This window comes from Schistocerca serialis, chromosome 1 (assembly GCF_023864345.2).
Source record: "Schistocerca serialis cubense isolate TAMUIC-IGC-003099 chromosome 1, iqSchSeri2.2, whole genome shotgun sequence".
NCBI classification, from domain to species: domain Eukaryota; kingdom Metazoa; phylum Arthropoda; class Insecta; order Orthoptera; family Acrididae; genus Schistocerca; species Schistocerca serialis.
Genome location: NC_064638.1, coordinates 1,143,029,458 through 1,143,148,258, shown reverse-complemented (window position 1 = coordinate 1,143,148,258; position 118,801 = coordinate 1,143,029,458). Strand labels below are relative to the sequence as shown.

At 43.9% G+C, this 118,801-nt stretch overlaps 1 protein-coding gene across 1 annotated transcript; it reads left to right on the top strand.

The window, feature by feature from the left end:
• The first annotated feature begins 18,273 nt into the window (after positions 1–18,273).
• Positions 18,274–110,681, top strand: LOC126459514 (mucin-7-like). Its single transcript, XM_050095866.1, has 3 exons — positions 18,274–18,404; positions 92,102–92,384; positions 110,298–110,681. Exons 2-3 carry the CDS (start codon positions 92,110–92,112, stop codon positions 110,677–110,679), a joined length of 657 nt encoding a protein of 218 aa, XP_049951823.1. The 5' UTR covers positions 18,274–18,404; positions 92,102–92,109; the 3' UTR covers positions 110,680–110,681.
• The last annotated feature ends 8,120 nt before the right edge of the window (positions 110,682–118,801 follow it).

Genomic DNA, 118,801 nt, shown 5'->3' with positions numbered 1-118,801 from the left:
CATTTCTGCTGTTCGTGCAGTAGGACTGTCACATGGAGCATGACTTTTTACATTAATATTTTTTTACAACTGACTACATTCGTGAAATATTTTGGGGACAGTATTCGCATATAACACTGAATACACGGGAAAAATTACATCATGGTATGACACTTAATTCGGGAGATATGACGTCCTAAACACTGAGATGCCTGAGAAACTACTGCATCATGGAAGACGTTTAAATTTATTTCGTCGTTGCTACTAATTCTATTCACGACGTTTTCCACAGACACTAACCACATCTGCCTCTCAATGTACCTACAAAATTGTATCACTGTACGACACATATGACGTCAAATACTGAAACGCGAGAAAAAATTGCCACATTATGCACGACATTTTAGTTTTTTACTTCTTTTGAACTAACTCTATTTAAAACAAATTTCGGAGATAGTAGGCATGTATACCACTAGATGTGCCTGCAAAATTATATAATTGTATAGCTCACTGTTCAGGAGATACGACGTCATAAATAGTGAGCTGCGTGAAAATGAAACTGCAGGGCGAAATTCGCTAGACATACAGGGAAATATGTCTACATATATGTGCCAAAAAAGATTTAAATCACTACGGTTCCGAGAGTTTCCGATCCTGTACTAAAAATTGTAATATAGATCAACATGATCATTTACGCCCTTTTTATTGTTCATAAAAACCACACATTACACGTTGTACCACTAGACAGCGAGACCTTCAGAGTTGGTGGTCCAGATTCCTGTATACACCGGTACAACTAATACCCAGTACCACATCCTTTTGTATGGATGCATGCCTGTATTCGTATTGGTATACTATCCACAAGTTCATAAAGACACTGTTGGTGCAGATTGTCACACTCCTCAACGGCGATTCGGCGTCGATCCCTCAGAGCGGTTGGTGGGTCGTCACGTCGTCCATAAACAGCCCCTTCCAACCTATCCCAGGCATGTTCGATATGGTTCATGTCTGGAGAACATGCTGGCCACTCTAGTCGAGCGGTGTCGTTATCCTGAAGGAAGTCATTCACAAGATGTACACGATGGAGGCCTGAATTGTCGTCCATGAAGACGAATGCCTCGCCAATATGCTGCCGATATGGTTGCACTATCGGTCGGAGGATGGTATTCACGTATCGTACAGCCGTTAAGGCGCCTTCCATGACCACCAGTGGTGTACGTCAGCCCCACATAATGCCATACCCAAAACAGCGGGGAACCTACACCTTGCTGCACTCGCTGGACCGTGTGTCTAAAGCGTTCAGCCTGACCGAGTTGCCTGCAAACACGTCTCCGACGATTGTTTGGTTGAAGGCATATGCGACACTTATCGGTGAAGAAAACGTGATGCCAACCCTGTGCAGTCCATTGGGCATGTGTTGGGCCCATCTGTACCGCGCTGAATGGTGTAGTTGCAAAGATGGACCTCGTCATGGACGTCTGGAGTGAAGTCACGCAGCCTATTACGCACAGATTTCGTCGTAACACGACGTCCTGTGGCTGCACGAAAAGCATTATTCAACGCGGTGGCGTTGCTGTGAGGATTCCTCTTAGTCATAATCCACAGATAGCGGTCATCCACTGCAGTAGTAGCTCTGGGAGGGCCTGGGCGACTCATGTCATCGACAGTTCCTGTCTCTCTGTATCTCCTCCATGTCCGAACGAAATTGCTTTGGTTCACTCTGAGACGCCTGGACACTTCCCTTGTTCAGAGCCCTTCCTGGCACAAAGTAACAATGTGGACGCGATCTAACCGCATGGTTGAACTACAGACAACGCGAGCCGTGTACCTCCTTCCTGGTGGAATGACAGGAACTAATCGGCTGTAGGACCGCCTCCGGCTAGTAAGCGCTGCTGATGCATAGTTGATTTCATCTTTGGTCGGATTTAGTGACATCTCTGCACAGTCAAAGGGATTGTGTCTGTGATGCAATATCCACTGTCAAGGTCTGTCTTCAGGAGTTCTGGATGATGGACTCTTTCTGTGGGGTCAAACAGTTCTCCCAACCAGTTGCAATAACAAGCGACAATCAGTTATCGTTAACGGTAATGAAAGGGTAAGGATTAATTCGCCCCAACGCTTCACTTTAGATTTTGCATTTATTGTCACACCCTTCAGTGTAAACCACACAACAAGTAAGTGTAACAATGAGACAATATTTGTACTCATAATATTTGGTATATAACTTAAGAATTAATAAACAGGAATCTAAAATTGTCCTTTTTAAGACCATAAACAGTAAATATCAACGATTAATAAAGTCCCATAAACTTGAACAAGGATCACCTTTTCAGTCTGTAAATGAGAAATTGCCGACAATCATACGTACAATAAATGTTACACCATTAAGGACGCTCACTCATTAAGAATTATAACCACAAATTAAAGAAGATTCATTTAAAGCCATTAACATCAATAGCATATAGTTAAGTCACGTCTCAGCAAATTTGTCAAAACCAAGTCTTTCAGTTCTATAACAATGTTGGATCGTGGAATACGCCGGATTACCGACACAGAAAGTAAATTTTACCAAACAGCAATTTCTCCAAACCTATAACTATCTTAGTTGTGTACAATACTTAGGTTACCAGCACTACTCTAATTCGCTTTTCTTGGGCATAACGGTGGAGTAGATAATTAACCCCTTATTTCATGCTCCTGGAACATTGAGCGGCAATAGACACTCTGGCAACTCTTACCCCAGCGTGGCTCGGGAAAGAGGATGGCTCCACTAGGAGGAGGAAACATTTACCCGAACTGGAAAGGGAACTCGTCTAACACGAGCCACTAGGTTGGACGAATTCCAGTTGGCGATTTTTAATCATTAACCAAAGCTTGCTGGCCAGCGGACGAAAATTACAGAGGCAAAGGTAGCTCTATTTGTTCTCACAAGAATTGATTACTTCTGCAAATGAGTTTTCGGCAGAACTACCGCCGTAGTATCAGTACGGGAATTCTGAACTGAGTACAGCAAAACGGTCTCTACCCGATAGGCCCAACATTTCAGACAGACCGAGCAACCGAGATCAGTCGTGGCTAGGCTGATTACGAAATAGAAGCGGTAGCACAACCTTAAATATAATTAAATAGAGCATTTAAATACCACAGGGACTAAACTCCTTAACACAAGAATATATACACAATAACGACTAAAGTTAACCCTCTAACGGTAAGGTTGGGGTTGGATCCGACCCCACCGAGTGTGTTTTGTTTATAACTCTCCACTCCCTTTTCTGAGAGCGCTGTGGTTCCAGCTGCCCTACCAGCCAGTCGACCCGAGAACGCCGAGGAGGCCACGCCAGTCTGGTGAGTGACCTGCAGCTACCCTCTCTATCCGAAACCTACATTACCCGCGCTCGGGTTGGATCCGACGTTACACTTATTAGTTTCTTTTGTGGGGAGGATTCAACCCCATATTGATGTTTATATTACATCTAAGTTTGATTTCTCTTATAGTATCTTACTAAAATGGCGAATCAAGTCCTTAGAACTCCTGAGGAGATATACAACGAGTTTGTCCGACGGAGGCTGAGTCGGAGGATGTCGACAATATCGATGCAGAAAACTGTTCAGAAACCACCTATTACATTATGTGTACTGCTGACACTATAATTATTTTCTACAAGTAGTAAGAGATGTTTCTCATTTAGTTCCTATCTGTAGAATTTCTAAAGCACTCAAGTTTCTAGTTGATGACTGAATCTATTGATTTTTACTATGTTTTCAACGATTTTATAGAGACTATTTCTATTAAGGTATTTTTTTGTAATCAAATTCCTGTTTTTTCCCAAAGTATTTTATATTCTTGCTTATTGGCTATAAAATTAAAAAAAATTGTTATAACAAATATTATATATGTTTAATTGACAATAAAACTTTTTTACATTATTCATTTTTTATTTTACCAAGAAAAATCGATATTTGGAGGGTGGGGTCTGATCCAACCCCACCTTACCGTTTATGTCAGGAAACTTCACGTTACCATTGGAGGGTTAAATATGCCTATGTACTAAAACACAACAGATATCGGTGAACATTAACATAATATCGCATTTCAAATATCTATAAAATTAATTGGCTCTCTCTCTCTCCGCCAGACAGTACAATGTTATTTAACATTTTACTATGTGCTTATTCAAACAGTGACCTACGCCGTCCATGGGAAAACAACCGTTTGCAGAAGGTCCACAGCCAATAATTTTTCTTTTTTTTTTTTGTTTCTTTATTATGGGCGTCAGTATGGCCTAGAAATGCACGATCATGAAAGGGGGCAGTAACACACACGCAAGGCAATTTCCGACCACAAACTCAAAGCAGAGAAACGTTGCCACACAGTTATTAATAGCTGCCAAACACCGGGAGATTGTCCCCGCCAGACGACGGCCGTTGCACTAACTACATGAAAAATCTTACTTTCAGTGACGACACCACATTCCGGAAGTTATTGGCAGCCGCAGACGGACTTCACAGTTTCCACAGCCCATAAAAGGAAACCAAACGTTGTCCACAGATTTACGGCCTCTTGTGTCCTCACGCCCCGGGTTCTTGGGCCCATCAAGACTTAGGATAGAGGGACCGAGCGTCCCGCTGCAGAACGGTCGTCCAGGGCCAAACACTCGCCTCAACACAGAACAACAAGAAAAGAGAAGCGCAACTCCCGCGCTAAAAGAGGGCAACACTGACCGATAGCAGCGTCTCTGGTGGTATGGAGATGAACTAAAAAAGGATAAACATTGCGGGTTGCATCCCTCCTAGCTTATGTACGCTGTTTTTTTTTTCCTTTTAATTTTCTTATCTCAGTTTTCTGGGCGTGCTATGTAATTATTTTGGGTAGCATCGTAATAATATAATTTAAGCACAGCTATAGCACACTGCAATACAGCAGTGACAACCTATTATTCAGGAATATTTGTAGCCCAATTTAGCTGCAGAAATTTTATTTAGCTTCAGCTATTTAAGCTACAAGCTTGTTTCGACTTACTGTCAGTTTCAAGTGTTGCGTCTAGTTTTTATGACGCACAAAACATCCTGGAGCTCTTATATGTTGATAGAAATCAATATAAGTATGTCAGTTTACAAGTCTATTCTTGACGTTTGCGTCTGACAGTGGCTGCTTCTATGATTTTTCTTGAGCAGCAACTGTCAGGCGCAAACATCAAGAATAGACTTGCAAATTGACACACTTATATTGATTTCTATCAACATATAAGAGCTCCAGGACGTTTTGTGCGCTACAAAAACTAGACGCAACACTTGAAACTGACAGTAAGTCGAAACAAGCTTGTAGTCTAAATAACCGTTACAAACTAAATAAAAATTGTTGCATATAAATTGGACCACAAATACTCCTGAATATTGTCATACTTTGACATCTTATAATCTGTGGGGTCAATGGAAGAAAAAGAACTATTATTAAGAGAATAATCGCCAGTTAAAGAGGTTCAATTAAGAAATCTTTGTCACAGTGTTAATGAATGAAAAACTCTAAAATTTGTTACAACTATGTTTCAGGAGTGTAATTTCTGAGTAATTGGCCAGGAAACGTGCACTACTGACCATTAATTTCTTAAAATAGTTCCTACATCTTACAACTGTAAACGCATCAACACAAAAAAGAAGACATCAATATTAAGTACCAAAAATAGGAAAGGTGGATAAAAACAATGAAATGAAAACAAAACTTCCTTTTTATTTGTTAAGCACACAATAAAAATTTCACTATGAGCAACAGTTTCACCTGATTCACTACTGACATTGACAATTTCACACGGAACACCTGCCACATGTTTTGGAAACTCACCCCTGTTTAGCCTGGGCCTAGTTTTATTCATAAAATCTTCCTCGAAAAAATGATCTTCACAAACAAAATAAGTAGCACAATTCACATCAGGTCACAGTTTACAAATACTTTTCCGCTTCTGAAGCAATCCTTGAAGTAGTTTTGGAAACCTGTTGAAATGCTTGTTACTAACTTTCTCCGTTGAACCGACGTAATATCCAGATGAAGAGTCTGGGAATTTACAGGAGTATTTCTACGTCAGTTTGTTGTGTTGAATATTCTGGAAAACAAATATCTTCATCAAATAGAACTACTACTGACATATCAAAGTTATTTAAGTAAGCAAACAGAAATCACATAGCTTCATTCACGACAGAAGAGAATACATTTCATTTCTAGGCTACGAGTGATTTACCGAAAATTAAATGTCTTACCTTAGGATTAATTGCGGACATTTTTTCTGCAGGAAATCTCTTCAGTTCCACAGCGAACTTTAAATTTCATAAAGTAATACACCTCTTTATAATGAAGATGAGTAGTATGTAAATACGAAACATATACAAAGGCGACTGTAACCGTGGACTTCAGTACAGAGCAAGACGATATGATATCAATAACCGCAACTGAACAGTTCTCATTGGTCAATTGCAGTTTCGTTTGACACATAGCGCCTCTAGTGGTCTGGAAGGAACTACCTGGCTTGTTACCTCTTCTCCCATATAGCTTTCACCCCCGTGCGCCTTAACTGCCTCCTCCGCCCTGGGCACGGCACCATCCAGCGGGCGTGCTAGCAGCGCGTCGCGGAGGCTCCGCAACGCCCTCTAGGAAAGCGCGGAGACTCCAAACAGGAGTAAACCAAAGGAAACAGGAAGCGTGGCAAAAGACACGGTTTACTGGGGAACGTGGTGATGCAAAACTTTTTATGATGCGTGATTGTTAATTGTAATACTCTCTTTCAAATTGTAAAGGTGGCAGGGATAAAATACAGGGAGCGAAAGGCTATTTAGAATTTGTACAGAAACCATATGGCATTTATAAGAGTCTAGGGAAATGAAAGGGAAGCAGTGGTTGGGGAGGGAGTGAGACAGGGTTGTAGCCTATCCCCGATGTTATTCAATCTGTATATTTGGCAAGCAGTAACGGAAACAAAAGAAAAATTCCGAGTAGGTATTAAAATCCATGGAGAAGAAATAAAAACTTTGAGATTCGCCGATGACAGTGTAGTTCTGTCAGAGACAGCAAAGGACTTGGAAGAGCAGTTGAACGGAATGGATAGTGTCTTGAAAGGAGGATATAAGCTGAACATCAACAAAAGCAAAAGAAGGATAATGGAATGTAGTCGAATTAAGTCGGGTGATGCTGAGGAAATTGGATTAGGAAATGAGACACTTAAAGTAGTAAAGGAGTTTTGCTATTTGGGGAGTAAAATAACTGATGATGGTCGAAGTAGAGAAGATATAAAATGTAGACTGGCAATGGCAAGGAAAGCGTTTCTGAAGAAAAGAAATTTGTTAACATCGAGTATAGATTTAAATGTCAGTAAGTTGTTTCTCAAAGTATTTGTATGGAGTGTAGCCACGTATGGAAGTGAAACATGGACGATAAATAGTTTAGACAAGAAGAGAATAGAAGCTTTTGGACTGTGGTGCTACAGAAGAATGCTGAAGATTGGATGGGTAGATCACATAACTAATGTGGAGGTATTGAATAGAATTGTGGAGGAGTTTGTGGCACAACTTGACAAGAAGAAGGGACCGGTTGGTAGGACATGTTCTGAGGCATCAAGGGATCACAAATTTAGCGTTTGAGGGCAGCGTGGAGGGTAAAAATCGTAGAGGGAGACCAAGAGATGAATACACTAAACAGATACAGAAGGATGTAGGTTGCAGTAGGTACTGGGAGATGAAGAAGCTTGCACAGGATAGAGTAGCATGGAGAGCTGCATCAAACCAGTCTCAGGACTGAAGACCACAACAACAACAACAATAACATATTTGACATATGCGTATGTGAGCAAATCGACGGGTAAAAATCGCATCGGAATGAGTTCAAAAATAGTTCAAATGGCTCTGAGCATTGTGGGACTTAACAGCTGAGGTCACCAGACGCCTAGAACGTAGAACTACGTAAACCTAACTAACCTAAGGACATCACACACATCCATGCCCGAGGCAGGATTCGAACCTGCGAGTGTAGTGGTCGTGCGGCTCCAGACTGAAGCGCCTAGAACCGCTCGGCCACACCAGCCGGCTGTGCTATTGCATTTCGGTTGCAGTGTTACATACATCAATGCATTCAACAAGGCGGACATGCATTTGAACATTTGTATTATAAATAATGCATTTATAATGATCTCAGTCAGTAACATACGTTTAAATGAATATGATTTATGATATTCATTATATTCATTGTTCTTTGTTGCAGTGAAAGATATGATAGCATTCACATAAAAATGACAACTGAAGTACGAATTGGTGTTTTGTGTTGTTAATAAATTAGCTGTCATATGTTGATATGCCTTGGAGCAGATAATTACTATGCTTCGGCCCTTGTGCGTATTGTTTTAGTCATGAATAATCATTCTCCTACACAGATACCTTTCTCGAGCCCAGGAATCGAACCCGATACCGCTCCTACAACAAGCAAGCTTTCTAGCGACGAGCTATACGACCAGTTATACCTGTAAAGTGTTTGTTTCCAAGCTCTGGTTTTTCGTTTAGCAGGGTCTCCTCTCTGTTGGTGTGGAGTCCCCTTTAATGTTCTGCTTAGAGCCGGGTAAAGTCACTAGATGGACGAAATGGAGAGAGGGAAGAAGAGGGATGGACAGACAGGGGGGAAAAGAGACTGGCAGACAGATGGCGAATGAGAAGATGAACAAAGGGGGGGACGTAATGGACAGGGGAAAGGGATGAGGAAAGGTGATGAGATGGAGAGGGTGTAGGAGGAGATGGACAGTGAGAGGGGGTAGACGAGGTGGACAGAGAGAGAGGGGAGACGAGGTGGACGGAGAGAGGGGGAATAGGAACTTGGCAGATAGAGGGAGGGGGCAGGATTGAGTTAGAGGGAGGAAGAGGAGATGGACAGCTCGGGAAGAAGCGGCTGGGCAGAGGGGAGGAGGAGACAGTCAAGTAGAAGCAGGAGGAGATGGACGGAGAGTGGGCGGGGAGCTGGAGAAGGTGGAGAGATAAACGGGGTGGTGGAGAGAGAGACGGGTGAGGAGAAGATAGGCTAATAGAGGACTGGAATAAATACGTACCCAGGCAATGCCAGGTAGTCAGCTAGTTCTACCTAAACATAATATAAAGCCTCTTTGCTTTGTTATTATTTTAATAAAATGTTAACAGTGTTGCAGCTTTAAAACCCTGTAACCTTGAAACTAATTAGGGAACGGAAATGCCTAAAACTAACGATTTACTTATTAAGAAGATAGAAAATGTGATGCCTACATGTCGGGTGCTGGGGTCTGGAGCGAAGCCTACGCTCAAAATCACACCAAAAGCTGTCTCTTTAGTTCACTTTGGGATTATGGACAGGTCACTCCATTTCAGGAACGTTATTGTGCACAAACTACTGTCTGACAGATGCTGCTTTATGGCAGAGTACATTAACATGACGATAGAATAAATCGTCGTCTTCGAACTGTGCCTCTAGTGTGCGTAGTATACGATGCTGTAGTAAGTGTTCCATGTCCAGCATCTAGCGTCTTCTTAAGTGCAATAAGGGGACTACGCACTAACCACGAAAAGCACCTCTGCAACGTAACACCACTTCGCTGTTGGCGCTACACGTGATGGCTGTTCGTCCTCCAGATATTCGCCAAACCCAAATCCTTCCGTTGAACTGCCACACGCTACAGCGAGACTCATCACTCCAGATAACTCGTTTCCAGTAACCCATTGTCCAGTGGCGGCGCTCTTAACACCGACTCCAGCCTCGGTAGCACCGGTTACAGTTCAAATGGTTCAAATGGCTCTGAGCACTATGGGACTTACCATCTGTGGTCATCAGTCCCCTAGAACTTAGAACTACTTAAACCTAACTAACCTAAGGACATCACACACATCCATGCCCGAGGCAGGATTCGAACCTGCGACCGTAGCAGTCGCGCGGTTCCGGACTGAGCGCCTAGACCCGCTAGACCACCGCGGCCGGCTACCGATTACAGTGAGGTACGTCGTATGAAGAGTTGCTCGACCATTGTACCGAATTCTTTTGAACTCCCTACGCACAGTCATTGTGTTAACTGCACTGCCGGTAGCACCTCACAACTCACGACTGATACTTTATGCTGATTACAGGCAGCTGGTTACAACCACACTCCGCGATCTTTGACGGCCTCTGTCTATCAGTATGCGAGGGTTCCTGGTCCTGGTTTAGCTAAGACTCTTCCTTCGAGTTTCCATTCCACAATCACACCATCAACAGTGGGCTTTGACATCTTTGGAAGGACTGGAGCGCTACAGATAATTTTGTTACTCAGGTAACATTTTTTTCATTAACACTATGCCGTCCGGCGACACCGCAGTGCTGTCGTGCGCGAAATAGCGCTCAACGGCCGGCGACACCACAGTGGTGCCGTCTGCATAGTATCGCTCAGTGGCCGGAGACACCACAGTGGTGTGAGTATAGTATCGCGCAGTGGCCGACGACAGAACTTTCGTATCTTTTTCATTCTGTTGGTGTTTTGTTTAGGTAACAGTAAGTTATACACGACAATAAGTTTTTTGTTTTTATAAGTACTTGTGCCCTTTCATCATGGCAGACGAAAGAGACAATAGGATTATTTACGATGAATGCGCGGACGTCTTGTCTGATGTTCTGAACGACTTGGCCGATTGGGAAGAAGACATTGGAGATCAAAAAAATGAAAGTGAAGCAGAATCGTAGGAAGATAGTGAAATACGTCCAAGAAGAATTAGCCGAACGCTGCGGTTGCCCACTGATTCGGCTGAAGCAGACGAAGACAGTGCACAGTGGTCAGATTTTGATTTACCGAGGACAAATAATGAATTTGAAGGATCCCCGAGTGCAAACATATTTCCCAAAGATACTCAGAGGGTCGAGGATATCGTAAACACTGGGAACGCTCAAATTGAATATATTAGCAGCGAGACCAACAAGTACTCAGTCAAAATTGCAGTCGAAGGAAATGGATTTCAAAATGCCAAATTTGTCGACGTTACGAGACCCGAACTTAGAATATGCTTTGAGCTTATTATCCTTATGGGAACTGAAAAAAAAAAAAAAAAATAAAATAAAATAAATAAATAAATAAATTGATCAATGATTTTGGTCAACGAACCTATTAATAGACACACCGATATTTCGCAAAACGATGTCCCCCAACAAATTAACACAAATATTATCGTTTTTATATTTTTCAGACAGCAACAATAAACCGGGTAATGCCGACCGGCTTGTCGAAGTGCAATTCGTAATTGATTATTTTTCCAAAAAGTTTAAAGGAACGTTTAATCCAAGTCATAACATCTCAAAATGGTTCAAATGGCTCTGAGCACTATGGGACTTAACTTCTGAGGTCATCAGTCCCCTAGAACTTAAAACTACTTAAACCTAACTAACATGAAGGGCATCACACACATCAATGCTCGAGGCAGGATTCGAACCTGCGACCGTAGCGGTCGCGCGGTTCCAGACTGTAGCGCTTAGAAGAGCTCGGCCACCCCGGCCGGCAAAACATCTCAGTTGATGAAGGAATGGTACAGTGGCGTGGGCTGTTAATTTTAAAGTTTATAATCCGTCGAAAATTACGAAATACGGCATACTCTTTCGGAAGCTGTGTGATTCGAGTACAGGATACATTTCCTCATTCAAGGTATATTCCGGCGCTGGACAGCCTTTAACAAAAACAGTGATGGAACTATTGACACCTTGTGATGCAAAATGGCATCGCCTCTGCATGGATTATTCGTATAAAAGTGTAGCAGAGAAGTTACTTGAAAAGAAAATTCGAGTTTGTTTAACGGTACGGAAAAATAGAGGATTTCAGGAAAACTAAAGCACGCAAGCTCGTTCTGAGACACCATACTTGTGTTTGAAGCCTGTCATGAACGGAAAGGTGAGAAGCGGTCGGCGACAAGTCAAGTAACCCGAACTAGCGCTGCCGGCGCCATGCGAATAAATTTGTACGAGACGTGCGGACGGCAAAGTGTTATTTTTATTATTAGTATTTTTTTCCTTTATTGTAATTTTGATATCCGTACAACAACAGGTAGGCTGGCAGGAGCACCTGACACCGCTCTTCAGCCTTAGAGTTAACAATGATAAAACATATAGAAGACACATAAGAGATTGAACAATTGGCGGGTAAAAAACAGTAGAGACTGAACATAAAAAAGACGAAGCCGTTCACACTAGACGAAAAACCACTAAAACTGTCGACACGACGCACAAACAGTGATGATTTCGACGGCACATGTGAACGTTGAAGCGTGACGGCGGACACTAATCACAAAACACGACGGCACAACACACGAGAAACGGATGGCGATGATCTCCGGCGTGCGAATGTCCACGTAGCGTGTGCGAGTCTGGGGAACTGCCAATAGGGGAAGAAGGGGGAGGGGGAGGGAGAGGGAAGAGCAAAGATGCCAATGGCATAGAAGATGGGAGGAGGAAAGGAGGTATGGGGGAGGGGAAGCCCGGGGGAGGAGTGGGGAGTAAGAGAGGAGGGAGGGAGGGGGGAGAGAAAGGAGATAGGGTGCCCAAAGAAACAAAGTTGGTAGGTGGGGTAAATGGAGGGGAGGAGGGCATCATCAGGGAGGGGGAGCTGGCAGAAGCCATCTTGGGAGAGGGTATGGAGAGTGGAGAGATGGAGAGCAGATGGGACGTGGAAGAACAGGTGCGGCAGCAGACGGTGGTGGGAGAGGATGGGAGAGACCAGCGGGTGAGGAGGATCGAGTTTGTTGGAGGTGTAGGGGATCCGTATCCATTCGAGGAAAAGGAGGAGGTGGGGAAGGGAATTTGGTCGTACAGGAACCGCATGGGGGAGGGGAGACGGATGCGATAGGCGAGGCGAAGAACATGGCATTCGAGGATCTGAAGGGATTTGTAAAAGGTTGGGGGAGCGGAGATCCAGGCAGGGTGGTCGTAGCAAAGGATGGGGCAAATGAGGGATTTATAGGTATGGAGGATAGTGGAGGGGTCCAGACCCCAAGTACGGCCGGAAAGGAGTTTAAGGAGACATAGTTGGGAGCGTGCCTTGGCTTGGATCGCCCGGAGGTGGGGGGTCCAGGAGAGGCGACGGTCGAGGGTGACACCAAGGTATTTAAGGGGGGTGAGGGCGATAGGACGGCCATAGATGGTGATGTAGAAATCGAGGAGGCGGAAGGAAGGGGTGGTTTTGCCTACTATGATCGCCTGGGTTTTGGCAGGATTGACCTTAAGCAACCACTGGTTGCACCAAGCGGTGAACCAGTCAAGATGAGATTGGAGAAGGTGTTGGGAGCGCTGCAGGGTGGGGGCAAGGGCAAGGAAGGCGGTGTCATCGGCGTACTGGAGAAGGTGGATAGGGAGTGAAGACGGCGGCATGTCCGCCGTATACAAGAGGTACAGAAGAGGGGAGAGGACGGAACCCTGGGGCACACCAGCAGAGGGGAAAAAGGTGTAGGAATCCGTGTTGTGGATGGTGACGTAGGAAGGACGTTGGGAAAGAAAGGAGCCGATCAGACGGACTTCGTTAATAGGAAGGGCGAAGGTTTGGAGCTTGAAGAGGAGACCAAATTGCCACACGCGGTCATAGGGTCGTTCAAGGTCAAGGGAGAGGAAGATGGCGGAATGACGGCAATTAAGCTGTTCGGAGAGGAGATATTATTATTAGTAGTACTAGTAGCTTTATTCATCCGTAGAACTCATTCTACAAAGATATAGGTCAAAGTATTTACAAATTTAGATCAATTTAAAATAAGCTAATTCGTATACACATATTTCAAGACTTCTACAATACTGGCCATTAAAATTGCTACACCACGAAGATGACGTGCTACAGACGCGAAATTTAACCGACAGGAAGAAGACGCTGTGATATGCAAAAGATTATCTTTTCAGAGCATTCATACAAGGTTGGCGCCGGTGGCGACACCTACAACGTGCTGACATGAGCAACGTTTCCAACCGATTTCTCATACACAAACAGCAGTTGATTGGCGTTGCCTGGTGAAACGTTGTTGTGATTCCTCGTAAGGAGGAGAAATGCGTACCATCACGTTTCCGACTTTGATAAAGGTCGGATTGTAGCCTATTGCGATTGCGGTTTATCGTATCGTGACATTGCTGCTCGTTTTGGTCGCGATCCAACGACTGTTATCAGAATATTGAATCGGTGGGTTCAGGAGAGTAATACGGAACGCCGTGCTGGATCCCAACGACCTCGTATCACTATCATTCGAGACTACAGGTATCTTATCCGCATGACTGTAACGGATCGTGCAGCCACGTCTCGATCCTTGAGTCAATAGAAGGGGACGTTTGCAAGACAACCATCTGCACGAACAGTTCGACAACGTTTGCAGCAGCACGGGCTATCAGCTCGGAGACCATGGCTGTGGTTACCCTTGACGCTGCATCACAGACACGAGCGCCTGCGATGGTATACTCAACAACGAACCTGGGTGCACCAATGACAAAACATCATTTTTTCGGATGAATCCATGTTCTGTTTACAGAATCATGATGGTCGCATCCGTGTTTGGCGACATCGCGGTGAACGCACATTGGAAGCCAGTATTCGTCATCGCCATACTGGCGTATCACTCGGCATGATGGTATGGGGTGCCATTGGTTACACGTCTTGGTCACCTGTTGTTCGCATTGACGGCACTTTGAACAGTGGACGTTACATTACAGATGTGTTACGACCCGTGGCTCTACCCTTCATTCGATCCCTGTGAAACCCTACATTTCAGAAGGATAATGCACGGCTGCATGCTTAACTCGTAAAACAATTATCTTCATATTAACCTTAAACCACACTCACGCATCATTCATACTGCTAAAACACATTTATAACATTTTACATACACAAAAAGACAACACTTTATAAAATACTAGAACAGTTTATGAAAAACATTCTATTACTTTAGTGCACTCTAGTGGGCACAATCGAAACTAAATGACAGTCCCCTGTCCAATACTGTCCTCTATCGGTTGATACATAAACTACGTGCGCGTCCAGTCTCACGTCACCATCTGTCACTGTCCAGCTCTGAGACACATCCCCCACATAACCGCCTCCAAGGCAGGATCGGTATACGGCGCTACGCCTCAGCAGGTTAATGTAAGTTCGAGATAAGCTACTGCAAAATGCTGTTGACTGATAACTGGTGTATCCGCCTGCGCTGTGTAAATGCCAGATGTCAGTTTGTGGGATGGAGTTACATGTCTGTTACACATAGTCAATACCGGGATGGTTAATGCTGTTTGTCGATGACACTGAAGATGCTGTCCAATGATATCCCATAAGTGCTCGATTGGAGACATGTCTGGTATCGAGCACGCCAAGGCAACATTTGAACACATTGTAGAGCATCGTCGGTTACAACAGCAGTAAATGGGAGAGCGTTATCCTGTTGAAAAATGCCCCTGGGAATGCTGTTCATGAATGGCACACAAGAGGTCGAATCATCAGACTGACGTACATATATGCAGTCATCTACATCTACATCCACACTCCGCAAGCCACCTGAAGGTGTGTGGCGGAGAGTACCTTGACTACCTCTATCGGTTCTCCCTTCTATTCCAGTATCGTATTGTTCGTGGAAAGAAAGATTGTCGGTATGCCTCTCTGATATTATCATCATGGTCTCTTCGCGAGATGTACGTAGGAGGGAGCAATATACTGCTTGACTCCCTGGTGAAAGTATGTTCTCGAAACTTCATCAAAAGCCCGTACCGAGCTACTGAGCGTCTCTCTTGCAGAGTCTTCCACTGAAGTTTACATGTCATCTCCGTAACGCTTTCGCGATTACTAAATGATCCTGTAACGAAGCGCGCTGCTCTCCGTTGGATCTTCTCTATCTCTTCTATCAACCCAATCTGGTATGGATACCACACCGGTGAGCAGTATTCAAGCAGTGGGTGAACAAGTGTACTGTAACCTACTTCGCCGGCCGTGGTGGCCGACAGGTTCTCGGCGCTGCAGTCTGGAACCGCGCGACCGCTACGATCGCAGGTTCGAATCCTGCCTCGGGCATGGATGTTTGTGATGTCCTTAGGTTAGTTAGGTTTAAGTAGTTCTAAGTTCTAGGGGACTGATGACCTCAGAAGTTAAGTCCCATAGTGCTCAGAACCATTTGAACCATTTTGTAATCTACTTCCTTTGTTTTCGGACTGCATTTCCTTAGGATTCTTCCAATGAACCGCATGCACGACCGCATGTTGCAGGTCCTGTATGGGCCTTTCTGGATACAGAAAATGTTCGACTGCTGGCCTGGCCAGCACATTTTCCAGATCTCTCACCAATTGAAAACGTCTGGTGGATGGTGGCCGCGCAACTGGATGGTCACAATACGCCAGTCACTACTCTTGATGAACTGTGGTATCCTGTTGGAGCTGCATGGGCAGCAGTACATGTACACGCCATCCAAGCTCTGTTTGACTCAATGCCCAGGCGTATCAACGCCGTTAGTACAGAAACGGTACAGTAGTTTCCGCTCTATAAGCAGTAGGTTTCGCTGCTCGCTCGCACCGGGAAATAGAAACAGAGGCGGCTCCGCAGGCAATTTCATTACACGACGCGGCCGGCCGCGGGTGCAACCGAACCCATGTGGACGGGTGGAAAGAAATGTGTCAGGCTTCATAATACGTATTTATATGTGTTGTGTATTATGCATTTCTTGTACGTGAATGTGAATCTGCACATGAAGTTTCCTAATCCTCGTCCCACCTTTCCGTAAAGCGTGGCCAAATCTTTGTTGGGAAGTAGTTCTGTAGTATAGTAGTGCCAACCTTACGCCTGGGTATGGGATCAGAGAGACAGCACAGGCAGGTAAAAGTCAAAGACTTTCCAGTGTCACAAGATTTGGGGTGGAGAGGTTGGTCACGGCCAAGTGGTTCGACCACCCCCTCCACCGGGGCCCAGGAAGACATCCGGGTTCCCGCCATATTCGATGAGGGGAGTGTTACAAAAGACGGGTAAGTGAGCAGACGTGCCCTCAGTGCGTCTGTCTCAATGTTCACGCATGGAAGAAAGGTATTTGAATATTTTTACTAATTCTCTTATTTCCAGCTTCGGCTTGTGTGACGAAACGAATGTGCTCGTTTAATCCCGGAAATTTGACCCCTGTGTTAAAGTATCTGGTCCCCAGTTTGCCCGTTCTCCTCCTCACATAGTGAATGTTCTATGTAAAATATTGGGAGACTTTGGTGGTATACATTTGGCCAACGCAATTCCGTCTTACCCGTAGAAATGTGCGTGCAGATTAGTATATAATATACCCGAGCTATAAGTTGTTAAATTGTAATGTCTGTAAACTGAAACAATTGCTGCAATCTCTGTAAAGTCAAGTGATAATGTTTAAAATAAATAGGTAATCAACTGTCATCAATCTTTAACATACCTTAAAAATCACAAAGAAGTCAAGTTAAAGGAATTTATTTAAAATAAAAGCTATAGAATGCAGGGACCCACACATCAGCGTGTGAGCCCTCCAGCCCCTTGCCTAGTATCGTACAGAAAGGGCACGCTCTCTAGGTAGCGCTATCAAGCTCCCCTCCCCAGTTATCCGTTGCGCAATTTTCATTCAGGGCTTGACGACATCAACTTTCATCTGGCGTCCCTAGGCAAGGAGGTTAGACGGTAAACTTTCAGTACGGCCAGAGGTAGTTGTTCTGGGTACTGATTTCTCAGGATCTATGCACCCAAATTGCGCGAAAACGTTATCACATGTCAGTTCTAGTATAATATATTTGTCCAAAGAATACCCGTTATCATCTGTATTTCTTCTTGGTGTAGCAATTTTAATGGCCAGTAGTGTAGTTAGAGACAACCATTAGATTTACTCCAGGCATATAATACGTTTTTTACAAATAATGTATTAAATAATGTAATGCCACATTGTTCAATCATATTTCACTACCAGTCACTGCACACACTATACACACATTGTTTCGTAACACTTCACAAACTACACACACACACACACACACATATGCACACACACACTAGTGGATTAATTACATGTGAGACGTGTTTGAAGTGGTGATGAAGCCATGCAGTATTTTCGGTCGCAGGTACGTAACGGAATCCTGAAAACGCATCGGTGCTCGTCGTATTGCGGGAGAACCGCCGGTACGGTGAGGCGGGTTAACGCGGCTGCAGTGATCGATGTTTTCGCCAGATTTGGCACGGCGGCTCGTTGGCGATGAGTGGGGCGGCGGGAGGGGCGAGCGTCGGAGTTAGCCCGTACCAGCTGCCGCTGGCGGCTTAGGTCAGGGCGCGGCCGTTCAGTCCTGGGCCGCAGGGAGTCTGTTGCAGCCATGAGCCGTTGGACGCGCAGAACTCCAGCAGCTGGAGGGTCGCAGCTGTTCGTGCCGCGAACGGTCGCGCCGGCGACTGCTGCTTGCGTAATAGATGATTTGCTGTAGTCAAGTAAGTCTAACCTTTAGATTAAGAAGCAAACGATTCCTTAAGCTCTGCAAACGTTATATGTTTCTACCTACATCTACATACGTACTCCGCAATCCACGGTGCGTGGCGGAGGGTACCTCATACTACAACTAGCATCTTCTCTCCCTGTTCCACTCCCAAACAGAACGAGGAAAAAATGACTGCCTATATGCCTCTGTACGAGCCCTGATCTCTCTTATCTTACCTTTGTGGTCTTTCCGCGAAATGTAAGTTGGCGGCAGCAAAATTGTACTGCAGTCAGCCACAAATGCTGCTTCTCTAATGAAACTTCCTGGCAGATTAAAACTGTGTGCCAGACCGAGACTCGAACTCGGGATTTTTGCCTTTCGCGGGCAAGTGCTCTACCAACTGAGCTACCCAAGCACGACCCATGCCCCGTCCTCACAGCTTTACTTCTGCCAGTACCTCGTCTCCTACCTTCCAAACTTTACAGAAGCTCTCCTGCGAAACTTGCAGAACTAGCACTCCTGAAGAAAGGATATTTTCAGGAGTTTTAATCTGCCAGGATGTTTCATATCAGCGCACACTCCGCTGCAAATTGAAAATCTCATGCTGGTTCTCTAAATTTCCTCAGTAGCTATTCACGAAAAGAACACCTCCTTTCCTCTAGAGACTCCCACCCGAGTTCCTGAAGCATTTCCGTAACACTCGCGTGATGATCAAACCTGCCCGTAACAAATCTAGCAGCCCGCCTCTGAATTGTTTCTATGTCCTCCCTCAATCCGACCTGATAGGGATCCCAAACGCTCGAGTAGTACTCAAGAATAGGTCGTATTAGTGTTTTATAAGCGGTCTCCTTTAAAGATGAACCACATCTTCCCAAAATTCTACCAATGAACCGAAGACGACTATCCGCCTTCCCCACAACTGCCATTACATGCTTGTCCCACTTCATATCGCTCTGCAATGTTACGCCCAAATATTTAATCGACGTAACTGTGTCAAGCGCTACTCTACTAATGGAGTATTCGAACATTACAGGATTCTTTTTCCTATTCATCTGCATTAATTTACATTTATCTATATTTAGAGTTAGCTGCCATTCTTTACACCAATCACAAATCCTGTCCGAGGCATCTTGTATCCTCCTACAGTTACTGAACGACGACACCTTCCGTACACCACAGCATCATCAGCAAACAGCCGCACATTGCTATCCACCCTATCCAAAAGATCATTTATGTAGATAGAAAACAACAGCGGACCTTCCACACTTCCCTGGGGCACTCCAGATGATACCCTCACCTCCGATGAGCACTCACCATCGAGGACAACGTACAGGGTTCTATTACTTAAGAAGTCTTTGAGCCACTCACATACTTGGGAACCAATCCCATATGCTCGTACCTTAGTTAGGGGTGTGCAGTGGGGCACCGAGTCAAACTCTTTCCGGAAGTCAGGGAATATGGCATCCGTCTGATACCCTTCCTCCGTGGTTCGCAAGATATCATGTGGAAAAAGGGCGAGTTGCGTTTCGCAGGAGCGATGCTTTCTAAAGCCGTGCTGATGCATGGACAGCAAATTCTCTGTGTCAAGGAAATTCATTATATTCGAACAGAGCATATGTTCGAGAATCCTGTAACAAACGGATGTTAAGGATATTGGTCTGTAATTTTGAGGATCCGTCCTTCTACCCTTCTTATATACAGGCGTCACCTGCGCTTTTTTCCAGTCGCTCGGGACTTTACGTTGGGAAAGAGATTCGAGATAAATGCAAGCTAAGTAAGGAGCCAGTGCAGTACAGTACTCTCTGTAAAACCGAATTGGAACCCCATCAGGACCTGGCGATTTATTTATTTTCAACCCATTCAGCTGCTTCACAACCCCAGGGATGTCTATCACTATGTCCTCCATACGGGAGTCTGTAGGAGACTCAAACGGCGGTATGTTTCTACGATCCTCCTGCGTGAAAGATTTCTCAAATGCTAAATTTAAAATTTCAGATTTCGTTTTGCTGTCTTCCGTTGCCAGGCCAGACTGATCAGTGAGTGACTGGATGGAAGCCTTCGACCCGCTTACCGATTTTACGTAAGACCAGAATTTCCTTGGATTTTCAGCAAGATCTTTTGCTAAGGTATGACGGTGGTAGTGGTTGAATGCTTCGCGCATCGCTCTTTTTATAGCAGCACGAATCTCTACTAACTTTTGCCCGTCCTCATTCTTCCGATATTTCTTGTACCGCGAGTGCAACTGCCTTTGCTTCCTGAGCATTCTCCGAATTGCGCTGTTAATCCACGGTGTGTCTTTTCTATCCGTAACCCTCTTTTGCGGCACATACTTGTCCAATGCGTGATGTCTCATAACAAAGCGGCTCTCGGCTTCTTAGAACTTCATCAGGCGGCAACAGAATGTCGAGGCCATAGATATAATCTACATCTACATCTGCATCTACATGGATACTCTGCAAAACACATTTAAGTGCCTGGCAGAGGGTTCATGGAACCACTTTCACAATTCTTTATTATTCCAATCTCGTATAGCGCGCGGAAAGAATGAACACCTATATCTTTCAGGACGAGCTCTGATATCCCTTATTTCATCGTGGTGATCGTTCCTCCGTATGTAGGTCGGTGTCAACAAAATATTTTCGCATTCGGAGGAGAAAGTTGGTGTTTGCAATTTCGTGAGAAGATTCCGTCGCAGCGAAAAACGCCTTTCTTTTAACTGTTTCCAGCCCTAATCCTGTGTCATTTTTGTGACACTCTCTCCCACATTTCGTGTGTCCGTCAGAAATCAGACACACATACTGCAGATACATAAAATGATGAGGTAATGAGGTTTACAGACGAAAGTATTATACGGATAGTATTACATGTAACAAGAAATGAAAAACTGAATTTACTATTGTAATCTAAATTTTCGTAATAGAAACCTGGCTTAATAGAGAGGAAGAAGGAAATTGTGTTTCTCCGTTCATAACTAAACTGACATTCTTTGTCATATGTTTATTGATATCAAATAATTCCGGTGGAGTTGTCTTTCTGCTTTACATGGCAGTTAAGCATCTTCTTTCATGTTCTGATAACGTAATTATCATAGCCGTGATTAAATGATCAGCATCAAAAGTTGCCTTCTGTCTTGACTGCTGAACAATACTTAAGCTATGCTGTTGTTTTTGTAAACGCAGGTGTACAGTTAAAAATCTAGCTGTTTTGCACGGGTACCTGAAGTTTTACTAGAATACGGGACAATGCACCAGTTTTTAAAACTAATGACTGGTTCCTGCTGGCCAGCAGATAGAAGTGGTGTAATTTTACGCACCTTTCTTTTCTATAGAACACTGTGTTACCATTCTGGAATCGGTAAGTCCGAACGTCTGTAATACGGTTAGACAGTCTGATTAGGATAATGAAACTAATATGAGGGCAACCACCATGCCCGACGAAAATGTGACAGTAGCTACAAAAAACTGGAGCACTATCCTATATGTTAAAAAAGTTTCAGACAACCTTGCGAAGAAGTTAGCCTTGCAACCAAGGACCAGCCTTTTTTAATATCAACAGCATAGTTAAATTATTATTCAAAAGCGAAAACACAATTAAAATTTCGGTGGAAAGTGGTGTGTATAAACTACCTCCGAGCGCTGTGTAAGAGTATACAGTATATGCGTTCTTTCACTGACAAAGAGCGGAATGAATTAGGCTACCGGAAAACGAGGAAATCTGGAGACTAGGGAGACTCAGCCTTGTATAGAATATCTTTTAACAGAAATCCGTCCATTCGATGCAGGTTGTGACGTTTTCTATACTATCGAAAAAAATAAGGAACTGACATTACTGTAAATACACTCCTGGAAATTGAAATAAGAACACCGTGAATTCATTGTCCCAGGAAGGGGAAACTTTATTGACACATTCCTGGGGTCAGATACATCACATGATCACACTGACAGAACCACAGGCACATAGACACAGGCAACAGAGCATGCACAATGTCGGCACTAGTACAGTGTATATCCACCTTTCGCAGCAATGCAGGCTGCTATTCTCCCATGGAGACGATCGTAGATATGCTGGATGTAGTCCTGTGGAACGGCTTGCCATGCCATTTCCACCTGGCGCCTCAGTTGGACCAGCGTTCGTGCTGGACGTGCAGACTGCATGAGACGACGCTTCATCCAGTCCCAAACATGCTCAATGGGGGACAGATCCGGAGATCTTGCTGGCCAGGGTAGTTGACTTACACCTTCTAGAGCACGTTGGGTGGCACGGGATACATGCGGACGTGCATTGTCCTGTTGGAACAGCAAGTTCCCTTGCCGGTCTAGTAATGGTAGAACAATGGGTTCGATGACGGTTTGGATGTACCGTGCACTATTCAGTGTCCCCTCGACGATCACCAGTGGTGTACGGCCAGTGTAGGAGATCGCTCCCCACACCATGATGCCGGGTGTTGGGCCTGTGTGCCTCGGTCGTATGCAGTCCTGATTGTGGCGCTCACCTGCACGGCGCCAAACACGCATACGACCATCATTGGCACCAAGGCAGAAGCGACTCTCATCGCTGAAGACGACACGTCTCCATTCGTCCCTCCATTCACGCCTGTCGCGACACCACTGGAGGCGGGCTGCACGATGTTGGGGCGTGAGCGGAAGACGGCCTAACGGTGTGCGGGACCGTAGCCCAGCTTCATGGAGACGGTTGCGAATGGTCCGATACCCCAGGAGCAACAGTGTCCCTAATTTGCTGGGAAGTGGCGGTGCGGTCCCCTACGGCACTGCGTAGGATCCTACGGTCTTGGCGTGAATCCGTGCGTCGCTGCGGTCCGGTCCCAGGTCGACGGGCACGTGCACCTTGCGCCGACCACTGGCGACAACATCGATGTACTGTGGAGACCTCACGCCCCACGTGTTGAGCAATTCGGCGGTACGTCCACCCGGCCTCCCGCATGCCCACTATACGCCCTCGCTCAAAGTCCGTCAACTGCACATACGGTTCACGTCCACGCTGTCGCGGCATGCTACCAGTGTTAAAGACTGCGATGGAGCTCCGTATGCCACGGCAAACTGGCTGACACTGACGGCGGCGGTGCACAAATGCTGCGCAGCTAGCGCCATTCGACGGCCAACACCGCGGTTCCTGGTGTGTCCGCTGTGCCGTGCGTGTGATCATTGCTTGTACAGCCCTCTCGCAGTGTCCGGAGCAAGTATGGTGGGTCTGACACACCGGTGTCAATGTGTTCTTTTTTCCATTTCCAGGAGTGTATTTGAAAGTAGTAAACACTTGAAAAAGGATGACACCTTAGTTTTAAGTGATCGAAAACACTTCCTTTTTCCCCTCTATTAAATGAAGTTAAAATTATGCAAATTAAGATTACGGTTTATTTTTTATATTTTGTTAAAAGTATCAAGATCCATGTAAGAAAGCAAATTTTTCTTTGCAAACTTCTGTATCACTCCGTCTTATGAATGTCTATTTGCGCAAATTGCACGCCATTTTATCTGTTGTACCGATATTAAGTTGGCATTTAACGATGGACTACGAAGCTGAAAGCCGGTTTGTGAGGAAACTGACAATAGAGTATTTACGGAACAACAGGAAAGTGTTTCCTTCCTAATATTGCCAGAATTAGGACGTCGTGTCACGAACCGATGGAGAATTCACTTAATCTGAGCTTGAGACTTTAGTGTCTTATTTATTGCTTTCATTTTCAAACGGTTTAAAACTGTGTGATGAACCGCACTTAGAATCAGAACCCTGGCCAGACAGAAATTTTCCCGAGAAAAACAAGCACCCCAGATCTAATTCCGGTAGGTGCACACTTCATATACATGCACAGGGTGTTCCAAGAGGCCGGCCAGAGTGGCCGAGCGGTTCTAGGCGCTACCGTCTGGAACCGCGTGACCGCTACGTTCGCAGTTTCGAATCCTGCCGCGGGCATGGATGTTTGTGATGTCCTTAGGTTAGTTAGGTTTAAGTAGTTCTAAGTTCTAGGGGACTGATGACCTCAGAAGTTAAGTCCCATAGTGCTCAGAGCCATTTGAACCATTTGAACTACAAGCTATGTCTTGAGATAAGGAATGTCCAATAAACATGCGCCCTAAAGTGCATAGCTTAGAAGCTACCGAGCGAGGTGGCGCAGTGGTTAGCACACTGGACTCGCATTCGGGAAGGCGACGGTTCAAACCCGCGTCATGTCCATCCTGATTTAGGTTTTCTGGGATTTCCCGAAATCGCTTCAGGCAAATGCCGGAGGGTTCCCTTGATAGGGCACGGCCTACATCCTTCCCCATCCTTCCTTAATCCGCTCGGACCGCTGACCTCACAGTTTGGTCCCCTCCCACGAACCAACCAAGCAACCTTGAGCTATGGGCACTCGTTCATCTAATGTGAAACTTATCTCTTGCAGAGAACATGTGCTCATAACTTTTAAGGTATGCATTTTAGTGCCCATGTTAACAGAAAATTTTTTCTTATTTTGGTCCGTACTACGTTCTCCCAAGAAATGAAAAGGAAACAGCTTGCAGTAAAAGAAATTTGCTTCACAGTATCGAAGATGAAGATGTACTCAGAGCTCTTCAGTTAAGTATTTTAAAGCCCACGTTTACTAGACTTTCCTAGGATCTATCGTTCCAGGCATATAGCAGAACATTGATCATTCCTCCTGGAACACCCAGTATACTGCGCCTTCCGACGGGGGAACTACTTATACTGCTACAATGTGACAAAAGGCATGGGACAGGATATGGCCATATACAGGGTGGTCCATTGATAGTGACCGGGCCAAATATCTCACGAAATAAGCATCAAACGAAAAAGCTACAAAGAATGAAACTCGTCTAGCTTGAAGGGGGAAACCAGTTGACGCTATGGTTGGCCCGCTAGACTGCGCTGCCATAGGTCAAACGGATATCAACTGTTTTTTTAAATAGCAACCCCCATTTTTTATTACATAGTAGTGTAGTACGTAACGAAATATGAATGTTTTAATTGGACCACTTTTTTCGCTTTGTGATAGATGGCGCTGTAATAGTCACAAACATATGTCTCACAATTTTAGACAAGCAGCTCGTAACAGGTAGGTTTTTTAAATTAAAATGCAGAACGCAGGTACGTTTGAACATTTTATTTCGGTTGTTACAATGTGATACATCTACCTTTCATTTATGAAAAAGCATGCTGTTACAGCGTGATTACCTGTGAATACCACATTAATGCAATAAATGCTCAAAATCACGTCCGTCAACCTCAGTGCATTTGGCAATACGTGTAACGACATTCCTCTCAACAGCGACTAGTTCGCCTTCCGTAATGTTCGCGCATGCATTAACAATGCGCTGACGCATGTTGTCAGGCGTTGTCGGTGGATCACGGGAGCAAATCTCCTTCAACTTTCCCCACAGAAAGAAATCCGGGGACATCAGATCCGGTGAACGTGCAGGCCATGGTATGGTGCTTCGACAACCAATCCACCTGTCATGAAATATGCTATTCAATAACGCTTCAACCGCACGCGAGATATATGCCCGACATTCATCATGTTGGAAGTACGTCGCCATTCTGCCATGCAGTGAAACATCTTGTAGTAACATCAGTAGAACATTACGTAGGAAATCAGCATACATTGCACCATTTAGATTGCCATCGATAAAATGGGGGCCAGTTATTCTTCCTCCCATAATGCTGCACCATACATTAACCCGCCAAGGTCGCTGATGTTCTACTTGTCAAACCCTCGTGGATTTTCCGTTGCCCAATAGTGCTTATTATGCCGGTTTAAGTTGGCGCTGTTGGTGAATGACGCTTCGTCGCTAAATAGAGCGCGTGCAAAAAATCTGTCATCGTCCTATAATTTCTCTTGTGCCCAGTGGCAGAACTGTGCACGACGTTCACAGTCGTCGCCATGCAATTTCTGGTGCATAGAAATATGGTACGGGTGCAATCGATGTTTATGTAGCATTCTCAACACCGACGATTTCGAGATTCCCGATTCTCGCGCAGTTTGTCTGCTACTGATGTGCGGATTAGCCGAGACAGCAACTAAAACATCTACTTGGGCGTCATCACGTGTTGCAGGTCGTGGTTGACATATCACATGTGGCTGAACACTTCCTGTTTTCTTGAATAACGTAACTATCCTGCGAACGGTCCGGACACTTAGACGACGTCGTCCAGGATACTGAGCAGCATAAACAGCACACGCCCGTTGGGCATTTTGATCACAATAGCGATACACAACACGATATCTACGTTTTCCGCAATTGGTAAATGGTCCATATTAAGACAGGTAATGTATCACAAAGCAAATACCGTCCGCACTGGCGGAATGTTATGTGATACCACGTACTTATACGTCAGACTATTACAGCGGCATCTGTCACAAAGCGAAAAAAGTGGTCCAACTTAAACATTCAAATTTCTTTACGTACTACACAAATATGTAATAAAAAATTGGGGTTCCTATTTAAAAAAACGCAGTTGATATCCGTTTGACCTATGGCAGCGCCGTCTATCGGGCCAACCCTAGAGAGCCAACTGGTTTCCCCGTTCAAGCTAGACGAGTTTCGTTCTTTGTAGTTTTTTCGTTTGATGCTTATTTCGTGAGATATTTGGCCCGGTCACTATCAATGGACCACCCTCTATATGAGGGTTGTATCGCGTAAAAAAGATAAATAAGGGCAGTATCAGGGGATCACCAATTTAGTATTGGAGGGCAGCGTGGAGGGTAAAAATCGTAAACTGAGACCAAGAGATGACTACATTAAGCAGATTCAGAAGGATGTAGGCTACAGTACGTACTGGGAGATGAAGAAGCTTGCACAGGATAGAGTAGCATGGAGAGCTGCATCAAACCAGTCTCAGGACTGAAGGCCACAACAACAACAAAAGGCAGTACGTAGACGGAGCTGTCATCTGTACTCAGATGATTTTTGTGAAAACGTTTCCGTAGTGATTATGGAGCATGGCGGGCATTAACAGACGCTGAACGCGGAACGGTAGTTGAAACTAGATGCATGGGACATTCCATTTCGGAAACTGTTATGGAATTCAATATACCGAGATCAACAGTGTCAAGAGTGGTCGGACAATACCGGATTTCAGGCATTAGCTCTGACCACAGGCAGCGCAGTGGCGGAGGGTCTTCACTTAACAACCGACAGCAGTGGCGTTTGCGTAGAGTTTTCAGTGCCAACTCGCAAGCAACACTGCATGAAATTACCGCAGAAATCGTTGTGGGACTAGCTACGAGCCGGCCGGAGTGGCCGAGCGGTTCTAGGCGGTTCGGTTTGGAACCGTGCGACATCTACAGTCGCAGGTTCGAATCCTGCCTCGGGCGTGGATGTGTGTGTCGTACTTTAGCCGTCGGCACACGGACCGTGCTGTCGAACGTTAACGTTGAGCGTGCCAAGTTCAACGTGCTGCTGAACGCTCAGGAACGATGCGACTTGTGCATACGGTACGTGGGCCCCAACGTGGTATACGCGATCGCAACGCACTCTAGCGGCAGTTGAGGGATGTTTCTAGTTCATAAATCACACTGTTTACTCAACGGGCGGGCGTAAATTTCCCGCGTTAGCTCTACTAAAACGCTCATTTCCTCCATCGTCAACGAAAGGGAAAGTACCATGTCCAATCAATAAGGACACAGGCTTATAAAAGTTCCGTTACAAACAGTGCGTTACAAATTTGGTATACTTATATGCATAAGATAAACATTATTTCAACATTCCCACATTTTAGTAAAATCCCAAGGTCAGTCTTGATCACTGTTCCTGCCCAGTAGCAGAATCTTTGCAACATGTGAATCACGAAGCGTAAAAGAAAAAGGAGCAAAATATCTTTATACAAATAGCGCAAGCTGTCCTTTAAATTAAGCCAATCGAACAAAGTCACCCCTCAAAAAAAGGTGAACTTATATTTACATAACATCAAATATTATAGTATATACTTATATTAAACTAATAATAAAGTATCAAAACCTAATAAAAACGCCAATGCTAGGAAAAAAAATGTGCAATGTCCAGTCACGAACCACTGCCCCAGCAAACGCTTATTAAGAGACTTTGGCGCTTCTCACTACGCTAAACCAACATCAGATTCTTAGCATCTAATCATTTTATCGTACCCTTGCTGGAAACCTTCATCGTGGCTATGTTACTGATTGAAATTTAATTATAGCAAATTGTGCCAAGGACAATGCGTTTTGGGTGGTTCTTCAGTGTGTGGCTGCCTTCAAATAGCCTACGCTCATAATACGCAAGTTACAATAATTCTTTTGCCACGAATATGATGTTTCTCTCTATTTAATTGGAACGAACCAATCAGTTAACAACGCGTTTTCCAGAGATTCTCAATTTTCTGGTGCTCAGAAACGGCATGTATACGTATAAGCTTGAAATGAATGCCAATATGGCGCCCCACAACTCTGTTCTGAAGGGAGACGGCGTGCGTGTGACGTAGGTGGCGTTGTGCCATCTCATTGGTCAACGCTCAGACGCACGCTCAGAATATCTGACATGCCAGATATTGCTCTGCACGTTCGGAAACACTCCAGAACATGTTATTCCACGCTATGACGTCAGAAACTCGACACGCTCAACGCTCAACGTTCGCATGCACGGACCGTGTGCCGGCGGCTTTAGGTTAGTTAGGCTTAAGTAGTTCAGAGTTCTAGGGGACTGATTACCTCAGATGTTAAGTCCCATAGTGCTCAGAGCCATTTGAACCATTTGAACTAGCGACGAACGTATCCGTTAGGACATTGCGGCGCAATTTCGTGTTAATGGGCTATGACAGTAGACGACCGACCTGGCTGCCTTTGCTAACAGCACAGCATCGCCTCTCCTGTGGTTGTGGCCATATCGGTTGGTCCCTAGATGACTGGAAAATCGCGGCCAGGTCAAACGAGTCCCGATTTCAGTTCGTAAGAGCTGATGGTGCGGCACAAGTGTGGTGCAGACCCAAGAAGCTCGGGACCCAAGTTATCAACGAGTCACCGTGCAAGCTGGTGGTGGTTCCGTAATGTCGTGGACTGTGTTTACATGGAATGTGCTGAGTTCCCTGGTCCAAGCTCATTCACTGGAAATGGCTACGTTCGGCTACGTGGAGACCACTTGCAGCCATTCGTGAACTTCATGTTCCCAAACAACGATGCAATTCTTATGGATGACACTGCGCTGTGTCACCGGGCCACAATTGTTCGCATTTGGTTTGGAGAACATTCTGGACAATTTGACGGAATGATTTAGTCACCTAGATCTCTTGACATGAATATATTCCAACATTTATGGGTCATAATTGAGAGGTGTCAGAGACAGCAAAGGCCTTGGAAGAGCAGTTGAACGGAAGGGATAGTGTCTTGAAAGGAGGATATAAGATGAACATCAACAAAAGCAAAACGAGGATAATGGAATGTAGTCCAATTAAGTCGGGTGATGCTGCGGGAATAAGATCAGGAAATGAGACACTTAAAGTAGGAAAGGAGTTTTGCTATTTGGGGAGCAAAATGACTGATGATGGTCGAAGTAGAGAGGATATAAAATGTATACTGTCAGCGGCAAGGAAAGCGTTTCTGAAGAAGAGAAATTTGTTAACATCGAGTATAGATTTAAGTGTCAGGAAGTTATTTCTGAAAGTATTTGTATGGAGTGTAGCCATGTATGGAAAGAAACATGGACGATAAATAGTTTGGACAAGAAGAGAATAGAAGATTTCCAAATGTGGTGCTACAGAAGAATGCTAAAAGTTAGACGGGTAGATCACATAACTAATGAGGAGGTGCTGAATAGGATTGGGGAGAAGAAGTTTTTGGTAGAACTTGACTAGAAGAAGGGATCGGTTGGTAGGACATGTTCTGAGGCATCAAGGGATCACCAATTTAGTACTGGAGGGCAGCGTGGAGGGTAAAAATCATAGAGGGAGACCAAGAGATGAATACACTAGATTCAGAAGGATGTAGGTTGCAGTAGGTACTGGGAGATGAAGCTTGCACAGGACAGAGTAGCATGGAGAGCTGCATCAAACCAGTCTCAGGACTGAAGACCACAACAACAATTGAGAGATCAGAGATCAGTTCATGCACTGTATCCTGCGCCGGCAACACTTTCGCAATCGGCCGCGCGGGATTTGCCGAGCGGTCTGAAGCGCTGCAGTCACGGACTTTGCGGCTGGTCCCGGCGTAGGTTCCAGTCCTCCCTCGGGCATAGCTGTGTGTGTTTGTCCTTAGGATAATTAGGTTAAGTAGTGTGTCAGCTTAGGGACTGATGACCTTAGCAGTCAAGTACCATAAGATTTCACACACATTTGAACATCTTTGAACTTTCGCAATCATTGAGCGGCTAAAGAGGCAGGAAGGCTCTATTTTTCTGCAGGGAACTTCCAACGACTTGTTGAGCCCATGCCACGTCGAGTTGCTGCAATATGCCAGGCAAAAAGTGTTCCGCCACGATATTAGAAGGTATCCCATTACTTTCTTCACCTCAGTGTATTATTTTTGCGTGCATGTTGATGAAGATCTGAACAGGAAGAAACGTAATTGATCTGTTCAAAAAATTAAGCCCTGCTGTTTTTGCTCTTTGCGTAGTTGCTTGTTTGGAAATTAACAAACCACGAACGCACATTTACGCCTGTTTCTGGGATTCTATCCTTTCACCGTTCCTTCCACTACAAAACTTCTATGTCTTAAAAAAAAAAAAAAAAAAGAATGGTTCAAATGGCTCTGAGCACTATGGGACTTAACTTCTGAGGTCATCAGGCCCCTAGAACTTAGAACTACTTAAACCTAACTAGCCTGAGGACGTCACACACACCCATGCCCGAGGCAGGATCCGAACCTGTGACCGTAGCGGTCGCGCGGTTCCAGACTGTAGAGCCTAGAACCTCTCGGCCACCCTGGATGGCTCTCTCTCTTCAATTCGTTATATTCTTCATTAGAAATCTTTTTATCACTGATTCGTCTTCATTTCTAGTTCGATCAGTTCATCCGACCTTGAATGTTATGCTGTAACATCACAGTTCGAATGCTTCTGAACGTTTTCAGCACCTCAATAAATTTTGAACATTTACAGTTAGTAATGTAAGAATACTATTCTTCTTTAACTTATCAATTTGAAACAAAGTATTTACTGCAGGAAAATTGGTACCGAGAACATTACTTGATGTTCACCCACAATCAGTCTGTAGACAACTATTCAAACATTTAGATATTTTACACTCTTTTCACAATCTGTATTTTCCCAGATGGAACCTGCGAGCTGCCAGGGCTAGCAGTGTATTTAACACTAAATTCTTCTACAATCTTCATATGGAAATGATGCTCTAAGTCTCCCCTTTTCCAACTCCGACTTTTGCCGTTGCACATGGATTAAGAAGATACGCGAACTGACTGTAATCGACACTGCAAGTGGAGTAGAAAAGAGTTTGGCACCTGCAATAATTTAATTGGATAGAAATTAATTACATAAAGGAAAGTTTCATTAACGTAGTGAGAAATAAAAGGATTGCTCTACCGATTAACAGAATGAAAGTTCTGTCCAAAATAACAATTTGATTTATTATGACTAAACTCAAAATAATGAACAAAACACATGAAACATTTACAATACATCAAATTGGATACTCAAATAAATGCTGTGAAGGTGAAGCTGTCCATAAACTAGATTGTGACATTTATGACCAAGTCGTATGTGGAACCAATTCCTTGCAACTCAGATCTTAAGAGAAACACCCAGCCAACCCTGCATTGATTGCAGCTACAGTAGTGATAACTCAGACAATGAACACCCAAGACAGAACAAAGTTAGAAAAGACGAACAGGCGCGCTCTACAGAGCTCCGATTTTCACCTAGCAAAATTCCCTGATTTGCCGGTGCTGCGGACGTACAGTCTTAGACATAAAAAGTGGCCGCCGGCCGCCCGCCACAAGAGACTAAGTCCGAGTCGTTCACTTAAGGTGGCCAATAAAACTGGCCGCCCCTGACAACTCTAAGTCCGGCCATCTGCACAATCTGGCAACACCGTAAGATGCGGAAGTGTTAGGAGGAAGTGTTGTCTACTTCCGATGTGTGCTTGCACTGTGTGAGCCTGTGGTCTAACGGTAATAGTCGCGCATTCTAAACTGATAGTCGCCTGTTCGCGTCCACCTATATGTATAATTCTTTTTTTTTTTTACTACATTTCGGCCCTCGTATAAAGTTATGAGTCTGATTGAAAATCGAAGATAATTCGCTTGACATTCTACCTACCAGCAATAACAAGTATTCGAGAAATAATTCCGCAGGACAGCTCATGGCTGCGTCGGGATCATAACAGCTTACGCTCGAGCGTTTCCTCGCGCTGCAGCGGCTACCGGCCACCGGCCAGACGCCACCCGCCGCCTGAAATCCGGCGCCGCCCATGTGAACGCGGCGCGACGCTGTCAGTACATGTTTTAACTGTCATTTTCGAATTTGAAGTTCTAGTTATCATCTTGCAGTTAAGCATTGCATTTTGCATACTTGAAAATCATGAACTACGGTTAAGCATTGTAAAATTGAGTCGCAAGTGGAAGAAGGTGTAACATCTGCAACACAACGTTTACTTTTGGTATAACAGAGGGGTGAATGCAGAGGAGGCAACTAGAAAGATTTGAACTGTGTGTGGAGCGAGTGCTTTCGGGAAAAATACGCCAGAGAAAGATATTCTTGTTTCAACAAAGATTGTTCTGGCATGAATGATTTTCCACATTAAGGAAGTCTCGACTACTGATATATGTGATAGATTACCATTTCACCATCATGCAACATTTGCAATCAACAGGCAAAGTTCAGAAGTCTGGCGTAGGAGTACTGCATGCTCTAATTCGAAACAACAAAAATCATGGAGTGACTATTATTGAACGTCATCAGGTCGCTCATTGAGCATTTGTATGCAGTACTGTTGTTAGTGACGTGTTATGATGCCTTTATCGTTAACTTCCTAAGAAGAAATGAAAGGCTGAGCCCCACCAAAAGACGTAAACTCGAGCAAAGAGTAGTGTGAACATAATATTTTACATCTGATAGCTCCAAAAGTGTATTTTGGGGTACGAATTCTGCCCCATGGGGTGTGTGCAACACAGCTGGAATTTGTTGCCAAGAACAAAGACACCTTTTGGTGGCAGTGTAAGGAAATTGAGCAACAAAACTACATCACCTGTGCTACTGCATGATGACGCACTCTGTTGATTTGAGAAACAAAACTGTCCAGGAGATTGATAGTAAAGTCGTCTCTCAGGCATTTGTATTGATAGGGAAGTCCTCTCTCAAGCACATGTCTCTCTCGTCATATATTCGTAAAAATTTACCTTTCCCGCTCTTGATCGATCAACCGTCAAGGCAATTCATTTCTAGACGAAAATACTCTTAAAACTACACTGGTTTAATGACATCGTTAGAACTAGTGGGTTTCTACGGGCGTAGAATTTGTAAACAACATTAGCATTGTGAGATTGTTTTAGATATCGTGAAAGAAAATTGTGCTCCTGATTAATTTCTCTTTGGCGGTTACTGATGCGTTTAGTAAATTAATGGAAAATTTAATTAAAATATTCACTGTACTAATACAAATTAAATTCAGCTTACTACAGTAACAACACGACGGCAGTCTATCTTAATAATACATTAAGTGTCTATACGACGATCGATCCTATTTTAACGCGAATTAGTAGGATATTACCGACTTTTGACATCGAAAAGATCTGTATTTACTTCATTTCGTGTATCATTCGCAAGTATTATGAAAATGTGTCATTTCATAGATAAAATTATGTATTCACAACAACAAAAAATATGTGGGTAGAAAACAAAAGTGGCAAAATGAATTTGGCAGTACCGTAAGGTTTTCGTTCTGACACTAACAAGGGGAGGCCGCCACTTGTGAAATTCAGATTCGATTCATACTGCGCATAATAAAAGCTCATGGCCAGAGGTGTAATGTGGCAAAGCACCAAGATGCACTTCTCAGCCGTTGTCGAGAAAATCGACAGTTAACAGAAACCGTTGCGGTGAAATACTCTCTACGATGTATAACTTACTATAGCGTCGTGGCGCAGCGGTAAGTGCTTGGGTTCGTGAGTCGAAAGTCGCCGGATCGAATCACGCGCCATGCAAATTTTTTTAATGTATTTGTTATTTGAAATTAATATATATATATATATATATATATGCAGCTTTTTTTAGTATTTGTTATTTCTAATTAAATATATATATATATATATATATATTTTAATTACAAATGACAAATACTAAAAAAAACGTTGCATGGCGCGAGATTCGATCTAGCGATCTTCGGATTACGAACCCGAGCGCCCACCGCTGCGCCACGACGCTGTAGGAAGTTACAAATCGTAGAGAGTATTTCACCTCAACGGTTTCTTTTAACTGTCTATTTTCTCGACAACGGCAGAGAAGTGCATCTTGGTGCTTTGCCACATTACACCTCTGGCTATGAGCTTTTATTATGCGCAATATGAATCGAATCTGAATTTCACAATTGGCGGCCTCCCCTTGTAAGGGTTCCTGAAAGTAGCAAGATCAATTTTGCTCGAGCGTTGTCTTACGATTCCCTTATTGAGTTTGTATCTGCCTGCTTGTAGCTCTGCTACAAAAGAATTAAAAATCTGGCTCTCAGCGAGTCTCGAAAGGCGAACGAAAGCAGCTTGCACCTGGTAGCCAAGCATGTTACCTCAGAACCGGTTTTTTCCTAAAGTGGAAAGACATCCTTTTGAGGTTCAATTGTTGGCAAATGTGTCAGACATGTGCCGTTGGTCTAAACGTTTCGGTGTGTTGAATTTGTACCAATGATTTTTCTACAGGTTTTTTCTGTCCCAAATAGAGAGTTGAAGTCTCCCATTAGTATTTTCACGTCATCTTGGTGAATTTTGCTCATAGTATTTTGAGTGTGTTCCAGAATTTTTCGACATTTTCGGTGTTTTTCTTATTTTCGATGTTGGTGGGGACATGTGCATTGATGAGTTTATATTTTTTACTGGGGCTCTTAATGGGCATAGTCATAAGTCGGTTGTTGATGGGCAGGCCGCGGTGGCCGAGCGGTTCTAGGCGCTTCAGTCCGGAACCGCGCGACTGCTACGGTCGCAGGTTCGAATCCTGCTTCGGGCATGGATGTGTGTGATGTCCTTAGGTTAGTTAGGTTTAAGTTCTAGGGGACTGATGACCTCCACTGTTAAGTCCCATAGTGCTCAGAGCAATTTGAACCATTTCATTGTTGTTGGGTGTGATTTCTTTGACAGAGTTGATGATAGATCTGTGTTCGAGAAATTCAATGCCAAAGATTGGTACGCCATTCCCTACCTTTTGTTGTATTTTGCTCTTGAAGATTCAATGGTTTCCGTAATGCAAGGATTCATTGTCAGTTAGTCGTGGTTCTTGAGGAGCAAGGGTGAGAATTTTTTGTCGGTCGATTTCATATGTGAGATCATTTAGTTTTCGTGTTTGGATCAATGTATCGATGTTTAGTTTTCAAGTGCATGTTTTCTGCTAGTAGGGAAATTTACCAGAGATCTTCGATATTCTCTGCCGTGCTAACTTGGACTCCCCAGAATCCGAAAATCCGACTGCCGCCTGTCGACAGGCGGGTTGTGTACCACCTGGGGTAATTTTGACTTTGCTTGCATAGTTCGTTTGTTTGTGTCTCATTGGTTTCGCCTAGATGATTCCAGGAACGGACAGGACCATAGGGTGTTGAAGCCTTTGCAACCAAATATTTTCAGCTGAGCTCATTGAGCTGACAGACGGTGACCAGAGTAGCCGTGATTTTCACTCAGACGTGTCTGGATTTTGGGTTCAACGGATTGAATAGCCGTTCAGGATTGTGTTAGTATTTGGTTCACCCCAAGTATTTGATTTCCTCGGTACCACCCATATAGGGGAGGGTTTCCCCTATCCGCCACACTGGATTATTATTATTATTATTATTATTATTATTATTATTATGTAATCAGCAAATCCGATATGGTGTATCTTCGAACCACTGAAATAGATGTGTATTGTTCGATTCAGTATTTCCATCACATAAATATGGGTTATAATTACGTTACATTGCTGCTAGTAGACATATTTCTCACTTTATCTTAGACAGTTGCTACCTGTTACTCCATCATAGGAATTTATGTGCAATACAGTCGTTCAAATTATACGATTTCTGTAGTTTCATTTCGATACCAGATCGTTCCAATCGGATTCAGTCAGTCAGTCTTAATGTGGATATTCGACTACGACCCTCATCATATGATAGGCTGGGTAAACCACATTCTTAATCGGACTGTTGAATCTAGATCACTTATCTATGACAGGGCCTGAATTCTTAAACACTGTGGAAAATAATAATCCAATGTGCTTATTACAAACACGTTATTTAAATATAAATATATGAACTAACGAGATAACAGTTTATTTACAGGAGCAGAGCCCCATCCATCATAGCAGAGCAGTGCGAGATTGGTTTCAGGGCCAAGAGAGGATAAAGGTGTTGCCGTTTGTTGCACGATCGCCGAACAACAGCCAGATAGAGAATATGTGGGTAGAAGTAACAAGGTCATAGCCATGTGGACCTACAAATGCAAGCGACCTCTGGACGAATATAGAAATCGTATGGTGGGAAGTAAACCATCACGCTACACTGTCGACAACTTAATGAAATCAATGCCCCTACGCCTGCGAGAAATCTTACGTAATGGCCATTGGTCGGTTGGTTACTAAAAGTATAGTCCACAAAACCCATGTGGACAATTTTCTGATAATCAGTCAAGCTTTGCTTTGTCTCAGCTCTTTAGCATAAGAGTCCATTTACTTTCAGTCTCCTCCTTACAATTCTTGCAATGCAAGGTAATTGAAAAATCTCATCCACTCGACGCCAACTGAGGAATTGACTGGTGCATGTGTTGTTCAACACACAGTAGTTGTCACCCTCACTGGAATCAATGACTGTTTGTGCGTGTGTGTGTGTGTGTGTGTGTGTGTGTGTGTGTGTGTGTGTGTGTTTTCGTGTTCACGCACAATCTGAATCAATACTACTAACATTAGAGAGACAACAAACAATAAATAATACATCAAATATGACTGTAAAGTATTTTAATGCGATGAAACTGAATTTTTACCCAACCCACGTCCGGCGTATTACGTTAAGTAAGATGTATTAACTCCATAGTATCGTTAGCAGAGACAGTGCGCTCTTGTTGTCGAGGCTCGCGACAAGTACAGCGATTAGCAGTGCCCAAGGCCGCCGCGCTTTGTTTATGCTGGCTGAGCGAGGACACTGCAGCAGACGCTTCGTCGTAAACACAAGGAAATCACCTTGGCTCTGACAGCAGTGAGCGGATATCACTGCCTGCGTGTTCTTATAGTAACCAACGTGAGACTCTACTCACAGGTGCCATGGAGCAATTGCAACGGGTATCATGTCATTAGTCATCAGAATATCAACCAGTGATGAAATGTCCACTCTATTTGAATCCCACGAAAACAGGAACCTTATCAGAAAGGAATGTGAGGTGGTATTAAAATTTATCCAACATACAAAAATTAACTGCAGGGTTTTCATGTATGCAGTAGTAGCACACAAGGAAATATTATGTATTGGAAGCGTATATTTCATTTCCTCTTCTCATATTAACGCCCTTGTTTTAGTATGAAGTGAGAAAATAAACACGAAAAACTAAAGTTTCTGAGAAGTTCAAATGGCTCTGAGCACTATGGGACTCAACTGCTAAGGTCATTAGTCCCCTAGAACTTAGAACTAGTTAAACCTAACTAACCTAAGGACATCACAAACATCCATGCCCGAGGCACGATTCGAACCTGCGACCGTAGCGGTCTTGCTGTTCCAGACTGCAGCGCCTTTAACCGCACGGCCACTTCGGCCGGCTTCTGAGAAGTATTTAAGTCATTATCTCTTCTCATATCACAACGTTTGTTTTAGTCTGAAGTAAAAAAATAAATAGTTTAGAGTTCTGAAGCATAGTATGACACCAGATTCTTATCGTAGGCGCTATCGGAAACGCAAAAACAGGGAGCTGTCCATCCTTTTGTCCAACAGGCTGTTTCCTTTCATGCCTTACTCTCGCTAGGAGATTCTTATTTAAGGACTTGTGGGCATCAAGTTCTTCAGCAGAATAAGCCTTATCTTATTGTGCTAATTACGGTACGGAAAAAATGCAACAAAGACGAGTTCCCTTGAAGCAGTGAGGATATTTGCACATGTCTGTATTCAGCAATGACTGCCAGCTGCCACAACACTTCACAGAAACCATGCGGCAGGCAACACAACTGTGCGTGCGCTTCAGACTTCATTCAGTAAGCCGTCAGGAGATGGATGGAAACGTCAAATTAACGTCGCTTTCCGAGTCGTACTCAATCCAGAATGAGGTGTTATTAAGGTAGTTGAGCATTCTAGTAATTACACTTTCATAATTCCAATATGAGTATCCCGACAGCCAAAAGACCCCGTTAGTGTGAAACCATCGGGAACTGCATTAATAGGAAACTGCAAGAACTTGAGGCAATACGTCGACTCTTTTCTTCGCTGGGTGACCTATTACTGTTATTTAGGATTCTCTGTGTCCTAGTAGTAATGCAAATGGAACTTCAGAGGCGCTTTCCCTATTCTTGACAAACATCAGCAACTTGTAATCACTGCGAGTTACAACTGCGTGATGATAATGGTTCAGGTTGTCAGTAGTTGTGGTGGTGTTATGCTGTCAAACTGCTTACAGTAACGTTAATGTTGGCGCACATAATTTAGCGCTGACTGCCTACTTAAGTAAAGATAGTGTTGTAGCGTCGTCGCTTCTCTTTATTTATCCTCAGCTTGAGTAATACAATTTTACGAACATACTACACCATTCGCGAGCTGCTAATGATACAGTATGACTACAGAGGTCATCGTGCGGGTATTACATTAATTCTGCAATGAATTGCTTAGCAAATATTACCCTCAGCTATGCAGCTGGAATGACTCATTACTCAGGTACTCTATGTTGCATTTGGTTAAGTGACCAGTTCGCTGCAATCCTGCTTCTACTGTTCGTAAATACTACTATATACTTAAAAAATGGTTCAAATGGCTCTGAGCACTATGGGACTTAACTTCTGAGGTTATCAGTCCGCTAGAATTTAGAACTACTTAAACCTAACTAACCTAAGGACATCAGACACACCCATGCCCGAGACAGGATTCGAACCTGCGACCGTAGCGGTCACGCGGTTCCAGACTGTAGCGCCTAGAAACACTCGGCCACCCCGGCCGGCATACTTGTATGCTGACCATCCGTTATTTGGCTAAATATGAACTACAATCTGATTCGCATATATATGACATGGGTTATCGCCGGCACAAACAATGACTAAGGGTTGGATGCCGTTGAAGTCACGTTACACTGATGGCAAGACAAATGTTCGTAAATTTCCTGTGCTGCCTCAAAAGCAATTGCATCTTAAGTATCGAAGGACCGACGTCCACACTGCCAGAGCGCGTTGAAATACAGCAACGATGGCAGATGAAAATTTGTGACCGACTGGGCTTCGATCCTGGACCTCCTAGTAACTAGACAGACGTGCTGATCACTGCACTATTATTAATTTTTTTTTTATAGTTTGAGAAGACTTTCAGCACCAGGTAGGCAGAGGCAAAGAAGGCAGGTGTCGCAGATCCGAGGCCTCGCCGCAATGCTTGCCCCGTACCTGTCACTGAGCAGCTGCATTAATCCCATGTATTCCATATTTGCACCCATATATTCCTTTAAATTGTAGATCAAAATTGAAAGGTAAAATAAATTACAGTTGCCGCCTCCAATGGCGTGCGTTCCTTGTAGAACATAACTATCACAGTGAAAAGGGTGACGGAAAAACACGTAACAAACGTGTCATTCAGCAATATATTCACAATTTAGGTTATTATGCACTGGGTGCTTATGAGGTCTGTAAGAAAGCCATATAGTTTTCAACAAATAAAAGAAATTTCGGAGCCGGAGGGGTTTTGCCAAATTAGAACAGTTCTGATCTTAGAACCAACGTAAAAGAATATTCCAGAGATAAAAAAAGTGAAGAATAGTATTCTGCTTCTAATAAAAAAACTGTCCCCCTTTTTGTAGCCCACATAAAGCAATAGATTAAAAATTTGATACCATTCCTTATATTTGCTATTCTTCTTCAGCTCAAAATGTTCTTCTTCGACATAAAACATGTACTCTTCTAAGTTCTAAGTTTTGCTTGTTACGACGTAAATCCCAAACGATCCCAGATACCACGAATAACTGCTATTCGTAACATTTCTAGTCGGGTTGTAAAGCATCCGTTACCGGTTTATGACATTCTGCGGTTCTGTTGATAGTGCTAATTTCTTCCTAGTCCAGTTCCGTTAGCACACTGGACTCGCATTCGGGAGGACGACGGTTCAATCCCGTCTCCGGCCATCCTGATTTAGGTTTTCCGTGATTTCCCTAAATCGTTTCAGGTAAATGCCGGGATGGTTCCTTTGAAAGGACACGGCCGATTTCCTTCCCAATCCTTCCCTAACCCGAGCTTACGCTCCGTCTCTAATGACCTCGTTGTCGACGGGACGTTAAACACTAACAACCACCATTCTCCAGTTCCAAATTCTGGCTCTATTTTTGCATAAGAAGATGTGCCCTACAGTTTCTACCAGCCGACATTTGTGGCAGTATGGAGATAGTCTAATTTGATTTTCGATAATCGTTCCGCTGTGGGTATCGTTTCGTTTACAACGATTCGGGAGGACGACGGTTCAATCCCGTCTCCGGCCATCCTGATTTAGGTTTTCCGTGATTTCCCTAAATCGTTTCATGCAAATTCCGGGATGGTTCCTTTGAAAGGGCACGGCCGATTTCCTTCCCAATCCTTCCCTAACCCGAGCTTGCGCTCCGTCTCTAATGACCTCGTTGTCGACGGGACGTTAAACACTAACCACCACCACCATCGTTTACAACGTCGCACCATATCGCACTGACTCTAGTTGGCAGAATTTTATTGTTGATATTTTCCCTGACGTTCCTCCAGTTTGTTGTAGGTTATTACACCGGAATTGGTTTTGTGAAGACGATGTCTGGTAATATAATAATCATAGACGGTTCCAGTGCTGGTTTGTGCTGGTGGAAGTCTTATACAGCTCCAATCGCCATAGTACTTTCGGACGTAATCTAGGCTGGCATGCTACATTAACAGGAGCGTTCCTATCCCCAGGATCTAACGAGAGGAACATAAGTTTCGTGATGCCTGTCTTAGTGAGATGTATTAGTTTAAAAGCACGTCTTCAAGTCCTCCAGTTTGCCTCTGCAATGTCGCCGTGTGGAAAGATACTTTGAAGATATTTTGTTTCCACACATACCAAGAGGCTACAGCTAATAATTTATGTGCAGTGACCTGCGGTATCGGTAAGACTGCTGCGACATAATATATTTTGCTAAGTATGTATGTATTTATAAACTGAAATTTCTGCAGTTGGTCTAACGATCGCATGTCGTTGTCCTTCAACAAGGTTCCGATGACATTAAGTTTGCGCTTCCAATTGTTCGTAACCATGCGCTTGGGATTCGCCCTTAACCACAATCCGAGTTCGAGTCTCCACTCGCTCGCGGATACATTGTAATCCCGCGATGGTTCGGACGATGACGGGCGTCTAGCACTGAAAACTTTCGATTACCCGTCGAGACCCAAATAATCATACAGGATGTTTCAGGAGGAATAGTAAATATTGTAGGAGGTGGTAGCACAGACAAATTGCAGAAAAAAGCCATATAACATGTGTCCAATTTTTATTGCGTACATATAGGTGGGTTCAACGCATTTTCGTTTCGTATGTTGGTCCTTACGGCACCCTGTTGTCTACAGTTCCTTGAAAATGAGCTTCCAGCGTTATTGGAAGAGTTTCATTTGGCTACAAGGGTGCGTATGTTCCTTCAACATGACGTGGCTCCTGCACATTCTACTCGTCAGGTGACACAGTTTCCAAACCTAATATTTCCTGTAAGATGGATCAGTAGATATGGGCACTTTTCTTGGCCTTCAAGGTCGCTGGGCCTTATCGCTTTGGATGGTTAAATGCGAAGCCTACAAAGAAAAAGTAAACCCAAGAGCCGATTTCATCGTTCGGATTATGAATAGTGCAGTCCTCATAAAAGAACGCAAAGACGACCTCAGAAGAACTACACGTGGTGTTACTAAGAGAACTCAAATGTGCATTGAAGTTGGTGGGGGAAGTTTTGAAAATCAACTCTGAACGTCCTCGTTTGCCTTTGCTTTGAGTTTGTTAGGGTTACGTACTAACAGCTGTATCTCTGTACTCAATGAAAAGTGGACGCATTTATTTGAAATTCTTTTTTGCAATTAGTCTGTATTACCACCTGCTAAAATATCTATTGTTCCTCCTGAAACACCCTGTATATGGATATATGTGTGGTGCCTGTTCTTCGGACATGTCCGAAAGAAAAGACACTACGAATCCGGGTTCGAACCTGGTCAGAGACAAATTTTCGTCTGACGCCGTTGTTCTATCTTAATGCCCATGACAGCCTGGACATCTGTCTTTCAATCTTTAATTGTTTAATAAGGCTGTCTATTTCGATTCGTAGTGTCTGTTCTTTCGGAAATGTCCGAAAGAACAGACACACACACACATACACATACACATTTTTATCTTAAGTGCTATTCGGAAAATGTTCGGCAATTCAGTGATAGTGCCGGACTGGAGCTGCATCAGCCTACTCATTTCACTAGATATAGTTGTAATTTTCTGAACAATTCCTGTTTAAAAAATGACAGCGACAGTGCCTCTCATCGTTTAATTTGTCGGAAACCTGCTTCGTTCTGCCCTAGCCTATACTATAGCAATGAGTGATTGCTCACATTCTTGATACCTCACTGTACGTGCTACTGCAACTGTAGCCAAAGATTCAAATTCCGCTGGATAAGTATGTTTCAAGTCAGATGGTTTTGCTCCTCCCCTTTGTCATTGGAAACGATCACAACGAAATTAAGTGTAGGTATCCTATGAAACCCTTGAGTTCATATTGCGGTGCTGTGAAGATGGAAAAAGTAGTTTTTCACAATTATCAGATGACAGATGGAATTTGTCAGATTCCACTAATTATGATTGCATTATTAACTGTTAGTTCACAGGCGCTTTTCTGCCGCTAATTGTAACTGTTATTTGAATGTTAGAACTGGAAGAATAGAAACAATAAATTTTCGCCATATGGAATGGTCGAATTCACCTTAAGTCTTCACGTTTCGAGCAAAGGCAGAAAATCCGTCAGGAAAGCTGACAACAATAAAAAAGGCCATGCCTGTCTTCTGGGGGATATGCCAATGACAGTGATCTCAATAACAATATTGTACAGCAAAGAGACATTGCCAACTCAACCACTGGAGAAGCTCCAAAATTGTGAATCGCGTCTGGTGAATTCGCTTTCAAGGTTTCGGTCCGATGAAAACAGTAAAACACAAATAATTGTCGCAGTATTAATTTATGACATTTAGTTTGCATTCAGTACATCGATGTATTACAAGTAACTGCATTCTAGCTCCAAAACCTAGTTACAGAATGTGAATAAGACTCATTGACATATAATGAGGGTCTTGCGGCCCTAGGCACCCGCAACTTTGAGACGAAGCTACAGTCACTTCTGAGGTCACTCACAGAACACATCAGCTGGTATCCTTCCTGGCAGTATAACTGATACTTGGCAACAGCGCAGAATATGTTTGGCAACTCTGTGACCGACGAGTTACTTCCTTGATGGCATAGAACTATCCTGCTAAATTCACTTGATTTTATCGTGTCATTTCAATTTAATACTGTGAGTGATTTTCTCTTGAGATGTGACATAAGGAGATCAGTTAATGCTTTTGAGTCAACGAAAGTAGTTCCACACGGGAAATACAACTACTCTCGTATCTTATGTTGCGATTTATCTGCCATAGCGGCTACTGAGCCAGTAAGTACGTCAAAGACCCGCACCTGTTCGCTAGCTCCTTGGTAAAGTGCTTGCCTGTCAGGTGCACGCTGCCTTTGTTCGCCTTTCAAGACTCACTGAAAACCAGATTTTTTAGTTCTTTTGTAGCAGAACTACAAGCAGACAGATACAAATTCAGTGTGGGAATCGTAAGACAACACTCTAGCAAAATTCGCCTTGCTACTTTTAGTAAACCTTAGTGTCAAAGCAAAAACCTTACGGTACTGCCAAACTCATAATGCCACGCTTGTTTTCTACCGACATATTTTTTGTTGTTGTGAATACGTTATTTTATCTATGAACTGCCACATTTTCACAATACTTGCGAAGCAAATCATGTGAAGTAACACTTCACCAACTTGTTGGGAAGGTGGAAAAAGCACTACCCTTTCTGGATGCTCTCTGTCTCTTCGTGAATGTCGAGGGGGTTCTAGTAATACGATCTTCAAGTAAGTGGTTAGAGATGCAGAAGCTAGTGGTGAATGAACTCATAGATGAGCTGAATGCGAGAGACTACTCTTGAAAAGAATAAGCAGACGATTTATTCACAGTAAGACTCAGAAAATTTGCTAGTACTGTTAAACCTATGTGCACTGAAAATTATGGAAAAGTATTTAAAGACGAGCCCACGAAAATTGGTGTAGTATTATTTATGGAGAAGCATGTCCAGCACACATACTGAGAAATTATGTTTCTCGTTGAAACTGTAGAGAGACTTGTAGCCCTGGATGGAAAACTATTATGAAACCTCACATAAAGAATATGTTCCACTGCGAAAGATAATCGTATAAACACTAGAAGCTGTTGTAGGGTAAACTGGGGTCTAAACCCAGTACGTACTGGATATACACCTCTGCAAAAAGACCAATGATAATTTGTTGGCCTACAATAAGAACAAAGTTGAACAGAAGGTGGTGCTAGGGAGTCTGACAAACTACAGAGACTGCCGTGCTTTCACAAACAGATGGGATTAGCAGCCCTCTTAAAATGGATATTATGCTAGACATGCCTCCAATACACCTGTGGCTTAAAATGGAGGCAGCGGCAGGGACATAAAGGCTAAAAATTGGAAATAACTGGATATAGTTAGAATATACGGAATCCCAAATCAGTATTGCTATGGCTGGGGAAATGCCGACTAAGTATACAATAGTTTATAGCTGTTTCAATAAATCTTCCCATGTAATAGTTGGAAGCAGGGAGCAGTGGAAGAACGAACCACAACACCGTGCAGGAGACATAATATAGTGGTTTACTGACAGGTCGAAAACAGATGAAAGTACCAGGTCTGGTGTACTGCCTAGAACCTCTTTAGGGAAGATGGCCACAGTACTACACGGTATCTTCTATCAGCATGTGCACGGAGGAGAATTAGAGTAGACCCTACAAAAATCGTAACATCTACTTTTATTCAGGCAGCCAAGAAGCTCTGAAATATCTATCAGTCCCTGCAACTAGATCGAAGGTCGTTGCAGAATGCCATGAAGCATTTTCTTTCGGACATGTCCGAAAGAACAGACACCACACATATATCCATATACAGGGTGTTTCAGGAGGAACAGTAGATATTTTAGCAGGTGGTAGTGCAGACGAATTGCATAAAAAATTCCATATAAATGCGTCCACTTTTTATTGAGTGGTCTCGCGGTTCTAGGCGCGCAGTCCGGAACCGTGCGACTGCTACGGTCGCAGGTTCGAATCCTGCCTCGGGCATGGATGTGCGTGCTGTCGTTAGCTTAGTTAGGTTTAAGTAGTTCTAAGTTCTAGGGGACTAATGACCACAGCAGTTGAGTCCCATAGTGCTCAGAGCCATTTGAACCATTTTTTTATTGAGTACAGAGATACAGTTGTTAGTACGTAACCCTAACAAACTCAAAGCAAAGGCAAATGAGGACGTTCAAAGATGATTTTCAAAAATTCCCACACCAACTTCAATGCACATTTGAGTTCTCTTGATAACACCACGCGTAGCTCTTCTGAGGTCGTCTTTGCGTTCTTTTATGAGGGCTGCACTATTCATCATCCGAACGATGAAATCGGCTCTTGGGTTTACTTTTTCTTTGTAGACTTCGCATTTAACCATCCCCGCAAGCAAAAATCCAAAGAGATAAGGTCCGGCGACCTTGAAGGCCAAGAAAAGTGCCCATATCTACTGATCAATCTTCCGGTAAATGTTAGGTTTGGATACTGTGTCACCGGACGACTAGAATGTGCAGGAGCCCCGTCATGCTGGAGGAACATACGCATCCTTGTAGCCAAATGAAACCCTTCCAATAACACTGGAAGCTCATTTTGAAGGAACTGTAGACAACAGGGTGCCGTAAGGACCAACATACGAAACGAAAATGCAGTGAACCCAGCTACATGTACGCAATAAAAATTGGACACGTGCTATATGGTATTTTTTCTGCAATTTGTCTATACTACCATCTCCTACAAGATTATCTATTCCTCCTGAAACATCCTGTATAATTACTCAGGTCTCGACGGGTCATCAAAAGTTTTCAGTGCTAACCACCCGTCATCGTCCGAAACCTCGTGGGAATACAGTGTGGCCTCGAGAGAGTGGAGTAATGGACCGGGGGAATTTGCGTCTGACGAGGAGCGCGTGTAGATGGGTGCTGCAGTGAGGTTGGCCGCTGTGTCCCGACAGTGTCCACCGTCGGGGGTTCGAGTTCTCCCTCTGGCATGGGTGTGTGTGTTGTCCATAGAGTAAGATAGTTTAAGTTAGATTACGTAGTGAGTAAGCTTAGGGACCGATGAATTAAAGCAGCTTGGTCTCATAAGTTCTTACCACAAATTTGCAAAACTGTAAATCCAAAATACTGCATCTCGGTTCTTACAATATTGCATTAGGTGCGCCCTGGTTAGATGTAACTGAAGAGAGACTCCAACTCGGATTGTGGTTAAGGGCGAATCCCAAGCGCATGGCCACGAACAATTGGAAGCGCAAACTTAAGGTCATCGGAACCTTGTTGAAGGACAACGACATGCGATCGTTAGACCGAATGCAGAAAGTTCAGTTTATAAATACATACATACTTAGCAAAATATGTCATGTCGCAGCAGCCTAACCGATACCGCAGGTCACTGCACATAAAATATTAGCTGTAGCCTCTTGGTATGTGTGGAAACAAAATATCTTCAAAGTATCCTTCCGCACGGTGACTTTGCAGAGGCAATGACTTGCAGAGGCAGAGGACTTGGAAGTGAAGACGTGCTTTTAAACTAATACATGCTACTAAGACTGGCATCACGAAACTTATGTTCCTCTCGTTAGATCCTGGGGATAGGAACGCTCCCGTTAATGTAGCATGCCAGCCTAGAATACGTCCGAAAGTACTATGGCGATTGGCGCTGTATAAGACTTCCAACAGCACAAACCAGCACTGGAACCGTCTATGATTATTATATTACCAGACATCGTCTTCACAAACTAATGACGGTAAATTAACCTACAAAAGACTGGAGGAACGTCAGGAAAAATATCAACAATAAAATTCTACCAACTAGAGTCAATGCCGTATGGTGCGACGTTGTAAACGAAACTATACCCACAGCGGAACGATTATGGAAAATCAAATTGAGACCATCTCCATACTGCCACAAATGTCGGCTGGTAGAAACTGTAGCGCTCATGTTCTTATGTGAAAATAGAATCAGAATTTGCAACTGGACTGAGAAGAAATTAGCACAGAACAGCAAGAAGTCAGATACCGATAACTGAAGCTTTACAATCCGACTGGAAATGTTGCCCGTCCGCAAAGAATAACAGTTACTCGTGACATCTGGGATCGTTTGGGTTTTATGTCGTAACAAGCAAAACTTAGAACTAAGAAGAGTACATGCTTTATATTGCAGAAGAACATTTTAAGCTGAAGAAGAGTAATAAATATAAGGAATGCTATCAATTTTTTTATCTATTGCTTTATATGAGCTACAAAAAGGGGGACAGTTTTTTTATTAGAAGCAGAATACTATTCTTTCACTTTTTTATTCCCGGAATATTATTTTACGTTGGTCCTAAAATTACAACTGTTCTAATTTGGCAAAACCCCTCCGGCTCCGAAACGTTTTTCATTTGTTGATAAATATATGTCTTCATTACAGACCTCATATGCATCCAGTGCATAATAACCTGAACTGTGAATATATTTCAGAATGAATGTTTGTCATGTATTTTTCCGTCACCTTTTTCACTGTTATAAGTTATTTTCTACAAGGAATGCACGCCATTGGAGGCGGAAACTGTAATTTACTTTACCTTAATTACTACTTTAACTTTGATCTACAATTTAAAGGAATAGATGGGTGCAAATATGGAATACATGGGATTAATGCAGCTGCTCAGTGACAGGTATGGGGCAAGCATTGTGGCGAGGCCTCGGACCTGCGACACCTGCCTTCTTTGCCTCCGCCTACCTGGTGCTGAAAGTCTTCTCAAACTACAAAAAACAAATTAATAATAGTGCAGTGATCAGCACGTCTGTCTAGTTACTACGAGGTCCAGGATCGAAGCCCAGTCGGTCACAAATTTTCCATCTGCCATCGTTGCTGTATTTCAACGCGCTGTGGCAGTGTGGACGTCGGTCCTTCGATACTTAAGATGCAATTGCTTTTTGAGGCAGCACAGGAAATTTGCGAACATTTGTCTTGCCATCAGTGTAACGTGACTTCAACGGCATCCAACCCTTAGTCATTGCTTTGTGCCGGCGATAACCCATGTCATATATATGCGAATCAGATTGTAGTTCATATTTAGTCAAATAACGGATGGTCAGCATACAAGTATGCCAGCCGGGGTGGCCGAGCGTTTCTAGGCGCTACAGTCTGGAACCGCGTGACCGCTACGGTCGCAGGTTCGAATCCTGTCTCGGGTATGGGTGTGTCTGATGTCCTTAGGTTAGTTAGGTTTAAGTAGTTCTAAGTTCTAGCGGACTGATAACCTCAGAAGTTAAGTCCCATAGTGCTCAGAGCCATTTGAACCATTTTTTAAGTATATAGTAGTATTTACGAACAGTAGAAGCAGGATTGCAGCGAACTGGTCACTTGACCAAATGCAACATAGAGTACCTGAGTAATGAGTCATTCCAGCTGCATAGCTGAGGGTAATATTTGCTAAGCAATTCATTGCAGAATTAATGTAATACCCGCACGATGACCTCTGTAGTCATACTGTATCATTAGCAGCTCGCGAATGGTGTAGTATGCTCGTAAAATTGTATTACTCAAGCTGAGGATAAATAAAGAGAAGCGACGACGCAACAACACTATCTTTACTTAAGTAGGTAGTCAGCGCTAAATTATGTGCGCCAACATTAACGTTACTGTAAGCAGTTTGACAGCATAACACCACCACAACTACTGACAACCTGAACCATTATCATCACGCAGTTGTAACTCGCAGTGATTACAAGTTGCTGATGTTTGTCAAGAATAGCGGAAAGCGCCTCTGAAGTTCCATTTGCATTACTACTAGGACACAGAGAATCCTAAATAACAGTAATAGGTCACCCAGGGAAGAAAAGAGTCGACGTATTGCCTCAAGTTCTTGCAGTTTGCTATTAATGCAGTTCCCGATGGTTTCACACTAACGGGTTCTTTTGGCTGTCGGGATACTCATATTGGAATTCTGAAAGTGTAATTGCTAGAACGCTCAACTACCTTAATAACACCTCATTCTGGATTGAGTACGACTCGGAAAGCGACGTTAATTTGACGTTTCCATCCATCTCCTGACGGCTTACTGAATGAAGTCTGAAGCGCACGCACAGTTGTGTTGCCTGCCGCATGGTTTCTGTGAAGTGTTGTAGCAGCTGGCAGTCATTGCTGAATACAGACATGTGCAAATATCCTCACTGCTTCAGGGGAACTCGTCTTTGTTGCATTTTTTCCGTACCGTAATTAGCACAATAAGATAAGGCTTATTCTGCTGAAGAACTTGATGCCCACAAGTCCTTAAGTAAGAATCTCCTAGCGAGAGTAAGGCATGAAAGGAAACAGCCTGTTGGACAAAAGGATGGACAGCTCCCTGTTTTTGCGTTTCCGATAGCGCCTACGATAAGAATCTGGTGTCATACTATGCTTCAGAACTCTAAACTATTTATTTTTTTACTTCATACTAGATAGAGTGGACATTTCATCACTGGTTGATATTCTGATGACTAATGACATGATACCCGTTGCAATTGCTCCATGGCACCTGTGAGTAGAGTCTCACGTTGGTTACTGTAAGAACACGCAGGCAGTGATATCCGCTCACTGCTGTCAGAGCCAAGGTGATTTCCTTGTGTTTACGGCGAAGCGTCTGCTGCAGTGTCCTAGCTCAGCCAGCATAAACAAAGCGCGGCGGCCTTGGGCACTGCTAATCGCTGTACTTGTCGCGAGCCTCGACAACTATGGAGTTAATACATCTTACTTAACGTAATACGCAGGACGTGGGTTGGGTAAAAATTCGGTTTCATCGCATTAAAATACTTTACAGTCATATTTGATGCAATATTTATTGTTGGTTGTCTCTCTAATGTTAGTAGTATTGATTCAGATTGTGCGTGAACACGAAAACACACACACACACACACACACACACACACACACACACACAAACAGTCATTGATTCCAGTGAGGGTGACAACTTCTGTGTGTTGAACAACACATGCACCAGTCAATTCCTCAGTTGGCGTCGAGTGGATGAGATTTTTCAATTACCTTGCATTGCAAGAATGGAAACCAAAGGTCTTTATCAAGACCTCACCTTGTGATTGTATCAATCAACATAGAAGGATTGTCTGTTGCCAAAGAAGAACTCCTGCAACATATTGCCAAGGAACCTAGGTGTGATATTTTATGTATACAAGAAACCCATCGAGATGACACCATGAGAAGACCAAAAATCCTTGGGATGAAACTGGCAGTTGAGCGACCCCATAGACAATATGGCAGTGCTATCTTTGTGAGGAACGATATAGCTGTTCTCTCTACCTCACTTACAGAATTTAACAATATTGAAATACTGTCTGTAGAACTGAATGGTTGTATTGTGTCGTCAATTTACAAACCCCCAGGAGCAGATTTCCAATTTTCACCTACAGACAACTACACCAATCAACAAGCTCACTTTATTGTTGGAGATTTCAATAGTCATAGCAGTGTTTGGGGTTATGCTGAGGACGACAGTAATGGTGAAGCAGTTTTGACTTGGGCTGATACCAACCATCTTAATCTTGTCCATGATAATAAACTCCCACCATCTTTTAACAGTGGGCGTTGGAAACGTGGGTATAACCCCGACTTAATTTTTGTTAGCGAGAACATAGCTCACCAATGCAGAAAAACTGTTCTAAATCCGATACCAAATACTCAACACCGCCCCATAGGCTGCCAAGTGTTTGCAGCCATTACTCCTAGAATCACATCATTCCGAAGGCGATACAATTTCAAGAAAGCAGACTGGCAGAAGTTTGCTGATCTCCTTGACTCAGAAGTTTCACGCATAGAACCCTCAGTTTCCAACTATGATGAGTTTGTAGAAGCCGTGAAGAGATGCACAAGACTCTCAACTCCCAGAGGCTGCCGAGTTAACTACATACCTGGCTTGACAGAAGAATCCGTGAAGCATCTACATAACTATATCCAACTTTTCAATGATAATCCTTACAGCATTGAAACCTTAACTGCTGGCCAAAATTTATCCTCAGCCTTAGCCAAATCCAAAAAAGAACGATGGATAGAGCTACTCGAGAACCTTGATATGTCTAAAAGCAGTCAGAAAGCCTGGCAGTTGCTGCGACGCCTGAACAACGACCCTGTCCACAATCATGGCCATGCAAACATTGCACCAGATCAAATTGCTCATCATCTAGTTCAGAATGGAAGGGTCAATTGTTCTAAAGATAGAACAAAACTCAAAAGAGAACCTGAACGTGAAAACAACCATATATCAAATGACTTCATCTTACAAGAACTCAGAACCGCAATTCAGAAATGCAAAAATGGTAAAGCGCCTGGTCTAGACGACCTAATGATTGAGCAAATTAAACATTTTGGTCCCATCACGGAAAGATGGCTTCTGCAATTCTATAATGGTTGTCTGAAGCGGAAACAGATCCCTGCCATCTGGAGGAAAACTAAAGTTATTCCCTTACTAAAACCTGGAAAGGGTGCAGCTGATCCCAAGAACTACCGACCGATTTCGCTCCTTTGCCATTTGTATAAAATCTATGAAAGAATGTTGCTAAATAGACTCACTCCCATTGTTGAAAAACAACTCATACCTCAACAAGCAGGTTTCCGACCTGGAAAGAATTGTACAGCACAAGTCCTTAATCTGACTGAACATATTGAAGAGGGATATGAGAAAGGATACATTTCCGGGGCTGTCTTCGTGGATCTCACAGCAGCATATGACACCATTCAACATCGACAATTATTGCACAAAGTCTACTACATCACTAGAGACATTAATTTCACCAGAACTGTGCAGACACTTTTGGAAAACCGGCGATTCTATGTGGAGTTCCAAGGAAGAAAGAGTAGATGGAGAAGTCAAAGGAATGGCTTGCCTCAGGGTAGTGTCCTTTCCCCCATATTGTTCAACATATTTACAAATGACCAGCCTCAACCTTCTCTTACAAAGAGTTTCATCTATGCAGATGATCTTGCCTTAGTCACACAAGCCAGAGATTTTGACACAGTAGAAAACCAGCTTACTGTTGCTCTCAAGGACCTATCTGAGTACTACAGAGTCAATAACTTAAGACCGAACCCTGCTAAAACTCAAGTTTGTGCTTTCCACCTACGCAATCGAGAGGCCTATAGAAAACTTACAGTGTTTTGGGAAGATCAAGAGCTTGAACATTGTTTCTACCCCAAATATCTGGGTGTCACCTTAGATCGAACGTTGACCTACAGAAAACACTGCACTAACACCAAGCAGAAAGTTGCTGCTCGTAACAACATCCTGCGGAAGCTCACTGGCAGCGTTTGGGGTGCAGATCCCAAACTACTAAGAACATCAGCCTTGGCCTTGTGTTATTCCGCAGCTGAATACGCATGTCCTGTATGGTACAAGTCATCTCATGCAAAGCAGGTTGATGTGGCCCTGAATGAAACCTGCAGGACAGTAACGGGATGCCTCAAAGCTACACCTATTGATAAACTCCATAAACTAGCAGGTATTGCTCCTCCAGACATAAGGCGTGAAGTCGCAGCCAAACTTGAGAGACATAAAGCAGATCATAACACCGATCACCTGCTACATGGATACCAGCTACCAATTAGTAGACTCAAATCTAGGAGGAGCTTCATGAGAACTACTACACCCCTCACCGGTCGGACTGGAGCAGCCAGACTATCTCAGTGGACAGCAAAATCTGACAGTAACGATTGGATGACTCCTTCTGAGACCCTTCCTCCTGGTGGAAATCAAGTCTGGACAGTGTGGAAGTCTCTAAATCGGCTCAGGAGTGGCGTCGGACGAACTAAGGACAATCTGTTTAAATGGGGCTTCATGAAGGAATCTTCCACCTTGTGTGACTGCGGAGAAGAACAGACAACCAAACATTTAATTAACTGTCCTAGATGTCCTGTATCATGTTCCACACAAGAGCTTGTTGATGTTTCAGACAATGCTGCTGCCGTTGCACAATTTTGGGCTAATACCGTTTAGTTTGTTCTTTTATGATTTGACCTGATTTGTTATATTGTATATATTGTAAATTGTTGTAATGTTTTTGACTCGAAATAAATAAATAAATTGCAAGAATTGTAAGGAGGAGACTGAAAGTAAATGGACTTTTATGCTAAAGAGCTGCGACAAAGCTAAGCTTGACCGATTATCAGAAAATTGTCCACATGGGTTTTGTGGACTATACTTTTAGTAACCAACCGACCAACGGCCATTACGTAAGATTTCTCGCAGGCGTAGGGGCATTGATTTCATTAAGTTGTCGACAGTGTAGCGTGATGGTTTACTTCCCACCATACGATTTCTATATTCGTCCAGAGGTCGCTTGCATTTGTAGGTCCACATGGCTATGACCTTGTTACTTCTACCCACATATTCTCTATCCGGCTGTTGTTCGGCGATCGTGCAACAAACGGCAACACCTTTATCCTCTCTTGGCCCTGAAACCAATCTCGCACTGCTCTGCTATGATGGATGGGGCTCTGCTCCTGTAAATAAACTGTTATCTCGTTAGTTCATATATTTATATTTAAATAACGTGTTTGTAATAAGCACATTGGATTATTATTTTCCACAGTGTTTAAGAATTCAGGCCCTGTCATAGATAAGTGATCTAGATTCAACAGTCCAATTAAGAATGTGGTTTACCCAGCCTATCATATGATGAGGGTCGTAGTCGAATATCCACATTAAGACTGACTGACAGAATCCGATTAGAACGATCTGGTATCGAAATGAAACTACAGAAATCGTATAATTTGAACGACTGTATTGCAACAATGCTGCGCACGTAAATTCCTATGATGGAGTAACAGGTAGCAACTGTCTAAGATAAAGTGAGAAATATGTCTACTAGCAGCAATGTAACGTAATTATAACCCATATTTATGTGATGGAAATACTGAATCGAACAATACACATCTATTTCAGTGGTTCGAAGATACACCATATCGGATTTGCTGATTACATAATAATAATAATAATAATAATAATAATAATAATAATAATCCAGTGTGGCGGATAGGGGAAACCCTCCCCTATATGGGTGGTACCGAGGAAATCAAATACTTGGGGTGAACCAAATACTAACACAATCCTGAACGGCTATTCAATCCGTTGAACCCAAAATCCAGACACGTCTGAGTGAAAATCACGGCTACTCTGGTCACCGTCTGTCAGCTCAATGAGCTCAGCTGAAAATATTTGGTTGCAAAGGCTTCAACACCCTATGGTCCTGTCCGTTCCTGGAATCATCTAGGCGAAACCAATGAGACACAAACAAACGAACTATGCAAGCAAAGTCAAAATTACCCCAGGTGGTACACAACCCGCCTGTCGACAGGCGGCAGTCGGATTTTCGGATTCTGGGGAGTCCAAGTTAGCACGGCAGAGAATATCGAAGATCTCTGGTAAATTTCCCTACTAGCAGAAAACATGCACTTGAAAACTAAACATCGATACATTGATCCAAACACGAAAACTAAATGATCTCACATATGAAATCGACCGACAAAAAATTCTCACCCTTGCTCCTCAAGAACCACGACTAACTGACAATGAATCCTTGCATTACGGAAACCATTGAATCTTCAAGAGCAAAATACAACAAAAGGTAGGGAATGGCGTACCAATCTTTGGCATTGAATTTCTCGAACACAGATCTATCATCAACTCTGTCAAAGAAATCACACCCAACAACAATGAAATGGTTCAAATTGCTCTGAGCACTATGGGACTTAACAGTGGAGGTCATCAGTCCCCTAGAACTTAAACCTAACTAACCTAAGGACATCACACACATCCATGCCCGAAGCAGGATTCGAACCTGCGACCGTAGCAGTCGCGCGGTTCCGGACTGAAGCGCCTAGAACCGCTCGGCCACCGCGGCCTGCCCATCAACAACCGACTTATGACTATGCCCATTAAGAGCCCCAGTAAAAAATATAAACTCATCAATGCACATGTCCCCACCAACATCGAAAATAAGAAAAACACCGAAAATGTCGAAAAATTCTGGAACACACTCAAAATACTATGAGCAAAATTCACCAAGATGACGTGAAAATACTAATGGGAGACTTCAACTCTCTATTTCGGACAGAAAAAACCTGTAGAAAAATCATTGGTACAAATTCAACACACCGAAACGTTTAGACCAACGGCACATGTCTGACTGACATTTGCCAACAATTGAACCTCAAAAGGATGTCTTTCCACTTTAGGAAAAAACCAGTTCTGAGGTAACATGCTTGGCTACCAGGTGCAAGCTGCTTTCGTTCGCCTGTCGAGACTCGCTGAAAGCCAGATTTTTAATTCTTTTGTAGCAGAGCTACAAGCAGGCAGATACAAACTCAATAAGGGAATCGTAAGACAACGCTCGAGCAAAATTGATCTTGCTACTTTCAGGAACCCTTACATGGGGAGGCCGCCAATTGTGAAATTCGGATTCGATTCATATTGCGCATAATAAAAACTCATAGCCAGAGGTGTAATGTGGCAAAGCACCAAGATGCACTTCTCAGCCGTTGTCGAGAAAATCGACAGTTAAAAGAAACCGTTGAGGTGATTACTCTCTACGATTTGTAACTTCCTACAGCGTCGTGGCGCAGCGGTAGGCGCTCGGGTTCGTAATCCGAAGATCGCTGGATCGAATCTCGCGCCATGCAACTTTTTTTTTTTAGTATTTGTCATTTGTAATTAATATATATATATATATATATATATATATATATATATATATATATATATATATATATTATTTATTTATTTATATATATATATATATTTTAATTACAAATAACAAAAATAAAAAAAAATTGCATGGCGCGTGATTCGATCCGGCGACCTTTGACTCACGAACCCAAGCACTTACCGCTGCGCCACGACGCTATAGGAAGATATACATCGTAAAGAGTATTTCACCGCAACGGTTTCTATTAACTGTCGATTTTCTCGACAACGGCTGAGAAGTGCATCTTGGTGCTTTGCCACATTACACCTCTGGCCATGAGCTTTTATTATGCGCAGTATGAATCGAATCTGAATTTCACAATTGGCGGCCTCCCCTTGTTAGTGTCAGAACGAAAACCTTACGGTACTGCCAAATTCATAATGCCACTTTTGTTTTCTACCTACATATTTTTTGTGAATACATAATTTTATCTATGAAATGACACATTTTCATAATACTTGCGAATGATACTAATTCGCGTTAAAATAGGATCAATCGTCTTATAGACGCTTAATGTTTTATTAAGATAGACTGCCGTCGTGTTGTTACTGTAGTAAGCTGAATTTAATTTGTATTAGTACAGTGAATATTTTAATTAAATTTTCCATTAATTTACTAAACGCATCAGTAACCGCCAAAGAGAAATTAATCAGGAGCACAATTTTCTTTCACGATATCTAAAACAATCTGACAATGCTAATGTTGTTTACAAATTCTACGCCCGTAGAAACCCACTAGTTCAAACGATGTCATTAAACCAGTGTAGTTTTAAGAGTATTTTCGTCTAGAAATGAATGCCTTGACGGTTGATCAATCAAGAGCGGGGAAGGTAAATTTTTACGAATATATGACGAGAGAGACATGTGCTTGAGAGAGGACTTCCCTATCAATACAGATGCCTGAGAGACGACTTTACTATCAATCTCCTGGACAGTTTTGTTTCTCAAATCAACAGAGTGCGTCATGATGCAGTAGCACAGGTGATGTAGTTTTGTTGCTCAATTTCCTTACACTGCCACCAAAAGGTGTCTTTGTTGTTGGCAACAAATTCCAGCTGTGTTGCACACACCCCGTGGGGCAGAAATCGTATCCCAATACACACTTTTGGAGCTATCAGATGTAAAATATTATGTTCACACTACTCTTTGCTCGAGTTTACGTCTTTTGGTGGGGCTCAGCCTTTCATTTCTTCTTAGGAAGTTAACGATAAAGGCATCATAACACGTCACCAACAACAGTACTGCATACGAATGCTCAATGAGCGACCTGATGACGTTCAATAATAGTCACTCCATGATTTTTGCTGTTTCGAATTAGAGCATGCAGTACTCCTACGCCAGACTTCTGAACTTTGCCTGTTGATTGCAAATGTCGCATGATGGTGAAATGGTAATCTATCACATGTATCAGTAGTCGAGACTTCCTTAATGTGGAAAATCATTCATGCCAGAGCGATCTTTGTTGAAACAAGAATATCTTTTTCTGGCGTATTTTTCCCGAAAGCACTCGCTCCACACACAGTTCAAATCTTTCTAGTTGCCTCCTCTGCATTCACCCCTCTGTTATACCAAAAGTAAACGTTGTGTTGCAGATGTTACACCTTCTTCCACTTGCGACTCAATTTTACAGTGCTTAACCGTAGTTCATGATTTTCAAGTATGCAAAATGCAATGCTTAACTGCAAGATGATAACTAGATCTTCAAATTCGAAAATGACAGTTGAAACATATACTGACAGCGGTGGCGGTGGGCGGTGGGTGGCGTCTGGCCGGTGGCTGGTAGCCGCTGCAGCGCGAGGAAACGCTCGAGCGTAAGCTGTTATGATCGCGACGCAGCCACGAGCTGTCCTGCGGAATTATGTCAAGCGAATTATCTTCGATTTTCAATCAGACTCATAACTTTATACGAGGGCCGAAATGTAGTAAAAAAAATATACATATAGGTGGACGCAAACAGGCGACTATCAGTTTAGAATGCGCGACTATTACCGCTAGACCACGGGCTCACACAGTGCGAGCACACATCGGAAGTAGACAACACTTCCTCCTAACACTTCCGCATCTTACGGTGTTGCCAGATTGTGCAGATGGCCGGACTTAGAGTTGTCAGGGACGGCCAGTTTTATTGGCCACCTTAAGTGAACGACTCGGACTTAGTCTCTGTGGCGGCCGGCCGGCGGCCAGTTTTTATGTCTAAGACTGTACATTACCAAGCTGTCTTCTTAACTGCAAGGACACGATCTGGCATACCGGAGGCGATGGCTGGTTGCTTCGATGTCCCGTCATGGTGATGATAATGTCGCGAGTATAGCCCGAAACAAATTCTCCTGGCCTGGTTGTTCCAGACTAAAGACTTCCTAGCAACACAAATACGCCCCTGAAGAGACGAAGAAGGCTCGTTACACAATCACTGGCGGTCGCATATTGACTTTGTTTGAATATCCTAATTCCCTTGTAATCATCTGCATCAGTAAAGGCTACCGGTCTTTTATCATTCAAATCATCATGTACCTTCGAAGATAAATTTGTTAACTGATCCGAAAGTTCGGCTACTTTTTCCGATAGTGTGCTGATTTCCTCCGTGTGTTGTTCTCAGCCAAGTTTTAGTGTGTCCATTTGTGTCGTAATCGTATCAACTGTGTGCGTTAAGTTTTCCCGATTTTTTACAAGTTGCGCTACCATATCGGTAGATGCAACTGAGTCAATTTTAGCCTGCAAGATGTCATGATTTTCGTGTACGATGGTCGTTTGTTAAATTATGTCTAACTTTTGAAGCTGTTGCTGTCTTTGTCACTGATTTTGTTCCATTATGTCTAACATCTGAAGCCATTGATCAAGTTCTTGAATTAATAGCAATAACAATGCATTAGTGACTGAAACATGTTCCGTTGTGTTTCTCATCAGTGAGTTTACACCGGCAACATTTATATTTTGAAAAGCAGAGAATGTCTCTTGACTTAATGGAGAAAAGTGTAATGACGCAAAAATTTTGTTCTATTATTTCGCAATCCTAAGGCGAACTGTTACCAACCGATCGATCGACAATACTTCCCTGTTCACTGATTGTTTCAATGGCTACACCACTATTTACTACCTGATCTGTGTCCCTATGCAGTATTACCAAATTTGTCTTGAACATTCGTCAATTCATTACTAGGTGGTGCTAACAGGGCTACGTTCGTGTCACACAATAACACACAAAAAACAATTTGAACAGCAAAAATAAGAAGACATACTAAAACAACACTGAAAATAATCAATATATGATTAGTTGCAAAAGCGACTGCGAGATACCTAATGCAAATGCACATGCATGCCACAACTGCTTTGTTCATTACAATACAGTCCAACAATAAGAAACTACAACTACAAAGGAAATTCTATACATACAATTACGCGCTAGCAGTAAACAATTTTTAATCATGCACTAATTATTCAAACTACAAGAAAACCAGAAGATTCCTGTGAAGTATCCTCTGCTAAGGATCGAGAGATGAAACTTCTTAGTTTGTTTGTCTAACTGAAATAACTGAGTGCAGCTGAACCTGTCTCATTATTTATTTTTCTCAATTCAACACTGACCTACGGAATTTTCCCTGACAAGCAACTCAAGCTTTTCCTACTCATTTATTACCCTCAATATACAAGTGCAACACCGTCTGATTGCTTGAGAAATGACAACCTGACTTGAAATAATTAAAAGAATGGTCCTGAATTAGAAGGAATCCTAACAATACCCACACTTTTCATTAGTCACTTAACTCCCAGAAAACTTCATAACACGGACTACAGCAGTTACAACAAGCAGGAACTACATCCAGCTAAATAAGAGTAGCCTAACTATTAAAGGTTCTTATTACTAGTAGGCATATGTTTAGCAAAAGAAAGATTTTGCAGAAGAGCAAACAATGTACACTCCTGGAAATGGAAAAAAGAACACATTGACACCGGTGTGTCAGACCCACCATACTTGCTCCGGACACTGCGAGAGGGCTGTACAAGCAATGATCACATGCACGGCACAGTGGACACACCAGGAACCGCGGTGTTGGCCGTCGAATGGCGCTAGCTGCGCAGCATTTGTGCACCGCCGCCGTCAGTGTCAGCCAGTTTGCCGTGGCATACGGAGCTCCATCGCAGTCTTTAACACTGGTAGCATGCCGCGACAGCGTGGACGTGAACCGTATGTGCAGTTGACGGACTTTGAGCGAGGGCGTATAGTGGGCATGCGGGAGGCTGGGTGGACGTACCGCCGAATTGCTCAACACGTGGGGCGTGAGGTCTCCACAGTACATCGATGTTGTCGCCAGTGGTCGGCGGAAGGTGCACGTGTCCGTCGATCTGGGACCGGACCGCAGCGACGCACGGATGCACGCCAAGCCCGTAGGATCCTACGCAGTGCCGTAGGGGACCGCACCGCCACTTCCCAGCAAATTAGGGACACTGTTGCTCCTCGGGTATCGGCGAGGACCATTCGCAACCGTCTCCATGAAGCTGGGCTACGGTCCCGCACACCGTTAGGCCGTCTTCCGCTCACGCCCCAACATCGTGCAGCCCGCCTCCAGTGGTGTCGCGACAGGCGTGAATGGAGGGACGAATGGAGACGTGTCGTCTTCAGCGGTGAGAGTCGCTTCTGCCTTGGTGCCAATGATGGTCGTATGCGTGTTTGGCGCCGTGCAGGTGAGCGCCACAATCAGGACTGCATACGACCGAGGCACACAGGGCCAACACCCGGCATCATGGTGTGGGGAGCGATCTTCTACACTGGCCATACACCACTGGTGATCGTCGAGGGGACACTGAATAGTGCACGGTACATCCAAACCGTCATCGAACCCATCGTTCTACCATTCCTAGACCGGCAAGGGAACTTGCTGTTCCAACAGAACAATGCACGTCCGCATGTATCCCGCGCCACCCAACGTGCTCTAGAAGGTGTAAGTCAACTACCCTGGCCAGCAAGATCTCCGGATCGGTCCCCCATTGAGCATGTTTGGGACTGGATGAAGCGTCGTTTCACGCGGTCTGCACGTCCAGCACGAACGCTGGTCCAACTGAGGCGCCAGGTGGAAATGGCATGGCAAGCCGTTCCACAGGACTACATCCAGCATCTCTACGATCGTCTCCATGGGAGAATAGCAGCCTGCATTGCTGCGAAAGGTGGATATACACTGTACTAGTGCCGACATTGTGCATGCTCTGTTGCCTGTGTCTATGTGCCTGTGGTTCTTTCAGTGTGATCATGTGATGTATCTGACCCCAGGAATGTGTCAATAAAGTTTCCCCTTCCTGGGACAATGAATTCACGGTGTTCTTATTTCAATTTCCAGGAGTGTATTTAGCAGATTTTACCTTAATCATCTGACATTCAGTTCCCAAAAATTATATAATCGTCAATAATTCCACTACCAAAGCATTAGTTAATACATTAATCATCATTTTACAATGTACGTCCTACCAATACTGGATCTCCATGACGGACACCTGACCAAGCAGACTGCTCGCTAACTGCCGACCGCCGACTGCTAACTGCTAGTCCGTCCAACCACAGAGGACGCAGTGTGTGGTCAGTGATTTTAATGCAGTCTATTGCGCTGCCAACATACAAACGTATAAACGGGCTACTTACAATCTCTAACTGTCATTGCCGCCTGTCTCGCAGTTACAGTCTCCTTCGTTCGTCCTACTACTGTTGTCTCTCTCATACTGCTACCTCAATCATTTCTTCCCGCTGCTGCTGTGTGTTCTCACTGTCACTATCTCTCTTTCCCTCGTAACCATTGTCGCAGACTCTGTCTATTATTATCACTGGCTCTCACCCCCTTCTCTTTATTGCTATCCCACTGACACTGTCTCCTTCAGTTTTTTCGTGCCACTGTTCTGTCGCTGTCAATAATGCTTCACTGTCACTGAGCCCCTCTTTTTGTCTCATACTGCCATCGTCTCCTTTGCTCTTTCTATACTACAACCACTGTCTACTATCTTCCAATATTTATTACTTTTCCGACTCTTTCCCAAGACCACTGTCTCCTTCTCTCTCAGCATAAAAAGCGCGATATCATCGCATGCCAAAATTTTTGGGAAAATTTGTAAAGGAGGAAGATAGAATGAAGCAGCTGGGATCCTACTTTTCAGTCAGACGCTTTTAGACTGAAGCATATTCGCCATTTTCGTGCTCCGATACAATACGCCCATTTTTCCTTTGCTTCCTTCCTTTTCTGTGCTATGGCTGGGCATGTCACTCTTATGAAAAGAAAGCAAAGCAAAGCTAATTTTATACCACAGACCGGTTTTTACCTGCTCAAAACTTTTGCGTGTGCTTCAATACTACACTTCATTGGGTTCCCAGAACCTTTATGATAATAACACTCAAACCTCACAGCATATCTTTCCTTGCTAAGTGACTTTACGAACTACGTTTTCGTATCACACCGTATTTTACGTGTGCAAGTAGGGTAACTTTGAACCTCTGTATCTCAGAAACGGATAAAGGCGTCAAGAAAACTTTCAAAGTTGTTCGAGATCGAGATCTTAGGAATACATCGTAAAAATTTCAGCTATTTGCAACGCGTAGCCGTCTTGGAGCCCGCGACTGCGTTTTGGTATCCAAAAACCCTGTTTTTAAGATGTTTATTGATAACGTATAGAATTTTTTGAAAACGCAAAGATGGCTGCGAAAAAATGGTGAAAAACGCTTTTTTTCGGGTTTTCTCAGGAACTGCCCATGAGCTAAATGGTGCCTTCAGAAGCCCATTCAGACGCACCGTAGAGCACATCAACGAATATGGGAAAAAAAGAAATTGCTCCATATTCTTAAGCTGGAGGAGTGTGTTATACTCAAACTTAGACCATGTAATTTAGCATAGTTACAGTGCTAGGATCCTTTTGTTGGGTAAACAAATGGTCCCTAACCTAAGTACTATCCGAAACACTTGACCCTACCTTTATACCACTAACAGAACCCAGGGTATGAGCCTCAGTTGAAACCCATTTTTATGGGCGGCGTTTGGAATATATTGGTAGCGCTGAAACGTCCCCTGGAAAAATTATTGAACTACGTTATTTGATTTTCAAACAGCTGAGCAGAACTGAACGTACTCAGACATTTCGCTGTTTACTTATTCTGATCAACACTAAACTGGCACACAATATTTTTAGCGCAACGCAATCTGACTTTCAAAAATCCCTACAAAAGAATGGCCCTGACTAACAATAAGCTATACCTTTCATGAATCACTTACCTCACAAAAATCTTCGTTACTCGAACTACCGCAATACAGCGAGCGTCACTACTGCCAGCTAAATAAAAGATTCTATCTACTGAAGGGACTAACTACTGATAGGCATAGTTAGCAAATGAAAGATTTTGATAGAGAACAAACAATGTATTTACCTTAATAGTGTTCAAAAGTCATAACATATATATCAGTTCATGACATCCAGTCTCACAAATTTACTGTCTCTGATGGAGACACGTCCAGATCATCCGCTCTCAAAATTCCGCCATGTCTCTCCCCACATTCACCACTGCTGGCGGCTCACCTCCGACTGCGCAACGCTACGCGCTGTTAACATCCAGCTGTCCAACACTACAATAGCAAACTCCAACAATGCAAACCAGCCACAGACTGCACACAGCACAGTCGGTGATTTTCATATAGAGTGCTACATGGCGTTACCAACATAAAAACCTAAACAGCCTACTTACAGCGCATGATGTCGAATGCTGCCCGACGTGAAGGATGAAAACTGGTTTGTTTCACATTATCGAGATTAAAATCGTTCAGATGACCTACGTACCATTTAATTAAATTTCCTCACCACCTCATCCCCCCCCCCCCAGTTCAATAACGAGTGGTAAGCGGAAAGGGCGACTGTTGGTATATGTCCGTATAGTTTGATTTTCTCTTCGTCTGCATTTCGCTAGAGGTATATTGGAGTAAAGTACCCTCTCAGAATTTTAACAGAAAACGGTTTGACTGTAGCGGCTCTGCTATGCTTACTCTACGGACCTGGGACAAACCACACTATTCTTCTTTGGATCTTCTCCATCTCTTCTACGAACCCCGTCAGTATGGCGAACGATAATCAAGAATTGGCCGAAGAAGGTTTCTGTATGTTACTGCTCTCGAGATGAATTTTCCTAGTGAATTCCTCACTGGCACCTGCTTTTGTTTGGTCGCTCCGTTTTAGGCCACACCGGCCCATGCTCACCCTTGTGCGAGCTGATATTTATGCAGTTTTAAATGCGTTATATTTACAATACAAATACGTACAAAGGTGAAGAACATTTGTAGTTTAACCCTGAAAAACCGTACTTTAAGTTTCCTAACGGTTGCTAGCGAGGGATTTACACAAAATGTGATCATTATACTTCACGTCTCCACACACTGCTCTTATGCGCAATTTCTAAGCCAAAGCTTGCTTCCTTTGTGAGTCATCATTGTGCATTGAGGGATTATAACATATCGGGAAGTGCACGACATTACATTTCTCTATATTTTGAGCTAGCTGCCATTCTTTGCAGTTGGTTAATAGGTTTTCATGACGTAACTTAATTTTACCACATGTAAGTCAGACGGAATTTTCTTATTCAGCGGTATGTTGTTCTAAGTGAATTAACTGAGATTATAGATGACATTAGCACCAGCTTTTCCGATAGCCATAGTGTCCCATCATATTGTTTAAAAGCTGCTATTAACTTCACGTGTTTTCAAAAGTGCTTTTATTTCCTCACGATTTGGTAAACGCTGCTCACAAAAAAAGGACATCCATTATATTAGTATTTGTCAGAGTTTTCCCAGCGAATATGAAATTTAAATTCTTTTTTGGTACTGTGAAGAGTTTAATTTGCACGAATTTTCGACAACAAGACTTTCTGCAATCTCTAGGCACTGTTGGTCGACCCGGGAGTCATTTTGCATTCTTATGGCGTGCGACGTGTTGGGGAGAGACGTCGCTGTCTCATCGTCACTGGGTTCGTATCCAGCTTCGTGCTCTGCCCTCTGTATTTTAAGGACAAAATCTCATACTTTGCTAAGACAAATCCATTGTCTTTGTCCACCAACGTATCGACATTCATTGTATTAGTGGCAATACGACAAGCAACATCGGAAAGCTTTTTGGACGGCGAAACACCAAATGTGAATTCTGTCCGCCTCACAAAATCTCGGCGCAGTTAGGATGTGTGGGAGACGCGTCAGTCCCAAGCAAGCTGGCGAGGCGAACCGTACTAGCCGCGCGGAGTAGCCGCGCGGTTTGGGCGCCATGTCACGGATTGCGAGATCCCTCCCGCCGGAGATTCGAGTCCTCCCTCGGGCATGGGTGTGTGTGTGTGTGTGTGTGTGCGTGTGTGTGTGTGTTGTTCTTAATATAAGTTAGTTTAAATAGTGTGTAAGTCTAGGGACCGATGACGTCAGCAGGTTGGTCCCTTAGGAATTCACACACATTTGAACATTTGAAACCGTGCTTTGGACAGGTAGTGTGCGTTACAGGTGGGCGAAATGGTTGTTCCTCAGTGGCAGTGGTTGGATTGTAAGCTATTTTTAAAAACGAATTTTTTAAACTGATTTTAATAAGCAACAGTTACATGTGCTGCGTTTGGCTGCTGGAGAACAAAGCAGGCAGATGCTTTGGTTGATTTCATTATTCTGAAAAAAGTACGCCATGATTTTTTTAATACAGAGTATTTTAAAAGTAGTCAACCGATATCCCAGATTATACACTCCTGGAAATTGAAATAAGAACACCGTGAATTCATTGTCCCAGGAAGGGGAAACTTTATTGACACATTCCTGGGGTCAGACACATCACATGATCACACTGACAGAACCACAGGCACATAGACACAGGCAACAGAGCATGCACAATGTCGGCACTAGTACAGTGTATATCCAACTTTCGCAGCAATGCAGGCTGCTATTCTCCCATGGAGACTATCGTAGAGATGCTGGATGTAGTCCTGTGGAACGGCTTGCCATGCCATGTCCACCTGGCGCCTCAGTTGGACCAGCGTTCGTGCTGGACGTGCAGACCGCGTGAGACGACGCTTCATCCAGTCCCAAACATGCTCAGTGGGGGACAGATCCGGAGATCTTGCTGGCCAGGGTAGTTGACTTACACCTTCTAGAGCACGTTGGGTGGCACGGGATACATGCGGACGTGCATTGTCCTGTTGGAACAGCAAGTTCCCTTGCCGGTCTAGGAATGGTAGAACGATGGGTTCGATGACGGTTTGGATGTACCGTGCACTATTCCGTGTCCCCTCGACGATCACCAGTGGTGTACGGCCAGTGTAGGAGATCGCTCCCCACACCATGATGCCGGGTGTTGGCCCTGTGTGCCTCGGTCGTATGCAGTCCTGATTGTGGCGCTCACCTGCACGGCGCCAAACACGCATACGACCATCATTGGCACCAAGGCAGAAGCGACTCTCATCGCTGAAGACGACACGTCTCCATTCGTCCCTCCATTCACGCCTGTCGCGACACCACTGGAGGCGGGCTGCACGATGTTGGGGCGTGAGCGGAAGACGGCCTAACGGTGTGCGGGACCGTAGCCCAGCTTCATGGAGACGGTTGCGAATGGTCCTCGCCGATACCCCAGGAGCAACAGTGTCCCTAATTTGCTGGGAAGTGGCGGTGCGGTCCCCTACGGCACTGCGTCGGATCCTACGGTCTTGGCGTGCATCCGTGCGTCGCTGCGGTCCAGTCTCAGGTCGACGGACACGTGCACCTTCCGCCGACCACTAGCGACAACATCGATGTACTGTGGAGACCTCACGCCCCACGTGTTGAGCAATTCGGCGGTACGTCCACCCGGCCTCCCGCATGCCCACTATACGCCCTCGCTCAAAGTCCGTCAACTGCACATACGGTTCACGTCCACGCTGTCACGGCATGCTACCAGTGTTAAAGACTGCGATGGAGCTCCGTATGCCACGGCAAACTGGCTGACACTGACGGCGGCGGTGCACAAATGCTGCGCAGCTAGCGCCATTCGACGGCCAACACCGCGGTTCCTGGTGTGTCCACTGTGCCGTGCGTGTGATCATTGCTTGTACAGCCCTCTCGCAGTGTCCGGAGCAAGTATGGTGGGTCTGACACACCGGTGTCAATGTGTTCTTTTTTCCATTTGCAGGAGTGTATCTTCTACAGGAATAAAAATAGAAACTTAGGATGGGTTTTAACTTACACATCCAAACTAAACGTTTACCTTGGGACTAGCTGGAAGTTGCCAGATTATGTGTTTGGCGGTAGCGGTCTTACTGGTGCACCTAGATCGTTTGCTCGCTCGCTTTTCATATGGGTTTTTCTGCCAATGGGAGCACATGACGAAAATTTCATTTTTCAGCAGGACTGAGAACAACCGCATTGGCATTTATTAACAGTGAGCTACCTCAACGATGGATCAGCCGAAAGGGTGACGCATTCCCCCATTTTTCTCAAAGCTCGCCTCATCTCAAGGTGTGTAATCGTTCTTTTTTTTTGTCTTGTCGGCGGCTGTAAAATGCTCCATTTGTCTCCCGTTCCACTAACTTTGGGCGAATCGTGACTCCGCGTACAATTGGCAATGAATGTAGATATGTTCATATAAATAAACAACGAATTTGATTATCGTCTGTCTGTTTGTCAAGTGTCCGGTGGAGAGCACACTGAATATTTGTTAAAGGCGAATGAAAACACCGATCATAAAAGTATTTGTAAAAAGTACCCAAATCTTGTATATGCATGCATGTAAAAGATGTACCTTTGCAAAAGCGGATGGCTCTTCAGAAAAAAAAGTCTTTGTAGACCTACCCGTAACCCCATTTTCATCCATGTACAAGACGTTACCTTGTCAAATCGAGCGAATCTTCTTCACACATTCTATATTAAAACTTATGTGCAACGAGAAAAATTCACTAACAGCTTCTGGCGGATTAAAGATCCATCAATTCAGCGTTGTCTTTTTTTTACACGTCTTCAAAAATCTTACGGCAGAAAATGCTGTGCCGTTGTATAAGAACATTACCTCCGTTAGCTTTGATTAACACTCAGACCAGTTACTGCAGATAAAGTTTGAAGTTAATTTTCTGCTGCTGTGTAGTAGCTGCAGTAAGTATGCCGCTGTACATAGCCACAAAGGAACATTGCATTGTACTTCTGGACGTCAGAGGCGATATCGTATTTATCCGTCGAAACCGGGTAAGCGACTTTCAATTGATATTTGTCACCTGTAACGGAATATACGTAATGAATATACGAATGCAGGTTGTTGACGCATCGATGACGACATATGGAGGTTTGGGTTCGGCATGAGTCGTCATCGGATAACCTAATGGTAATTCAGTGGGTGACCTATGTTAACGTGTACCTAGCACCGAGACTCACTCACGTAGCGCATGTCCCGCCTTTAACGCGCACAATGGCATCACGGATACAAGCAACTTTCGGAACTTACGTGAGTGTGGGACACCTATTTAAGATCCAATATACATCGCTTACGCTCTTACGCTACCGTCTGGAGAGGGTGAACTTGGTCTGGTGAACGTATATGAAAAGGCAAGGGCGTTAATCGTCAGTACGATTTTACGACATGGCGCGGTAAATTTCGCAATATCTCGGGTGCGTTGGCCGATGTACTAGCGCCCACTTCAATGCTGTCCCCAGTCAATGTGGGCCATATTTCACCGAAGATGTCACATTTCAGGTCGTTTATTTATTTATTTATTTATTTATTTTTTTTTTTTTTGGAGTTTCGATATGCCAGGGAATCCTTCCCAACAACACGACTACCGACGACGCGAGATGTATACCAACTCTTACTGCGCCGGTGCCCCAGGAATACCGTTCGCTGTAAGTCGTACAAGCATTTTTGCGGTTGTTTCACACACTGCTTGTTGCCTGTTAGCAGTGGCAACTCAGCGTAAAAGCTGCTACTGGTCGTTAAGTGAAGGTCGTAGACCACTGCTTCGTCCGTGTTGGGAGGTAATGCTTGAAATTCGGTATTCTGGCACACTCTCGACACTGTGGATCGCGTAATATTGATGTCTCTAACGATTTCCGAAATGGAACGTCTCATGCGTCTTGCTTCATCTCTCGTTCCTCATTCAAAGTCTTTTATTCACGTCGTGAGGCCGTAATCACGTCGGTAGCCTTTTCTCATGCACCACCCGAGCATAAAAAGACAGCTCCTCCAATGCACCATCCCTTTATACCTCGCGTACGCGATACTACCTCCATCTGTAAGTGTGCATATCGCTATCGCATGATTTGTGTCACTTAAGTGTAATGTTACTAGACAATGACGTGCTACAAACGCGTAATTTAACCGACAGGAAGACGATGCTGTGATATGCATATGATTAGCTTTTCAGAGCATTCACACAAGGTTGGCGCCGGTGGCGACACCTACAACATGCTGACATAAGGAAAGTTTCCAACCCATTTCTCATACACAAACAGCAGTTGACCGACGTTGGCTGGTGAAATGTTGTTGAGATGCCTCGTGTAAGGAGGAGAAATGCGTACCATCAGGTTTCCGACTTTGATAAAGGTCGGATTTTAGCCTATCGCGATTGTGGTTTATCATTGGTCGAGAGCCAATGACTGTTAGCAGAATACGGAATCTGTGGCTTCAGGAGGGTAATACGGAACGCCGTGCTGGATCCCAACTGCTTCGTAGCACTTGCAGTCGAGATGACAGGCATCTTACCCGCATGGCTGTAGCGGATCGTGCAGCCACGTCTCGATCCCTGAGTCAACAGATGGGGACGACGACGTTTGCAGCAGCATGGACTATCAGCTCGGAGACCATGGCTGTGTCACAGACAGGAGCGCCTGCGATGGTGTACTCAACGACGAACCTGGGTGCACGAATGGCAAAACGTCATTTTTTTCGGATGAATCCAGGTTCTGTTTACAGCGTCGTGATGGTCGCATCCGTGTTTGGCGACATCGTTGTGAACGCACATTGGAAGCGTGTATTCGTCATCGCCATACTGGCGTATCACCCGGCGTGATGGTATGGGGTGTCATTGGTTACACGTCTCGGTCACCTCTTGTTTGCATTGACGGCACTTTGAACAGTGGACGTTACATTTCAGATGTGTTACGTCCCGTGGTTCTACCCTTCGTTCGATCCGTGCGAAACCCTACATTTCAGCAGGATAGTGCACGACCGCATGTTGCAGGTCCTGTGCGGGCCTTTCTGGATACAGAAAATGTTCGACTGCTGCCCTGGCCAGCACATTCTCCAGATCTCTCACCAATTGAATACGTCTGGTCAATGGTGGCCGAGCAACTGGCTCGTCACAACGCGCCAGTCACTACTCTTGATGAACTGTGGTATCGTGTTCAAGCTGCATGGGCAGCTAGCTGTACCTGTACACGCCATCCAAGCTCTGTTTGACTCAATGTCCCGGCGTATCAAGTCCGTTATTACGGCCAGAGGTGGTTGTTATGGGTACTGATTTCTCAGGATCTACGCACCCAAACTTCGTGAAAATGTAATCACATGTCAGTTGTAGTATAATATATTTGTCCAATGAATACCCATTTATCATCTGCATTTCTTCAAAAATGTTCAAATGTGTGTGAAATCTTATATTACTTAACTGCTAAGGTCATCAGTCCCTAAGCTTACACACTAGTTAACTTAAATTATCCTAAGGACAAACACACACACCCATGCCCGAGGGAGGACTCGACTCCATGACTGCAGTGCCTCAGACCGCTCGGCGAATCCCGCGATGTATTTCTTCTTGGTGTAGCAATTTTAATGTCCAGTAGTGTATATTCATCACAATTTACTGAAGAAGATATGAACAACTACAGAAAAATATACATGTTAGCATTTAAAATTACAAATTCTAACTATAAGAAAACATGTTCGTCATTCAGATGCAAGATAACAAAATGAACGCATCAACCAAGCAGGTTTTACCTATACCATATTCAAATACTGTTTTGTTACGCTGTTCAGTCAGAAGACTGGATTGATGCAGCATGCACGGTAGGCTACCCTGTGTAAACCTACATTGACACTAATCTGCTCACTCCCTTGAAGTTTTCATCTCCCTCTACTATTTTTACTTATTTCTCTTCTTTCCATTACCGAGCTGAAAATTCCTTAATGTTTCATGATGTGTCCCATCAATCGATCCCATCTGTTACTCAAGTTGTGCCGTAAATTTGTTTTTCCCCAGTCAGGTCAGTATTTCCTCATTGGTTACTCTACATATCCATCTAATTTTCAACGTTGCCATGTAGCACCACGTTTCAGAAGTTTCTGTTCTGATCTTGTGTGAACTGCTTATCGCCCACTTTTCACTTCCATACAAGGCTATATTCCATACAAATGTCTTCAGGAAATAGTTCCTAACATTTAAAGTTGTATTCGATTCTAACAAATTTCTCTTTTTCAGAAACGCTTTTCTGGATATTGCCACATAACATTTTGTATTCTCTGTATGTCTGCCACTCTCAGCAATGTTGCTGCCCAGATAGTAAGCCTACCGACTACTTGTAGTGTCTCATTTCCTCATGAAATTCTATTAGCGTCACCTGATTTAATTCAATTACATTCCATTACTCTTGTTTCATTTTTGTTGGTACTCATAATTTCTTTTCAAGATACTTCTCATTCCTTTCGACTGCTCTTCCAAGTCCCTTGCTGTCTATGACTGAACTGTCAATTTTCTATTTCTTTTCCATGAGTTTAAATCCTCTTTCTGACTCTCTTCGGTTCTCCTTGCTGCTTGTTCAACCTACAGACTGAATAACATTGGAGAGAGCCTATGACCTTACCTCAATCCAATTAGCTGCAGTTTCCCTTTCATGAACTACATCTCTAATTCAAGTTGTACACAGTTTCACAAATAATCAGCCATGAAATTTCAGTTTTAAATAATATTATTAGATAATTAGTTTGGGCACTTCTTTATACTGTTGAACCTTAGATTCCTTAAAATTTCACTTTCAATATTGAGTGATGCCGAAAATTTGAGGCTGTCCACTAATATGGAGGTTCGAAGCCTGTTTTTGATCAATGTCAGTTTTGGAAATGACCCTTTTCCACAACAGTTAGCCATCGTATCAGTTGATTACTTAAAGATTTAACTGCATAATCAAGTACAAAAATTGCGCTACCGTCTTTTACAATTATGAGGGCGCAATGTAGTATAAAATCTTTCCAAATTGCAATTTTGGAGTGGAGTTTCTTTTAAGTTTTCCAGCAGCTTACATGAATTAGAGAGTCATCATTATTTCACCCTCACTGATTTGCCTAAAACACATTTGATCGTAAAAAGATCGGACACACCATTTCCGAGAGAAGTGTCTTAAGAGGAGAACTGAAACACCTCTAACAGCAACTCCGTTTTATCCTCAATATTATTTAAAATCTGCGAATATGTAGCTGGGTATTTGTTACGTTGCTGGAGATTTATGAATGTTTCCGTGGTAATAATGCAAGGAAAAATTGCGAGTTTGAGAGTGTGGAACTGAAGGGAAAAAAAGGCTTTAATGTCAAGGTTAACAGCTCGCACGTGCCTCAATAATTCAATTTTCTATAAGTATGTATATTTACATCTACGTTTGTACTCAAAGAGTAGCAACGAACCTTAAGTTCCGTGGAGGATTCACTTCAAGTACGACTATTATCTCCTCATTTCCCTGCTTCAGTCGCGAATGGCGTGCAGGAAGAACGGCTGTTAGTAAGCCAACGAATGTACTCGAATTTCTTATTTTCTCGCTGTGGTCATTTTGTGGGATAAACTGGGTGTTTATGATTAACCTGACGATGTTCCGAGAGCTGCAGCGCGAGCTGTGTATATCACAGGATGCTGAAACACCATAGGTATCTTCATTAATCGGCGTGCGCGCGAAACATGCTGAAAAAAATGAAGGGCTTATTTCAATAGTGGTACAAGTCCATTACCTTCACTTTTCTGTCTATGATCCTTCTGACATTAATGGTCCAAACAAACAGAAAGAAAGGTTCATCTCTAGCGAGAAGCCATATGCTTGAATATTTCTGGTATCTCAACTGCAGATTTTTCAGCGCTCATTTAACTTTAGGACTCTGTATCTCAGAATGAACAAAAATGGACTTGTACCATTATTGAAATAAACCCTTCAAATAATAGTTCCATTTTCCGACACTAGGTGAAAATATGGCACTGTAAGCAGTCAGAATGTGAAATGTTTCTTGTTTTAATTTCAGTATGCTGTTTATCGCTTGTCGACGCATGTTGAAGAATTCTTTTGTGATGTGACTATTGGTGAAAAGCTTGAAGAAGGTTGAAGTTTTCCGAACGAAACGCAATGTCCATTGAAAAGGAAGACTGTGTAGTGCTGGTAAAGTTGTTTTATCATAGCGGCAGCAATAGCAACTCAGCATTGCGGGAATGTCTCCAGCAGAAAGGCCGCGAAGAGGCCCCATGTCAATAAATGGGCTAAATAACATGATTAAGAAATATGACGAAACAGTTGAATTAGAAGGTGCGGCAGGGAAAGGGGAGGTGGCCGAGTCCCAGATTTAGATGAAGTTGCTGCAGCTATATCCGACAGTGCAGCACGTTTTTCAAATTCTGCAGTCAGTGCTTGAGCTGTGTCACAGCAATTGTCTCTGCACTGGACAACAGTGCAAAAGATCTTGCGGCGCATTTTACATCGGTATCCCTACAAAATTTAGAATGTGTACCAAATGAAGCTCCAAGATAGGCTACAACGCCGTGGCTTTGCCCTTCGCGTTTTGGCACGCCTGTAAATGGATGACATGTGGCCGGGGAATATTCCTTGGACGAACGAGCCACATTTTGCTCTGCACTGTGCCATGAATGCACAGAACTCTCGCATTTGGGGATCTATTCGGCCAAGTGTTGTGCAGGAACATCTGCTTCACTCAGCTTATCTACATCCACATCTACATTTATACTCCGCAAGCCACCCAACGGTGTGTGACGAAGGGCACTTTACGTGCCACTGTCATTACATCCCTTTCCTGTTCCAGTCGCGTATGATTCGCGGGAAGAACGACTGCCGGAAAGCCTCCGTGAGCGCTCGAATCTCTCTAATTTTACATTAGTGATCTCCTCGGAAGGTATAAGTAGGGGGAAGCAATATATTCGATACCTCATCCAGAAACGTACCCTCTCGAAACCTGGACAGCAAGCTACACCGCAATGCAGAGCGCCTCTAAAAAATGGTTCAAATGGTTCTGAGCGACTTAACTTCTGTGGTCATCAGTCCCCTAGAACTTAGAACTACTTAAACCTAACTAACCTAAGGACATCACACACATCCATGCCCGAGGCAGGATTCGAACCTGCGACCGTAGCAGTCCCGCGGTTCCGGACTGCGCGCCTAGAACCACGAGACCACCGCGGCCGGCAGCAGAGCGCCTCTCTTGCAGAGTCTGCCACTTGAGTTTGCTAAACATTTCCGTAACGCTATCACGCTTACCAAATAACCCTGTGACGAAACGCGCCGCTCTTCTTTGGACCTTCTCTATCTCCTCTGTCAACCCTACCTGGTACGGATCCCACACTGATGAGCAAAACTCAAGTATAGGTCGAACGAGTGTTTTGTAAGCCACTTCCTTTGTTGATGGACTACATTTTCCAAGGACTCTCCCAATGAATCTCAACCTGGCACCCGCCTTACCAACGATTAATTTTGTATGATCATTCCATTTCAAATCGTTCCGTACGCATACTCCCAGATATTTTACAGAAGTAACTGCTACCAGTGTTTGTCCCGCTATCATATAAGCATACAATAAAGGAACTTTCTTACTATGTATTCGCAATACATTACATTTGTCTATGTTAAGGGTCAGTTGCCACTCCCTTCACCAAATGCCTATCCGTTGCAGATCTTCCTGCATTTCGCTGCAATTTTCTAATGCTGCAACTTCTCTGTATACTACAGCAACATCTGCAAAAAGCCGCATGGAACTTTCACGGTGTAGTGTGATTTCAAAAGCTCCTTCATTCTCGGTCCGTTTTTCTGCGAGGAAATGACACCTCGCGGTGCTGTTAGGTGTTCAGTGACATCAGCACGTTATAACGACTTTCTACTGCGACTCTTGATTCCAGCTATGCTAGAAAACAAATGTGTCCACACCAATATTTTCATGCAAAATGGGGCGACAGCGCATGTCGCTTGCCAGTTGAAAGCTTTGTTCCAAGATACCATCGGTAATGACCATATCACCTCTAGGCAATTTCAAGACCTGTGGCCTCTCAGATCAACAGACCTAAATCCATGTGCCTTTTGGTTGTGGGGATATCTGAAAGATCGTGCTTGTCAGCGAAATATCCGGACTATTCCTGATCTGAAGGATAGCGTATGACACAGGATATACCGTGAACTACTGCCGACCACCCCATGTTACGTATGGAGCATGTTGCTGAGTAGGGAAACCGTGTTGAACACATGTTGTAACTTGTGACCATAGCCTAATAAACGTGCCGGAACCACAATTATCTAGTGTATGATCATTTCTCCCCATTCCCTGAAATCACACCACATTCTGAGTGCTTAGAGCTTCACATTTTGCCCTGGTGGCAGAAAGTGGGTCTGTTATTGTTTGCAGCATAATCCGCGAGCGCACCGATTAATGAACATGCCTACTATGTTTCAGCGCTCTGCGATGTATGCTGCCCACACTACAGCACTCGGAACACCATTAGTTTAGTTATAATCGTTGGGTATGTCGAAGCAAGTGTCATGTGGTTTGACTGTTCTTGAAATCCCCAGTCTGTTTTTGACAGTCGCAGGATTTTTTAATTATTTAATTAATACTCTCAATTATCTTACAAAGTTGCACGCGGAATGTTAGATTAACGATGATAATTACTCATAAATTCAGTTCAGACACACCACTTAAAAAAATAAAAAAATAAATAAATGAAGGATTAACGATATACTGACACGTCATATTTATATGTACATGAACATATCTTTATCTTGGGTAATTATTAAAAATCTGTTAGATTTCTAGCATACATTCCCGTTTTAAAGATTATAAGTTGTTGCTGATGGCCAAAGGATTATCACACAGCTGTAAATTATTACTGAATTACGAAAGTTGTAAAAATATCTTGTGAATTTATGAAATGTCTGATTTATTGATGAGCCATTGCCTCCTTTTTTGTGTTATTTGCTTTCTAAGAAATTCCCTATCTTTTGTTACATTGCTGCAGGCTAAAAGCAGGTGGTCAATAGTTTACTTCTCCAGTACATGTGCACAGTGTTTCATCGGTTATTTTGAAGAATATAGAACAGTCTTTCAGTTTCTCGTGGCCTTTGAAAATGAGGGTAGAGTGCAGTGATATTGGTAGACTAATCGTTAAACGTCGGTGGATCATAGGAAAATACAGTTATCTATTCCATCCTTTTTTACTTCGTTGCCATTCAATATCCCATTTACTTCTATAATCTTTTCTTAGTTTTTGTCATTCTTGAGATTATAGGTGTGTCGTGAGATTTTAACATTTTACCGAAGTCTCTTAGCCGCATATTTCGAGAGTGAATTACTACTTTAGGTTGCATCCAGTGATTCTCAGTTCTCCGTGTAGCATCTAGTTTTACTGCAATTTCGTGCAGTTTTTCCTTATTGGGCCGCTTCTAGGCATATACGGTAACTGTACCGTAATTGACTCTCAATAGTGCAATCGAACAATGACGTCCTTACACCAGTAAGTGTGCAATACATTTTTTATGTCGAGGGTCAAATGTCATTTCCTGCACTAGAAGTCTATACTCTGCAAGTTGTCATGTATTTCGCTACAGTTTGTAGGCACTCCGGATTTCCCATATAAAAACGCAGTTTCCGCTTACAGCCTCATGTAAAAGGGGAAGTCAGATGTAAACGAGGCAGATGGAAAACAAGTAAGTAAACATTTATTATTTCCAAAGTACTCGCCATAACTGTTGATACATTTATCCCACTGTGAGAGAAGACGGTCAGTGTCTTCGTAGAAAAATGCTTGCGGCTGCCTACAGAAGCACGTTTCTACGATTACCCAGGCTTGCACCTCTTCGTCCGAATGTCTTTCTGCAGGTCTCTAAAAATACGGAGATCGCAAGGGGAGAGATAGGGACTGTGCAGGGAATGTATGAGGGCGTCCCACAGAAGCTTTTGCAGCGTACTCGAAACAACATTGGCAACATCTAGGCGCGCTTTAATTTGAAATAATGAACTGTTTTCATAGTTTTTTTCCATCCGTGTCGAGTTCATTTGACTCTTAAACTGCAGAGCAACAAATAACTGTGGTGTTTGATAGCAATTTTTTGTTTAGAATGTAGTACTCCATTAAAACTGCTAAGAAAAGCAACTTTTTTGTGCAAATTCTGCGTAATGCCCATGTCCCACTTTGATAAGTCTTCACTAATAATAAAAAATTATCCCCTCTCGGTACTGCATTCACTTAATACTCTTGGTGCACGAGATATGACAGAAAGTAATTGCTATTACGAGGTGGCTGCCTTGCACGCAGCAACAATACAGCTTTGTCACAGGCCCAATTAGGTTAAGACAACAGCTATGGCAAAATATGGCTGGACGCATAGATTAGCAACAATTCATATTAATTTATTACTATGAACTGTGCAGTACTTAACTTGGCTGTGAAGATAACGTGTATCAAAGTAGTTAAATGTTCGCTTTCACAGATCAGTCTTTGAACACAGGCCTAGCCCTGAATCCAGTGAACAATAGGGAATACACTGTCCAGTCACATCAATGTGACCACCTGTCTAAAGCCCGAATAACCACATTTAGCAGAGTGACCGCTGCGCGATACGCAGGAAGCAAGTCAGTAGGGTTCTGGAAGGTAATGATAGGGAAGTGAAGCCATGACGACTCCAGTTCCGTGCCCATCTGCGCTACGTTTCTCGGTTGAGACTCCATGGCGTGAACAGCCCCACCGAGGTGGTCCACAGATCCTCTGTTACGTTTAAATCCGGGGACTTTGGTGGTCAAGAAAGTATGGTAAACCTATCCTGGAGCTCTTCGAACCACGCACGTGCCACGTTGCACTGTCGAGCTCTTAGATGCATTGTGCTGACGAAAGGATGGACATGGTCCACAAAGACAGATGCACACTCGATGCAGTGTGCCATCCGGAATGACGACATCACCCAGAGAATGCCACTAAAACATTCCCCAGGTCATAACGCCCTATCTTCAGGCCTGGACACTTCTGTCGATTGTTGCACGCTATTTGCGTTCAGCTGTTTGACGCCGTACACGCCAACGACCGTCTGTCCGACGGAGCATAAGACGTGATTCATCTGAAAAGATCGCCCATCGCCTCTCAGTGGACGTAGCCTTCTTCGCCAATGAACAGCAGTCAGCATTAGTGCATGAATGAGACATTTGCTGCAGATACCCTTACGCAGCTACGTTCGCTGAACGGTCGTTGATAAGACATTGTTGGTAGTCCCTTGGTTCATCTGGACTGTCAGTTGCCTAACAGTTGGGCCTCTCTTCGCCGGTACACACCTCCGCAGCCGTCGTTCAGCCCTGCCAGAAATGGCTCTTGGAGCACCAAGTTACCTCGGTGCCGGTTTTGGATAGCGCCATTTTCTCATGCACACTGCACTTTAACCACGGCGACATGCAAACAGTTGACAAACTTAGCCATTTCGGAAATGCTTTCATCCTTGGCCCGGAAGCCAATCGCCATGATACTCTTTTGGAGGTGAGGTAAATCGCTCCTTTTCCACATTAGGGCATTGGTTACGCTGTTTTACTGGTCTCCCAGACACGCTTATATTCTCTCCACTGCCAGTGCTGCCATGTGCCGTCTGTGCGTGGTTGTTGCACGTTGACATCAAACATAGGCGGTGGTCACATTAATGTGACCGGACCTTGTATGATTAGCTAGAGAGCCGGTTGGGCTCTTCTGGGTGGCGACGGTAGAAAAGTCCTGAACGGTCTTGTGGACAGTCTTGACCTTGTCGAACTAACTGTTGATACTCTCTCTTCGAGTGGAGCGTCCACTTCTGTCCGCCTTTGGTGGATGGGAGTTTATTTGGGAACCATTTGCATGACGTTAGGTGGAAGCGTAATGCAGTTCGTGTTGTGTGGGTCCTCTATGACGTCTGACCATAACTATGCTGTGCTCGTTTTGAGGCTGGTCTTACCATTTGAAGCCCTCTATGTGTATAGCTGCGCATGGTATCTTCTGACGGACGCAGCAAGTATATTCAGCTCGGTGCGTCCAATTCAGGGAAACGTCGAAGGATATGTTCTCAACTTTCACATTATTTTCGGACTTTGTGAATGTAACAGTGGTTTATTTGTGTTTTCCTCGTTAAGTTAGGCGTAATAAAAAAGTCCTTCAGGGAAATGGTAAAGGTGAAGTACAAATATAATCAAGAAATATGAAGAACACAATTCTAAAACCGAGCGAGGTGGTGCAGTGGTTAGCACACTGGACTCGCATTCGGGAGGACGACAGTTCAAACCCGTGCCCGGCCATCCTGATTTAGGTTTCCCGTGATGTCCCTAAATCACCTCAGGCAAATGCCGGGATGACTCCTTTGCAAGGGCATGGCCGACTTCCTTCCCTAATCCGATGGGACCGATAACCTCGCTGGTTGGTCTCCTCACCCCCAGATCAACCAACTAACCAAAACTCTAAAGGTAGCTAAAATTCAGTGTTTTACTGAAAATCCCTAGCAAAGCGGTAAGAACACATGATGAGAGATACGTCAGTTTAAAGAAAAATCTCCGCGTTCACGATAAACTGCGTAAGTAAAGAATAATAAATCTTAAGCTGTCAAATTGGAAGGAAGAGGGTGACCCATACATTAGAGTTGGCAGATAGAGAAAGTGAAAACTGTCGCTAATCCAGACCCAACAGCCTTTTTCTGAGACAGGTGAATAAAAAGCTGCATCACATCAAAGCTTGCTGTACCCTCCTCTGCAGTACACACTTGTCACTTGAAAAGATGATGACATCGTGACAGTTCCCAAAAGATCATAAGTCTGTCAAGGGTGAGAGATTAAAATTTTGTGTTACTTGTTGTATGAATGTAAAGAGGTCAGTTAGGCTAAAAGAAATGCTCAAAGTATCTTTTAAAATAACAGTAGCAGATGTTTTTGCGAGAAATACCGTTTACATTGAACTGTTGGAGAAATTAAGTGCATACTGTCAGCTAAAGCATAATAAAACACTTTGAACTGAGTGTGCTCTTCCTCGCCAGCCAGCAAGGATTTTGAAAACATTGATGTTAAGAAACTCAGTTTGCGCCCTTCTCAGGAGAGGCTGAAAGCCGCAGACTAAGAAAAATAGAGGGCTGCCGCAGAAAACTGGAGGTCTGTACGTCACCCCCGTCACTGTCTTCTGGTGAGACTATTGCTGCTGTTGTCGTTTAACGCTTCTTGGCGGTAGATGGTATTGAGGGTTTGAGGTGCTGTGAATCTACACTTTGATGATTGGTAATACATTGTACGTCCCCCTTCCTTTCTTTCTGCATTGTGTGACAGCAGGTAGCTACATGTATCTGCTGATCCTCCACGACTCTCATGTCCAACGTTTTGCCAGATCATGTACCTAAGTAGTCACCTACATTGACAAGTTCACGTGCTGTAAGCCCAACCTTTGTGACATGCTCAACGACAAGCTGTTCTAACACTTTCCTGAGGACCAGAGACTGTGTGGTACTGGGGTGCAAGACTCACACGTCTCTCGCGGGTGATTTACGTATTGTGTGCAGCCGATCTTCTTCTCAGGACAGGTGGCTGCGTCGAACTTCACAATGATTCTTCTCCGAAGATTTCGTGCTGATTAGGGAAAAGATACTGAACTACTTCTCTACTTTTGAAATGATTTCTTACTCTCGGAATACCTTCATATCAACTTCGTTATATTTTCTTCCTCACAATATAACAACACCACAAATGTCACATGCGCTTTTAAGTCTCGCAAATCAACCCCGCCTGGAAAACTTAAGTACTTAACATACACTATTGGCCATTAAAATAGCTACACCAAGAAGAAATGCAGATGATAAACGGGTATTGATTGGACAAATATATTATACTACAACTGACATGTGATTACATTTTCGCGCAGTTTGGGTGCATAGATCCTGAGAAATCAGTACCCAGAACTGATGTGTTGGTAAATGTGCCAACACCTTGTAGATCGAGGAGGCCGAAATGCACACTATCTAACGCAGACGGGCGTGAATTCTGGAACAGGATAAGTAGTGAATGATAATAAGAAAAGTATGCAGCTCCTCGAATACTTATCTTTATTCCATCCTTGTGGTATACATCGTTCTTCTTGTTGAGACATTTCATACGATAACTATCAAACTATGTAAGGCTAATGGCGCCTTGCTAGATCGTAGCCATGGACTTAGCTGAAGGCTATTCTAACTGTCTCTCGGCAAATGAGAGAAAGGCTTCGTCAGTGTAGTCGCTAGCAAAGTCGTCGTACAACTGGGGCGAGAGACCTGCCTTGTGGTGGCGCTCGGTCTGCGATCACACAGTGGCGACAGGCGGGTCCGACATGTACTAAATGGACCGCGGCCGATTTAAGCTACCACCTAGGAAGTGTGGTGTCTGGCGGTGACACCACATTCCTCCCCCGCAAATCGGCGAACGGTCGTGTTATAAGGCTTCCGCCCGCCGTGGGGAGAACCCCATGTTGACATATGCGATGAGGTGGGGAGCCTAACAACAGGCGAGGCTGTGCCACCCGCACCCGCCCATTCGGTCCGAGGGGAGCTAGGAAACGCCTGAAAACCTAGTCCAGGGTGCACGTCAACATGCGGTGTATGCGCCGGTAAAGAGACAGGAGGGGCCGAAGGGTCGACCTCCATCGCGTCGGGGTATCCGACGCGCGATGACGTCATGTGGTCCAGATCGGGAAAGAGTTCCATGGCGGAGGACAGCTGGTCACGGGAAGCGATCGGTGGCGCGTGACCCAGGGAGGCGCTTGGCGGCTGCAGCGAAGCGTCGAATGCGGGCGGCGCCGGCGGGAGAACAGGCGGCGGCGGCGGCGGCGGCGGCGGCGGCTGCGGCGGCGCGTCGCCATGGGGCAAAATGGAAGGCATCGTCGGTAACACCTGGGGATGAGGCGAGCCAGTAGATGGGTCCCCAGGGCGCTGACTGGACGGCACCGTCGCTGAAAGCAGACGGGGAGCGGCAGAACCCGTGCGACGACAGAGGCGCAGCTGATTGAGATGCCGACGCACCTCACCAGAGGCCCCCAAAACCAAATACATCGCGCGGCCAAGGCAGCGAAGAATGCGCCCTGCGAGCCAACGCCGTGAACCTCGATAGTTGCGATAGAATACAACTTCGCCTGGAGCAAAAGCAGAAGTCTGCCGCTGCCCAGGAACCTGATGCGGCGGATGCAGCAAAGACATCAAGGTTCGATGAGGACGACCATGGAGCAACTCAGCCGGCGAGCGACCATCTCGGGGCTGAGAGCGATACGAAGACAAAAAGAGCAACAATGCGTCCTCCCGAGAATGCGACTCTTTCAACTTTAACATCTGTGACTTGAAAGTCCGGACCAATCGTTCAGCGGCACCGTTTGACTGAGGCGAAAACGGCGCGGATGTCAGATGTTGAATACCATTGGCCTGGCAGAGTGACTGAAATTCTGCGGACATGAATTGTGGGCCATTGTCGGAAACAATAGTCTGCGGAAGACCTTCAATGCAAAAGATAGCAGACAACGCTTGGATGGTGGCAGAGGACGTCGTGGAAGACATCCGGACAACGAAAGGAAAATTACTGAAGGCATCTACCAGAATCAACCATCGAGCATTCCAGAATGGACCAGCAAAATCGATGTGCAAGCGTTGCCAAGGGGAAGTGGCTTTCAGCCATGCAAAGACTTTCCGCGGCGGTGCGGATTGTTGTTCGGCACACGCCATGCAAGAAGAACACATATTCGTAATCGCAGCATCGATTCCGAACCAAGTACAGTGCTGACAAGCAAGTTGTTTCGTTCGCACTATACCCCAATGTCCTTGGTGACGAAGCCGTAAAACAGAGGACTGTAACGAACGGGGGACCACGACTCTGGACTGATCATTATCAGAACGCAACAACAAAACACCACGTCGAACAAAAAGTCTCTCCTTATGAGCAAAAAATCGGCGAAAGACTTTGATAAAGGCCATTGCGTAGCAACAAAACGCAAAACGGTAGCAAGGACAGGGTCAGCAGCTGTGGCTGTAGCTACGCGACGAAAATCAATCGGAAACGACTCGACCACTTCATCGGTTTCCGCATCAATGAACATGCAAGCAAGTTCGGAAGAATCGAATGCTTGATCCTCAGCAACAGGCAAACGGGACAACGCATCGGCGTTTCCATGCTTAGCAGTGGACCGATACAAGATCTCGTAGCGGTACTGCGAGAGGAAAATAGACCAGCGAATGAATTTCTGCGCTGTACGCGGAGGTACAGGCTTGTTCGGATGAAAAAGCAATGTCAAAGGTTTGTGGTCTGTGATGATGGTAAAGTGACGACCATACAAGAAATCATGGAACTTTGTAACACCAAAGACGAGAGCCAAAGCTTCTTTCGCTATCTGTGAGTAATTTCTTTGCGCAGACGAGAGCAATTTTGACGCAAAGGCAATAGGGCGATCATGCAAGCCAACTTTGTGCGCAAGCACAGCACCGATCCCGAAATCCGATGCATCTACCATCAACAAAAGGGGTTTCTGGGGATCGAATGGCGTAAGGCAAGTATTAGAAAGCAACGCCGATTTCAACTGGCGAAAGGCGCGTTCGCATTCCGTCGTCCAGACGAACGGAACACCTGTACGGCGTAAGCGATGAAGCGGAGCTGAAATGGAAGAGGCATTGCGCAGAAAGCGATGATAATAGTTAATTTTACCCAACACACTCTGTAGCTGCTTCACATTTTGTGGCGAAGGCAATTCTTGTATGGCACGGAGGTGCTCTGGACTCGAATGTATGCCTTGGGCATTGATGACATGGCCCAGGTATGGTAAGTCACGAGCAAAAAACACACATTTGTCCTTCCGCAAGTGAAGACCATGTTGGCGCAATACCTGAAATAATGTTCGTAGGTGTGCTAAATGCTCGTCTGCCGTCTTTCCGGAGATCACAATATCGTCCAGATAGTTCGCAGCAGTAGGGACCGACACACAAATAGTTTGTAAATATTGCTGAAACAATGCAGGGGCGGATGCACACCCGAATGGTAGTCTTTTGAAGCGGTACAAACCAAGATGCGTGTTAACCACCAAGACGCGCTGGGATTCGGCGTCCACTGGGATTTGCAAGTACGCATCTGCTAGGCCCAACTTGGAAAAGTATTTACCCGGGCACAGTTTATCAAAAAGATCTTCCGGGCGGGGTAAGAGAAAAGTTGCAATCATGAGTTGTGGATTCACTGTTGCCTTGAAGTCCACACAAAGTCTCAGTTTTCCGGAAGGTTTTGGCAAAATTACTAAGGGTGAGGCCCAGAGAGAAGCTTGCACACGTTCAATTACACCTTGGGATTCTAAATCGTTTAATGTTCTTGCGACCTCATCACGCAATGCGTGGGGAACATTGCGTGCTTCATAGTTCTTAGCGCAACCAAGGCCCGGTGCAAAAATGTCTGCAAATTCCTCACACAGACGAGAAACACTGTCTGAAGGCACAGTCTGATTCACTGATAGGACCTGATTTACTATAGACATGTTAAACAACTGAAATAAATCTAAACCAAACAAGTTCACTGCAGTAGAAGAACGAAGAACGTAAAATGACACAAGTTTTATTCATCCCTTGTATGTTGCAAGAAGGCTGCACTGTCCTAACACAGGAATTTTCTGTCCTGAATATGTAGTGAGCTTAACATTTGCGGAACGCAACGGAGGTTTGCCCAGTTGTTTGTACGTGTCGTGATTGAGCAATGAAACAGCAGCTCCGGTATCGAGCTGGAATGGGATGACCTTGCCATTAAAGTCCAAATCTACAAAAAGTTTATTGTCCTGCTGACGACAAGAGCGACTGTTTTGTGCAATTTGAACAGACACTGGTACAGAATCACCTGCTAATTGACGTGATTTCCGGCGACGTCGGCGCACACTTTTTGTGGGACGAACACAGTCACTGTTAGAGAAAGTGGCACTGGACGGGGTGGAATTAACTACATGAATGTCCATGGGGGAAGGTCCACGAGCCTGAGTGTCGTTGGTTCGATTCCGGCGCGAAGCAAAGGGCCTGGAATGATTGTGATTGTCTGATCTGAGCTTTGTCTGGCAAACACTTTGAACATGTCCTTTCTTATTACAGAAAAAGCAAATAGCTTGGCGTGATGGGCAATGTTCACGCGAATGTCTAGTAGCACACCGCGGGCGTGATTTCACTGCATTTGTGTGCTGGGTTAGAGCGTGGCGGCAGCTGCGTTGACGTGCGCAAGGGCAGTTGACCGGGCCGCGCAGCGCGTCCGGCGGGCCGGTTAATGTTACACACGGCTGGCGAAGTTGCAAAAGATTCCTGCGCAAAGTCAAGTGTGTCTTGTCTATCCAATATGTCTATCACTTGTTGAAGGGAGGGATTAACTAGTTTCAAAATCTGTTCCCGTAAGCGAACATCAGAAACGTTCTGTGGAATTGCATCACGCACCATAGTATCTGAATAAGGAAGGCCACAGTCACATTCAAACACACAGTCCCTTGTAAGGCCTTGCAAAGTTGCAACCCACTCCCGATTAGTTTGACCGGCCGTACGCTTTGTACGAAAGAACGTATACCTTTTTGCAACGACATTTACTGTTTCTTTGAAATAGGCGTCCAATGCCGACAAAATTTCATCATAGGACAGAGTTGCTATGTCGCGTCGGGGAAACAATTTCACTATCACACGGTACGTTTGCACTCCTACACACGCCAATAAATGAGGCTGCCGCTCGTTACCTTGAATTTTGTAGGCGGCGAGATGAAATCCAAACTGGCGTGACCATTCCGTCCAGGATTCGTGCGCCGCATCAAAATTGTGAAACTGCGGTCAACTGCGAGTTGTGGCTGTGGTAGCGGTGAAGCGGCGGCTGCCGCATCGGTTTGAATGGCACGTTGACCCTGGATGAGCTGTCCAAGGGCATCCAATAACGCCTGCGTCTGCTGATTCTGCAAGCGATAAAATTCGGACAGTACATCTGGCGAAGCCATGACACAAGTAAATCTAAGCAATTAGAAAGAACAAGACCCCATCCCATCCTCGTCGCCAATGATGTGTTGGTAAATGTGCCAACACCTTGTAGATCGAGGAGGCCGAAATGCACACTATCTAACGCAGACGGGCGTGAATTCTGGAACAGGATAAGTAGTGAATGATAATAAGAAAAGTATGCAGCTCCTCGAATACTTATCTTTATTCCATCCTTGTGGTATACATCGATAACGATAACTATCAAACGATAACTATCAAACTATGTAAGGCTAATGGCGCCTTGCTAGGTCGTAGCCATGGACTTAGCTGAAGGCTATTCTAACTGTCTCTCGGCAAATGAGAGAAAGGCTTCGTCAGTGTAGTCGCTAGCAAAGTCGTCGTACAACTGGGGCGAGTGCTTTCCCGTATCTCGAGACCTGCCTTGTGGTGGCGCTCGGTCTGCGATCACACAGTGGCGACACGCGGGTCCGACATGTACTAAATGGACCGCGGCCGATTTAAGCTACCACCTAGCAAGTGTGGTGTCTGGCGGTGACACCACAAGAACAACTACCTCTGGCCTTAATAACGGCCATGACATGCCTTGGCATTGAGTCAAACAGAGCTTGGATGATGTGTACAGGTACAGCTGCCCATGCAACTTCAACACGATACCACAGTTCATCAAGAGTAGTGACTGGCGTATTGTGACGAGCCAGTTGCTCGGCCACCATTGACCAGACGTTTTCAATTGGTGAGAGATCTGGAGAAAGTGCTGGCCAGGGCAGCAGTCGAACATTTTCTGTATCTAGAAAAGCCCGTACAGAACCTTCAACATGCGGTCATGCATTATCCTGCTGAAATGTAGGGTTTCGCAGGGATCGAATGAAGTGTAGAGCCACGGGTCGTAACACATCTGAAATGTAACGTCCACCGAGGCGTGTACCCAGTGGCACCCCATACCATCACGCCGGGTTATACCCCACAATGGCGATGACGAATACATGCTTCCAATGTGCGTTCACCGCCATGTCGCCAAACACGGATGCGACCATCATGATGCTGTAAACAGAACCTGGATTCATCCGAAGAAATGACGTTTTGCCATTCGTGCAACCAGGTTCGTCGTTGAGTACACCATCGCAGGCGCTCCTGTCTGTGATGCAGCGTCAAGGGTAACCGCAGCCATGGTCTCCGAGCTGATAGCCCATGATGCTGCAAACGTCGTCCAACTGTTCGTGCAGATGGTGGTTGTCTTGCAAACGTTCCATCTGTTGACGCAGGGATCGAGACGTGGCTGCACGATCCTTTACAGCCATGCGGATAAGATGCCTGTCATCTCGACTGCTAGTGATACCAGGCCGTTGGGATCCAGCACGGCGTTCCGTATTACCCTCCTGAACCCACCGATTCCATATTCTGCTAACAGTCATCGGATCTCGACCAACGCGAGCAGCAATGTCGCGATACGGTAAACCGCAACGCCACACACCATGGAACTTATCCAGATACTCTTTGACTTTTTGATATAACTTCTAGGGCGCTGCTTGTAACCACTTGTCGGGGCTGCTCGTATGACATAGCTCCTGGCTCTTCCTGACAGTTGTCCATCCTGCACACACAGACATGTGTGGCAAAGTAAAAGGCTCTCTCACCCTTGTCATTAAAATATGGGGTGTTCGAGACGGTGGAGAGCCAAGTGTTTCTAAGATTTACCCCGAAATTCTAGAAGCGCTACACTGTTTGTGCATCTTACTTTCTTTCCCAACTTCTGAAAGCTCTGGCTGCAAGTCGCTGCTGTGCATTGTCAATCGACTTCAGTTGAGGCAGCTGTCACTACTTCCACATCATGTGACACAGCAGTCAGCGTGAAAGAGGAACTGAAGCGGTGGAAAACAAACATTTTTTGTATAGCTGGTGACAAATTGTTTGTGTAGCTTACCTTCTGCATCTGCAACAGCAAGTAGCTGCATGATTCTGCTGAGCCAGTAAAACTGTCTGCAGCTGAGGCTGTTACCATTGTTGCTGCATCTTGCGTCCAAGGTGTCAGTAATATTGTGGGGTTCGATAGCTGTGAATCTAACATTTGTTTAAGCAGTTTCAATACTGCGTTGGCATAAAGGACCCGCAAATCAAATTATTTATTAAGGTTTCCGTCACAGTTGCATGTAATTCTTCTCATATTTTCGAAGGCTCGTGTTCATTTTCAAAAATTACCTACATCAGGAGGTACAAAATTAATAAACAAATGGTTCAAATGGCTATGAGCACTATGCGACTTAACTTCTGAGGTCATCAGTCGCCTAGAACTTAGAACTAATTAAACCTAACTAACCTAAGGACAGCACACACATCCACGCCCGAGGCAAGATTCGAACCTGCGACCGCAGCGGTCGCTCGGTTCCAGACTGTAGCGCCTAGAACCGCACGGCCACTCCGGCCGGCCATTAATAAACAAGTAAAATACAAAATTTTAAAATACACAAGTAGTTTTCTAACAATGTAAAATCCAGGATGGAATAAATAATTTCATGAAGGATTTTTGCTACTCACCATATAGCGGAGAGGCTGAGACACAGACAGGCACGACAAAAAGTCTGTCAGAAAACAGGCTTTTGGCCAAAACGGCCTTTGTCAAAAATAGACGACAGACACATACACCTGCTAACGCAAACGCAGCTCACACACGCATGACCATGGTCTCTGGCGGCTGAAGCCAGACTACAAGCAGGCGCAAAAGCAGTGCATGATGGGAGAGACATCTGGGTTAGGGCAAGGATGAGGCTGGGGTGGGGCAGGGGTGTGGGACGGTGAATTACTGCCTGGGAGCGTGCAGGGAGGATATGGAGAGAGAGTAGGGCAGCTAGGTGCAGTACTGTGATTAGAAACAGAGGGGGGTATGGGGGTACTGGAAAAGGAGAGAAGTAAATGGATAGATGCATTGGTGAAATAGGGGGTTCTGCAGTGCTGGAAAAGGAACATGGAAGGGGCTAGATGGCTGAGGACAATGACTAACGAAGGTTGAGGCCACAAGGGTTACGGAAACATAGGCTATATCGCAGGAAGAGTTCCCACCTGAGTAATTCAGAAAAAATGGTGCTAGTGGGAAAGATCCATATGGCACAGGCTGTGAAGCAGTCATTGAAATGAAGAATATCATGTTGGGCAGCGTCCTCAACAACAAGTGGTCCAGTTGCTTCTTGGCCATACTTTGTCAGTGGCCATTCATACAGACAGACAGCTTGGTTGTCATGCCCACATAGAATGTAGCACAATGGTTGCAGCTTAGCTTGGCTAACATCCAAACTGAACCTAGCTGCCCTACTCTCTCGTCACATCGTCCATGCATGCTCCCCAGCAGGATTTCACCATCCGCAACCCCTACCATGGTATCCCTCCCCCTTCCCACTCCAGCCTCCTCCTTACCCCCAGCCAGTTGCCTCTCCCATTATGCACTGCTGCTGCTGCTCATAGTCTGGTTTCAGCAGCCAGAGACTATGGTCATGTCTGTACAAGTTGCGTTCACGTGAATGGGCGTGTGTGTCTGTCATCCAGTTTTGATAAAGACCTTGTTGGCTAAAAGCTTATCTTGTGACAGAGTTTTTTTGTTGTGCCTATCTGCGTCTCAGCATCTCTGCTATATGGTGAGTAGCATTTAGCCTTTCCATAATATTTTTACAAATAGGTTTCTAACATTCTGTATGCATAGACTACAATAGTGCAATAATCCTTTATGACATACCTGTGTTTGCCTATACATTATTCCCATAGAACATTCAGAAGTTTTATCGAAAGATTTGTTCATACATCATGTCAGTTCTACGGATGTGATGTGGCTGCAACGTAATTGCAATGGTACATTCAAAACTGGACAGGCGTCTTCAGTTGTTTGACAGGCACCTGATGTCGTTTATCATGTATTCATGTTCGCTGTCTTTCTAGAGATTATAAACCTAAAAAGAAATACATTGATACTCTACTTATCAAGGCATCAGGCACTGTCGCACTGTTTTACAAAACATTAACATGCACAGCCATCAGCTGACTGCTGGAGTGAATCATATGTCATTTTCAAAAGGAGTAAAAAAGTTGTACTGTATTTGAAGTCGGACTGATCAATCGTCAGTTTGTCCAGCTCCTTTATGTAACAATTATTTAGTTCTCATTCCTCAAGTACATTCAGTTTCACTCCCTTAGGTGCTACATATAAAATTTTCATAGTGTTTCCAGTGCTACATGCTGCATGCTTTGTGCTTTGCAAATGACAGCCAAATGCAGTCTTGGTGTACAGGCCAATATGTTTTTTTGTACCGAATTACAAACGTCTGACCAGTATGATCTATATAAAAACGATACCACGTTTCACACTGTAGTCTGTACTCGCCAGATGCATAACTATTTCTAAACTTTCTTTCATTTTTTACTGTTCCATGTGTTGGCTTACAGTCAAATCACATTTATGACGTTGATATGATGTAAAAAGAAATGTTAAATCTTTTGAGCGTTCATGGGGAATTATGTACAGTCAAACATTAGAGGTGTATGTACATCATAACTGATGTATTTTACTATGGTAAACTACACATAGAGAATGTTGGAAAACTATTTTACATTTCAAAATTTTGTATATTATGTTCTTATTAATTTTATACCTCCAGAAAATTTGTTCAAGGGTTTGAAACTGGGCACCAATAAAACCTTGTGTGCAAATGTAATGGAAACCTTGATAAATAATAACATTTGGCTGAGGTTCAGTGACAAATCGTATATGTGCCATATTTTCTTTTCCATTTTGTGGTAGCAGTGCTGCATGTTGGCTGCATGTCTCTGACAAGCCCTCATGGCTGTATGCTATTGAGGCTGCTACCATTGTTACCACGTCATTTCTCTGAGTAATCATCGATACTGAGAGGTTTATGTCCTGCAAACCAAATCTTTCTTCAATGCTTCATTTGTCTTCCTTTATTTTTCACTTTGATACAGTAGGCAGCTGCATGTGCTGCTGCACTTCCAAGGCTGACCACTGCTGAGACTGCTCCCACTGTTGCCACATCACAAGTCTGAGAAGTCGGCACTGTTGAGAGGTACAGGTGCCATATACCGTATCTCTAATTGATCGTCTGCAAAACTTTACATCTATATCTTTTCTTCTCCATTGTTGGCACCAGGTAGCTGAATGTCTCTACTGCGACCCTATGGTCGGCCGCTGGCGAGGCCGCTGCCACTGCTGCCACATCGTGTGTCTCCGCCACCCTCACCGCCGTCGCCACCGCCGCTGGAATCGCCCCCATTCTCACCATCAGAGCTGCAGGAGCTGGTGTTGCCACGCCGCCCAGCATCAACCCACTTGAAATCGGCCCCTGACGAGGAAAACTCCTCATCCTCATTATCGTCGGCCAGCTCGCTGCCAGCTATTCTGTCAACAGGTGTGGACACTACCAGCAGTGACGAGTGAGTACTACAGTACACCGCTGCAGTACGCAAGTGCACAATTTTGTAAAGTTATTGTTGTGTCCCTACACTTACCTCCCTAAATTATACAATAGGTGAAGTACCTGCCAATATACAAGTAGTTTGGATTACAGAACTGTACCAGATTTTTGACTTCACGAATTCTGTACGGTGGAAAACCCCTGTATGCTGCAACAGCCCGTCATGGTATAAAATCAGAAAGGTCCTAGATAAGTTCCTGGAGGGAAATTACTTAACAGACATTTTTGAGGAGTAACATGTCATGCAAATATGCTTTTGAGGACCGCAGTGTTTGGTCACCATTCTCTGAAAATTACTTGTACATTCCTTCACCCATTTAACTGGGAATTTTCATGATAAAATATCACATATGGTGTGATCTGTAAGAAGGGCAGTACGAAGTTCTAGAACCTCCATGAAGTAGTGTTTGCTGCCAAGACTGCTTTCAAGGCGGTGGAGCAGAGATTGCATTTGGTTTCACGCGGCACCCTAAACCATGACGCCTAATATTGGACACGGTGGCACTCAACGATGGAGGCTTCCAGAGAGCAGGTAACATGGTACTCCCTGTCACATGGATAGCTCCATCACTGAACAACAGGCTGGCGCATCAGACTCATTGTGACCCCTCCTCCATCTCGAACGAAAAGAATGTTCATTTGTTTTCCATAAATCCAGAGCAATTAAAACAATACGATTGGCTTAGATAATTGGGCAGCCAAGGTGCTAAGATCGTCAACACTGTCTCTATATAATGTGCCGGCAGAATCTTGGCAATCAGATATGACTCCTCATATTGCAGAATACTGACTCTCAGGCATCACTGGGCAACTCTTAACTAAACATAATAGGGTGGATTCTGAGGCATAATTTCGAACTGGAATTACGGATCATTCTCTTACACAGTTGAATTAGTTTGTTTATAATATAGTTGTTGGATTAATGCGAAATGCACTTGTATACATATTCTCCCCAAGTTTCGCAGCCTTAACTCTAGATGCCGTCTGGTAGAATTTTGCACAGAGCATAACTTAATCATAGCTAACACTTGGTTCAAGAATCATAAGAGATGGTTGTATACATGGAGGAATCCTGGAGATACTAGAAGGTATCATATAGATTATATAATGGTAAGACAGAGACTAAGGAACCAGGTTTTAAATTGTATGACGTTTCCAGGGGCAGATGTTGACTCTGACCACAATCTACTGGTTATGAACTGGAGATTAAAACTGAAGAAACTGCAAAAAGGTGGGAATTTAAGGAGATGGGACCTGGATAAACTGACTAATCCAGAGGTTGTACAGAGTTTCATGGAGAGCATGACAGTAGAAGAAGAATGGGTAGCTCTGAGGGACGAAGTAGTGAAGGCAGCAGAGGATCAAGTAGGTAAAAAGACGAGGGCTAATAGAAATCCTTGGGTAACAGAAGAAATATTGAATTTAATTGATGAAAGGAGAAAATATAAAAATGCAGTAAATGAAGCAGGCAAAAAGGAGTACAAACATTTCAAAAATGAGATCGACAAGAAGTGCAAAATGGCTAAGCAGGGATGGCTAGAGGACAAATGTATGGATGAAGAAGCTTATCTCACTAGGGATAAGATAGATACTGTCTACAGGAAAATTAAATAGACCTTTGGAGAAAAGAGAGCCACTTGTATGAATATCAAGAGCTCAGATGGAAACCCAGTTCTAAGGAAAAAAGGGAAAGCAGAAAGATGGAAGGAGTATATAGAAGGTCTATACAAGGGCGATGTACTTGAGGACAATATTATGGAAATGGAAGAGGATGTAGATGAAGATGAAATGGGAGATACGATACTGCGTGCAGAGTTTGACAGAGCACTGAAAGACCCGAGTCGAAACAAGGTCCCAGGAGTAGACAACATTCCATTAGAACTACTGACAGCCATGGGAGAGCCAGTCCTCACAAAACTATACGATCTGGTGAGCAAGATGTATGGGACAGCCGAAATACCCTCAGACTTCAAAAAGAATATAATAATTCCAATCCCAAAGAAAGCAGCCGTTGAAAGACGTGAAAATTACCGAACTATCAGTTTAATAAGTCACAGCTGCAAAATACTAACACGAATTCTTTACAGACGAATGGAAAAACTGGTAGAAGCCGACCTCGGGCAAGTTCAGTTTGGATTCCGTAGAAATGTTGGAACACGTGAGGCAATACTGACCCTACGACTTATCTTAGAGGAAAGATTAAGGAAAGGCAAACCTACGTTTCTAGCATTTGTAGACTTGGAGAAAGCTTTTGACAATGTTGACTGGAATACTCTCTTTCAAATTCTTAAGGTGGGAGGGGTAAAATACAGGGAGCGAAAGGCTATTTACAATTTGTACGAAACCAGATGGCAGTTATAAGAGTCTAGGGGCATGAAAGGGAAGCAGTGGTTGGGAAGGGAGTGAGACAGGGTTGTAGCCTCTCCCCGATGTTATTCAATCTGTATATTGAGCAAGCAGTAAAGGAAACAAAAGAAAAATTCGGAGTAGGTATTAAAGCCCACGAGGAAGAAATGAAAGCTTTGAGGTTCGCCGATGACATTGTAATTCTGTCAGAGACAGCAAAGGACTTGGAAGAGTAGTTGAACGGAATGGATAGTGTCTTGAAACGAGGATATAAGCTGAACATCAACAAAAGCAAAACGAGGATAAGGGAATGTAGTCGAATTAAGTCGGGTGATGCTGAGGGAATTAGAATAGGAAATGACACACTTAAAGTAGTAATGGGATTTTGCTGTTTGGGGAGCAAAATAACTGATGATGGTCGAAGTAGAGAGGGTATAAAATGTATACTGGCAATGGCAAGGAAAGCGTTCCTGCAGAAGAGAAATTTGTTAACATCGAGTATAGATTTAAGTGTCAGGAAGTCGTTTCTGAAAGTATTTGTATGGAGTGTAGCCATGTATGGAAGTGAAACATAGACGATAAATAGTTTGGACAAGAAGAGAATAGAAGCTTCCGAAGTGTGGTGCTACAGAAGAATGCTGAAGATTAGATGGGTAGATCACATAACTAATGAGAAGTTATTGGATAGAATTGGGAGGAGTTTGTGGCACAACTTGACAAGAAGAAGGGACCGGTTGGTAGAACATGTTCTGAGGCATCAAGGGATCACAAATTTAGCATTGGAGGGCAGCGTGGAGGGTAAAAATCGTAGAGGGAGACCAAGAGATGAATGCACTAAGCAGATTCAGAGGGATTTAGGTTGCGGTAAGTACCGGGGGATGAAGAAGCTTGCACAGGATTGAGCAGCATGGAGAGCTGCATCAAACCAGTCTCAGGACTGAAGACCACAACAACAACAACAACTCTAGATGTCAGATGATACTACTCTGCTCATATGTACCTCACTGTGTAAGTATCCTAAACTATCTGTATATGAACTAGGAATCGAATGTAGAGTGCAAGTGTAGCACGTTCTATCAAGGAACTTTTTAAGTGTGAGGTCGCAAGTTCAATCTTTAGTAAGGCTCGTTTGGAAGTGTTGTTTTCACAATTATGACAGAAAAAATATTAGGTGCTGATGATTCACCATGTGCATTAGGAGGGCGACAGAAAATGAGGGTTCAGGAGGTGCAGAGATCAACCTTCTGTAGGATGTATTCACAAAATAGACATCGTTGACATTCAAGATATGTTAAAAAAACCATTAACTTGCACCAAGAACACGGAATGGGAAATGGCAAGCCACAGTGATCACAAAGGTTCGCACCATCAAGATCGAATGTGAACTCCTTGGGAGCTATAAATCGTGCATAGCGTTCAGCTACGTATCCACTCTTCAAGTGTGGATATTGAATCATACTGATGTAACTAGGTGATGCGAACTGATGAAATGCATGAAACCGAATATTAAACAGTCTGTCATGGAATTTAACTTAAACTGCTATCCTTTAAGGTGTAGCTGCTGATAGTGTGATAATATGTTTTAGAGGGTTGGAAAAAACAAACATCCAGAGGTTGAATTTGTCCAGTGGTTCCAGGTGGTATCAACTGTAATGTCACACACTTTTCAGGCGGGATAATTTGCTCTAAACAAGTTTTTTTATGCAGACCAGAAATCAAGAAAAAGTAAGTTATTTTGACAAGCTATTGGCCAAAAGCAGTGCTCATGCCGTAGCTGTAGTTCTCTTACGTCCATTTTCTCACGTAAATATTTCCTATAGACCTTCCACGATCACGCTAGCGAGAAAGAGCCGTACCTCCAACTTCTCGCAGCACAATAAATTACTTTCCCGCCAACGTATCATCTAGATTAACAGTCGGCATAATTGTATGCGATTGCGTTAAGGCATTCATGTTAGTTGATCTTGATACAATTCTCTTCGCACCTCTAATTTCCAGAGTTCCTTTCATATGCATTTCCTCTTCAAATCCGGATTGGTCGGAGGTGAAAACAAATACCTTACTGAACAATTGGATGAGTTTGTTTCTCTCATCTACGAATTATCAGGCCGATTCCTCAGCTTGCTGTGCATCGTAAAGTTCACGCTTTTTTTGAAATTTTGTTATCTTACGTCTTCCAACTCTGTAGAACTGTGAAGATATGCAAGCATCCATTGCTTCTCTTGAAATCGTTGTAGTCTATGTCGCACGCAATTTGATTTGCATAATGTAGTAGGTGACTACCATGCACATCCTGTAAATTATACCTTGCTTCCTTGAAACGCGCAAACAGCAGTTTTTGTAACAAGTGCACCTTGTCCATCCTTGAATATCCGTAGGTTTAATTATACACTACACGAGAGGCGGCCAAGATTTTGGCTCGTGGGCCGTGCCCGGATGCTAGTGCAAAAGTGCTCAGCGTGGCCGACATGCTTCGCCCACTGCCACGCCCCGGTTTCTGAGCCCGAGGAGGGGGAATGCGTCGCACTTAAATGGCAATGCAGTCGCACTGCATACGACTTTGTTTTATATTTCACATTTCTGAACAACATACATCACAAACAAAACTAATTACCAGTATTCAGAAATGAGATTTTCACTCCGCAGCGGAGTGTGCGCTGATATGAAACTTCCTGGCATATTAAAACTGTGTGCCCGACCGAGACTCGAACTCGGGACCTTTGCCTTTCGCGGGCAACTACTCTATTAAATGAGCTACCCACCTACGACTCACGCCGCGTCCTCCCAGCTTTAATTCCGCCAGTACCTCGTCTCCTACCTTCCATAATCTACAGAAGCTCTCCTGCGAACCAGTCAGGACTAGCACTCCTGAAAGAAAGGATATTGCGGAGACAAGGCTTAGCCACAGGCTAGGGGATGTTTCCAGAATGAGATTTTCACTCTGCAGCGGAGTGTGCGCTGATATGAAACTTCCTGGCAGATTAAAACTGGTTCGCAGGAGAGCTTCTGTAAAGTTTGGAAGGTAGGAGGCGAGGTACTGGCGGAAGTAAAGCTGTGAGGACGGGGCGTGAGTCGTGCTTGGATAGCTCAGTTGGTAGAGCACTTGCCCGCGAAAGGCTAAGATCCCGAGTTCGAGTCTCGGTCCGGTACACAGTTTTAATCTGCCAGGAAGTTTCAAATTTGCAGTATTATTTAACTATTTTTGGCCCGCTGAAGACATAATTTTTCTTTGGTACAAACTGTCGCCATACAGACAGAAGCAGAAAATTTCACAGAATTTCGCACTCTAGTTGCCACGTAACGTGATTTATTTGGTTTCATAATCGAAAAAAGATCTTTCACACGAGTATCTCGATTCAAATACTGTAGCAATTTTGCAACCCCATTATGGAGACTCTACCTACTATGTAGGTGTCCTGGACGATTTTAACGCAAAAGTATTTTTCAGTAAAACTTGAATTTCCTTCCAGGTCAGTCAGTTACAATTGAACTTTCACAGGGGCACTTTCAACTGAAGCAGCAAACAGGCTCGAAAAAATATTGAAAACGTGCAAGATTGACACTGTCTTCAAAACCTTTATGAAACTATTCTTGTAATTCTTTGTAGGCCACAATGAATTCTTCAAACTCGCGTTTTCTTCAATGGTAGTGAGGGAACTGCACCGTCTTTGCCAGAATACGTCCCTTGTACAAAGCGATTTTCTTTTTAAATGCACGTCATCCAATCACGAAGAAGTTAGCTTAGTGTAGCGTGCAGTCGAGTGCACTTAAAATGCGAAGTCTGCATTCCATCCCGGATGTTCTAATTTTCGTACCTGCACCCCTTATTCCTTCATAAATTCATCAACAGCGATTTTTAAATCGAAAAGTCGTTCCGGGCATGCTGCTTGACTTAACCAACGTACTCTGCAGTGATCTATAACGTCTCCAAACTCTTCGTTCAGTTCCACTGAAAACTGTTACAAATGACAAATGATTAACGTGTGCGACTTCAGAAATGTTCGTATCACCAATTTCTTCACGCGCTACATGCCTGAAAGTTTAGCAAAAAGCACTTCTAGATGTGTAGATCAAGTAATCTCGTCTGCCTATCGCTGTAATTTTTTGCTCTTTCATTTTCAACTAAATCTTTAAATTCTTTCTGCGTGGTATTGCAATGTCGTGTCAGAAAACATGCAGTACCTGTCTCTTATGCGAATTGAGAAATCTCATCCCTCTCTTCTGTCATTCCGATTCATTTTAAGCGATTGTGACGATAGGTCACTAGACTGCCTCTTTGTTCAGACAGCCACTGGACCAGCGAACGTCCTTCATACCACAAACAAATAGCGAAGGGTCACCAGCGCTGACACCGCCATTCCGCCGAACTCAGGGTTTTGCCGACCGGAACTTGTTGCACTGCAATGCTAAATGAAATGTCGCGCTATTCCAGGTACTTCCGTGAAGTACCGAGTACAGCCGAGTGAAATGTTGAGTGCTGTGTGCTAATGACAAGGGATTTCAGATCGAGTCCGTACTTCTGGATTTGCGGAAGGCTTTTGGCACTGTATCGCACAAGCGGCTCGTAGTGAAATTGCATGCTTACGGAATATCGTCTCAGTTATGTGACTGGATTTGTGATTTCCTGCCAGAGAGGTCATAGTTCGAAGTAATTGACGGAAAGTAAGACAGAAGTGATTTCTGGCGTTCCCCAAGGTAGTGTTATAGGCCCTTTCCTTTTCCTTATCTATATAATCTATATAGGAGACAATCTGAGCAGCCGTCTTCGGTTGTTTGCAAATGACACTGTCGTTTATCGACTAATAAAGTCATCAGAAGATCAAAACAAATTGCAAAACGATTTAGAAAGGATTTCTGAATGGTGCGAAAATTGGCAGTTGCCCGTAAATAACAAAAAGTGTGATGTCATCCACATGAGTGCTGAAAGGAACTCGTTAAACTTCGGTTACACTATAAATCAGTCTAATCTAAAAGCCGTAAATTCAACTAAATACCTAGGAATTACAATTACGAATAACTTAAATTATAAGGAACACATAGAAACTGTGGTGGGGAAGGCTAACCAAAGATCGCGTTTTATTGGCAGGACACTTTGAAAATGTAACAGTCCTACTAAGGAGACGGCCCACATTACGCTTGTCCGTCCTCTTTTAGAATACCGCTGTGCGTTGTGGGATCCTTACCAGATATGACTGACGGAGTACATCGAAAAAGTTCAAAGAAAGGCAGCACGTTTTGTATTATCGCGAAATATGGGAGAGAGTGTCACAGAAATGATGTAGGATTTGGAATGGACATCATTAAAACAAAGGCGTTTTTCATTGCGACGGAATCTTCTCACGAAATTCCAATCACTACCTTTCTCCTCCGAATGCATAAATATTTTGTTGACACCGACCTACATAGGGGGAAACGATCACCACGATAAAATAAGGGAAATCAGAGCTCGTACGGAAAGATGTAGGTGTGTACGTTCTTTCCGCGCGCTATACGAGATTGGGATAACAGAGAATTGTGAAGGTGGTTCATCGATGAACCCTCTGCCAGGCACTTAAATGTGATTTACAGAGTATCCATGTAGATGTAGAGTGAGGGGTTGGACTTCGGCCCACACACTGCCCTCACAAACAGCACGCGTGAAGTCTGGCACACCGTACGGTCGTATTGCTCCGGATTTATTCGAAATCTCTTCATAATCGTTTTTTTTTTACTATTCTACAGACGACTCTCAACGTACCTGCCTCTTAAGCAATGACTGTCCTTTACTACAATACTGGCCATTAAAATTGCTACATCAAGAAGAAATGCAGATGATAAACGGGTATTCATTGGACAAATATATCATACTAGAACTGACATGTGATTAAATTTTCACGCAACTTGGGTGCATCGATCCTGGGAAAGCAGTACACAGTACAACCACCTCAGGCCGTAATAACGGCCTTGTTACGCCTTGGCATTGAGTCAAACAGAGCTTGGATGGCGTGTACAGGTACAACTGCCCATGCAGCTTGAACACGATACCACAGTTCATCAAGAGTAGTGACTGGCGTATTGTGACGAGCCAGTTGCTCGGCCACGATTGACCAGGCGTTTTCAATTAGTGAGAGATCTGGACAAAGTGCTGGCCAGGGCAGCAGTCGAACATTTTCTGTATCCAGAAAGGCCCGTACAGGACCTGCAACATGCAGTCGTGCATTATCCTGCTGAAATGTAGGGTTTCGCACGGATCGAATGAAGGGTAGAGCCACGGGTCGTAACACATCTATCTGAAATGTAACGTCCACTGTTGAAAGTGCCGTCAATGCGAACACGAGGTGACCGAGACGTGTAAGCGATGGCACCCCATACCATCACGCCGGGTGATACGCCAGTATGGCGATGACGAAAACACGCTTGCAATGTGCGTTCACTGCGATGTCGCCAAACACGGATGCGACCATCATGACGCTGTAAACAGAACCTAGATTTATCCGAAAAAATGACGTTTTGCCATTCGTGCACCCAGGTTCGTCGTTGAGTACACCATCGCAGGTGCTCCTGTCTGTGATGCAGCGTCAGGGTAACCGCAGCCGTGGTCTCCGAACTGATAGTCTATGCTGCTGAAAACGTCGTCGAACTCTTCGTGCAGACGGTTGTTGTCTTGCAAACGTCCCCATCTGTTAACTCAGGGATGGAGACGGGGCTGCACGACCCTTTAGAGCCATGCGGATAAGATGCCTGTCATCTCGACTGCTAGTGATACGAGGCTGTTGGAATCCAGCACAGCGTTCCGTTTTACCCTCCTGAACCCACCGATTCCATATTCTGTTAACAGTCATTGGATCTCGACCAACGCGAGCAGCAATGTCGCGATACGATAATCCGCAATCACGATAGGCTACAATCCGACCTTTATCAAAGTCGGAAATGTGATGGTACGCATTTCTCTTCCTTACCTGAGGCATCACAACAACGTTTCGCCATGCAACGCCGGTAAACTGCTGTTTGTGTATGAGAAATCGGTTGGAAACTTCCGTCATGTCACCGGCGCCAACGTTGTGTGAATGCTCTGAAAAAGCTAATCATTTGCATAACACAACATCTTCTTCCTGTCGGTTAAATTTCGCGTCTGTAGGACGTCATCTTCGTGGTGTAGCAATTGTAATCGCCAGTAGTGTCTATTTCACTGGAAACGCGATTTGTGGTTCCCTGTCCGACGAGGATGATAAAACACTTCGACATCTGTTACAGTATCACTTTTACTTGCATCCTCATCATTGTACTCCTATTGGACATTGCCTCCACAGTGGAGTGTATTGGTGTCTACACACTCCACTGCCTCAATTTACAAAAACCCTACCACTTCTCTCTTACTTTGTGAAATTCCTTGGGTTCCCTTCTGACGAAATGTCAATATCGGCAACTGTTGTTGTAGTCATAACGCAATGTTTGCTTTGTTTACCGTTGCCACTTAAAAATGGTTCAAATGGCTCTAAGCGCTATGAGACTTAACATCTGACGTCATCAGTCCCCTAGTCTTAGAACTACTTAAACCTAACTAACCTGAGGACATTACACACATCCATGCCCGAGGCAGGATTCGATCCTGCGGCCGTAGCAGTGGCGCGGTTCCGGACTGAAGCGCCTAGAACCGCTCGGTCACAGCGGCCGGCTACCGTTGCCCCTGCTCTGCTTTGTATCAACACCACTAGTACTGTAGCCCTTTTCTGAGTTGCACATCGACTAAGCATCGCTCTGTAGCCTCATGCTGTGCTCACCATCGGATACCGCCAATGCAGCCCCTGTTGCCATTTGCAGCCAGTATTGTGGTTGCATGGTGGACGAAACGTTGGGCGTCGAATGCCGTAAGTATCTTTGGCCTTTTGCAATGTCACACTCAAGGCTTTCCTTGTACGTGCCATATGTTACACTTGTCCGGATACTGAAGAAATCAATGTATCTTTCTGTACATAAATTATTTATATCCAAAAAACTGAAATTGTATTTTGATCCCGTAGAATTATGCTGCCCATGCCAGCTCTGTAAAAATAATAAATTAGAAAATAAATAATTTGTTAAGAACATTCTAAGAGTCATACCAGGAATGTAGCTGGTTCTAAATGTCAATAAGAAATTTTTGTTCCAAGTGTCATTTCTACAGAGGCCCTATGTTTTATTTGTGATAAACGGAACAGTAATGTTTTAGATAGCAGAACTGTAGTCAGCAAAAACATATTTCATTTTTTTTAAATTTTTTGTGAGAGAATAACAAAATCAAATTAATGAAAAAATCTCTCAGCATCTGTTTACATAAAAGTTTTCTGGGTATGGAACCGCGTCATAATGTAAAAAAAAAAAAAAAAAAAAAAAAAACTGCTGCTGCTGGAGACAAACCAAGGTTTCGGCCACAGTTGCAACGGCATTGTTTTGGGTCTAATGGTGCGCTCTAGTTACGCAGTGTCCTTTATATTTTGTTGTTACTGCTCACTTCGCATGCCATTACGTCATAAAATTAGACCCAGAAGAAGGCCGCTGCAACCGTGGCCGAAATGTTGTTTTTTTTTCCAGCAGCAGTAATTTTTATTTATTTATTTATTTATTTATTTTTTACTTTATGACGCGGTTCCATACCCAGAAAACTTTTATGTCGACTGACTCTGGCAACGGAAGCCTACGCAATTATATGACTTCTGTTTGTTATACAACTCAATTCCCCGTATCAGATGTTGCAAGCTCCCTGTGCTGTTGAGGAAAAAATGATATCAGCAGCTCTTTCTGTCTTGCAACTGATAAACAAACCTGGTCTTTCAGATAAAGATCGTCTTTCGTCTTTTGAATACACTGACTTTTTTCATTCCTCTGTTTCGGAGTGAGAGTATTTTTACAGTTATTTGAGATAGATGAGTACGGTATTTTGATGTGTGCAGGCATGTCAGAAGGAACATTTCATCGTAATTCGGAATAAGTGAGGCACTGACGTATCGTATTTATTCGTCGATACCGGGCAAGAGACTTTCAAGTAAACTGTCCCTCCTGTACGGCAATATACATAATGGATGTATGAGTGATGAAGAGTGGTTACGAAGTGCTGGAAGCCAGTCGTCAGCTTATCTGCGAAACCCATCGAAGAGGAAGTATCTTTTGAAGAGGCAAAGGAGATAAATGCACTCCAGGATACTGGGAAAACAAATTGATTAAAGTTAAAAACAGTTCAGAAACGTTATTGCATGGTGCAAGACATATATCATCCATTTGGAAGAGAAAGGAGAGGAAAGTCAGCGCTCAAAATTCCACGTGTTTGACGAGCATGCCGCTGAAAAATTCGGGTCGGCGAAAACTGTTCTAGGCGCTAATCTTCGCACAGAGATAATCGTGCTTGGAGTTTGGAAAATGACCGACAAATAAGACTGATCCGTTTCACTGGATATTTCCAAGGAAAGGTTGCAAGGTTTAAACGGTGACAGCATCTTGGCTCACGGGCAATAACGAAATGTGTAACCACTAAATGCGAAGCCTCGACTACAGATGGTGACGTGAATGAAAGATGTCAAAAGTTTCGCAAAAATCTATGTAGATTTATAATATCGATCAAAGTGTGTGGAAAGAACTTCACTCGTCGTAAACTCTGCATTTCAAGGGAGAGGAGGGTAAGAAGTTCAGTGCAGAGTGACTACGCAACGACTCATTCTGATACCATCGAACCCGTTATGTCGGCAAGTGGATACGAGTTTCCAAAGGTGGTGATAATTTACCAGGAACCTAGAGATCAATTTGAGTTCGAGAAGTGCAGGTCCATCCTACTCATGAAACGAATCGTAACGCGATTCTTTCAAGATGTCTACTTCCATATGCAGCGAAGGAGTCTCTTCTTCTGGCTGATTAGCTAGGGACATATTGTGACCGGACACATAGCGATGGCATTCTCATATACAGTCAAGGCCATCTCCTGGGTACACACCTTACATTCACTTTATGTGCTGTTCTTCCGACATTTCAAGGCGGTACTGAAGCGGATTGGAGATCGCAGTATCAAATTGCTCTGAGGACTATGGGACGTAATATCTGAGGTCATCAGTCCCCTAGAACTTAGAACTACTTAAACCTACTTAACCTAAGGACATCACACACAGCCATGCCCGAGGCAGGATTCGAACCTGCGACCGTGGCGGTCGCGCGGTTCCAGACTGAAGCGCCTAGCACCCATCGGCCACACCGGCCGGCATCACAGTATCCTTAACGACTATGAGTTCACTTCATCGTCGAAGGATTCAATTTCGTTGCTGATGTGTTCCACACAATGAGTTCTGCTCTCCAGTCTTTGCAGACTTTGACCAGTACTCATGGACTGTGGCTAGATATGATGAATTCAGACCAGAGAGGTTTAAAACACCGCCAGAATGTTTTTTCTTATGTTCGATCGTAGTGTGACTCGGAAAACTGCTTCATGCAATCACTTATGAAGCGATCCTACAGTGATAAGCAACTCTGTTTGTAGTTGTTTATACTCTGTCATTTTCACATTTTCATCGTCGTAATCTTTCATCGAGAGCTACCAACAGCCCATTTTTTGAACTCGGTGACTGAACATGTGCATGTTTGTCAAGCGTTATGTAACTGTCGATGGCAAATATTGTCCGCATATTTGCAATGTTCATTGAAACTCTAACATGTAAACAATAACTTTCGCTAACTCCCCTGTGAGGGAAGCGCTGCTTGGCACAAAGACTATGCGCCTTCTAGTAATGCACGTTTGAAACGATTTTCTCCATCATTTGACACGTGGAACAAGTCAAGCGCTACGCAACAGAGTACGGAGAACACAATAGCGCTGAAAACACGTTTTCGAGAAAGATGGCGCTTAGAGCGTTTTCCATTTCGAATCTTCAAATATTCTCATTGACGGCTTATGTTGAGCTGTTATAGTGTGGCAAGATGGAAGTGGAATCCTCTGAAAACACTACCTTTCTCCGCTCTGCACACCAGTGATGAGTTTCACACAACCATTTCCATCTAAGGAATGTCTGGTTTCTATAAGGGCGTACTGAAAAGCACTGCTTCCGAATATTTTATGTGAAAACTCTAAAGCTTTTTAAATAAAACAAACAGCATTAACATTCTACAGCTTTTCCCTTCGCGTATAAGTATTTGCGGGCCTCTGCCGCTAGATAGCCCCGAACTGTAGCTAGTAACGTGTCGTGTCTAACGTAACTTCCTCGGTGCGTGAGAAACAGTCTGCTGTAATCGAGTTTCGAAATCGAGGGTTTCCACCACACTTGAAGCACCCAGTCCTCCAGTATGATAATACCAGACCACACACGAGCGCTGCGACAAGTGCAGCAGTCCGACGCCTCTGATTCACTGTCATCGATCATCCTCCACACAGTCCGGACTTGGCTCCATCCGATTTTCATCTGTTTCCAAAACTTAACGAACACTTTGGAGGACTTCACTTTGATAGTGGTGACACGGTGCAAGCAGAGGTGAGGATGTGGCTCCGTCAACGAAGTCATACAATCTAACATGACGGTATCAGCAAATTGATCTTTCTCTGAGAGAAATGCGTTCGTCGCCAGGGTGACTATTTTGTGAAATAAATATGTAGACAAGAAGAATAAAGATGTAGGACGTTAATAACGTTTGTTTCATTTAAAAAGACTTGAGTTTTCACATGAAAAATGCGGAGGCTTCACTTTTCAGGACGAATGGTACTCGACGCAATAACCAGCTTACCATCAGTCTAATCCAGGGCCGGCCAAACGCTGCACAGTGTGCAGACGTGCGGAAGTGCTGCACATGTGCGCACGTGTGCGACAGGGAGCGAAAGCGACATCTGTTATTAGACATGAGTCCTAAATGAACGGCGGCGGCTCCACTTCCCTGTTTATGTGGTACAAGCAAGAGGAAAATTGGTCATTAAACCGATTGTTTCAATGTATACTTACACCTAGGTTTTTTTTTTTTTTTTTAATGTGTGAAGGGCTACGCTCAGCTGAAGTCGATAAAACATAACATTCATCTAACTGTCGGTTATTATGCAGATTTCAGACGAAACTGATGAAAGATATAGCAATAATGGTATTGAAATAACAGGTGATCATCGAGAGGTCTGCGGTTGTCATTCTGTTCTAAGGTCAGTGAGAGAGAAATTATGTGGGTGTAGCTGAGGGCACCGAGAATTAGTTATAGAAAACCTTGCACTAGTTTAATGCTATTTGAAATCATGAATAAGATTCGTTGGAAGTCGCTGAGTGCTCTCTTTCTTAAATTCTAGCTCAAAAACATTACGCGTATTTACCTGCCGTCAGTCAAGCTTCCTTAATAAAAACCCTCGGTTGTTAACTGGATTACATGTCTTACTGGGTTAAACTGTTAACATAAAAGTAGATGTCTCAATGAGTAGACGGTGACAGTATTTTAAATGTTTAATACGCGAAATACCTTCCCATGGTTGGCTTGCAAGCTGTGGAAAGAGCACTAGAATGTGCCGGTACAGAGTATCTCAGCAAGTGGATAAAGCGACATCTGTGCGTAGAAACACGCACTACATGAACGCTGACGGCTGCGGCGTGCACGCTGTGACCCGGAAGTTGCACGTGTGCAGGAGCACCGCACGCGTGCAGAATTTCTGGCCGGCCCTGGTCTAATCTGTACCAGATAGAGTTGGACTGTCAATGCTGAGAGGTCCACACTCGTAGTCCTGTATTGATTTATTGCCGTGAAAAACAGAAGTACAGTTATTTCGACATTTTTTGCAGCATATTGTAACGCGGTGAAATGTTTGAGTGCATCCACAAACTTAAAATTTCTATGTTATTATTTTCCTATTTGACTTCACAAATTCGGCTCAAAGATTCAAAGATTCCACAGATTTCCGTTTGAGCAGCAAACAGTCCTAGATCGGTACACCACACTTGGGCTTTTGAGTTTGGCTCAAATGGCTCTGAGCACTATGGGACTTAACTTCTGAGGTCATCAGTCCCCTAGAACTTAGAACTACTTAAACCTAACTAACCTAAGGACAACACACACATCCATGCCCGAGGCAGGATTCGAACCTGCGACCGTAGCGCTCGCACGCTTCCAGACTGTAGCACCTAGAACCGCTCGGCCACTCTGGCCGGCTTTTTTGAGTTTCCTAAATATGTTTTTATGAGGCTGACTTGGAAAAATGTCGTTGGTGCCAAGTAAAATTTACCAGTAACTTCAGTGGAATTAAATGAAAATAATCTCAATCTTTTCTCCCACAATAAGAGGCTGATTCCAATACAACTTCGAGATAGTACTATTAATATAGTATGCCCAGAAATAGAAAATCGATTGCTGTTTCACTAGTTTATCTTACTCTTTGCAACCATCAGTGTTGCTCGAACAGTCCACGGGTATACTGCCGGTTCATTCTGTCCAACGGGCACAACATTTCGGCGATCAGACATGTCGCCATCGTCAGGTGCGCTGACGAACTGAGCTCTTAAGGGCGGGCGGCCGATTTAATGACGATGGCGACATGTCTGATCGCCGAAATATTGTGCCCGTTGGACACTATGAACCGGCAGTATACCCGTGGACTGTTCGAGCAACAAATACGCCGGGAGAAACTGAAGAATCACAACGATCAATGTGTTTTTAAACTTATGTTACCTACGCAACTCCTCCTCCCCCCGTCTTCTGTACATCTCATCCTTCCGTCTCTCACTATCCATCTTCTCCCTCTCTCTAACTGCTCTACAAATCTAGCCCCTGCAATACATACTGATACTACCTGTGCAGCACACCTGCAGTGATGGTAGACCACTCGTTATGGGTTAAAAAACCGTATTTTGCCTATAGCTCCACTGTTATCGGTGCTACGATGTTCTAATTCCGAAGTGTTGATTCTCATACAGCCGCACAGTGTGTACCAAGATGGTTACGCTTAAAACTCTCATAAGGCTTGATGAAGATCAAAGAACTATTAAACATCATAATTAGGTAACTACGAAATTTTTTAGTAGTTTTCATCCATTTGAAATGAATAGTGAAACATAATCAGAGGAAAACAATCGACAGAGATCTTGCAGTTGGACACTTCACCCATCTTTCACAGGCTTCAAAAAAATAAATACCAACAGCTATAACGTTGTAAACTACTCTACATGACTACCAGTTTCGGTGCCTCATTGGCATCATCTTCAGACCCGTATAAAAGTAGCTAGATGTTATCATTTAAACGTCCACGCTATTATTGGGATCACTGTTTTCAAATGGCTGCCATAGATTTCAGGGAGCGAAAGGCTATTGACAATTTGTACAGAAACCAGATGGCAGTTATAAGAGCCAAGGGACATGAAAGGGAAGCAGTGGTTGGGAAGGGAGTGAGACGGGGTTGTAGCCTCTCCCCGATGCTATTCAATCTATATAATTGAGCAAGTAGTAAAGGAAACGAAAGAAAAGTTCGGAGTAGGTTTTAAAATCCATGGAGAAGAAATAAAAACTTTGAGATTCGCCGATGACATTATAATTCTGTCAGAGACAGCAAAGGACTTGGAAGAGCAGTTGAACGGAATGGACAGTGTCTTGAAAGGAGGGTATAAGATGAACATTAACAACAGCAAAACAAGGATAATGGAATGTAGTCGAATTAAGCCGGGTGATGCTGCGGGAATTAGATTAGGAAATGAGACACTTAAAGTAGTAAAGGAGTTTTGTTATTTGGGGAGCAAAATAACTGATGATGGTCGAAGTAGAGAGGACATAAAATGTAGACTGGCAATGGCAAGGAAAGCGTTTCTGAAGAAGAGATATTTGTTAACATCGAGTATAGATTTAAGTGTCAGGAAGTCGTTTCTGAAAGTATTTGTGTGGAGTGTAGCCATGTGTGGAAGTGAAACATGGACGATAAATAGTTTGGACAAGAAGAAAATAGAAGCTTTCGAAATGTGGTGCTACAGAAGAATGCTGAAGATTAGATGGGTAGATCACATAACTAATGAGGAGGTATTGAATAGAATTGGGGAGAAGAGGCGTTTGTGGCACAACTTGACTAGAAGAAGGGATCGGTTGTTAGGACATGTTCTGAGGCTTCAAGGGATCACCAATATAGTACTGGGGGGCAGCATGGAGGGTAAAAATCGTAGAGGGAGACCAAGAGATGAATACACTAAGTAGATTCAGAAGGATGTAGGCTGCAGCAGGTACTGGGAGATGAAGAGGCTTACACAGGATAGAGTAGCATGGAGAACTGTATCAAACGAGTCTCAGGACTGAAGACCACAACAACACCATAGGTTTCTCAAACTTCTTTGTAGACTTGAAATCTCCACACAACATAGGGGCCTAAAATTGATGCCAATTGGGCACCAAAACTGGTTGTCAAATAAAGTAATTCACGAAATTACGGCTGTCGGTGCTTATTTCTTTCAAGTCTTTGACCTGCCTCAGTCCCGTTCCACCTAGACAAGATGGAACTACAGAATCTTTCAGACAGTTTCCAGCGCACAGTAATCAACGACTCAGTGACCCCAAGGCGTGTACTGGATTTTAGCATGTGGTGTCGCCTGTCCGACAGGGAGCCGTGGTGGCGGCCCCCTACGTCGCCGACGGTGCGCCCGCTGCGGCTGGCGCGGTCTTCCTCCATCAGCAGCCGTGCTTCGGAGGTGGCGGGGGCGGCAGCGGCAGCCGGTTCCGCCCCCACGCACAGCGCCAGCAGCGACAGTGCCTACAGCCTGTGGAGGCTGCTGCGGCCCCTGGATCTGGACTCGGACCTGGAGTCTACCGTGTTCCAGCTGACTCCGCCCGGCTACGACTGGCTGCTGGACGCCATCAGCAGCGATGGCGACGGCGCGCCGTGGCTAGAATCGATGGCCGCCGTGTCGTGGGCGGCGGCCGAGCGCGCCAGGCAGAAGTGCAGCCACTGGCTGGACCGCTACTGCGACCTCGGTGCGCCCTGAGGCATCACTTCAGACTACTCAACTTGAAACGTCCCCGTAGAAAAATTAATGAATTACTGTGCTGATAAACCTCTTAAATTATTTGATTTTCAAACAGCTGAGCGGAACTGAACGTACTCAGACATTTCGCTCTTTACCTATTCTGATCAACACTAAACTGATCCACAATATTTTTAGGGCAACGCAATCTGACTTCTAATAATCCCTACAAAAGAATGGCCCTGACTAACAATAACCCATACTTTTCACAAATCACTTACCTCACAAAAATCTTCATTACTCAAACTACTGCAATACAGCGAGCGCCAATATTGCCAGCTGAATAAAAGATTCAAACTACTGAAGTCACTAACTACTGATAGGCATAGTTAGCAAATGAAAGATTTTGATAGAGCACAAACAATGTATTTACCTCAATAATGTTCAAAAGTCATAATATATATAGCAGTTCATGACATCCAGTCTTACAAATTTGCTGTCTCTGATGGACACACGCCCAAATCATCCGCTCTCAAAACTCCGCCATTTCGGGAGCTATGTAAGTAGGCTGTTTAGGTTTTTATGTTGGTAACGCCATGTAGCGCTCTATATGAAAATCACTGGCTGTGCTGTGCGCAGTCTTTATCTGGGTTGCATTGTTGTTTGCTATTGTAGTGTTGGGCAGTTGGCTGTTAACAGCGCGTAGCGTTGGCAGTTGGAGGTGAGCTGCCAGCAGTGGTGGATGTGGGGAGAGAGATGGCGGAGTTTTGAGAGCGGATGGTCTGGACGTGTGTCCATCAGAGACAGTAAATTTGTAAGACTTGATGTCATGAAGTGATATATATATTATGACTTTTGAACACTATTAAGGTAAATACATTGTTTGTTCTCTATCAAAATCTTTCATTTGCTAACTATACCTATCAGTAGTTAGTGACTTTAGTAGTTTGAATCTTTTATTTAGCTGGCAGTATTGGCGCTCGCTGCATTGCAGTAGCTTGAGTAACGAAGATTTTTGTAAGTGATTTGTGAAGTGTATAGGTTATTGTTAGTCAGGGCCATTCTTTTGTAGGGATTATTAAAAGTCAGATTGCGTTGCGCTAAAAATATTGTGGGTCAGTTTAGTGTTGATCAGAATAGGTAAACAGCAAAATGTCTGAGTACGTTCAGTGCTGCTCATCTGTTTGAAAATAAAATAATGTAAGAGGTTTATCAGCACAGTAATTCATTAATTTTTCTATGGGGACGTTTCAAACTCTATGTGAACTCAAGCACGCAGATACCCTCAAGAAACCGCTGGGAAATTAGTTCCATGTGATCACAAGCATCCAGACATCCATGGACCTATACATGAGACTACATCATGATATGGGCTGTAACTATTCACTTTTTTCGACTCTGGTAGTCCATCGAGGACAGTGAGACAGCCGCTAGATACGAAGTACATGAATACTGATAACTGAAACCAACAGGTCTACTGTAATCCATTGTTCAAAACGTGATACCAGTTTCGACGACGAAAACCGTTATCTTCAGGCCTCGAGCGTAATCTGCCATCAAAGTACGAACCATAAAGACAAAGACCAACGGAGTCTTCAAACAGAAACAGTACAACTTCTTAAGCATGTTACGTCAGCATATGCAACCCACGAAGTCGAATGCAGCGGGTCAAAATCAACTGGATCCCGTAACTTGCAGTAACTGCAGTTGTCGTTTGGCCTTGGTGAGCTTCTTACTGGATTTTTTTTCGGCTGTGTCGTTGTGGCGAAATAAATAAAAAAAATTAAATTTATTGATTTTTTTGAAAAGAGGAAAAATTATGGATATGGAACTGTAACTTTAGAATTTTTGAAAGGCTTTTTTACCGACTGTATTGACCGGCTTGAATGCGGACAATTACAGTGCTGCGTGAAATTTTCCTGTAATACAATTTACAATTCCGATTAATTACATTTTTGAATTCTACGTCATTGTTGATTTAATCAGAGTTCTCACCTTAGACATAGAATTAGTCCTTCTGCCACAATATTAATTCATTAGTCGCCATCGATTTTCTTCTCTTTGTTGACCGTGCGTATCTTCCTGAGTCGGCATCGGTCCACTTCACGAAGACGGTGGAAACCAAGGAATACAATGCTATATCGCTTTAAATAATTCTCATAAAACTTACATACTTCTCACTATTTTTTATTCACAACACAATAAGACTTGCTCTGCTCGTCGCACAAACCATAAATACTAACAATATGGCTGCCATTCCGCACACACCAAAAATTACGTCCATCCCCTACAAGGTAACAATTGAAAGTGTCTCTTAACTCCGTCTTGGAGTAAGAAACAAAAGAAAATCCAATATGAACATTACAGAGATTATATTCTACATGCCTCTCAATTTAATCTTTGGGCAGCAGGGGTATTGTATACCTCTGCGTCGGAATGTGTCATTACATCGACTAAATTGTGGCTCTGCTTAAATTACTTATAAATCACCGTATTAGGACTATATATTGGTAAATTGTCAATTTTGTTCCATTCTTTCCGACCTGGATAAAATGACTCTCCTACTTAGGTACTCCGCAGGGTAGCTTCCCCCGATATATGGTGTGGATTCCGTTAACTTCCAGTAACTGCGGTTGTCGTCTGACCATTGGTGCGCTTGTTACTGGAAGTTACGGGATCCGATTGATTTTGGCCCCGTTGCACTCGACTTTGTGAGTTGCACATGCCGACGTAACACGTTTTTCAAACACAGGCGTTACACAGCCAACCGGTTGCAAATAACTGTGGTACAATTGATCTACGCTTCGACACATACTTGTCGCGCATGCTATAAAGCATTTTATTTTATTTTTGACTTGAGCACAGCTGCTCTAAATTCTGGCCATTCCTTCTCGCAATGAAATTTTACGATTTCTCAAAATTTCATTCTGAAGAAGACATCCTTATTAGGTATCAAAACCTAGGTCAGATGTACAAAAGAGTTATTTGTAACCGGTTGGCTGTATAATTCCTATGTCTGAAAATTGTATGCGGTTACAAAGAAACAGCCATGTTTGAAATTGTAAGTTGTATTGTTTCAATTTGAAGGCTGTGTTGTGGTTCGTAGTTTGGTGGCGGATAACGTTTGGGGCCTGAAGATGACGGTTTTCGGCGTCGAAACTGGTAGCATGTTTTGAATAAACGACGCTGGATTATGGTACAGCTTTTGGTTATGGTTATCGTTATTCAAGCACATTTTAGAGGTTTTAAGCAGCTGCCCAGAAATGACTGAATTGAGGCGTCAGCACTTCATTGGTAGAGACTTCTTTCGCCATTCCTTATTAAGTGATGTCAGCTGTCTTATTAAGTGTAGTATTCTTTGCCTAGCATTCCTCTGTAAACGATAAAAGCATTGCCATAATTTTACCAATTTTTTCGAATTTATTTCACAAATAAAACTTTATTTATTGCTGCTTTAAAATTCTGATTCAGCCCCCATTCGTATGAATATCATACCCACCAATTAACAACTTTTTAACTTAAGCTTACTATTCCTCTTCTTCCTGAAACAGTACCCTGTGAAATTACACTGCCTGAAGAAAAATTGCAACAGCAAGAAGGAGCTGCGCCACATAAAAAGTGTTGGTAGGTGTGTTTATACATCTGAAAAATGGTTTCTATTCAAATTTCGGACCAGTCAAATAAGAGTGACGCTATTAGTGCCACTATAACAATGCAAATCAAGTTTGCTTTAAATATGCGCTGCAGAGGTCGTGAGTGTTAGTTACATTAAATACTGGACGTGGTGAGTTGATGTTAGTCGAGAACTACTTTAAGGCAGTACAGACACCATTTATCAACACCCCACTGAGTTTGAGTGGGGTCGTGTAAAATGGCTACGAGTAACTTGGGTGTTCATTGTGCGATATTGCAGAAAGACTTAGCAGGAATGTAACCGTTGTCAATGACAGCTGGCGGCAGCGGTCACCAGTATGTGCGGTCGCAAGGAGACGGGGCTCTGGACGGCCATGTGGCAATACCGAGAGCGAAGATCATAGTGTTCGGCTTATGATTCTGGCGCATCGTACGAGGTGCATTCAAGTTCTAAAGCCTCCGATTTTTTTTCTAATTAACTACTCACCCGAAATCGATGAGACTGGCGTTACTTCTCGACGTAATCGCCCTGCAGACCTACACATTTTTTACAACGCTGACGCCATGATTCCATGGCAGCGGCGAAGGCTTCTTTAGGAGTCTGTTTTGACCACTGGAAAAACGCTGAGGCAATAGCAGCACGGCTGGTGAATGTGCGGCCACGGAGAGTGTCTTTCATTGTTGGAAAAAGCCAAAAGTCACTAGGAGCCAGGTAAGGTGAGTAGGGAGCATGAGGAATCACTTCAAAGTTGTTATCACGTAGAAACTGTTGCGTAACGTTAGCTCCATGTGCGGGTGCGTTGTCTTGGTGAAACAGCACACGCGCAGCCCTTCCCGGACGTTTTTGTTGCAGTGCAGGAAGGAATTTGTTCTTCAAAACATTTTCGTAGGATGCACCTGTTACCGTAGTGCCCTTTGGAACGCAATGGGTAAGGATTACGCCCTCGCTGTCCCAGAACATGGACACCATAATTTTTTCAGCACTGGCGGTTACCCGAAATTTTTTGGTGGCGGTGAATCTGTGTGCTTCCATTGAGCTGACTGGCGCTTTGTTTCTGGATTGAAAAATGGCATCCTCGTCTCATCCATTGTCACAACCGACGAAAAGAAAGTCCCATTCATGCTGTCGTTGCGCGTCAACATTGCTCGGCAACATGCCACACGGGCAGCCGTGTGGTCGTCCGTCAGCATTCGTGGCACCCACCTGGATGACACTTTTCGCATTTTCAGGTCGTCATGCAGGATTGTGTGCACAGAACCCACAGAAATGCCAACTCTGGAGGCGGTCTGTTCAACAGTCATTCGGCGATCCCCCAAAACAATTCTCTCCACTTTCTCGATCATGTCGTCGGACTGGCTTGTGCGAGCCAGAGGTTGTTTCGGTTTGTTGTCACACCATCGTGTGCCTTCATTAAACTGTCGCACCCACGAAAGCACTTTCGACACATCCATAACTCCATCACCACATGTCTCCTTCACTTGTCGATGAATTTCAATTGGTTTCACACCAGGCAAATTCAGAAAACGAATGATTGCACGCTGTTCAAGTAAGGAAAACGTCGCCATTTTAAGTATTTAAAACAGTTCTCATTCTCGCCGCTGGCGGTAAAATTCCATCTGCCGTACGGTGCTGCCATCTCTGGGACGTATTGACAATGAACGCGGTCTCATTTTAAAACAATGCACATGTTTCTATCTCTTTCCAGTCTGAAGAACAAAAAATCGGAGGCCTTAGAACTTGAATGCACCTCGTATTGCATTTGCAGCAGCAGCTCGAGCAGCAGTTAGCACCACAGTGACACAACGAACTGTTACCAATCGGTTACCTCGAGGACAGCTCCTAGCCAGATACCCTTTAGCGTGCATCCATCTGACACCAAATTACCACCATTTACGACGTCGGTGGTGTCAAGCAAGAGCTCATTATAGGGCACGGTTGAGGTCTGTTGAGTTTTCTGATGAAAGCTGGTGCCAGTGATGGCCGTGTGTTGGTTCGAAAGAGGTCTGTTGAGGACTGGCTCCCAACCTGTCTGTGAGCTAGACGCGTTGACCTGTACCTGGAGTTATGGTCTGCGGTGTGATTTCGTATTACAGCAGCAGCATTGCCATCGTTATCCCACGCAATCTGACTGCAAATTTGTACGTCAGTCTGGTGATTTCACCTGTTATGCTGTCATTCGTGAATAGCATCCCAGGGGATGCTTTCCAACAGGATAACGCTTGCCCACATACCTCTGTTGCAACTCGACATGTTACTTAGCCTGCTCGATCACCAGATCTGCCTCCAGTCCAGCACATATGGTACATTATGGGAAAACTCCAGCGTCATCCACAAACAGCATTAACTGTCTCTGTATTGATCGACGAAACGCAGCAGGATGGAACTCCATCCCACAAACTGACATGCGGCACCTGTACAGCATACTGCAGGTAAGTCTGCATGCTCGCATTTAACATTTTGACGGTCACACCGGTTATTAACGTACCAGTATTTCACATTTGGAATGGCTTATCTCCCGATTACATTAACCTATTATTTTTCAACGTCAATCACTTAAAAGTTACCTAGAGAAACCTATCTCCCAAATTTCATTACTCTACATTAATTATTTTTTGTTGTTGCGATTTATCTCCGTTAGTGGATATTCCGAGGAACTGCAGTTTCCTGCTTCCTATTCTACACTGGCTCTCGTGGCAGCTCAGTCCATCCCATTTCAAACCCTAAAAGGAAAGTAATTTTATGGTACACTAGCACTCGTGCCAGCTTAGAGTATTTTACTACATACACAGCCGGATAATATCGTGCAATACAAGCGTTCTTAACAGCTTAATCCGTCACCTTTCCTCAGCATAGTAGCTATTACACTATAGTATCACTCCAAAACGCTGAGTCACCTAACTGCAGCTTATCAGTGTTGCCTGATAATTTTAGACTGCAATTCTTTGAGCTGTTCCCATCCGAGAATGTTTATACGAAGAGATAAGTATTCCATATACCATTATCTTGGGTTTGTGCACTTCTTTCAATATTACCATTTATTTCTTCATCTAGTTGCCGTGCACTATCCATAATTTCAGACGTTTACATACGGGCTTACCAAACTTGCTTGTAGGTGGTGTTGAGCATAAAGCACTCACACGCCTACCAACATTCATGGCGACTTCGTACGCATGATTCTTTGCCAAATTTGCAGCCACAGATGTATTTGAAATAGACCCCATACATTGCTGACCTACTGCCTAGTGCAATACATTCCCATTACAAAAAATGTTTTCACCTAGTACAACCATGTCCGATTCTAACTTCATGGATTACAGACTTTGAAGCCCTTCATCTTTCCATACCCGTCTACTCTATTTCGCACACTTTGTTTCTTCTAGACATTTTAATTTCACCTAAGCTACGAACCTTTAGCCAAAGCCTCACAGATGAACAAAAACTAAACACAGCCAAAACTAGCACAAGGATGGCTATGCGTGAAGCGTTCAATGAATACGAAACTAAAACTGTAGCTACCAAGTTGACAGAAAGTCCTAAGAATTTATGGTACTATGATATCTCAGTAAATGAACAGAAGCCATCTGTCCAGACACTGTGTGACCATAATGGCACTGAAACAGGGAACGACTTAGAAAACGCTGAAATACTAAACGTCTTTCTCCAATTCTGTTTCACAGAGGAAGATCGCATTGAAGTTTCTCCTTTAAATCGTCACGGGAACGGCAAAAGGACAGCTATCGGAGTACGTGATCAAGGAATCGAAAACTAGATGGCATTGCTCAACAGAGGAAAGTCCACTGGACCTGACGGGACACCAGTTCGATTCTATACACGTACGAGAATGTAGCAGTGTACCCAAGGGGTCTACTGGAGGTAAGCGTTTCTAGGGATTGGAAAAAAGCACAGGTCATTCACATTTTCAAGAAGAGTAAGAAAGCAGACGCACAAAACTATAAGCCTGTATCTCTGACGCCGGTCTATTGTAGATTGTTTGAAGACATTTCATGCTCGCGTATTATGAAATTTCTGGTAACCGAAAATAATCTATGTAGAAAACAACATAGGTTCGAAAAAGAACGATCGTCCGAAACTCAGTCCGCTCTGTTCGTCCACAAGAAACACAAAGCAGTAGACACAGGCGCCCAGGTACATACCCTGTTTACTGACTCCCGAAAGGCATTCTACACAGATCCCCACTACCGCGTAATGAACAACACGCGAGCGTGTGGAATATCAGACCAACTGTGTGACAGAACTGAAGCGATTATAGCAAACAGAACACCGTATGTCATGCTGAACGGAGACATGTCTTGAGACGTAAAAGTATACGTGTTATAATACCATTACCTTTCACCATATATTTCAGTGACCTAGCAGATAACGTCAGGAGGTTTTTCACGGACGCTAGAACATTGTAGTCAAATGTCGAAAGACCTGTAGAAGATGGACGCTCATTCCAACGATAGGTAGTCGACCCTAAACGTAAAAAAAAAAAAAAAAAAAAAAAAA

Bases quoted from the DNA above. Each gene is read 5' to 3' on its own strand.
- LOC126459514 (XM_050095866.1), top strand. From the start codon at position 92,110: ATGTCTCTACTGCGACCCTATGGTCGGCCGCTGGCGAGGCCGCTGCCA. The intron at 92,385-110,297 runs GTGAGTACTACA...CCTGTCCGACAG, and splicing joins GACACTACCAGCAGTGACGA to GGAGCCGTGGTGGCGGCCCC.